General features: G+C 34.0%; 15 protein-coding genes and 1 pseudogene across 23 annotated transcripts; 9 read left to right on the top strand and 7 right to left on the bottom strand.

Annotated features, from left to right (window-relative positions):
* Positions 1-16,990: 16,990 nt before the first annotated feature.
* On the top strand, positions 16,991-21,229 carry LOC107622758 (cystinosin homolog). Of its 2 annotated transcripts, none has more exons than XM_016324779.3 (8): positions 16,991-17,282; positions 17,368-17,500; positions 17,889-17,978; positions 18,046-18,170; positions 19,244-19,286; positions 20,202-20,319; positions 20,404-20,453; positions 20,914-21,229. In XM_016324779.3, the coding sequence occupies exons 1-8, from the start codon at positions 17,158-17,160 to the stop codon at positions 21,070-21,072; spliced, it is 843 nt and encodes a 280-aa protein (XP_016180265.1). In that variant the 5' UTR covers positions 16,991-17,157; the 3' UTR covers positions 21,073-21,229. The 2 variants fall into 2 exon arrangements, with proteins under 2 accessions (XP_016180265.1, XP_016180266.1); XM_016324780.3 differs by having other exon boundaries at positions 17,455-17,500.
* A 4,113-nt stretch (positions 21,230-25,342) lies between these two features.
* On the top strand, positions 25,343-30,626 carry LOC107622756 (cycloartenol-C-24-methyltransferase). Its single transcript, XM_016324777.3, has 14 exons — positions 25,343-25,489; positions 25,662-25,762; positions 26,556-26,622; positions 26,922-26,995; positions 27,077-27,161; positions 27,409-27,464; positions 27,564-27,618; positions 28,216-28,263; positions 28,453-28,536; positions 28,726-28,842; positions 28,933-29,016; positions 29,120-29,245; positions 29,557-29,654; positions 30,142-30,626. The coding sequence occupies exons 2-14, from the start codon at positions 25,698-25,700 to the stop codon at positions 30,203-30,205; spliced, it is 1,023 nt and encodes a 340-aa protein (XP_016180263.1). The 5' UTR covers positions 25,343-25,489; positions 25,662-25,697; the 3' UTR covers positions 30,206-30,626.
* A 273-nt stretch (positions 30,627-30,899) lies between these two features.
* On the bottom strand, positions 30,900-34,633 carry LOC107622757 (cystinosin homolog). Its single transcript, XM_016324778.3, has 8 exons — positions 34,419-34,633; positions 34,197-34,329; positions 33,366-33,455; positions 32,766-32,890; positions 31,869-31,911; positions 31,638-31,755; positions 31,424-31,473; positions 30,900-31,220 (listed from the first exon to the last, which is right to left on the bottom strand). The coding sequence occupies exons 1-8, from the start codon at positions 34,535-34,537 to the stop codon at positions 31,047-31,049; spliced, it is 852 nt and encodes a 283-aa protein (XP_016180264.1). The 5' UTR covers positions 34,538-34,633; the 3' UTR covers positions 30,900-31,046.
* A 6,080-nt stretch (positions 34,634-40,713) lies between these two features.
* On the top strand, positions 40,714-43,631 carry LOC107622049 (uncharacterized; annotated as a pseudogene). The gene is made up of 6 exons (XR_015881302.1): positions 40,714-40,954; positions 41,321-41,350; positions 41,712-41,813; positions 42,567-42,674; positions 43,203-43,257; positions 43,352-43,631. The product of XR_015881302.1 is annotated as an uncharacterized LOC107622049 (transcript).
* Positions 43,632-49,677: 6,046 nt separating this feature from the next.
* Positions 49,678-54,406, top strand: LOC107622045 (putative disease resistance RPP13-like protein 1). Of its 3 annotated transcripts, XR_015881300.1 has the most exons (4): positions 49,678-53,490; positions 53,593-53,706; positions 53,949-54,001; positions 54,167-54,406. XR_015881300.1 is itself a non-coding variant. In XM_088485731.1 (2 exons), exon 1 carries the CDS (start codon positions 49,802-49,804, stop codon positions 53,471-53,473), a length of 3,672 nt encoding a protein of 1,223 aa, XP_088341857.1. In that variant the 5' UTR covers positions 49,678-49,801; the 3' UTR covers positions 53,474-53,490; positions 53,673-53,796. The 3 variants fall into 3 exon arrangements, 1 of the variants encoding a protein (XP_088341857.1); XR_001616044.3 differs by having other exon boundaries at positions 53,593-53,811; positions 53,949-54,406; XM_088485731.1 differs by lacking the exons at positions 53,949-54,001; positions 54,167-54,406 and having other exon boundaries at positions 53,673-53,796.
* A 1,459-nt stretch (positions 54,407-55,865) lies between these two features.
* Positions 55,866-58,132, bottom strand: LOC107622048 (uncharacterized). Its single transcript, XM_021114957.2, has 8 exons — positions 58,013-58,132; positions 57,497-57,877; positions 57,364-57,422; positions 57,203-57,277; positions 56,876-56,951; positions 56,682-56,744; positions 56,465-56,575; positions 55,866-56,197 (listed from the first exon to the last, which is right to left on the bottom strand). The coding sequence occupies exons 1-8, from the start codon at positions 58,121-58,123 to the stop codon at positions 56,021-56,023; spliced, it is 1,053 nt and encodes a 350-aa protein (XP_020970616.1). The 5' UTR covers positions 58,124-58,132; the 3' UTR covers positions 55,866-56,020.
* Positions 58,133-58,203: 71 nt separating this feature from the next.
* On the top strand, positions 58,204-60,884 carry LOC107621279 (uncharacterized). The gene is given in 5 exon segments (XM_021114726.2): positions 58,204-58,229; positions 58,274-58,375; positions 59,308-59,415; positions 60,443-60,572; positions 60,759-60,884. Coding segments are annotated over 5 exon segments (492 nt in total).
* Positions 60,885-64,000: 3,116 nt separating this feature from the next.
* Positions 64,001-68,680, top strand: LOC107621277 (putative disease resistance RPP13-like protein 1). The gene is made up of 3 exons (XM_016323312.2): positions 64,001-67,768; positions 67,953-68,089; positions 68,227-68,680. Exon 1 carries the CDS (start codon positions 64,107-64,109, stop codon positions 67,749-67,751), a length of 3,645 nt encoding a protein of 1,214 aa, XP_016178798.2. The 5' UTR covers positions 64,001-64,106; the 3' UTR covers positions 67,752-67,768; positions 67,953-68,089; positions 68,227-68,680.
* A 1,427-nt stretch (positions 68,681-70,107) lies between these two features.
* LOC107622047 (uncharacterized) lies at positions 70,108-73,828 on the bottom strand. 2 transcript variants are annotated; one of them, XM_016323978.3, is made up of 9 exons: positions 73,415-73,828; positions 72,292-72,873; positions 71,781-72,167; positions 71,648-71,706; positions 71,487-71,561; positions 71,160-71,235; positions 70,966-71,028; positions 70,749-70,859; positions 70,108-70,481 (listed from the first exon to the last, which is right to left on the bottom strand). In XM_016323978.3, exons 1-9 carry the CDS (start codon positions 73,490-73,492, stop codon positions 70,287-70,289), a joined length of 1,626 nt encoding a protein of 541 aa, XP_016179464.1. In that variant the 5' UTR covers positions 73,493-73,828; the 3' UTR covers positions 70,108-70,286. The 2 variants fall into 2 exon arrangements, with proteins under 2 accessions (XP_016179464.1, XP_016179465.1); XM_016323979.3 differs by having other exon boundaries at positions 71,781-72,164; positions 73,415-73,724.
* Positions 73,829-76,053: 2,225 nt separating this feature from the next.
* On the bottom strand, positions 76,054-83,103 carry LOC107622046 (peptidyl serine alpha-galactosyltransferase). The gene is made up of 8 exons (XM_016323976.3): positions 82,481-83,103; positions 81,211-81,381; positions 80,456-80,699; positions 80,069-80,269; positions 79,472-79,947; positions 78,639-78,803; positions 78,225-78,468; positions 76,054-77,263 (listed from the first exon to the last, which is right to left on the bottom strand). Exons 1-8 carry the CDS (start codon positions 82,774-82,776, stop codon positions 76,571-76,573), a joined length of 2,490 nt encoding a protein of 829 aa, XP_016179462.1. The 5' UTR covers positions 82,777-83,103; the 3' UTR covers positions 76,054-76,570.
* A 1,319-nt stretch (positions 83,104-84,422) lies between these two features.
* LOC107622147 (putative carboxylesterase 11) lies at positions 84,423-86,803 on the top strand. Its single transcript, XM_016324047.3, has 2 exons — positions 84,423-85,478; positions 85,995-86,803. Exons 1-2 carry the CDS (start codon positions 84,655-84,657, stop codon positions 86,530-86,532), a joined length of 1,362 nt encoding a protein of 453 aa, XP_016179533.1. The 5' UTR covers positions 84,423-84,654; the 3' UTR covers positions 86,533-86,803.
* A 2,582-nt stretch (positions 86,804-89,385) lies between these two features.
* Positions 89,386-93,824, bottom strand: LOC107623952 (uncharacterized). 4 transcript variants are annotated; one of them, XR_015881334.1, is made up of 10 exons: positions 93,668-93,817; positions 92,470-92,618; positions 91,646-91,807; positions 91,377-91,469; positions 90,943-91,087; positions 90,724-90,834; positions 90,563-90,645; positions 90,322-90,448; positions 90,037-90,094; positions 89,692-89,740 (listed from the first exon to the last, which is right to left on the bottom strand). XR_015881334.1 is itself a non-coding variant. In XM_016326360.3 (9 exons), the coding sequence occupies exons 2-9, from the start codon at positions 92,614-92,616 to the stop codon at positions 89,661-89,663; spliced, it is 879 nt and encodes a 292-aa protein (XP_016181846.1). In that variant the 5' UTR covers positions 92,617-92,618; positions 93,668-93,824; the 3' UTR covers positions 89,386-89,660. The 4 variants fall into 4 exon arrangements, 3 of the variants coding, with proteins under 3 accessions (XP_016181846.1, XP_016181850.1, XP_016181847.1); XM_016326360.3 differs by lacking the exon at positions 90,322-90,448 and having other exon boundaries at positions 89,386-89,740; positions 93,668-93,824; XM_016326364.3 differs by lacking the exons at positions 90,322-90,448; positions 92,470-92,618; positions 93,668-93,817 and adding an exon at positions 91,887-92,114 and having other exon boundaries at positions 89,386-89,740.
* A 24,046-nt stretch (positions 93,825-117,870) lies between these two features.
* On the bottom strand, positions 117,871-121,576 carry LOC107622918 (26S proteasome non-ATPase regulatory subunit 11 homolog). Its single transcript, XM_016324995.3, has 2 exons — positions 121,230-121,576; positions 117,871-119,509 (listed from the first exon to the last, which is right to left on the bottom strand). Exon 2 carries the CDS (start codon positions 119,486-119,488, stop codon positions 118,220-118,222), a length of 1,269 nt encoding a protein of 422 aa, XP_016180481.1. The 5' UTR covers positions 119,489-119,509; positions 121,230-121,576; the 3' UTR covers positions 117,871-118,219.
* A 1,601-nt stretch (positions 121,577-123,177) lies between these two features.
* Positions 123,178-123,537, top strand: LOC107621275 (uncharacterized protein At2g29880-like). Its single transcript, XM_016323309.1, has one exon. It carries the CDS (start codon positions 123,178-123,180, stop codon positions 123,535-123,537), a length of 360 nt encoding a protein of 119 aa, XP_016178795.1.
* Positions 123,538-128,410: 4,873 nt separating this feature from the next.
* On the bottom strand, positions 128,411-130,281 carry LOC107623442 (F-box/kelch-repeat protein At3g23880). The gene is made up of 2 exons (XM_088485771.1): positions 130,076-130,281; positions 128,411-129,923 (listed from the first exon to the last, which is right to left on the bottom strand). The coding sequence occupies exon 2, from the start codon at positions 129,908-129,910 to the stop codon at positions 128,576-128,578; it is 1,335 nt and encodes a 444-aa protein (XP_088341897.1). The 5' UTR covers positions 129,911-129,923; positions 130,076-130,281; the 3' UTR covers positions 128,411-128,575.
* A 4,116-nt stretch (positions 130,282-134,397) lies between these two features.
* On the top strand, positions 134,398-136,008 carry LOC107621274 (protein FAR1-RELATED SEQUENCE 5-like). Its single transcript, XM_016323308.2, has one exon. It carries the CDS (start codon positions 134,413-134,415, stop codon positions 136,006-136,008), a length of 1,596 nt encoding a protein of 531 aa, XP_016178794.2. The 5' UTR covers positions 134,398-134,412.
* The last annotated feature ends 6,433 nt before the right edge of the window (positions 136,009-142,441 follow it).

Consider the following 142,441-nt stretch of genomic DNA (forward strand, 5'->3'; position numbering starts at 1 on the left):
CAATTAGGAATCATGTTTATTAGAATTTTGATTAATTGGTTCGTTTTCGTTGAAAGATTACCCATCATTCCTCGTAGAAATAAGCTGGATAAATTATTATTTAATATTTTAGTTTCTAATGGTTGGACTAAGCTTCAGTTTCTGTCTTTAAAATTTGAAATATGTTTTTGCCCAAAAATATTTTAATATATATTTCGTATTTAACGAATAAAATAATTGAAAATTTTCTAATAAAATTGTTCGAAAAGTAATTTTTTGTGCAAATAATCTGTCAGTAAAATAGTAGATAGATAAAGATTAAGAGACAAAAAAAATTTGACTTAAAATATAAATGTAGGCTAATTTTAATATTTGCTTTTAAAAAAATTCTTAGCGTAGTCAAATACATATATACTAATTTCAAGAAAAAAATATATTTTATTTACTCTTATAAAATTTATAAAATTAAATTATTGTAAAAATAATTGCACCATCAAAATTTTAAACTTAAAAACATTTATAAAACTACTTGCATTTAAACAATTTGTGCAAAAATAAAAATAAATTAGTGTGTTTTAAAAAAAGTTAGAAATTTTGAATTTGTAAAAGAAAATGAGGAAAAAAAACTTGCTCATGGAGTAATTTGATTCATGACATTAAATTTTATGGATTAAAATTCGTTAGTGCAAAGTCAGATCCAGTTTAGTATGTTGACAAATAGTATGTATCATTAACGGTCATAAAGTTACATCTCAATAAGTTACAAATAGTATTGTATCATTTGTCGATTTTAAAGATATTTTTTGTGCAATTAAAATCTCAGATTTTGGTCAACTAAAAAAGTTTGTATTATTTTTTGATCCAACTAATTTGAAGTTTCCAATGATCTATGCACCACAAATCACATGTTCTTATTGTATCTACTAGTATTTTTATCTTTACATTTTTATATGAATCAACTACCTAATAAATACATTAAATATTATGTGTCCACATGTAATATAAGTGATCACTTTCTATATTTATTATGTCAAGGATCAAGATCAAGAAACTACAGATTTTGGTTAACTATGTGTAGTTGAGTCAATAATTAAAATTCTGTTACAAAATTCAGTTACACAATATGTCTTTATAAATAACAATGTCTTGTACATAAAGAGTTTTTAATACATGATAGTTCATTCTGATTTTTTTTCAATTCACTTCTTCTCTGTTCTTCTCTCTGCATTCTACAATTTCATTTTCTGCATCATCAACTTTACTACTCTTATCAGAAACTTTACATGGTATCCAGAGCCTAATGGTTGACACCATGGCTATGATCCTTTCTAACGCTTCCAACTCCAAATATTGTTTACCAGTTATCTCTGATAAGCTCAATGGCAACAACTTTCTAACGTGGAACAATTTGCAATCATCATAATGAAAAGTCAGACCACTTCAAGAAGGAGAACATCCCAGCTCAAATGGTGGATTCTGGAGACCCAGCAAAGCCAACAAAGATTGAATCAGAAACCTTCAAAGAATGGAGACTCCAGGACAAATCTCTTATGACATGGCTATTGGCATCTATGGATACAACTTTCAAAAACAAGATTGTGCACTGCAAATTCTTCTATGAGATGTGGGATACTATTCTTGAATTCTTTACAGCATTATCAAGGACAAGAAATTCAGAGTCTTCTATCACAATTAAAGTCTGTAAGACTCACTACTACTACTACTGAATATCTTATAAAAATTAGGCAATTAGTAGATTCATTAATTGCCTTAGAGGCACCGTTCTCTGAAGATGAATATATTCAAACCATTCTTGATGGAGTCACCGAAGAATATCAAGGCTTCATTGGCACTGTCATGGCAAAAATGGGCAAGTTTGCAGTAGTTGAAACAGAATCATACCTGGTAGCATATGAAGTGTAACAACCACCCCTTCTAGAAACAAAATTAAATTCGAAATTTGAAAATCAGGTAGGAGATAAGTTTAGAATTTTGAATGTATGTATAGGAACATAGTAACCAGCCTCCGTTTGAAATTTAATCCCCAAATGTATATAAATAGGGGAGCACCCATAGGTAGAAAATCACTCCTCTCAAATAATAATCCTCTCACTTCTCTCTACAAAGAAATAATATTCTGTGTGCAAACACAAGAGGCAAGCTCGAAGAAGCGTTAGGAAAAAGAGTAGGGAATTATGCCTTTCTCACTTTATGTTGGCATGTAGTATGCTCTAGTTATTTTTCTTCCATCCATGCATGGTTACTATCTTTTATCTTTTATGTGTCTCATAGCATTAAGTACCTTTTTTTTTCATCCCTTATCCATATTGACCATGTCCATCTATTTTTGTCATTCATAATCTCTTGATTCATGAGTACATACCTTTTTACCATGTTTTATTTAATTATTTAATATACCCTAATTCTACCATGTGCATTTACATGACTTTTCATATCATTATGTCATTAATGTTTTTTTAATGTTGAGAGTATATACCTTTCTACCATGTTTTATTTAATTATTTAGTATATCCTAATTTTATCCTGTGTATTTACATGACTTTTCATATCAGTATATCATTTATGTTCCTTTAATGTTGAGAGTACATACCTTTTACCATGTTACATTTAGTATATCCTAATTTTATCCATCTTCATGAATGCTTCTTGTATGACTCTCTTTTTATGTATGCTTAAAATAACCTTGATTGTAAATTGAACTGAGGTAATGATCCTTCGGTAAGGGAATGTGACCCCCAAAGACAAGATATCGAGATGATCCCTCGGTAAGGGAGGGTGATAGATCGAGATGATCCTTCTGTAAGGGAAGGTGATCGCCAAGACATTCGAGATAAGAACCTTCGATAAGGGAAGGGGACTCTCATTTTATACCGGTTTGAACTCAATACATTCCATAAAAATTATAAGTTAAGAAAGGAGAAAGCATGAATGAAAGTTTGATTTTTATGTTTTTTTAAGATTTATTTATGATTATGTTGATATTACTTAAGATGTTATCCTTCTATTTTCTTTCTATGTTCTTTCCTTTTTACCTATATGTTTTACGCTTTACAAGAGGTTCATATTACATGTCATATCGTACGAGTTTCTTTTAAAATCCTGCACGTGGGCTGGAGATAGATACGGAGGTGTTGCATAGCACTCCTACTGAGACGTTAGGTTCTCATCCCTTTTTCTTTTCCCATACTGTCTCCAGAGGAACATGGCATAGCGGATAGAGACGACGCAGTGCCCCCGAAGGTAACTTCTGAGTATGACCCCCTCGAAGCACGCGTGGGTAGTTACGACTACGACTACCGTGCTCCAAACTATCTACTTAGGTCGAGAGTTCGTGGAAGGAGAACCCCAGCTGCCGTCAAGTCCTAGTTCATCCCACACAACGGAACCAGATCTTCACTGCGCGAAAAGATGTTGGAGAAAAATCACTGATACCTCGATTCGTGAATAACTGAAGGGTCCTGATCAAGGATAGGATATGACACAAGTATGGGAGCCTCTTCGACGAAATTAGTTAGGACATATTATTTTCTTTTCTTTGTTTAATTACCTCTAAGCATTTTATTTTGAACCGTACTCATGGATAAGTTTATTATTTCATATTTATTATCGTTTTAGTACTACTTGTTTTCTTCTTCACGCGCACTTCCTCCCTTCCTTGCATAACGATTAAGTTCAGTCTCTTTCTCTATCGAGTGTGGCACCTTATTTAAAGACCTTCAAAGATAGGATATAACTTAGGGTGTTACATGAAGACATGCTAAATCGATTCAAGAAACCTTCACAACCAATTTCTTTAGCCAATTTATCTCAATCTTCTATCCCTTCGGATCAGAATTTCCAAAGAAACTACGATCCTTCTAGAGGCAGAGGAAGAGGAGGAAGATTTATGAGAGGTGGTAGATTTACCAACTCAAGTCGCTTGTTTTGTCAGATCTGTAATTGCCCCGGACATGCTGCTTGGAGTTGTTATTACAGATTTGACCAGCAATTTCAGTCATCTAATGCAACATTTTCAGCTCAATCATATCACCCTCCAGCTCCTCCACCATCCTTTCATCAACTTAGGGCATTCTTGGCAGCACCACCATCATCATCATCGTCACAAAATACAGCTTGGTATCCTGACTCTGGAGCCAGTCACCATGTGACAGCTGAACCTAATAACATTATTCAAGCTGCTGAGAATCAGATTAGGTCAGATCAGTTGTATATAGGTAATGGTCAAGGTATCAAGATTTCTAACTCTGGTTCTTCTATTCTTTATGATTCAAATACTGCTCTTTCTTTCAAATTAACTAATCTATTACTTGTGCCTCAAATAACCCAAAATCTCTTTAGCGTTTCTAAATTTGCAGCTGATAACTTGGTCTTTTTTGAGTTTTGGCCTCACCATTGCTTTGTTCGTGATCAGGCTACCACGAATCATCTACTTCAAGGGATAGCTAAGAATGGAATTTATGTGTTTTCCAATCTGTTTGTACTAAAAACTCTTTCTCCAACCCCAAATTGTGTAAAGCAACAAACTACATTAACTGCTACTTCAATTCTCAATAATTCTATAGATACATGGCATAAGAGACTTGACCATCCCTCTATGAAAACTGTCTCACATATTCTGAATAAAAATAAAATTTTACATGCAAAATGCTCTACTCCTATATCTATTTGTGAATTCTGTTATATGGCAAAGTTACATCAATTACCTTTTTCAAATTCTCAATCTGTGTATGTGCATCCCTTAGAACTTATCTACATAGATATTTGGAGACCATGGTTTTAGGTATTATATTAGTTTTGTAGATGCTTATAGTAGATACACTTCTCTTTCTCTTCTGGTTAATAAATCTAAAGCCTTAGCAGCTTTTAAGCAATATAAAACTACTTTGGAAAGACAAACTGGACATCAGCTTAAAGCTATACAAAGTGATCATGGTCTTGAATTTTTGTCTAATTCCTTCAAGACTTATTTGACTGAGCAGGGAATTATTCATAGACTTTCATGTCCTTATACACATCAACAACAAGGGACAGTGGAAAGAAAACATTGACATCTTACAGAAGTTGGTCTATCACTTCTTGCTACAGCTGCTCTTCCATTACGGTTCTGGGATTATGCATTCCAAACTGCTGCTTATCTCATTAATCGACTTCCCACTCCTATTCTCAATCAATTATCTCCCTTGGAGAAATTCTTTCATCAGCAACCAGATTGCACTTTTCTCAAAGTATTTGGCTGTGCTTGCTATCCTCTCTTGAGGCCTTACAACAAACATAAATTTGATTACAAATCTCATTTATGTTTATTTTTAGGCTATGATTTTAGTCACAAAGGCTATAAGTGTCTTTCTCCATCAGGTAAACTATATATATCAAGAAATGTTGTTTTTGATGAAACAAGATTCTTATATTCTTCCCATTTTACTTCACAACATTCTTCTATTTCAGACTCCTCACCTCTCTTACCTACACCACAAGTTATCCCTGGACCATCATCACCAATTCAATCACACACACCTCCTTTAGAACCACCAATTTCTCCCTCCATCTCCTCCCCTCCCTCTTCAAATCTACCTCACTCAGCTTTACATCTTACATCAGTAAATCGTGACCTTTAATCTCCCACAATGCCTACTGGCCCAATTCCAACTTCAGATATGGAAATAGTGTTACCTCTTCAACCACCCATTATCTCTTCTTTTTCATCACAAGTATCACCACCTCTTCCTCCACCACCATCCAACATTCACCCAATGAAAACCATATCTAAATCTGGAATCTCTAAACCTCGAGCCTTTTCTACTATCACTTCCTCATTGCATAGTGATTCAAATTTTCTACATCATATACCAAAAACAGCTTCAGAAACATTAAACCATGCTCATTGGAAACAGGCAATGCAAACTGAGTATTCTGCACTTTTAAAATGCCAAACATGGGATCTAATCTCCCCACCACCTAGTGCTGTCATTATAGGCAGCAAATGGGTCTTTGCATTGAAAAAGAACCCTCAAGGCCAAGTCATTAGATATAAAGCTAGACTTGTGGCCAAGGGATTTCATCAAAGAGAGGGTGTGGACTTTGAGCAAACCTTTAGTCCTGTGATTAAACCTCAAACTATCCGAATTGTGCTCTCAATTGCCTTGTCTCGAGGCTGGCAATTGAGACAATTTGATTTTGACAATGCATTTCTCAATGGTGATTTACATGAAACTGTTTATATGCAACAACCTCCAGGATTTTGTGACACTAACCCTTCTCTTGTTTGCAGATTACGAAAAGCTATTTATGGACTCAAACAAGCTCCTAGAGCTTGGTTTCTAACCTTATCTGCCACATTAAAGAAGTTTGATTTTATTAGTACTCGTTCAGATCCTTCTTTATTCATAAGACATACTAATACATCTGTAACTCTATTATGTGCATATGTTGATGACATTCTATTAACTGGAGATAACCCCTCTGAATTACAATTATTAATTCAACAACTTCACTTTATTTTCTCTCTTAAAGACCTTGGCAAATTCAGTTTTTTTCTTGGCTTAGAAGCCAATTATGTGAATGATTCTCAAATTTTACTGCATCAAAAGAAATATATCACTGACTTACTTGACAGAACCAAAATGACTATGGCTAATTCAACCCCAACTCCTATGGTTGTTTCTTCAAAATTGTCAGCTAATGATTCCTCTCATTTTGAAGATCCAAAATTATTTTATTCTATTGCAGGAGCCCTTTAATATCTCACACTTACTAGGCCAGACCTCACATTTACTGTTAGCAAGATTTGTCAGTATATGCACAATCCCACTGTCAATCATTGGAAAGCACTAAAAAGGATACTTAGATATAGAGTAAATTACCAATTATGCCCCCGAATTTGTAAAACGCTGACAAAAATAACCCTAATATTTGATAACGACAATAATACCCTCCAAAAATTTTAAAACGGTACAAATCTGACCACCCGTGAGGAGAACCCTTCTCCGTTGAACGGCGCTTGGTGATGTGGCAAACGGAAGTCCAACGTGGCCTCCCTATTAGGCTTCACTATCCGTTTTGTTCCTAAATCCCTAATTTTTAAAACCCTAATTGGACAATTCAAATGAAATTACTAGATTAACCCTTTAGTGAAAGACCATATGTAACTAAGACGAAGTTGGACGCGCGAAACTGAAGAGTTTCTTGGTGGTGGTCTCTGTCTGTGTTCGTCTGCTGTCGCTTTATATCCGTCTCTTGGATTTCGTAACGTCATATGCAGTGACACGTTTGGCGTTGATTCGGAGTGAAGAAATCGTTGTGGAAGAACGAAAATTTTGGTAAGCATTTTATGTTTTTGTTGTTGTTATTATCAGCCAGTTGGGGTTTGAATATGGAGGTATGATGATGGTAGTTTGATGTGTTGTGTTAGCTCATTATAACTTTTGTGATGACTTTTGTCAGATGGCTACACATATCACATTTGTTTATCACCATCGGGGTTGGTTAGAGAAAGATGCGGATGGTGTGCTGAAGTATAATGGTGGTACAGTGAGTATCATCGACAGGGTGCACGTTGATACATGCAACCTATTCCTTGTGGAAGGCTTGTTTCTAGATTTAGGGTATACTAGGTATACTGAAGTTTATTGGTTGGAGCCCGGGAAGGATTTAGGTAACGGGTTACGGGTGCTCAGGAGGGATGACGATGTGGTTAAGTTGTGTGAAGCTGCATTGAGGAATGAAAACAGGGTCCACTTGTATTTTGAGCATCCAGTTGATGCGGAGCCAGAGTATGTTGATGAGGCTGAGCTTATTGGTAACGAAGAAGTTGAGACTCTTGATTTAGTGGATCAGCAAATTCATCAGCAGGAAGCCGAAGAAAATGAACAGGATGAAGGATATGAAAATACAGAAGTAGAGGGAGATCCTTCAGAAAATCAATCAAATCATCAAGCTGATCCCCCACAAGAGGTGGAACAAGAGCAAGAAGAGGATGATGATCCCCCACATCAGGAGGAAGAAGAGCAAGAAGAGGACGAAACAATGCTGAACAAAGGGGGGTATGATTCTGCGTTGCCAGATGAGGCTGCTACTGAAAAGGTTTGTAATGAAACTCAGGCTGGAACAATGGAAAACGAGGCCCCCAACATAGGAGACAACCATCAGACACATGTTGAAGACCAGGCGGGTCAATCTAATCCTGAAGAAGCCCAAGGCAGGGGAAGAAAACCCAGGAAGAAACATGCGAGGCCCCAACCATCTGGTAGAGCTCAACCTGTACCACAAAACAATAGTGATGCACATGCTGGTAAGTACATGAATTGTAGATCCTAGTTGAAATATTGAATATTGTTGGGACTGTGTTTTACCTGTCATAAGATGTTTGCTAATTAAAAAATTAATCATATGAATGCTTTATGTTGTAAAATTAGATGACGATGCAGGTTGTGGGGTTCAAGGCCGGAGGTATCATCAAAGACCCCGTCCATCTGGACAGAAGATTCTTCCACCTAGGGAAGAGAATCAGGCTCCAAGGGTGGTTGTTCCTAACCCTCATGACCAGGATGAAGAACCCACTGAGTATCAGTATCATTCTGAAGAGCTGCACACCCCACCTGGTTCTGATTCTGAGGATGAAAACCCGGTATTCCCTCAGTATAATCCAGATACGAAATTTGGTAAAATTAGACTGGAATTAGGAATGGAGTTTGGCACGATGCAGCAGTTTAAGGATGCAGTCAGGAAGTACAGTATTCAGCTGGGCAGAGAGGCCTTTTTTCTCAAGGTTGAACCACACAGGTGCAGGGTAATATGTTACAATGAAACTTGTCCATGGGAAGTTTACTGTGCAAGGAGAAACCAGCCCCCGAGTTACCAAATCAAAACATTGGTCGATGAGCATACATGTCCAAGGAGTAACAAAAGCAGGTCAGTGACGTGTAAATGGGTGTCCGAGGAGTTGATTAGCAAGATTAGAGTCTGTCCGAATTTGTCTCATAGAGAGGCTCGTGATATGTTCAAGGTTGAGTTTGATATATGTGTCGGAGAGAGGATGATATTTAGGGCAATGGAGAAGGCTAAGGATGTCATTGAGGGCACAGAAAGGGAACAATATTTGAAGTTAAGGACTTACTTGAATGAGCTCCGTAAGGCCAATCCAGGATCCACCTGCCGTATGAGCACAACCCCACAACAAGAAGGGTTGCCTAAGTTCAGAAGTCTTTACATATGTCTAGATGCCTGCAAACGAGGATTCAAGCAAGGATGTAGGCCTTTTTTATGCCTTGATGGAGCATTTTTGAAGGGTTATTTTGGGGGGCAGCTGCTGACAGCCGTGGCTCAAGATGCAAACAATCATCTATTCCCAGTTGCATATGGAGTAGTTGATGCAGAAACAAAGAATAATTGGAAAGAATTCCTGGAGTATTTGTTGGAAGATATCGGGGATCACAGGCAATTTGATTGGCACTTTATGTCTGACAAACAGAAGGTATCTTGTCTGTAACTTGTGTGTTAAGTTATTTAATACTATATGCTGACTAACTTAGTTCTTGACAGGGCCTAATTCCTGCTCTACAAGAAGTTATGCCGGGGGTTAATCACAGATTTTGTACTATGCATATGTAGAGGAATTTCAACAAGCGCTGGAAGGACTTAGAACTCAAGCAGTTTCTATTTCAATGTGCAAGGGCATTGACTGATCAGGAGTTTAATGAAGGTATGGATGCTATCAAGAAAATTAATACTTCTGCCTGGGAATATCTTTCTAAGTATGAGCAAGAAACTTGGTCAAGATCAAGATTCTTAACTTGGCCTAAAGTGGATAACATAACCAATAACAATGCTGAGTCACTTAATGCAACCATGGTGGGGCTAAGAGGCAAGAGCATCATTACCATGCTAGAGGAAATTAGATATTACCTTATGAAGACGATGGCAACGCATAACGATGCACTCATGGCCTACACGGGGAAACTGGCTCCTATCCAAATGAGCAGATTGGAGAAGGAAAAGAAGGAAGGAAATTACTGGGAGGCTCAATGGGTGGGAGACGATGACCACAATGTCTTTGAAGTCAGAAGGCATGGTCGAACAGTTCGGGTCAACACTCAAGACAGGACTTGCACTTGTAGAAAGTGGCAACTCACAGGTCTGTCGTGCTGTCATGGAGTTGCTGCAATTCAAAGAAAAAATCAACGTCCAGATGAGTATGCCCACCATTGGCTGACCATGGAAGCGTACAACAGAACATATCAATTTCACATCAACACTGTCCCTAGTCAAGAATACTGGGCTGATGCAGAGGACCTCCCGTGTCTCCCTCCACCTTATAAGAGACCAATAGGAAGGCCTACCAAGAAGAGAGCACGACATGAATCAGAGAGTCAGAGTGGGAGCCAGTACAAACTCAAGAGGAGCTATGGAAAAACAAGTTGTAAATATTGTAGAAAGGTAAATAAAAACTCATTTCTTACACAACTGTTGTTGTTATCTGTTCTCTTCAAGTTGATCTGATGTTGTTTTTTGTAGGTGGGACACAATTCCAGGACCTGCCCTAATAAGAATCATGTTGCAGCTGGGGCAGATGCAGATGCACAAGAAGCACCTCAATCAGGTCAGCCAGCAACAGGAGGAGTTGTTCCACCCAGGGGCTTACAAGACATGTCAGACTCAGAGCAGGAGATGTATTGGGAGGAAACCATGGATGCAGTCGAAGAGGATCTCACACAGGGCCATCCACACTCTGAAGCTGATGAAGAGGTAGCACATTCTTCAATAATTGCTCTTTACACTAACTTCAGATCTAGTACTTAAATTTAATTTACTGTAGGCAAACATGAACACCTCCGGTTCAACTAGTCATCGTGAAGGAAGGAGAGCTACTAGATCTAACCTTGCAAGGAGAGCAGCAAGATCTACCAAGGCTGCTGCAACAACTCTTCAAACTCCCTCCAACACTGCTGCGGCTGGTGCAGCATCTACTAGCAGGGAAACAATCAGGGTCAAGATGCCTATCAGGAGAACCCCCTTAGCCCAACCAGATCTCAGGCCCACAGCTACAGCTACAGCAGCCCAACACCATGTTAGGCCCACAGCTCCAGGCCCACAAGCCACTCCAAGGCCCAACCCACCATTTAGGCCCCCACAAATAAGGCCCGTCGCACCATCTGCAAATGCTGCTACTGGTTCAGGAGTTCCAGCCTCCACAATGACTCCACTTGTGTCAAATGAAACCATGAATGGAGCATCTAAGGCAACCACCTCTAGGTTCTCAAGGTTTATGCCAAATCAGTCAGCTTGAAGGAGACTTTGCTATATAATTACTTCATCTTTTGGGTTATAACTTGATCTGTAGTTCCCCTTTGTTGGACAACTTGAGTATTTTGGGTTGTATGTTGATATTTAGTATGTTTGGTATTTAGTTATAACTTTATCCAGTTTTTGGGAATGTATGTTGATATTTAGTATGGGTTATTGCCCTTTGTTGGACTCTTTGTTTATTTTGGTATCAGCTATGAAGACTGATTAACATGTATAGAGTATTTTGGTTGGAACAGTTTGTGCTAATGCTTGATGTTATGCAGACCAGTTGTCTCGGTTTTTATCTTGTCCTTTTACCAATTTTGATTTCTTAGGTCTATTTGAACTTATTTAACATGTCTGAGTTGCCTTTTTGGTTAGTTGCACTTCACTCCATTCATGATTTTCTTGGTGATGCAATAAAATTCTAGTCACAGGTCCAATTCATTAACAAGTAAGCAAAATAACCACAGCAATGTCAACATAAATAGTATGCAACAATAACACATAACAGTCATCAATAAACCCTGTCCTGCATGCATTCGTTGTCCTATCTAACCAAACACATCAAACTCAAACTCAAACTCAGTACAAGTCCACCCAGTACGAAACACAGAAGCAATTCAACTCTCTTCATCTGCTCTATCAACATCTTTCGATCTCTCTGTGTCGTCTCACTCTCAACACTGGTAAACCTCCCTTCCAATACTCCACATGCATTGCATCCTACTGTGCCATTCTTACAGCATTCCTCCACCCCAGCAGATTCCTCACCCGTTTCGTCCATCCATTGAAAATAACAGCACCCACTGTTCTTCGTCTGCCCAACACAATAACCATTCATCAAGCTCAGTTGTCGACGGGGGGAACAAATGAAGCACAAAATTCATACTTACCTTCCACAGAGGACACCTGAAGAACCATCTACCTGGGTTTTTCCTCGTCTTCGACTTCAATGCCACCACCTGAAGACGACAGAAGCATGTGCCATCATATGGCTTGCTCACATGTTCTTCGAGCCCTTCAGATCCACTATTTTCCATATACTGTGTCCTTCGATTATAACTGGACATGACTGAGCTTCCAGCATGCATGGCAATGGTTAGGGTTTTGCTTTATGCTCAATTTGGGGAAAATGTTCATTCTGATTTCTAAATAAGGGAGTAAAGGGAGTGAAGCCTAATAGGGAGGCCACGTTGGACTTCCGTTTGCCACATCACCAAGCGCCGTTCAACGGAGAAGGGTTCTCCTCACGGGTGGTCAGATTTGTACCATTTTAAAATTTTTGGAGGGTATTATTGTCGTTATCAAATATTAGGGTTATTTTTGTCAGCGTTTTACAAATTCGGGGGCATAATTGGTAATTTACTCCTTAGATATATTAAAGGAAGTATGGATCATGGTCTCTTATTTACAGCCTGTACTGACTTTCGATTATTTGCTTTTTCAGATGCTGATTGGGGAGCAGATGTTGATGATAGAAAAAGTGTTACTGGATATTTTGTCTACCTAGGAAAAAACTTGATTGCATGGAAAAGCAACAAGCAACGTGCCGTTAGCCGATCAAGCACAGAAGCTGAGTTTCGTGCATTTGCTGCAGCTCAATCTGAAGTCATTTGGACACAAAATCTGCTTCATGAGTTACATCTCTCTCTCACCACAGCTCCTACTCTCTACTGTGACAACCAAAGTGCTTGCCTTCTTGCTGCAAATCCAATTTTACACAGGAAATCTAAGCATTTCGAGCTAGATCTTCACTTTGTGAGGGACCAAGTTACACATAAGAAATTATTTGTCACTAATATTTCATCCTAAGATCAGGTGGCTGACATATTTACCAAGCCACTATCGATGACTCTCTTTTCCAAATTTTGTGGCAAATTTCGTGTTTGTTCATCCCCTACACTCAGTTTGAGGGAAAGGGCTGTCAAGGATCAAGATCAAGAAGTTACAGATTTTGGTTAACTATGTGTAGTTGAGTCAATAACTGAAATTCTGTTACAAAATTTAGTTACACAATATGTCTTTATAAATAACAATACCTTGTACATAAAAAAGAATTTTTAATACATGATAGTTCATTCTGATTTTCTCTCAATTCACTTCTTCTCTGTTCTTCTCTCTGCATTCTACAATTTCATTTTCTACATCATCAACTTTACTACTCTTATCAGAAACTTTACAATTTAGTCATTGATCATGTCACTATATTTACTTACTATTTTACTCATCTTAATATTTGAACTTATGCATCCTTAATTTCTAATAATGCTAACAAATGATCTTTTTAAAATGCGCTTTTGCTTAAATCTAATTTTAAGTTGCACACACCACAATACTAAACCAAATTTTTACGGTACTTTTTAAAAAATGCAGCTGGTAAGGGTCTTTCACCCTAATATCAAATTAATATGAAAAAAAATATGTCCGTAGATATGTTTGATGAATAAATAAACTCATATTCATAGATTAACAAAATTTTGTCCAAATGTCCCTTTCAGTGTCCATTAATCCTTAACTCCAAAATACTTGTTTGTTTTCGAATTTCAACTGGTTAAAGCTTGAAGAGTTTCGGTCTACGTACAAAAAGAAGAAAGAAAAAATAGGTAATTTCTTTTAAGTTCATGGTAATTTTGTGCGTGATTTATCCTTACTTAGGTGCCACCATCACAGCCGTTGATCAAGAAAAGTTTTTAAAAGTTCATTAATTGATTTATTAAATGTTTTTACACTGTATTGTATTTTATATTATTTACATTATAGCACATAACGTATATGAACTCTAATATGAATGGGTACAATGTGTAAATAGTTGATTTTGACAAAATTACAAATTAAAATTCTTTTTCCACTACTGCTTCTTCTTCAAAAGCCTAGATTCTTCGAATCAAAACCCTCTCCAAATACCATTCGACTGCCCCACTGCTTCTTCTTCTACCTCATTTGTCTGTTTTCTTTGGTGACTCACCGACAGGGCAGGGCCAGATCTTTCCGAATCTCGTCGAAGACATTGCCTACTGTTTCTTCGTCTAGCTCATGCGGTTGTCTTTTCAGGGTTAAGTTTTTTCGAAACCGTCGAAGACCGTAACTCATCCCTTTGCCGGCCAAATCTGGAGACCCACATGCAAAACCCTCTCCAAAAACTCTTGTAAGGCCTACTGTTTCTTCTTGTAGTTCATGCGTTTGTATTTTTTCAAATTTCACTACCAATTTTGCGTTATTTGTTCTATTACTCACTTTCTGTAATCACTTGTCATGGAAAAAGATTGTTTCAATTTCGAACGCAGTAGTTGATCATAGTTGTTCGTGGTGTTAAATGTTAATTAGATTGATAGCTAGTGATGCATGCTCCTCAAATACGAGATGAAGCAGAGGTGGAGACAGCGGACTACACGAACTCAAAGCTGGATATGCAACCTCATGTTCGCTGCAACCCGGGGATGTAAAAGATGGTGTGGCTCCAAAATGCTTCTGTGAAAAATATACCATCTGCTACATGTCGAACCCGGTGGTGAACCTTGTTGCCTCGGACGCTGCAAACGTAAAAATCGATCGGTCTCGAACAGTTGTGCTTCTTTGTTGAAGTGTGTCTTGCATCGGTCCACCAGCCATTGTATGATTTGGTCAGGCAACACCTTGGACGCATATATCTCGTCAACCGCTCTGGGCTTTCCTCTTTATGAGTATTGTCTCATACAAGCATGTAGAAGATACCCCAACCAACGTAACTCAGTTTCACAATAAGCAGCGAAGATGATCGATAGAGGGATCTTATGCTCCCTATGTCCGATCCTTTAATCCAGTACTTATCACCCTCTGTCTTTGGGTTGACACGGAGGCAGTTGTCTTGACGGTCTATGAAGTAGAGATCAGTGGTTGTGAAGAAAGAGAAGTGCCTTACAATGTGCGGTGGAAACTGGATATCACCCTGTAGTAAAAAAAACAAACTAACATGTTAGACACATGTTGAAAAATTATTTTCAGAAAAAAAAAAGAAAATTTTAAAAAATATATAATTATCAATTTTAAATAATAATTTTATCACAAAATAATTTTATTATAATTAAGATATTAATCCTAATTAAATAAAGTAACTCAAGTTATAAGTATAGTTAGTTATTCGAATAAAATAACATCTAATAAAAAATTAACACATTATAAAATATAAACTACATATTATTTTTAAAAAAAATTGGATAAAATTTATCATATATATAATCAATGGCAGATCAGGGGTCTAAGGTGGCCATGGTCCCAAAATAGTAAATAGTAATAATTAATAATATTAAAATTTTTTATATATAATATTAGAAAAAAAAAATATAAGTTACAAAATTTTATAAATTAAAATAACTAAAAACCGCACTATGTATTGGATATTTGAATTATTATTGCTCTTGTTAACAAATAGCCCATTCTAATGATTAATAAAAATGGTTCTATTATACTAACCCAAACTCAGAACAAAAGTCACCAAAAAAAAAAAATACTAACCCAAACTCATACTATTAATTAAAGTAACACTAGTACATTTTTCAAACATTTTTTTCAAACCATCAGAGGCATCAGCGCCACTTTTCTCTCTCTTTTAGTGGCTTCCAGACTTTTGGTCTTCTACTCTTCTCATTCTAATTTTCTTTCCATACCAAAACAAGATATATGAAAAAAAACCATTGAAGAGAAGTAAACAGCCAAATATTAACCATTGAATGCACAATAAAGATTCAAAGAGGTATATTTCAATTTTTTTTAAAGTTAATAATAATGTCAAATATTATTTACATTATTTATTTAAAATAATTAATTTATTTTTTTTATAATAGACAGTGTTCAAAGATTGAAGTGAGGGCAAAACTCAATATAATTATTTTTGGGTGAGACTTGGAATAAAAAAATAATAAGGTAAATCAATAACTTTATTTTTGGTTATTATATATTTGTGTTTCTAAAGTTATTTGTTATTGCTCAATAGGTTGAATATTTTTTTTAAGAAAATAATATATATGCAATTATTTTTTTTGTTAGATAGTTCAAGTTAAGTTAAAAATGTCAAAGATGAAAATAATTCACTCATTTTTTAAGAGAAAAAAGAGAATATATGATGAACAAAATTCAGCTTCAGATTCTTTGAGTAATGTTCAAAATATTATTGAACAACCTGTGACACAACTTGTTCACTTCAGAGATGATAATTGATGATTTTAGTTCCATGAAGCATCGTCGAGCAAGTTTAAAAATATCAAAATCTTAAAGTATGTAGTTGAATATTGACTTTTATATAATATAATTACTCTTTTGATATATATGCTACAAATCATATTTTGTTAATTTTTTGTTATATTTTATATTTAATTGCCCCCTCTTATGAAATTTTTAGTTCCGCCACTGTATATAATATTAAAAATATTTTTAAAATAATTTGTGCACCAAATTTAATTATTTATTCTAAATACATTAGTTTAAGAAAATATGAAAAAAAAATTAGTTTTAGCATTTAACTTGTATTTTCTATCATAATTTTTCACTGGTAATATTCTTAATTAGTGCTCTTGAAATATTTGTTGGGAAGACCCATTTACATAAAACATCTTACTATTTTTGTCCTTTTCAAAATGTATGTTACAGAAGTAACAGAACCGCTTATCAAATTCGGAATATATGAAAATGTTAAAATTAATAAGCAATTATATCATGACGGTTTCCAATGTAGTCTAGGCACTGATAGCTGTGCCGGTGAACATTATCTTCTCTGATTTTACCACCAATATTCAAGTTAGTTTTAATGAGAAAAAAAAAAAAATACACTTATCCCATCACATTATTTTTCTTTGCATAGTTTGAAGCTTTTAACAATTAAGAGTTAGGGAAAATTATATTATGATGGGAATAGCATGGAATTCTCATACCCTTGAAGTTGCATACAGAGTGTTAGGATGGAGTGGTTTCTTTCTTTGGTCCTGCAGTTTCTACCCTCAGCTTCTCTTGAATTTCTTTAGGAAGAGGTATATATTGTTTTTTTTGTACACAATATGAATGATCAATTTGCACCGCTTTCAATTTAATTTCAATTCCTCTGGTTTTTTGTAGTGTGGTTGGATTGAATTTCAATTATTTGTTGTTGAACAATACCAAGCACACCTTGTATCTCATCTACAACACTTCCTTGTACTTCAGCTCTTCTGTGCGGTTTCAGTATCATCTCAAATATGGCTTCGACCAGGTATTATTATATTAATTTATTATTATTTTAATTAATTAATTAATGAACTTCTTTTCTCAAATGTTATAAAAAAATATAAAAAAAAATCTAAAATAGTCCCTGACAATTATCTCATAAGACAACGAGGCCTTGACAAAAAAAAAATATCAATCCGACCTCTGAAATTTACTTTTATGGAACTGATTAGTCCATGTGCCAAAAAAAATCAATGTTGTTTTTTTTCACAGGAACTAATCAGTCCAAAAAAACGATCCGGGACCTCGTTGTCCTTTCGAGATAATTATCAGGGGTCTTCACTCAAAAATATATTTAACTGTTATTTTATAAAAAAACACAAAAAATAAAGCACCAAGAAAAAACTTATTTTGATTTTTCTGAAATGTTGTAGATGGTACCTGTTGCTGCAAATGATGTTGCATTCTCAACACATGCTGTTTTATTGACGGGAGTGTTACTGTTTCAATGTGCAATATATGAGGTATTTTCAATATTTTGATTCCATTAATTATTTGTTAAGTTGTAATCATGTGTTGTTCTTTGTGCAGCGTGGGAATCAATCACTATCAAAAGTGAGCATAGGGATAATCTCTTTGGTGTGGATTATTGTCGGAGTTTGTTCCTTCATATCACTTCCTACTAAATCTTGGCTTTGGCTTATCTCCATTTTCAAGTGAGTGTTAATACTTAATTTAATCTCTTAAATTTGAGATCAAATTTAAATTGATCTTTAAAATTATAATTGATTTATAAAATTACAGTTGATTTTTTTTTTTGGTGGCTAAATTACAGTTGATTTAATTTAGACTCTAAAATTTATAAGAGTAATTTGCATTAGTTACTCCAATAATGACGCACTGATTTGACACATTAACTTGTTAAGATTTGATTTGTTGTTCAAGTTCTATTTGATTGAGATTTACTAGAACTCCTAGAAGTTTGGCTGCTGTTTCTCAAAATCCTCACGATAATAACAAATTTAATTTAAAAATTTTGAAGCTCTGGGAGTTGTAGTCAAAGTTATGAGAGTTTTAATAGGTATATATTATAATAGAACTTGGGTGAAGAACCAAATTTCAGTAAGTTAAAGTATGAACACGTCATTAACAGAGATAAGCTTATGAACTAAAGAAATGCATCCTCTCAATTTTTTTAATAATTGAGGGAGTAAAGTGTGATCTTCCACTATTAATTTTATAACTGAGACCAAGAATAAATATGAAACAGAGAGCAATGAAGAGTTGGAGATCATATTTTACACTCAATTTTTTTTTAACAATTGAGATGATCAATTCCCATGAACTAACGCAAGTTATGACTTTAAATTTAGAAATTCAAATTGGGTCCATTAAAATTTTAGAGGTCGGTCAATTTAAGTTTGACATTAAATTTTAGTGACCAGATTGAATATTAACTCTTTTTTTTATCTCTAAATATTTATTAAACCAATAAAATATGACACATTTTCTATGAGACACCACATCTTACACTACTTTGTATTCATTATGAATTTTATCAATCTAACCATTGAATTATGTCCTACTATCTTTGTAATCAAGTTTATCATATTTTAAAAAATTCAAATATCAATAAATATATGATCTAACATTCATTTGAAACTATAATATTTGTACAAATAAAGTGATGTTCTAATGATATATCAAATTAATTTCAAAATTTATTAAATTAATTCATATAGTTAGATGTTGAAATAAATTCAACTATTGAATTGATATGTTGGTGCAGCACAATGCAAGTAATTTTGGCAGTCATCAAATATATTCCACAGGTCAGAAACACATTCTGTTGTGCCTAAAAAAGACATTTAATTGGACTCACAACTGGTCCTTCTAGGTATATTTAATGAACTCTTTCCAAAGTTAAGACATGAATGTGAAGTTGTTGTTTGAATCAAATAACAAATATTGTTTATCTCAAGAGCAAACTCTTGTTTTAATCAAATTATAGTCATATATTCATATATATATCCATACATGAGCTCATTATTACTTCTGCTAACCTCAATTAGCTAACATTTTTTTAATTTATTATTAGAGTGAAGTGCTAAAATAAAAAGGATTACATTTCTGAAAAAAAAAATCTTAAAAAAAAAAGAAATTGGTTTGTGACCCCTAAAAGACAACTGTTCAATAAAATGGCTCAATTGAGCCCATTTTCATTAGCAGCATTATATTGTTTATATACCATATTAAAGATCAGTTTAAATTTACTTTTGGAAAAAGTACTTATTTTTTTCATTTTTTTAAAAAAAAAATTTAATAGACAAAAATTATTTCACATTTAGATAGGCTTTTTAAAAAGAATTTTAAATAAAAATACTTTTTAAAAGGCGTATCCAAATAGATATTAAATTGAATAAAAATACTTTATTTTAAAAAAAAATGCTTTTTTCACTAAAAAAGCCAATCCAAACTAACACTAAATCATTGTATTACAATATTTATATGTGCTAGGTAGACTTTGATTAACCTTAAATTAATAATTTGATTAATTTTAAATACCATTGTGCATTTTGTTTTTTTTTTTTTTATCAAAGATATGAGATTCCAACCTGCAACTATGTGACTCGAACCCGCGACCTCTTAACTGAGTATGAAGAGTCTATGCCATTTGAGTTATAACTCATTAGCCATTGTGCATTTTGTTATTGGCATAAAAGTAATTATTGTACAATAAAATACAGGCAGTTATGAATTTCATGAGAAAGAGCACAGATGGGTTTAGCATTGGAAACGTGCTACTTGATTTCTCAGGAGGAGTCACAAATTATGCCCAAATGGTTGCCCAGTCAATTGATCAAAGTTTGTCTTCTTTTCCAATTTAATTAAGTATATAGTCATTTGATTTTCTGCATTAATTTGATTATTCCTTACTTTTCTTTCTAGATTCTTGGGTGAACTTCTCTGGTAACATTGGCAAAGTGTTACTATCCCTGGTATGTACTATATATACACTTGACCAAATGATTTTTAATATTTTAAAAAAGTGTCAAATTAGTTTTCAATTTTATTTATACTAATTTTGCAGAGAGATTAAATTTTTTGAAATCTTAAAGGAATATAAGAAAACTCATGTGCAGTCAGTTTCACGCGAAGTTTATAACTGAGAGCCCTTAAATAATTTGATTGATTTGACTAAATTTTCATCTAACGACTCTCAGCTATCAACTTCATGTGAAGTCGATGTGAAGTCGACTGCACCTGAGTTTTCACCAAAAATTATTTATTATTTTATTTTAATAATGACTGTTTTGTCTAATATTTTAGATATTAAAAACTAAATTGTATTAATTTCTTTGCATAGTAATTTGTCTCTAACAAAAATTGATAAGAACCAATTTGAAACCTTTTTTTTTTTCCCTTGGCATGAAATCATTGCTATGTACACATTTTCAGGTTTCTGTATTCTTTGATGTTCTTTTCATGTGTCAACACTACTTGTTGTATCCTTCAAAGAAAGCAGCATCAATGTCACCTTCCAAACAGAATAATAGAGTGAAAGAGCCCCTTATTAAGTCACCACTTGGGTCACCTGTGCCATTGGAAAGAGTTTAGTTTCAAGTTAATTTTAAGCTTGTCCATATGTACAGCAAATCTGTGTTCAGTAGAAATGTTTTCATATAAAAATATAGTTAAAATATTGATATGTATTGTATTAAATTATTGAACAATTTTTAACTAATTTTATATAAAGACATTTTTGTGCGAATAATCTCTTCTTTTATATAATGCTAAAAATTTTCGGGGGTTGATGTCCCTGGTTAAAACTTTAAAGTCTCTGTATGCATATGGTCTATGGAAGAACTCAATTTTACCGTTTATAATAACGGCTTCGTTAGATAGACAACAAAAAATCTAAATATCAGTGAATAATGAGTTGAAAATTTAGCCTAATGAAGTTAAAAAAAAAAAATTACTTAAATGACTCAATCAAAAATTTCCATTCAGTAATTCAAAAATTTTAACCATCTTTTATATCTCAATTTACCAAAGCACCAATTTCTACCCCAAACGCTTTGTTGTTGTCATTGTCGCTTGGTCACTAATCAGCCCCCATCGTTGTCTTGATTTTCATCATTGCCGCTAGTTCGTTAACAAGGACTTTTATCAGCGTCACTCTCCTCTAGACCAGAAACGAACGGCGTTGCCCACCCCTAGTGAAAATAATCATCCACTTAAGGATAAAAATAATCATCAGCATACCTAATGAATTGAATATCCAGTATATTTTAATTGCATATAACTAAACCCAATCTAATCAAATAACCATTAACATAAGAATTAAAATAAACATCTACATACATACTAAAATGACAATCCTGAACTGGCCTTTGAAGTAGCTTCAGTGAAAGGCCGTGGTAAAAATGACGTAATGACTAACACTGCTGTTACTCCTTCAACGGTTCGACAACTATTGGCGGCGGCCACCGGTGAGGATAAATGTTCTTCTCCAGTTACTCAAGTGAAAACCACGCAATCACTAACTCAAGTGGCCATTGATGTAGAAAACCCCACAATGACTAACATTGTTGCTGCTCCTTTAATCGATGAGAATGAAGGATTGGATAAAAAAAAAGAAATCATTAAGAGAGTAAAACTGTACAAACTTTGCTGATCTCGTATGAGGAGAATGAAGAGTGGCGCGAAAACAGCGGCAACAGTGGATGGACGGTGAGCGGGAGGCGCGTTGCGCTGAGCGCCGGAGGAAGAGGTGTATCCTGCTGACCGGCGGGGGTGGAGGAGTGTCGAGTTGAGTGGTGGAGGGGAGGACCAGGATGAACGACAGTGTGAGTGGAGGAGCGGAAGAGGGTTGAACAAGGTTTTGAAAACCGGACTAGATTGGCCGATTCAACTGGAAATCGGTCACCTGTCCGGTCAGGTCCACCTCCAAAATCGCTCTGCAAAAAATGACAAAAAATCGGTCGAATCGGTAGTTAACTGCTGAACCGGCTGAACCGACCGAGTTTTTACAAGTGTCGATTTTCTCAAAAGCCACCAAACAACGTCGTTTTGACGCTGTGGGAGAAAAAAAAAAAGCTGAAGTGCTAAAAGGGTGAACCTTACCCATTACCCCAACCCATTCGAAGACACACTCTTCTATCTCAACCCTAATTTCCTCTTCCACCTTCCTCCAACAAACTCCACCGTCACTACCACAATCAACGCCGGATCCGAGCTGCTGTCAGCGGATCGAAGCAGCTGTCACCGTCGCAGATCGAAGCAACTGTCAGCGCGTCGTCGTCTTGAACTATGAACTCTGAAGCTTCTGGCGTTGGCGTCGTCTGGTCGTTGGCTTGTCATCCTGGTCGTTGGCTTCTGTCAACATCGTTGTCGGGAGAGCACAGAAGGCCAGATGACTACCAGATGTCCGACAACGATGTTGACATAGATGCCCGACTACCAGAGGACAGTAATTTTTTTGCCGATTTTTTTGCAGAGCAGTCTTGAAGGTGGACCGGATCGAATAGGTGATCGGTTTTCGGTTATCGATTGAACTGGCAGTTTAGTCCGGTTTCTAGAACTTTGATATTAAGTAGAGGGTACGTTGGCTAACCCTAATAATTGAAATTCAAAAATTGATTATTCTCATAAATTAAAAATTTAATTTTAATAATTAATTTAACTTTTTTAAATCATTGTTTATATTATTTAACATTTACATTGTTTACCTATATTTTTTCATTTTTTTTATATTTACATACTATTAATCTCAGTCAAATCTTGAATTCAAATATATATATATATATATATATATATATATATATATATATATTATAATACAAAAAATTTAACTAACATGTGTCTTAAAAATATATAATAAAATTATTTTGTTAATAAAATATTTTAAATATTTGTATTTAATAAATAAAAATAAATGTATTAAAATTTAAACGTTTTATATTTTTTAAAAAAGAATTTTAATTTATTATCTTAATTATCCTAAGAACACATGTTAGATAAATTGTAAGACAAAATTCATTACCACTGAATCCTAACTTACTAGGGTGTTTGTTATCGTTCTTTCAAGAAAAAAGGTTTTTTTTTCTTCTGTTTCCGTAATATGCGTTAGAGAAAAAGATAAATAGGTCCCTCACCTTTTGTTCCGCGGATATTTTTGTTCTTGACCATTGAAAAATACTTTTAAGTCTTTGACTTTTACAAAATTTGGACGGATCAGTCCTTCCATCCAAATGCCTCTATCAGGGACTGATCTGTTCAAATGCCTCCGTCAGGGACTGATCCGTCCAAGTTTTATGAAAGTCAAAGACTTAAAAATATTTTTCAATGATTAAGAACGAAAATATCTGCGAGACAAAAGATCAGAGACCTGTTTGTCATTTTCTCTGTGTTATTGCGTTATGCGACATGGACTATGTGAGTGTCCTTATTCTGCCATTGAAGTCCAGCTAGTGTTTTTCCAACTTCTTTATTTAAATGTTTGAAAATATCAGCGGATATACAAATAAATATTTTTCTATCAATAATAACTACTAAAGAACTGATTACCAATTTAGGGGGATACAAGGACGGCTCTCGCGGGGCCCGTTGACATGGACTTGCACGTTCATTTTTTAGGGAATGGATGTTTTAATAATTGACTGAGTAAAGTGTAATTTTACGTTATTAATTTTATAAATAAAATTAAAAATAAATATAAAAAATAATAATAAAAGATTAGAAATTAAATTTTACATTCATAATTTTTTTAATAATTAAAAAATCTATTTCCCATTTTTTAAAGAATCTATTTAAATAAGTGTTATGAATTTAAATTTTATATTTACAGTAATTTATTAATTAATTATAAACTTTTAAATAAAATTTTAATTATACAATAAAAAAAAAGTTGCTGTTACACGGATGAATCCACAAAGCCAACGCATCTTCACGTGCTCATAGTGTCACGCTACATTAACTCCCCCATATACTTTTGTTTAATTATAAATTTAAAAAGTTTTTATAAAAAATATAAAATTTAATCTTTAATATTAGGCTATTAGCTATTAAAATACGCATGTTAGCTACTTTTTTTTCTTGCTATTTCACTGTGAAATTAAAATCGTTGGTTTGTGTTATTTCTTTTACAATAATGAAAAATGTGTTTTTTTTTTCCTTTTCTATGACTCCATCATCAAATATCAAATATGATTAAGGACCTGTTTATAGATTCTTAAGTTATTTTTTTATTTTTAATTTATAAAAATATATAGTATAATCTGATATAATTTTTAAAATTAAGTTACAGTTTTTTAAAATGTTATTTTAGTGTTTATAGAGAAATTAAAAAAATAATTTTTTTCGTAATAAAATATTTTTATTATTCTTCTTTTAAAATAAACATTTTTAAAACTAAAAAATTAAATACAAATTATTTTTAATATAAATATTTATTATTTAAGTTATTTTTTTTAAAAAAATTAATTAAACTATTTACTACACTGGATCTAATTATTTTTCTTTTATTCCCAATTATTTTTTGATAAGACAGACATGGTGATCAATTTGAAATAAGTTTCCACGGTTGAATATCCAACACTTAACAGAACAGATGGAACTCTTTTCCATGGGACCACAGTCACTTGTTTTAAATGTATAGGAAATTAAAATTTAAAGTAAAAGTAAAATTAAAATAAAATAATAATTTTTTTAAAATTATATTAAAAAGAATAAAAACTCACGAATAAATGTTTTCATGTGAAACTAATGGTTAAAAATCATTACATAATTTAATATATTTGACTAAATTATTATTTAACATATCTCAATCGTTAAACTTCACGTGAAGACATGTGTATATAAATACTCATTATTATTATAAAATTTTAATAGTTAAATGGATATTTTAATTCGTTCCTGGTTTGTGAAATTTTAGAATTTAGTGGCCAACAAACCATCCTTCTCCACATAAAGTTATAAACAAACAAGCTTCTCTAAAACTCAGACACAGTCTCAAAATCTCAACAGTGCATAGGTATTTTCACACTCTCTCTAGCATTCAATGCTAGTTGTTACTCTTTGCAGTTTGCACAATTACATTCCTGTTTTTCCTTTATTTCTGCATTCCCATTCCTTTCTTAATTTTCCGCTTTTTTTTCTTTTTTAATTTATGTTTGAATGTTGATTTGGGAATTGTGTGTGTGTAGATTCAAAGGTGGTTGTTTTTGAATTAAGTCATCGCTATGGATTTGGCATCCGGTGTTGGTGGCAAGATCAACAAAGCTCAAGTTCTAGATGCTGTTGATAAGTATGCCATTTCTCTTTATTTTAATAATTTTTTAGATTTATATATTTAATTTTTTAGCTCTATATATACATGCAATTTGTTTCTGATATTGATACTCGCATTTTGGTTGAATTTCTGTGTGATTTCAGTAATCTGATCACTTTTTTTTTTAATTTACTCAAGTTTTCTCTGTTCTCAGTTGTTTTTTTTTTATAATTTTATTTGATAATAAATGTCGCAACATTTAGTAAAGAAATTTTTAGATTTATATTTAAATTTTTAGCTTGATAATTACACATGCAATTTGGTTAAATTTTGTGTGATTTCAGTAATCTGTTCACATCTTTTTGTATTTACTCAAATTTTCTCTGTTCTTGGTTGGCTTTTGATAACTTGATTTGATTTGATAATAAATGTTATAACATTGAGTAAAGAATTTTTCTATTCGCAATGGAAATTTGGATATTTATTCACTAATCAATGTAACATTATCAAATCTTTCTTTCAATTTTACCCTCCAGGCCTCCATACAACTTTAAGCACAACACAAAATAAAATTAGAACAGACTGTTGAAAATGTTCTGCATCTCTGTTGGTTTTGCTGCTAATATAATCGGGTGACTTGTGTTGGTTATGTAAAATAACTTGATAATTGTTTGTTCTTAAGCCCTTAAGATTAAAGTCATTTGCGCTTCAGAAAATTGGTGATTCTACTGCTATTAAATTTGGAAATTATATAAATCTCAGTTTATTTATACATACATTGGTTGGAGTAGTAATCTTGGTTTTGTCTGTTATTGATCTTATTGTTCAGGTATGAGAAGTATCATGTTCACTATGGAGGGAAACAAGAAGATAGGAATGCTAACTACACTGATATGGTGAGAGATTAAGAAGAAAAAACAATAAAATATATTATTATGGCTCTGAACTATTATTATGGATATCTAGTTAATTAGATTGGTTATTCTGTCACAATTATGTTTTGATGATCAACGCATAGCTATCTCCTTTTCATTTTTACTTTTTAGAAAGAGAAAATCGATGGATATATGTTTTTTTTTTCTTTATTTCATCTATCCTCCTTCCATCACACAAGTGATGTTTGTTTATATTTTCTCGTCTTGTAGCTATTTTGATTATTTGCAGAAAGGATATCATAAGAATGCATATTTTTCAGGTTAACAAATACTATGATCTTGCTACGAGCTTTTATGAGTTTGGGTGGGGAGAATCTTTCCATTTTGCACACAGGTCTGTTTGCTTCATTCTGCAATTTCAAATTCAATATTTTGCTGTTAATTGGGTCATGCTGATGTCTTTCTTCTCTTTCAGATGGAATGGTGAGTCTCTTCGAGAAAGCATCAAACGTCACGAGCATTTCCTTGCTTTGCAACTTGGCTTGAAGCCTGGGCAGAAGGTTTTGATATTGGTAGAAACTCAGGTGCAATTAACTTCATGTAAAGTTGATAGTTGAGAGTCGTTAAATTATTTGACAGGATTGACTAAATTGTCATCTAACGGCTCTCAGCTATCAACTTCACATGAAGTTAACTGCGCCTGAGTTTCCACCTTTGATATTTCAATAGAATAAAGTAGCATCTTGTTATTTGGTTATCTGTATATTTTTAGTAAATACTCATGAACTTTTTTAATTTTGGGCTTAGGTTTTGGATGTTGGATGTGGAATTGGAGGACCATTGAGAGAAATTGCTCGCTTTAGGTGAACAATAACTCTTCATTTTTGGCTTCCTCTCCTTTTGCTCTTCCCTGCTCTGCCTTTACTGCTTGACAAAAATTGGTTAAATGAATTTTTCTGCAGCTCAACATCAGTTACAGGGTTGAATAACAATGAGTACCAAATATCAAGAGGAAAGGTATGTGTTGTGAGATGTAACGCGCTGACACAAGTTTTGACTTTTGAGAAGTAATTGGCAAAACTATTTGACCTTCTGGTTCAATCACTATATCTATCATTGTTAAAATTGTTGAGTCTTCTCACATACGTGCATTGATTTGAGTATTACTATGTATTTAGCACATTAATGCTTGGGAATTTTGTAGTATACTTATGAGTCTTCTAGTGTTTGATACACAAAGTCTATCATCATAAGCTTCCTGTTAGTTGAACCATTATTTTGACCTTCTTGATGAAGTATTTATGTTGATTTTCCATATTTTCTTAAACGATGATAGTATCTATACCTATATGTAGAGAGAATTGGGGTAGTTTGACTTGAATCTTGGTTCCTCACATCTTTTTGGTCTCTCTCACATTTTTGTAAATTCCAAAATGGTCATTGTGAGAAATCAAACCTAGTTTCTTCAAGTTATACACTATATAGATTCTTTAACTACAAAACTATGATTATTTTTTTGTTTGTTGGGTTATATAAAAAATAATTAATAAGAAGTGTTGCTTGACGGCAACTTCAAAAGCATTTCCATCATTACAGTTTTTTGTTATTTGACAGGAACTCAATCGTATAGTTGGAGTAGACAAGACTTGCGACTTCATTAAGGTTGATACTGAGAAATCAATTCATTTTTGTTTTCCAAGTTGGAAACCTACTAGTTTTCACAACATGTAGATCCAAGATTATTGTAAAATTGTTCCTATCCAATTATATATGTTAGATAGTTATTTCGGAAAAGCTTATATAAAAATGCATAAGACATAGATTTTGGCTAAGAGTAGTTTGATAATGCAGGCTGATTTCATGAAAATGCCTATTCCAGACAACAGTTTTGATGCAGTATATGCAATTGAAGCCACCTGCCATGCACCTGATGCTGTATGTGACCGAAATTCATACACTTACAACTTTTTATTCTTACTTCTTTTGCAAGTTATCAATAATTATGGATCAATTTTCAACGTAGCCTTACATATAACTGCATGAAGTAAATGTGTTGGCAGTAAATTTCAACAATGATGGAATTTTTATGTTCTAACATATTTAAACCTCATGCATTCGGAATAGTATGGATGCTATAAAGAAATTTATAGAGTGTTGAAGCCCGGCCAATGTTTTGCTGCATACGAATGGTGCATGACCGATGCATATGATCCCAATAACCAAGAACATCAAAAAATCAAGGTAAAATGGACGAAACAAAGATGTTATCTATTAATTCTGTGGAAACAACTTCATGTTTTGTAATTCAATACATAAAATTGATTCTTGCAGGCAGAAGTTGAGATTGGTGATGGCCTTCCAGACATTAGGTCGACTACAAAGTGTCTTGAAGCTCTTAAGCAAGCAGGTTTTGAGGTGAACAATAAAATCTTAGTAGTAATTTTGACGATATTGTTATTTGATTTTCTAAAAGATAGACAATTGGCTAAGAGGAGAATCATTCCTTTTCTGTATGAAGATAATATGGGAGAAAGATCTTGCAAAGGAGTCTCCTGTTCCCTGGTACCAGCCTTTAGACACAAATCACTTCTCACTGAGTAGCTTCCGTCTAACCGCTGTTGGACGATTTTTTACCAGAAACATGGTATTGTTACTCAACACCATAGCTATTATTTTATTCGGATTTAATTCCACTCTATTGTGATTTGGCAACACGTAGTTGAAAATTACAATAAAATTAGGAGTGGATTTTGCCACTTCCAAATTGAGACATCTTAATCTCAATTACCAAACATATTTATTACAAATTTTCATCAAGTTAGAGTAGCATTATTAATTTTAGAGTGGCATACTAGCATTATCCTCTCAGACATATATATATAAGATAAGATCTTTTGTATTACTCAATTTGATATTAGTTTCAGTCTTTCAGACCGTAAATTTGATTTATTTTAGGTCAAGGCTTTGGAATTTGCTGGATTGGCTCCAAAGGGAAGTCTAAGGGTTCAAGATTTTCTAGAGAAAGCTGCTGAGGGACTAGTTGAAGGCGGAAAGTAAGTTTCTCATTTATCTTTGTAATGTCATTTTCTATCCATATTTGAAGCTTATATATTATATACTTGTTTCAATTGGAGCTAAGGTTGGGATGTTCTTATTTCTTAAACCATTCCTGGCAATTCGGCTCCGATTGATTAGTGTCTCAGATACAAAAATACATAGACATAGAGATGCACAAAGATGTATAGTTGCACAGAACAGAGATGGCGAGAAACACGATAGAACTGAAATATAATGTCTCAGTGTGTATCATCTTAAAAGGAAGGATAGTGGTATCTCTCTCAGTGACCCATCCGGTCTTGATCTCGTCTCTCATTCTCATTCTTGACTCTTAAGTTGGAAGGACACTAATATGAAAACATCTGAGTTTCGATCGAAGCACATCGGAATCAAATGTGATTTAGTTTAATCTAACAACAACTCTCACTAGAGGAGGACTATCTGAAACTTGACTTGCTTTTGTTACCTATTTTCAATTTTCAGGAAAGAGATATTCACACCTATGTACTTCTTTTTGGCTCGGAAGCCTCTTTCGGAGAGCAACTAAATTGGTGGCGCAAATTGCATTCTGTAGTAAGGACTTCAAATCTTGGATTGTGTTTTTTTATGGCCTTATCAGAGTGATATTGTCTGTTTTAAGTTATTTTGTGTCTTGATTTTGATTCTAGTTGGTGGTAATTAAGTAGGGTGAAGACTCACATGCAGTTGTCTTTATATAAAGTTGATAGTTGAGAACCGTTAGATGGTAATTTAGTTAAACTTGTCAAATCATCTAACGGTTCTTAAATATTAACTTCACATGAAGACAACTGCATGTGAGTTTGAGAGTTTCTACCATTAAGTAGAGATGGCTTTGAATTTTCTCAATGGATGGGTTATCACTTATCATGTCATATTTATGTACCCTATGCAGTGTAAGAAAACATAAATAAGAAAGAAACTATGTGATTTCTAACCCACTTAGGAAATTCATTGTCTCTATCTTAAATCTTTATGAAATCCAATTCCTTATTTATTTTATTTTCATTTTTTATTTTTTGGATTTAACGAGTTGATGTGTATTCTGATGTATACTGAAGTACTAGTTTTAAACTGTCCTTAGTTATCCCTATTGAATATAAATTTAAGCATAATTAATAAACATATATAAGTCTTTTAGAGTTTGGTAAATTCTTGCCAAAGTTTAAAGAAAATTATATTACGTCAAAATGTATAAACTAAAATCAAAAGAAAATGCTAAGTGGTGCAATTAAGACATATCTATTGCATGAAATAACTAATTATACAAAGTAAAAAACTTGTTTCATAGAATTTACGTACAATGCGAAATTCAATGAATAGAAATATAAAATATTGGAATGGTACAAATACAATGCATTTTGTCCAAGTTATACTTCTTGAGCAGGAACAGAATCTTTGATTTGTTGATCTATTGGAATTGGACTTTCAGAGATTAGAGGTTGCTTGATTTCTTTGTAATTTTTGGAACAAGTAACCCCTTTCTTCTCCGGATAAAGTACATAGTGCTGAAGCATTAGAATTGAATCGTAAACTATAGTCACCTAAAATGATTTAAGAAGAAAAAAAAAACAAAGAAAACAAATTAGAATTCATTGATCAATATATAGCTAATCCACCTTAATTTAAACTAGTTCTTCCATACAAAAGAGTTGAAGAATGAATTCTTATTGCATGGATTAATTGGAAAATAAGGAAATTAATCATCTTTAAAGAAAAATATTGAAAATGAGAGTAAATTACATACCAAGGATATCAATACTTTTCCCATGTTTCCATAGAAGTTCACCCATGAACCTAGAGCGAGGTACATCATTGAGTTAGAACTTAGAACTCACAACACACATTATTTATTTATATAATTTGATATTGTATAATGAAGTATGTACTAATTCACTAAAATTTGTTATTAACCTTGATCTATATTAATAAAATAATAAAAAAAAAATAACAAACCTAACCTTGATCTATAGACTGCACAGCCATTTGTGAATAATTAAAGACTCCTCCGGAAAAATCAAGAAGAACACCACCAATGCTGAATCCATCTGTGCTCTTTCTCAAGAAGTTCATGAATGCCTATGTTCCATAATACAGTATCATTATGACTTAATTAACATTAAAAAAAATAAAAAGAATAATGTGAATCAAGTAATAAATGCATGCATGCAGGGTAAGGCTTGCATTCTGACCTGGGGAAAGTATTTGATTATTGTCATGCATACTTGAATTGAGCTGCATTTTATTGATTTTTCCACAGTATTATCAGAGGAAAATTTAATCATAATACATTATATATAAGTTAACTACAATAAATAAATTAATGAGTTCAACTAAGGAGGGAAAATTCTTTTTGGTCGATTATCTAATTTTTTTAAATAATTTTTTATTCTAAATTTTAAATCCTAAACTTTAAATTCTAAACTCTAAATTTTAATCCTAAATCCAAGCCTCAATAAAGGGTTAAACAACAGTTTTACAATAAAAAAAAATTGACTAATTCAATTAAAAAATGATTGACATACTTATTCTAAATGAATATATAACAATAGTTATAAACTTATAATAGAATGAAAATAAAGGAATAGAAATGCATGTCTTAGAAAACAAAATACTCTATCATTTATTGATTTAATATCCTTGAGAGATGCCACATTTGCAGATGAGTGATCTAATAGCGTTGAATCAAATAAGTTTCGAGGTGAAAACTCAGGTGCAGTTAACTTCAGGTGAAGTTAATAATTGAGAGCGGTTAAATAATTTGACTGATTTAACTAAATTTTCATCTAACGACTCTTAGTTATCAACTTCACATGAAGTTAATTGCACCTGAATTTTCACCAGGTTTCAATATCATATTAGAATCGAGATTAAATAAGTCTAATTAAATCTCAAAAACTAATTAAACGGATCAGAGATATTTCGCACTTATAACTAAAAAATACAGGACTTGTAATGCCAGTAACTAATGCATCTACTTCCCAAAGATTTTGTTGTTCAAATAATGGCCCTAGAAAAATGAAACAGGTTCATGATCCTCAAAAGATTGATTGAGAAACTGAGTCACCAAAGAGAATCATCAAACTTACTTGAAGATGGAGATTAGCCAAAGCCATGAGTGGGAAGGTAATGCAATGAAAAAACAAATTGAATAAATGATGCACACAATAGCCACTATTGAAATGGCATATTTGGTGAATTTCTGATTTCCACGCTGCAAAAAGTTACAAATAAAAGGAACCATTTTTTAAACTATTCTAAGACTCAACAATAAACCAAATTAAACTTTAGGTTTAATCATTACGTTGGTTCATATAGTTTCACCAAATTATAATTAGATCTCTATATTTTTTTCTTTTCAATTGAATCCCTACACGGTTTTTAAAATTTACGGAACATTTCTCCCAAAAAATATGTGGTCAAAGATATAATTAGGTTTTTAATCGTGGATATCTTCAATTTTCGAAGAAATATTTAGTTAATTTTAACATTTTTTACACTAATAAGAACTTAATTACAAAATAAAAAACAGTGTAGAGACTAGTTGAAAGAAAAAAATTATAGAGACCTAAATACAAATTCAATGAAATTATAAGAACTAATAGAATAATAGAGTAATTAAATCTAAACTTTATTAACAACAGAGAAAAATAAAAGATATATTTAGGAAGAAGTTTGATAATACTTACTTCATAGATTGCAAGTTGGAACAATACAACTAAATTCATTACAACAGAGTGAGTTGAGAAAGCAACATCATTAGCCGCTACAGGGATCATCTACAAAAACAAAGAGATCATATCAGATTCAAATGATTTAGGAGATTAATAATTAACAGGCTTGGTTCATTTTCATGTTCATAAGATCAATACAAAACTAGTGACTTGTCCACTTATAATATTACCTTAGTTTTAGTGTACTAATAGTGAGATAATACTCAATTTGGTCCCTGAAATTATATGTGAGTCTTAATTTAGTTCCTGAAATTTCAATTGCCTCTATTTAGTCTCCGAAGTTTATAAACATGCCTCATATTAGTCCCAGACACCATTTTTTGTATAAAAACGTTAATAGAGCGCTGTTGTAGACTATCACATGTCACGTTAAAACTTGTAAAATGATGCAATTTTGGTTTTGATATTTAAATAGCTCAAAAACGGCATCGTATTACTTATTTTGTTAGGTAAAATTTTAATAAACACCATTTAAGATGTTATTTTTGGGTTATTTGAGTGTCAAAACCAAAATGACATCATTTTACAAAGTTTAGTGTGGCATCCAGCTGTCACGACAATGTTCCGTTAACATTTGTACCTTGAAAATTATTTCAAGGACTAACATGAGTTATGTTCACAAAGTTTGGGGACTAAATAGAGGCAATTGAAACTTCAGGGACTAAATTGAGACTCGTGTGTAAGTTCAGGAACCAAATTGAGTATTATCTCACTAATAGTATTTTTGTAAAACTCCTAAACAAACTAAAACAGTACATTAAAAAAAATGAAGAAGAAGACACAAACCTGTTGGTAGCCATACTTATCAAAATATTGTTTCTGAATAACAGGACTAAAGAAGAGGGAAGCGTTGTATATGAGATATGACCAGTGCTTTATCGTGTTTAGAATCTCGTAATCAAAGTTCAACCCCACCACACTAATGAGTTCAACACAACACTTGATAGTTAAAAGCAAAACCAAGAAGAAGAAAAAACAGAACAAGGAGTAAGAGTATGATGAGAAGACCTTTTTCTGCGGAAGTTTAAGATGACTTGTGGGTAACAAGATATGCCCCATGAAATGAAAGTCAACCAACCAAACACTTGGTATGTTACTTCCAGTGGAACTGAATTCCATGAAGCCATTCTTTCTTTGATGGGGAGGAACTTCTGCGTTGCCAATGTTACAAGCAAGTTGGAACTCCCAAACTTTTGTGGCAAAGTTTTGTGGGACCCTATTCATCATTATTCCACTCTTTGGATCTCACGTCTTAAATTAATTAGAATTTATTTTATTTAATATTTATTAATTATTAGACAAGTTTAAACTGTTATTAACTAATTTATTTTGGTTGCTAAATATTTTCGCACAAATATATATTAATTCATCCTTCCTATCATTGGTAAAAATGATAAATATTATACTCTAATTAAGAATTATTAGATTCAAGTCCTATAAATAATTTTTTATTGAGTTAATTTTACAGTCCATTGTTTATATTGTTCACAAAAATTAACGAAAGATAGAAAGATTTAAACCTACAACCTCTTGTGTGAGTACGAGGAGACTATGTGATTTGAACTATAATTTATTGACGTAATTTACATCGTTTAATAACGATAAAAAATAGAAAAGTCTAGGAGACCAGCAACTTTTGTGTTTTATGGCCAGCACTTAACCATCAAAACAAAAGTGAGTGATCTCCCACCATTAGATGTAATCTCACACCATTAAAAACACTAATTGATGACTAATTGATGGTTACAAAATACCAAAATTGCTGGCCCCTAGCGTTATAATATTGAAAATTAAAATTGATTTGATATGTCATTATAATATTTTATGGTTAGATTATATATATATATATATATATATATATGTCTTAATTTTTTAAAATTTAATAAGTTTGATTATCAGAGTAATATAAATGCTTTGGTTGAAAGTGGGGTATTTGAGTTGTTCAAATATGTACTTGCATTATTAGTAGGCAGTAGCTTGTAAAATTTTCCTTCTGAGACTGGATTTTCCTCTTTGTGATGTCTGCATGCACCTGGTACAAAATTTGTGCTTAATTCAGTTTTGATTGTGAGGGCTATGCAGCCAAAAAGGAAATATCACTTTCCGTTTTCTTTACGTGTTTGTCTGTTTGATAAGTAATATTGATTGAATTTTAGAAAGCCTAATAATAGGGTCCTTATTCTGGACAGATTCATTTCTTGTCATCAAATGCTATACAGGGCAGATTCATTTTGATCTAAATTTAATAGTCTAAAATTTAAGATTTACTATTTATGATTTTGAAATTATGTTTTAACGTTTGGGATTTAGTGTTTAAGATTTAGGATTTTAAAATTATGATTTAGGTTTTAAGATTTAATATTTTAAATTTATAGTTTAGAATTTAAAATTTAGTGATTTAATCTATAATTTCAAAATTAGTAGTGATAGTTCATAATTTAGAATTTTAAAGTTAAAGTTTACGATTTAGAATTTAGAATTTAATATTTAAAATTTATAATTTAAAATTTAAAATTTACTGATTTAGTGTATAATATTTAAAGTTTAGGTTTATAATTAGAATTAAAATTAATGTAAAATATTTATAAAAAATTAATACTTTTGTGTTAAGATGAATAATAATTATATAATATTATTTTTTCATGCAAAACATATTTTATTTGACGAGTCTTTTTTCAGCCTAAAATAAAATTCAACATGTATGGTAATTTATTAGCATGTTACATTTTCATAATCCCTAATTCCCTTCTATCACTATATTATGATTAGAGTTTAATTTAATTTAAAACATGATGGAAACTCAGATAGAGTTGGCTTTATGTGAAGTTGGTACTTGTGAGCCGTTAGATGATTTGATTGATTTGACTAAATTTTCATCTAACAGTTCTCAAATATCAACTTCACGTGAAGCCGACTTCACCTGAGTTTTCACCTTAAAACATTCGTACCAAAGATTTGAAACTAGTAAAATTAAATATAACTTAATTAATTAATAAATTATAATTTAAATGACATAAAATTTTTTAGGGCCCCGCTACACATACATGCAAATAACGCATACAATCCTTACAAGTTGGCCCAACCCAGGTTTAATCCACGCGCACTCCCTCCCTTTAAATGGAGCGTCAATTCCACGCGCGTCCCTCAAACGATTACACTTCGAAAAAACCGCTCGTTATGGCTCACTCTTCCTCTTCTCCTTCAAAGATAACACAAATCCTCAAGTTTCGAGCAACATTCCAAACCGAAGAGACATTTGAACTCGTCGCGAATAATAGCAGAAACCATCAACAAAATATTATTCAAGGTACGTTATTGTTTTACTCATCTTGTACATTTTCCACATTTCTGTTTCTAATTTCGAAATCGAAGAACTAGGTTTTACTGTTCTTCTATGTTCTTCTAGGTTTTATTGATCTTCTTGTTCTAAATCTCATATCACTGTTTTTACTATTCTTCTTATTCTAGATTTTACTCTTCTTGTAAGTTCCTCTAGGTTTTACTGTTCTTCAAAGTGGTTCTAGGTTTTACTGTTCTTCTTGTTCTAGTTCTTCTCGTAACTGATTTTTCGCTGTATATTGCTTAATTTATTGGGTGTATATGGAGTAATTTGTATGGGTGTATATGGTTGATTGTTGGGTGTATATGGCGTAATGTGTTGGGTGTATACGGCGTAATTTGTTGGGTTTATATTCCTGAACCCATATCATGTAATATAATCAACTGTTGCAACTGTTTTAATATTGCTTGTCCTTGGGTGTATATTGCTTGACATTGTAATATTGCTAGAGCTTGTATATTTATCCATGTTTCAGTGAATTGAACATAATTTTGAACTGATCTAATTAAATACTTATGAAATCGGTTTGGGTGTATGTACCTCATCTAAGTTTTTACCGTTCATAGCTTTTACTGTTCTTCTTGTTCTAGTTCTTCTTCTAACTGATTTTTGTGTGTATATTGAGTAATTTGTTAGGTGTATATGAAGTAATGTGTTGGGTGTATATGGTTGATTGTTGGGTGTATATGGCATAATTTGTTGGGTGTATATTTCTGAACTCATATAATTTAATATAGTCAACTGTTGCAAATGTTCTAATACTGCTTGTCCTTGGGTGTATATTGCTTGACATTGTAATATTGCTTGAGCTTGTATATTTATCGTTGTTTGAGTCAATTGAACATCATTTTGAACTGATCTCATTAAATACTTATAAAATCGGTTTGCGTGTATGTGGTTGATCTATGGGTGTATCTGACTGATATCTATGGGTGTATTTTTCATTGCAGTAAAAATGGAAGGCAAAAACCAAGCTGAAAAAAATGTAAGAACAAATATATGTTTTCGATCAAATCAGTTTTTCATAATAGAAATATATCTAACTCTAATTTTGCTTTGTTTACAGCAAATCAAGGACCTAAAGTGTGCAACCCATCTGTTGAGTGAGAAATTCAGAAATATGAGCGAGGAGAAGTGATGCAATAAGACTGTCCAGGCCATCCTCATTGTTATTGAGTCCATTTTGTCAGATAGATTCTAATGATATTGTCACTGATTAATGTAACTGTTATATACTCTTGTAAGAAATTGAACACATGGTGTAAATATATTTGATCCAATTATAAGTAAATTTTTTTTCCATAATTAAACTCTCTCTGGTGTATTCAAAATGTCTGATTTACAGGTACTATAATATGAAGGAAAACATCAAACCAAATATACACCCATAACCTGGCATTTTACACCCAAAGAATGTTGATTATACACTCAAAACCCTAAGAACCTAAATCCTAAACCCTAAACCCTAAACCCCTAAATCATAAACCCTAAACCCTAAAAATGAAACCCTAAACCCTAAAACCTAAAACCATAAAACCCTAAACCTTAAACCCTAAAACCCTAAAACGCTAAACCCTAAACCCTAAAACATAAACCCTAAACCCTAAACCACCCAACCTACTATACCCAAATCATTGAATTTTAGGATTTAGGGTAATTATATTATTGTTTGACAAATTGAATAAGCGAGCTGTTCCGGGTAATAAACTTGTTAAAAAATGAATGCATGCTCTCGCTCCTTTGTGTGCTTCTCATCCCTGCCCAGAAGTGGTGATCCAGATAGATTGGAACCCATATATGACAGTCTGCATAGAGATCTGCATAATACACCCAAACACAGACTATAAATACACCCGATAAAAATTAAATTTACACCTCTGCTGCAGATTTTAACCCAACACTACCTGAAAGTCACTTGTTGTCCACAAGACCAAAATTTAGCAGAAAATCATTCCAATTCCTATCAAATGAGTCTTTGATATGAGAGTTTCATTTTCCCTCTCTGCTACATGTAATCAATTGATTCTTAATCTCGTTTTCCTTCCTATTTGTGCTCCGAACTCTTGTAGAAAAACCTGCAGCCTTGGCGTAGTTCCTGTAAAATTTTTCAGCATCTTCAAGGGTGGTAAAGGTAATTCTAACCTTCGGAACAAACTGGTCATCAACAACAGAGAGATGCTGCAGAATACACCATGTCAAAAACTATAAATACACCCAATTATTGCTAATATAATACACCCGAACGGCACCAACTCAACTAAAATGACAATAAAAGCCATAAGCTGTAAATACACAGGCTGCAGAATACACCATGACAAAAACTAAAAACACACCCAATCATGTCTGATATAATACACCCGAACGACAACAACTCAACTAAAATAACAAAAAAAAGCCATAAACTGTAAATACACCCACACTCCCGAAAAAATACACCCAAAAAAGTTTTGATCTACACCCGAGCATCTGCTATAAATTCCAGATAATCAATCAAAACTAATACATTACATTCAATCCACAGATTTATGTTCACGGGGAAGTTTCACAGTCAATGTTCACGAATTATTCAGCTACACAATGCTATACAAATTACCGCAACAAAATTCAGAGTAATCGTATGTAAATCAAATCTAAGGAACTTCGTTAGATTCAAATTCATAATCCACTTCGCCCTGATTCAGCTGACAATCTGAGGTTGAATCATCCATTATCTTTAAAACGAGTTCAAACTTTGATTTTAGAAACCAGAAAATCGAAAAGAAAACGAAGCTGGAGTTACAGAAAGAAGAACTAACGTCAATGACGAAGAACAAACCAATGAGAAAGGAGAGGAAAAGAACGATCGAAAAATCAGGAGAAGACGCGCAAGAAGAAGAACGATGAAAGAACGATGAAATTTGGAAAGAAGGAAAACAAAGAAGGAAACAAATCTTTTAAATTTGGTAGTTATACAAACACGGAATCTTTATATAGCGTGTGGAAGTGACGTACAAATTGCAGCGCATTTTAATAGATTAGGCGTTAATGAACTTGTAATAGTTATAAGCCCTAATCGCTTGTATACTGAACTTTAAGACATTTAAATAGTATAATCTTTTCGTACTCGTATAAGAATTTGCAAGTTCGGGTGTGTATCTTTGATAAAAAAAATTGTGGCTTCCAATCTTATTCCAAAAAAAAATATGACGCAAGTGAAACCCTAATCTTTGGGCGACTCCTCAACACCACCATCATCCTCGTTCATGCTCTGCGCTGCCATGCCGGAGGTTGCTCGCCGCTGACGTTCCTCGGTCGCCTCCCCGTCGTTTCACCGATTTCCTCACCTCTGTTCATCGTCTCTGTTCCAGTGTTCCTCTGTTCTGGTTTCTTCTTCTCTTCGGTTGCTTCTTCTGGCTTCTGCTTCTGCTACTGATTCTTCTTCTGGCTTCTGCTTCTGCTGGTTCAACTGGCTTCTGCTGCTTCTTCTTCGTCTGGGCATCTGGCTTCTGATTTTTCTTCTGTTTAAATTCTGGAAGTTTACTCTTCTGTCAAATATGAATAGCTAGGAACTAATAGTTTGTTAGAGATTAGTGTTATTTGCTTCTGTTTCGCTTGCAATTTAGGTTCACTTCTCCATCTTCATTAAACACAATGAAATAAGTGGCTTGCATGTGACTGGTTGCAGTTCTTGATTTATGTTTGTTCCTTTTTGGATCTTGGACATGCGTTTCAAATGCCTAAAAACTTGTAATATGTGCCTGTGTAAAAGGATTTGCTGCATCTTTATAGGCTATTCCCTTGAAGCTGCTTGCTTTCCTTTGATAAACTGTTGTAATAAATTTGGAGCTTAGTCAGAATTTAGAATTGTGAATATTTGAAGAAAACTCTCAAGTCTTATTATTACATTTTTCTCTATGTCTTGGACAATACAATCAACATAGACCCCTTTATTAAATCATTCACATTTAACATGTTACTCTTTTCTCTGAATTTATTTGTTTATTCATTCTTGTGTTTGCATTGCTCTATGCATTTATGTATGTATGTATGTATGCATATCCAAATGTTCCTGATTATTTATTTTTTGTCATCATCCTTTTGGTAAGTTAGTTGGAGGGAGGAGGACTCACCATATGGAACTCTTTACCCAACAGGAGGTTCAAAGATAAGAAGAATTCGTTGATCGTCGCTTGAAACCTGATCTTCAACGCGCTATCGATGAGCGGTATTTGTCTTATATTTGTTGATTTTGTTTGTTTTCTGGTTCAAATAGATGTGTATGTATACCTTATTGAATAATAATGTTGGTTTTCTGCAATTAGGGTAAGCTCTAGTAGGATATATATGATGCCATTGGATTTATTATGAGTTTGAAATCAAAAGAGTTACATAGTTTCATTCTTGTTGACATGGCATTGTTTAGGTATTGTGCTACTATATGATTTAGGATTAAGTCTGTAATTTCCTTGAAATGGATTGTTAGATGCGCCGATGCGGTTTACATGTGCATCCATAAGTTTGAGTGTTTCTTGTCTGTTGCATGTGTTTCCACAGTTTTTCTTACCTATTTCCTTTGTTCTCCTTTTTGCAGGGACAAGGTCTTTGAACAACAGAAAATTTTGTATCCTTTTTCAGTTTTATGTATTCTGGTGACGACCATATATTTTTATCATCCATGTCTTGTAAAATCCATGGTTACATCAAATCCCCCTATCAAGTGGATCATGTCATGCCAATAAGCTGATTTCGGGATTAGTTTGCAATTTGCATCCCAAGACTGCCTCTTTAAACTATCTTGTTCATTATTATTACATACTACATAATTCTAGGAATTTCAAAAGAGAAAAAGAATATTTATGTATCTAATTATTTATATATATTCATGTGAAACTTGTTATATTACATACCATCTATGAATTCAATGTTGCTCTCTATGAAGTTCCTTGTGTTATAAAGGGATTCACTTGAATTTTTGTTCTCAGTGCTGATTTGCGAAGAAACATTGAAAACCTAGAGAAGAATAGTGTTACCAGTCTAAGAACTCTGGTCAATCTTGGATCCGAGGTGTACTTGCAAGCAGAAGTGTAAGTCGTGATCATATCATATTTTCACTTTATTTCACTGCTGTTTTTCTTTTCTCAGAGTTGGTGACCAATTGCATTTTTCGATTCTTTAAATTACATATTTTCTTTATTTCTTTTGACTTTGTTCTTGGCATACATCTGTTTTATCATCAATCCTTATTATGAAGCATATGCTATGTGTTATAAAGATATATGTATCTACATTTGAGTCATTACTCATCACCATATTTTCATCAAAGATATATGCTACATGCTTCAACTTTCATATCTGTTTTATCTATATCTTTCGTGAACCTACAACCTTGCAAACTAAGAGCATTTCTAAGTTGGTTTTATTTTAATTTCATTTTGGATTCCACAAAATGTCACATTAGCATTTGTCCGACTTGAGACTAAATATGAGAATTTTTCACTCGAATGTTTGGTTTTAATTAATCTAAAACTTTATATGAAGTGGCAAAATTAATTGTTTCTCCAGCAAAGTGAAACCGTCTCTCTAAAGTGAGACCGGTTTCATTTCATCAATTATCTTCAATGTAAAGTGAAATTTCGAACCATTTCACTTCATGTACACGTCAGATTTGAAACTCTAAAAGGAACTGCATTGGAGTTGCTCTAAGAGACCTCTCCCCACATAGTCCACTCCTTTATCTTTTCACTTTTTCACCAATAAATATAGATCTTCATGTTCTCTCTGTAATCTGGTGAAATTCCCATTTTTAATCTATGTTAAATGTTGATGAAACTTTGCAGGCCCAATACGCAACATATTTTTGTGGATGTAGGGTTGGGATTCCATGTTGAATTTACTTGGTCTGCAGGTTTGAACTACATACAGAAAAGGGAAGAAACAATAGCTAAGTAAGATATTTTCACTTAACATATTTTGTATAGCTAAAACATCAAGATCAATCTGCCTTATTATGCCTTTCCGGATTTGCTTTTGAAATTTTTAAGCAACAATATATGCCTTACTTAAATGGAGTGGTTTAAAGGACAATGGATTGGAACAAAATCTTTAGTAAAATTGTAGCCCAAGATCCTCATATTTTCTGTGCTGAACATCGTCTGCATCAATGACCACCAGAACTACTTGATTTTCCTTAGACATTGACATTAGTACTATGGCTTGGAGGTGTTGTAGATGATCATACTCAAGATTTAAGTGCAGTTCTTATTTCAAGTATGCTGAGGGAATTTACTTATGACAAGTTTTGTGTGCCTTTTCTTTCTATCTTGCATGATTTTTGTACGTGGTTAGACTGAAAGGTCGCAGCTGATAATTGATGAGTGTATAGAATTACTCTGGCTTGTAAGTTGGAATACTTGGTCACTTACCAAGTCCTCATTAAAAGAGTGATTAAAAAGGACATGGCTTATTTATTTCAGGCAAATAGATGAGTACAATCAGTCAATCGCATCAATTAAAGTGCAGATCAAGCTGGTATGTTTTGTTGAAGGTTTCCCTGTTTATTATTATTATTATTATTATTATTATTGGAGTTATGAGAACTTTTTCTTCCACTATTTCCACGTAGGTTCTCGAATCTTTACTACAACTTCCAGCTGAGAAATCATTACCCGAGCGGAATTTTTGATGCTTACTGAGTATAATTCCAGATCATTCATCTTTAGTCTCTTTTGAACAATTGTAAATTCCGGATCATTCATGTTTAGTCTCTTGCGAACAATTGTAAAGGAACAATGCAAGGCAATGATGTGATCATGTGAAACAGGACAAAGATTTTATTTACCCCAAATATTGTCATTCTAATTGCATATATTATAGTGATTAAACACATTGATTAAGAACCCAAAGGGGCAAGTCTCTTCATCTGTGATTCTCTTTAGTTGAAATGCCGATCTTAGTATCTCCCAACATTCTGCAGAATGATGCCGAAGTTCTTATACTTCTAAAATACATTTAGATAAAGGAACTTCGTTTAGTGGTGTGAAAGGCCTACCTAAAGAGAGACAAAAGTATACCTTTCTAACCATACGAAACATTTTTTGATCCTCCAAAATGTGGGATCAAGAAAGGCCAAATTCAGGAAGTCTTCCTTGCTATTCTCTTTTACCTTAAATCAGAAGCCAAATGCCCAGCCGAAGGTGCATGGCCACGTAAGGACGCCTTTAGATCCATGTAGGATTGTATTAATCTTGCCATAGCTCATGTAAACCTTTGTCGCATCCTAAGATACAACACAATGGTATTTTTTGATTCATGTAGTCCACTCCATCTAATGAGAAGAGGCTTTAAGTAAGTATATGTTTTTGGAAGTTTTATGGTATGTCAATTAGTTAGTATGAATCACCCTAGATTTTAGGCTCGGTTTAAGGGAAGTTTCTGAATTTTATCCACCATTATAAAATGTGTATCATGATATATGTGATTTTCATTGTTAGATTCAACATCTCCTTCATTCTTCTTAAAAATATCATATTTTATTTCCATATTATATTTTTTTTTTTTGCCTAAATTGAAATGTTGCATTAGCTGTTAGTCACATAAATTTAGTGTTTTTTTAGCGAATTAGATGAGCAAGTTTTTTTTTTTTTTTTTTTTTTTTTTTTTTTTTGTGACTAAATAAAAAAGAAAGAAAAAAAATAGAAAAAAAAAACAAATTAATTGGCTATGTTTATATCTAAATCTATTAGATGTTGAATCTCACTCCATGGTTAACTGACTCCAATTCGAGTGAATGTCCGCGCCAGAAGTAGCTGCTTTAGCCATACAATCTGCAACACTATTTGCATTCCTCTGAATTAAAAGAATAGAGACTCTCCAATTCCAACTCATAACCTCCTGTATATGCTTTGCCAAATCCCATTCTAGAATATCCTTATCAAGCATTCTTTGGTTTACCAAGAAAAGAACTTTTAAACAGTCTGTTTCACAAATAATCTCACGAAATCCACTATCCCAAGCAAGAAGTAAACCTCTCCAAATTGCATACAATTCAGCAAAAAGAACACTGCACACTTCGACTTTTCCAGTGCAACCTTTCAACCAACATCCATCAGAATTGCGAATGATACAACCAAAACCAGCATAGTCAAAAGGAACAAAACAACTAGCATCACAATTCAATTTAATAGAATGAAATGGAGGTGGAACCCAATGCAAACAAAGCGAAGGAGGAGACAAAGATTGATGCATAGCAAAAATAGTGTGGAGCTTCTTTACTGAACTACGAATCAAACTCACCACTTTACTAGCACTCCAAGAGTCATCTATATTAAATAAGTCATCATTTCTACTTCTCCAAATCTACCAGATGGTCGAAAAGAAAAGAAAAACATCTCCACTCCTTGCACTTCTGTAGAGCCAATCACGTAAATCTGAATTATTTGAATACAGGCCTAAAAGGTTCCAGACCTCCTTGGCACTAGGGCACTCCCGAAGACAATGAAGAATGAATTCAGAACCATTCTGACACCGATGACAGGTGCTAGATAAAGCTAAGCCACGACCCAAACGAAACTCTGCCGTAGGAAGAACATTATGAAAATTGAGCCAAATCAAGAACTTGTACTTCTCAGGAATATGCAGTCGCCATACCGACAACCAATTATCACTAGATTGAGACCCGCGCAATGCGCGGAGAGGTAGATTACTTATATTATAAATAAATTTTAATAAATGTTATATTAAAAATATTTTAGAGAACATATTATAAATAGATTTTGAATTTATTTTTTTTAAAAAAGACAGATTATTTATATTAGAGTTATATAAAACTGCATTTTCATTTTTTTTTCGATTTGCATTAATTGCTACACTGTCTTTTTTTGCGTTTTTTTTTGTTTGTAAATAATTAAAAAAATGAATGAATGAGAATGAAAAACATATAAAAATGTTAAATTAAATTTAAGAAAATTTTGACAATTAGTATGAGAGATTAAGAAATAAAGAGTAGTAAAAGTCTTAATATGTATAAGTTGTAGAATTTGAATATTTGTAACTGAAATTTTTTATAATAATTATTATTATGACACTTTTAATGTATGTTTATTGCATTTAATTAGTACTTGATGTTTCAATTGAATAATAATAGATAAGAGCTTTTTGTTTTAATTTTTTTAAAACATTTTACTAAATAGTGATTGGTTGATTTTCATCTTTTGCCAAGTCATTAGAATTGCTGATGTGGCATCATTAGCAAAGAAAAAATGGCTTAAACTCATTGTGGAGAAAGTTAGTATCAGCTTTTATATATTATAAAAATGTTAAATTAAATTTAAAAAATTTTTGACAATTAGTATGAGAGATTAAGAAATGAAGAGTAGTAGGAGTCTTAATATGTATAAGTTGTAGAATTTGAATATTTATAACTGAAATTTTTTATAATAATAATTATTATGATACTTTTAATGTATGTTTATTTCATTTAATTAGTACTTGAATAATAATAGATAAGAGTTTTTTGTTTTAATTTTTTTAAAACATTTTACTAAATAGTGATCGGTTGATTTTCATCTTTTGCCAAGTCGTCATTAGAATTGTTGATGTTGCATCATTAGCAAAGAAAATATGGCTTAAACTCATTGTGGAAAAAATTAGTATCAGCTTTTATAAATAGATAGATAGATAGATTTGAGTGGTGGATTCTAAAATTTTGTCAAGTAAGCGATGGTGCTGATATGGCGTTAGTAGAAGAAGAGAAATAATTTAGAAGTAATGTGGGTAAACCTAATTTTGGTTGTGACTGTTGGAGAGAACCGTTTAAAAAGGAGGAATACATAAACCTGTGCTACTTGCAATGAGTTCACAATTAAAATGTTATTATTTATAACAAATAAATAGGGCTATTAAAAATGATATTGAACAACAGAATGAAAAGAGTAAACGGCAAAGTTAAAAATCTTTAGGAAGATACCTGGGACGAATTTCCTACGTTGGCAGCGCCGAATGGTAACGTTAGTTTGAGACCCAGAATCGAGCTCTGATAGGAAAACCGCAACAGAAGGAATGGAGTTTGCCCTGGTTTCTGCAATTTATGCAATGCAGCTCCGCTGGAGATGGACATCGTGATGGACAATTTGTTTTGAGGAAAAAACAATGACTCATGGGACCGGAAGAGTATGGAGGAAATAGGATCTTGGTACAGAGAGGTGCCAAGAGGGGTTTTCAGAGTTTTTTTTGGGTAAATGTTAATTTGTGTTTTTGTTGTTTTAGAAATAAGGATTGATTTGAAAAAAGTTAAGTTGTTGGTTTTTATTGTGTTTTTTAGTTGTTTTTTGTGTTTTTTTTATTTGAAAATAAAAGTTGATTTGGCAAGATTTGAGTGGTGGATTCTAAAATTTTGTCAAGTAAGCAATAGTGTTGACATGACGTTAGTAGAAGAAGAGAAATAACTTAGAAGTAATGTGGTACCTACTTTTATATATTAAAAATAGATGCTCATTCTAGTCAAACTTTCTTTTGGCTAGCCAACTGTACCCATTCCTAATTGAGTAGAGTCTAGAAAATACCGCATCTTACGACCAATCCGAACTCTTTCCAGCATTCAAATTCAGATTATAAGTATTCAAATGCTGTTTGACATCTTCTGAAATGTTAGAGAATAGAAAATATTTTTATATAAACAAATTTAATATTTATATATCACTAAACATATTTAGTATTTATATATCTTTAAATAGATTTGATTTTTATATAAATAAAAGTGTTACTAGTTTTTCATATGAATAAAAGATTCTTGGTTCAACATTCATTTTTAATGTATTTTTTTTTAATAGTAGATTGGATTAACAATTTTATTTGACTGGATTGAATCAGATTAAGTACTTATGAATAGGGTTGTTTATGCCGTTCTTGATTCTTCTGATTAAACTCATATCTTACCATATCCCGTTTATTGCTAGTGGAACAGTTAATAGTTTAAGTGCATGTTTGGGCGCCATTATTTTGTTAAAAAAAGATCTTTTTTCAATAAAAAAAGATATTTTTTTTTTATTTTTTAACGTGTTTGGCAAATTTCTAGTAGTAAAAATAAAAACACTAGTAAAATAAAAAAAAGATCTTTTTTGAGAAGCTGTAATTTACATTTTTTTTAAAAGATCTTTTTTTCTTAAAAAAAAGATGTTTTTCATGTAATAAATAAACAAAAAAGTACTTTTATATTGTTATACCCAAACATAATTGATTGATAAAAAGACCTTTTTACATGAGATATCCAAACATAAAATTACTTTTACTTCTCTATAAGATCTTTTAAAAAAAGATAACTCGAAAAAAGATCTTTTTTTAGAAGCTCACCCAAATAAGCCCTAAGACCATTATATGATGACCTAACTCTTCAACGAGGCCAAAGGGCAATTTTCTTTCTAAACTCTCATATGTATATGTGCAATTATATTTTTAAAAATTCTGTTAGCAGAAAAAAAAGTGCATTTTTTAAGTGATGCTGCTTATGGGATCCACATCCTTTAGTAAATCTATCATAATAACATGAATTCAAATAATATGTATTATTTATTATTAATACAAAAGTTTATAAAAAATACTTTATATAATAAAAAAATAGGTTATTGGATTTATTATTGCAGGATATTGATGGGAAAATTGAAAATGAATAACTGAAAAAAATTTGTGTTTATCAGCGGATAAAAGTTAGATGAAAATGATATTATGTTAACTAATCGAATGGTATTATGTTACTAAACATAACGGTTAGATAGATACTCAAAGTTCATGCTATTCGTTTTTGAAAAGCATTCATACCAACATATGAAAAAGACTTCCCTATAATATTTCAATTAGATATGATAATATTGGATAAAAAATCAATTATCCTAATTCTATTATTTTCTTACCCAAAAAAAAAAAAAGAATATGAGAACAAGAAGTTATATCACGTTTGTTTTCTAAATAGGAAAAGTTTAGGGGCCAGCAATTTTATCAAATTTTGGCCAGCATGTAACCATCAAAGAAGAGTGAGCCATTGGATGAAATCTCACATTAATCTCACACCATTAAAAACCTCATTGATGGCTATTTGATGGCTATAAATCTTAAATGTTGCTGGCCCCCTAGCATTCCTCTTCTAAATATTACCAAAAGAAAAAAAAAACAGCTAAAAGAATCACAAATTTAATAATAATCTAAATTACAAATATTATTTTATATACTTAAGTTTGATTTGGTAAAATTTTTTAAAAAATATAAATTTTTTATTTTATATTTAGTAAATAATAAAAAAAATCATGTGTTTATACTCACAATTTTTAAAATATAGGAGTATTTTAAAAAATATATAAGGTAGAGTTTTAAAAAATAATTTATACTTATCAAAATTAAAAAATCTAATATAATTTTTAAATTTAACTCTTATATTTGTATCTATTATAATATTTATAAATTTTAAAAATTATTTTACTGAAAATAATTATTATTTGTATTTATTGAAAATTATTTTAAATTTAATTTATTAAATATAAATGTTACCATTTTTAAAAAGATATATTTTAAAAATTATTTTAAAAAAATAAAAATTTTACCAAATCAAATTTTAGTTTGTAATTTCGTTCTATTGTTTAAAGTTTAAACTTTGTTACACAAATAGTTTTATTTAATATTTAACAACATGATTATTTAGATAAATTTGAATTATAGATACAAGCGTTTTAATACCGTGCATGATACCACTCATCCCAAAAGCTTTAGCTGATAGGAAAGGGTAACACTAATGATTATATCTCTAATATTTCCTAAACCTCCATTGTACACATTGTATAAATATTTCATTGGCTCCTCGTACTTTCCCCAAAACTATACAGGATGCCATGTGAACAATCTCTGGAAGACCAATAAGAGCATGAAGTCATTTTATTTTATTACAAAAATATTCAACATCTAACACATTTAACTACTCAACACAGATCACAGTTAAGGCACTACCACAAACTACTACAACTAGTCAACCAGCAGTCAACCACTTGCTTACCATTTGTTCCTTCAGATCTGATCACTTCTCTTCAGAAACATGGCTGCAGAAGCTATTTTGTCTTCCGTTCTTAGTGTTGTTTTCGACAGGATGTCCTCCCCTGAAGTTGTTAACTGGATCAAAGGGAAGAAGCTTACTCAGAACCTGATTGAAAGGTTGAAGACTAATCTTTATGCTGTTCAAGCCTTTCTCGTCGATGCTGAGCAGAAGCAGACCAAGGAGAGACCTGTCAAGGACTGGCTTCATAGTCTCAAACATGCCATGTATGTTGCTGATGACTTGCTCGATGAAGTCTTCACCAAAGCTGCCACTCAGAAGGATCCAGGTACCTTCCTCTCTCGTTTCTCTGGTATTCTCAATTTGCAAGATCGGGATGTAGCAAACAGGATGGAGGAAGTCATTGATAGGATAGAGTCTCTTGTGATTCAAAAAGACACTCTTGGTCTCAGAGAGATTCCTAAGGAGAACATGTCATGGAGGATCACTACATCTCTAGTTGAAACATCTGATGTATGTGGCAGGGAAGAAGACAAGGAGGCCATAGTAAAACTCTTGTTGGATGATGATGGTGATGATACTGGTGGTCATAGTGATGTATCTGTGATTCCCATTGTTGGCATGGGTGGGATAGGAAAGACTACTTTGGCCCAATTGGTTTACCAGGATGGCAAAGTGAAGGAGAATTTTGATTTTCAAGCTTGGATTTGTGTGTCAGAAGAGTTTGATGTTTTCAAGGTCACCAAGACTATAATCGAGTCAATAACTTCAAGTTTTTGCAGCTTGACAGATTTGAATTTGCTTCAGCATGATTTAAAAGAAAAGTTGTCAAGGAAAAAGTTCTTTGTTGTCTTGGACGATGTATGGAGTGAAAGTTACGATGATTGGAATAAACTTCTAAAACCTTTTCGAAAAGGGGTTAAGGGAAGTAAAATTCTGATAACTACTAGAAGTAAAAGAGTGGCTTCTTTGGTGCAAACTGTTTCACCTTATGAATTAAGCTTATTGTCTGAGAAAGATTGTTGGTTAGTGTTTTCAAAACATGCACGTCTCTCAACTGTTTCTATGGAGAATCCGACCTTGAGAAAAGTCGGCAGAGATCTCGTAAAGAAGTGTGATGGATTGCCCTTGGCAGCTCAAGCCCTTGGAGGTTTATTGCGTGGAAATTCTGATATCAAGTATTGGAATCATTTATTGAAGAGTGAGATCTGGGAACACTCCGATGATAAGATAAAGGTTGTTCCTGCGTTAAGAATCAGTTATTACTATCTTCCTTCTTATTTAAAGGAGTGCTTTGTTTATTGTTCTTTGTATCCCAAAGACTATGAATTTAGCAAAGCTGAATTGATATTGCTATGGATGGCAGAGAATTTTTTGCAACCAGCAGGAAAAAAGACTCTAGAAGAAGTTGGTGATGAATATTTTGATGAATTGATTGCGAGATCATTTTTCCAACCTCATAAGATTTATAATAACAAGTTTGTGATGCATGATCTGGTGCATGATTTGGCAATGATATTTGCTGGAGAATTCTATTTCAGAGCTGAAGAGCTTGAGACTGCAGTTGAGGTTGATATTAAAACTCGCCATTTGTCACATAATGCCAAAGGCAATTATCCAATCTCAAAACTTTTGGGAGTTTGTGACCGAATGAAACACACAAGGTCATTTCTTGGACTCAATTTGAATTCAGATATTCCATTTAACATGGAAAATGCACCTTGTATCTTGTTGTCAAAGTTGAAGTACCTGAGGGCTTTGTCGTTCAACTGCTTTCCTCTTGAGTCATTGCCTGATTCAATAGGTGAGTTGATTCATTTGCGTTACTTGGATTTGTCTGACACCCGCATCATGACATTGCCCGATACACTTTGTAACTTATACAATTTACAGACCTTGAAGCTGGCTGGATGTGAGAAACTAAAAGCCCTTCCTGTTGGCATGAAAGATCTAACAAATTTGCGTTACCTTGATATTAGGGGGACTGATTTGCGTGAGATGCCGGAAGGCATGAGCAAATTGACAAGTTTGCAGTTTTTAAGCAAGTATGATGTCGGGAAGCGTGAAGGGAACAAGATTAATGAATTGGGAGCACTTGGAAATCTACACCAAACAATTTTGATTGACAAATTGGAGAATGTGGTCAATAGCAGCGAAGCTTTGGAGGCAAGAATGTTTGATAAGGATGGCATTGAATCTTTGTTCTTGAAGTGGTCGCCAGATGAATATGAGAATACAGTTGATTCCCAAATTGAAAGAGATATACTTGAAAAGTTACAACCTCATCGTAATTTGAAACAACTAAAAATTTGGGGTTACAGGGGTACAACATTTCCGGATTGGTTGGGACATTGTTCTTACCACAACATCACCCAAATAACACTGGGCGGTATTTTTCCGTGTTATGTCAAGAATTGTTGTATGCTTCCTTCACTTGGACAGTTGCCCTTTTTGAAGCACCTGGACATTTCAATGTTTGAAAGGCTTGCTATTGTGGGGGCTGAGTTTTACCGAAATGATGAATCTTGTCTGGAGACTCCATTTCCAATGCTTGAAACTCTTAGATTTTACTCAATGCCTTGCTGGGAGGAATGGCGTTCGTTGGAGTTCAATGCATTTCCTCGACTTAGGGAGCTTATCATATGGAATTGTCCCATGTTGAGAGGAGATTTGCCAAATCAACTACCATCTTTGGAAGATCTTTTTATTCAGAATTGCGAGCAGCTCAGTTGTTGTGTTCCAAGAGCTCCCGCGATTACCTCTTTAGGCATAGAAGGAAGCAATGAAGTGAGAATTGGGGAGCTGCCTCCGTTGCTGGATAAGCTATCAATTGATGGAAAGCATCAAGCGGAGTCGGTGATGGAGGCCATTGCGCACACCCAACTCACTTGCCTCACATATTTATGCATCTCAGGTTGTTCATCCCACGTATTGTTTCCAGTGAGTAGTATTCCCGCATCACTACAAGAGCTGACGATATCGAATTGCAACAAATTAGAATTCCGAATGGAAGGCCAACACCACTCATTGCATGATCTAACCATACATAACAGCTGTGATTCGGTTACATCCTTGTCGCTGGATTCCTTTCCAAATCTCCTGCGTGTCAAAATCAGCAAGTGTGAAAAGATGGAGTCTCTCGTGGTGTCACGCTCTCTTTCATGTCTCCGTTCTTTAAATATAAATAATTGTGGGAGTTTGAAATCCCTCAAGACGCTATGGATGGCATCACCTCAGCTAGAAGATCTCAGATTACTTGGTTGCCCAGAGATTGATTTGTGTGCTACAGGGGATCCACAGCGTAGCTTGAGAAATCTTACCATCAGCTACTGCGAGAAACAACTCAGCTGTGTAGCATCGCAGTTTCATGGGCTTACTCATCTTCGTATTGAAGGTGAATATGAGAGTGTGAAGTGTCTCCCTAAGGAAGGTTGGTTGCCTGCCACCCTTGAGTCTCTCACACTGGGTCGCATTGAAAGTGTGGAGATGTTGGAATGCAAGGGACTTGCCCACCTCACCTCCCTCCAACAATTACGTATTGAATATTGTTACAATTTGGAGAACATTGACGGAGAAAAGCTGCCTGCCTCTCTGTTACGACTCATCATCCTTGGAAGCCCTTTGGGTAAACGGTGTGAGATGAAGGACCCGCAGGTTTGGCCCAAAATTTCCCACATCCCCGCCATTCAAGTTGATTGGAGATGGATTTGGTAATCCAACAACTTCAACAGGTAATTGTTTCTGTCTCACACAACGTTATTCTGTGTTGCCCAATGCCCAGTCACTGGTTTTTCATTCTTCATTGTTATTAATGTCTTGTATCATTCATACAGCTTTTCCAACAAGAGATAAATTGTGCAGTTACGATTTTGCTTTTGATGCATCCATAATATTCAATCATTGTAATACTCAGAGGAATTCTCAGAAACAAGACAATGATAATAACTGCAACAGAGGAAGGTTCTTGAGGATATAAGGGTAGAAAACAGAGAATGGAATTCTCACCATGATTGCTTTCATATAAGTGGTTAAGAAACCTGATGATAAAAGTGGTATGGATGGCTGAACTTCAAATCATTTCATGAAAATTTGCATATTACCTGAGAAGGAATATCAACTTTATAATGTTGGAATAACTTTGATTACTCGATATGAAAATTTGTATGTGGTGGTTGAAACTTTCTTGCAGAAAGCAACTGAGCAACCAGGGACAATCATGGACACAATCCAAGAGATTCAAGAGCGGCATGACACACTGATTTATATAGAGAGGAGCCCCAGTGAACTTCATCAACTGTTCTTCGACATGGCTGTTTTGGTCCAATCATAAGGTAAGCAACTCAATGACATAGAGACCCACGTGGCAAGAGCAAATTTTTATGTCTGCCGTGGGTCCGGCTGTTTCAGTTTGCAAGGAAGCACCAGAAGAATACCGGAAGTCCACCTTCATTGCCTTCATAATATTGGTCATTTTCATATTGATTATTGTCCAGTCACCAAAATAAAAATATTGATTATTGTCCTTCTTATTGATCATCGTCATATTTACCTTTTGAATTTCGGTTCATGTGTATGTTACACTCTAAAATTCTTCCAAACCATCTGATAATAAATTTCATGCGCATGAACTAAAGTTTAGCAGATAAATTTAGTTTTGCTTTAGTTAATGGGATATTGATTGGTGGCTATGAACAAATTGGACTAATTCAAAACAGCATATGCTGTCAGTGTGTCTCATAACCGTTGCATTGTAAAATGATACCTTGTTTGTTTTTCTGGAACCTACCCTTTTCAAGATTTAGACTCTCATGTTCATGGTCTGGAAGGTTATAGTTGTAGTGAAATAAGAGTGGCAAAAATTCACAAATGAAACAGTACAACACCAATGAAATGAAAAGTATAGGCAATTCAAAATATTTAAATGGTTAAATGATGAAAAGGGAATGAATTAAGATGATGATGAAGACAATCTTGAAGAATGCCATAGTCTGTCCACTTGCATTCACTAACCTTCTCCATTAGTTGACACCAGCTCCTTATTATTGGGTCTAATCTCTTTTGCATGCATGTATTTTGTTTTTGGGGATTTTAAAAATTTTCTTTACATGTGTCACATGCTATAAATATTGTTGAATTACCTTGCTTGGAGTTTATATATTGGAGGAATGAGATTAGTTGTTTTGCACCCTTAAACGGTTAAACCTATGGTCTAAGATTTGTTTTTTTCTCTATTTTCTTGTGCATTGTTGATTAAGAATTGCATGTTTTGTTAGAAAAATAACAAAAATTAGTCAATAATGCAGCAACAACTATGTTTATCCCCCTTTATAATACGTGAACAGTTGAATAGTAGCACTAAAATTTTTGAGAATCAAGAAAAGCTGAAAGTTTCCACCTCAAACCATCAAAGAAGAGAAGCAATTAAAAATAAGAATATATTACCAATGCATCAACCAGCTGTTTAAACGTATTATTTACCTACTGTAAACACTATTTGCATCTCTTTTTACATATTATAATAGATAAATAGATATTTCAAAATATAACATGTACAATACAAGTAGTGGAAATTTATTATGATTATTATTATTATTATTATTATTATTTTGCATGATGTTCAAAATCACTAAGCTACGGTTTTATGTTGCAAAAATTCCATAAATATTATATCATATAGAAAACTATTTTATGATACTTTTATTTAATTTGTAATATTGATTAAAACTAATAACCTATAAATTAAAATATTGCATTAGCTATTAATCACATAAATTTAGGTTAGGATCGGATGTTGAGTATTTTCACAGAGAAAACTCGAGTATTTGAGCAATTACATTGTCAAAAACTCTATTAGCGGAAATAAAGTGCAATTTTTTAAATGATGCAATGTAATTTCGAATTATGAATTCCGTCTAACTGTATTTTTATTGATAAAGGACCAAAAAGTACTTCCGTATAAAGTTACTTAATTAGCTAGTGTGCATGAATAAGTTCTAAAGTATACAGTGTGATTCATTAGATATTTTTACTTTATTATTCTTTCCAAATTATAAAGAAAACGAAAAAAAGATTGTAAGAATAGCTCAATTGAATATATTGAGGATACAAAAAACAAAAGGAAGAACAACAGTGAGAGTTGGTTACTAGTGTTATATACCAAGAATACAACGGAGAACAAATGGTGCCTAATGTGGTGCATTTCTTTCAAGCTACATTTACAAGTTTAAACTGATCTTTCATCTGCTACATCATGGAGCATGATCATTGTTTGTGATTCCTATTCTTGAGGTTTCCTTGCTGAATATTTGGTGATGTATTCTCAAGAGTAGTACTCAGATGATGAGCAAAGGTGCGGCGCTGAGTCTTTTCCTGGAAATTCTTATAAGGTCTCTGACTCTGAGGAGTAGCCTTTCTTGATTCAGATTGTATCTGTGGATCCTGAAAGTATAAATTACAATTAGAAAAATTAAGGATGTGTTTGGTTTGCGTTTTTATTTTCTATTTTCATTTTCAGGATCTTGTGAAAATGAAAGAGAAAATAGGACAGAAAACAGAATTTTGTTGTTCTAAGAACCAAATCAAATTTTATAAGGACTCAATTATCCGGAACCGCATGGAGATTAAGAACAATATTGTTAACCAAACAAAGCTTGAGGAGAAAATGGGAATGAAGATTATATTATTATTGCAAACAGTTTAAGATACCTTCTGTGTCTCCTTGTTTGATTCTTTCCTTTCCTTGTAAAAATCAGGTAGTGGCCTTGCTTTGAAGCAAAAACTTTGGCGAAGTTTTCTGATATCTGTCTCTGCTTTTTCCTGCAAAATGAGGGGATTGAATGATTTGGTGCTTAAACTGAACTGAGGAACTAGATATTGTTCATAGTAACAGACACTTGGTATTAAATTTTATTTGTCAACCAACCTTGAGTTTTGTATGAAGTTGCACTTTTTGTGCCTCATTGGCATTGAACTTTTCTTCAAGTTTCTGAAATTGATTTAGATCAATAGAGAAAGGAAAGGCAAGTAATTTAGTAACTCAGTTAATTAATTCTCATTTCTATTTGTAGTAAGGTTAAGTAAAGCTCATAAACAACTAAATTTGATTGATGGCAGAACCTTCTTCCTTCTTGCAGCCCTTTCTTCTGTCCTCAAGCTGAAAGGTGAGGATATCATTGGGGATCTCATTTTATTTCTGCAATCAAGTAGAAACATTGTAAATACTAATGTAAAGAAGAGTACTCACAAAAGCCATAAAACTTCTTTAAGCCAGAGATAGATTATGTAAACTTGTGGTCCTTGAAACTAAAGATAGCATGTTTCAACTAATTGACAAACTCTACATTATGTCAAGCATGGATAATATTTGAACATAGGAACAATCCAAATCCATATAGCACAATGAAAAATCTTATAACACCTTAAATCAGAGTGGAAATGACTTACTCTGTTGAGAGCAAGCGCCATTTAGAGCTGGCTGTATTTTTGCCTGTGCTTGATAAATCAAGAGAAGTTTTGTTCCTATGGTTTAACAAAACTCAAATGCACCGAATCAGGATATAAAAACAGTTTTACATCATAATTAACAACTTACTAGAATTAGGTACCTTTTCTTTTCTGTTAATGGGGTCAATGCAGAATGCATCTGCATCTCCTTCTTATAAGCCTGCATTTAAAAAGCAACACTTTAACATGATGGAAATATAGATTGTGAAAATATTGGCAAAGAATCTGACAAACCATAGTTGGTGTTCTTAGAGGAGTTAATGATGCATCCTTTGAAGCCTTTGAGGAACCAGCACTAGCTCTTGCACTTTCAAATTTCTTCATGACTGATGCAGTCAATCTATTAAGTTCTCTAATCGGCGCAAAATTGACCGACTTGTAAGGAGTAGATCTTCTTTTATCAGCAGAGCTTAGTAATGAAGCATGCTTGCTGCTACTAGTTGGGGTAGCAGCAATATTACAGTTATCTCTCTTTGAAGAAACAGTAGCTGCTGTTGATTTGGTTGGTGTAGAAGCAACTTTGGAGGTTGCATTACTCTTTAACAATTGGAAGGAAGAAACTGGTGGTTTCTTCTTGCTAACTAAAGGCAAAATTTCTTGATCATAGCTTGAACCCTGCTGAAATAATCAAATATTAAATCAATGTTATGATCTTGATTCTTAAACAATCAAACCAAAGAATAAAACATTAAGATTAAATTTTCTAAAAAGACAAACATTGTGAATCAAGAGAGTAATATCAATAACCACCTTCAGTAATGGTGTCATAATTGGAGTTGTTTCAAGGATCTTTTCAGCATCTTCATTTTGGCTTTGCAGTTCAATCTTCATTGAATTCCCAACCAAAGGTTCTTCTTCCATCTTTGACACAGCTTCTTCTTCATATTATGTATCTAATTATTTATATATTCATGTGAAACTTGTTATATTACATACCATCTATGAATTCAATGTTGCACTCTATAAAGTACCTTGTGTTATAAAGGGATTCACTTGACTTTTAGTTCTCAGTGCTGATTTGCGAAGAAACATTGAAAACCTAGAGAAGAATAGTGTTACCAGTTTAAGAACTCTGGTCAATCTTGGATCCAAGGTGTACTTGCAAGCAGAAGTGTAAGTCGTGATCATATCATATTTTCATTTTATTTCGCTGCTGTTTTTCTTTTCTCAGTGTTGGTGACCAATTGCATTTTTCAATTCTTCAAATTACACATTTTCTTTATTTCTTTTGACTTTGCTCTTGGCATACATGTGTTTTATCATCAATCCTTATTATGAAGCATATGTTATGTGTTATAAAGATATATGTATCTACTTTTTGAATTTGGATCTTCTAAAGTTTGAATTTTACTTTTAGAGAATAAAGTGTGATCTTCTACCTTTGAATAGTTTCTCTTTTATATTTATTTTTGGTCCCACCTATGAAATAAATGGTGAGAGATCACACTTTATTCTCTAAAGTGAAATTCAAACTTTAGAGAATCTAAATCCCTACTTTTTAGTCATTACTCATCACCATATTCTCATCAAAGATATATGCTACATGCTTCAACTTTCATATCTGCTTTATCTTTCTTTCGTGAACCTACAACCTTGCAAACTAAGAGCATTTCTAAGTTGGTTTTATTTTAATTTCATTTTGGATCCCGCAAAATGTCACATTAGCATTTGTCCGACTTGAGACTAAATATGAGAATTTTTCACTCTAATGTTTGGTTTTAATTTGTATAAAACTTTATATGAACTGCACAACTTAAATTGGTTCTTCAACAAAGTGAGACCGTCTCTCTAAAGTGATACCAGTTTCATTTCATCAATTATCTCCAATGTAAAGTGAAATTTCGAGCCATTTCACTTCATGTACATGTCAGATTTAAAACTCTAAAAAGCACTGCATTGGAGTTGCTCTAAGAAACCTCTCCCCACATAGTCCACTCCTTTATCTTTTCACTTTTGCATCAATAAATATAGACCTTCATATTCTCTCTTTAATCTAGTGAAATTCCCATTTTTAATCTATGTTAAATGTTGATAAAACTTTGCAGGCCCAATACACAGCATATTTTTGTGGATGTAGGGTTGGGATTCCATGTTGAATTTACTTGGTCTGAAGCTTTGAACTACATGCAGAAAAGGGAAGAAACGATAGCTAAGTAAGATATTTTCACTTAACATATTTTGTATAGCTAAAACATAAAGATCAATCAGCCTTATTATGCCTTTCCAGGTTTGCTTTTGAAATTTTAAGCAACATTATATGCCTTACTTAAATGGAGTGGTTTAAAGGACAATGGATTGGAACAAAATGTTTAGTAAAATTGTAGCCCAAGATCCTCATGTTTTCTGTGCTGAACATCGTTTGCATCGATGACCACCATGAGCGTTTTATTATACATCTCAAATTAAGTGATAAACATGAACTGAACTACTTGATTTTCCTTGGACATTGACATTAGTACTATGGCTTGGATGTGTCGTAGATGATCATATTCAAGATTTAAGTGCAGTTCTTATTTCAAGTATGCTGAGGGAATTTATTTATGACAAGTTTTGTGTGCCTTTTCTTTCTATCTTGCATGATTTTTGTACGTGGTTAGACTGAAAGGTCGCAACTGATAATTGATCAGTGTATAGAATTACTATTTACTCTGGCTTGTAAGTTGGAATATTTGGTCACTTACCAAGTCGTCATTAAAAGAGTGATTAAAAAGGCTAGAGTAGCAAAATAAAGAAAATATAGCCTGAGCATTTTGAGCATTGTGGTGTTATAAAAGGATGGTATCTAATCAGCGGGTGGCAGTGGCGGAGCCACGTTTGTGGGAAGGGGGGCAATGGCCCCTCCCAAACCTGTAACTTTTTAGTTTAGTTTTCTTTTAATTTTTAATTTTTCTCTCTTCTTAACTAATATTTTTTATGTTCGCCCCTCCCAAAAAAAATTCTAGCTCCGCCCCTGGCGGGTGGTTCAAAATTTTGAAACTATGTCACGTCATTTTGGCCTGGGAACAATTATATATGCATGCAGATACTTGTGACTGTTAGTTATGTAATTGAATCTGTGAAGATTTTAACTTCTTTGTTCTACTTTGGCAATCAATTGTGAAAAATCTTTGCCCTTTTGTTGTCTTTTCTTTTTGTCTAGACGGGGCAATGAGTTTCTCTTATTTGCTTTTTCATTTGAAGTCTGAAAATAATGCTAATTGATTTCAACAATAATGTTGCAAATTCAAATTTAGGACATGGCTTATTTTTTTTCAAGCAAATAGATGAGTACAATTAGTCAGTTGCATCCATTAAAGCGCATATCAAACTGGTATGTTTTGTTGAAGGTTTCCCTTATTATTATTATTATTGTTGTGGCCATTCTTCCCACTAAAGGGATTGGTACTTTGATGATTTTACTTTGATTAGCAAAGTTGTAATTCTATCCAAATATTGTTGATTTTACTTGCTTTATTTGGAGTTATGAGAACTTTTTCTTCCACTATTTCAATCGTAGGTTCTCGAAGGGATTCGAGAATTACTACAACTTCCAGCTGAGAAATCATTACCAGAGTGGAATTTTTTATGCTTGCTTAGTATAATTTCAGATCATTCATCTTTAGTCTCTTTTGAACAATTGTAAATTCCGGATCATTCATGTTTAGTCTCTTGTGAAAAATTGTAAAGGAACAATGCAAGGCAATGATGTGATCATGTGAAACAGGACAAAGATTGTTATTTATCCAGTATGAAAAGTTGCATCTTTGTCTTGTTTACTCCAAATATTGTCAATCTAATTGCATATAATATAATGATTAAACACGAAACCAAAACATTGATTAAGAACCCATAGGGCCAAGTCCTTTCATCTGTGATTCTCTTTAGTTGAAATGCTGATCTTAGTATTTCCCAACATTCTGCAGAATGTTGCCGAAGTTCTTATACTTGTAAAATACATTTAGATAAAGAAACTTCGTTTAGTGGTGTGAATGTCCTACCTAAGGAGAGACAAAAGTATACCTTTCTTACCATACGAAACATTTTTTGACCCTCCAAATTGTGGGATCAAGAAAGGTCAAATTCAGGAAGTCTTTCTTGCTATTCTCTTTTACCTTAAATCAGAAGCCAGATGCCCAGACGAAGGTGCATGGCCACGTAAGAATGCCTTTAGATCCGTGTAGGATTGTATTAATCTTGCCATAGCTCATGTAAACCTTCGTCGCATCCTAAGATACAACACAATGGTATCTTTTGATTCATGTAATCCACTCCATCTAATGAGAAGAGGCTTTAAGTAAGTATAAGTTTTTGGAACATTTATGGTATGTCACTTAATTAGTTAGGATGAATCACCCTAGATTTTAGGCTCGGTTTAAGGAAGTTTCTGAATTTTATCCACCATTATGAAGTGTGTATCATGATATATGTGATTCTCATTGTTAGATTTAGCATCTGCTTCATTCTTCTTAAAAATATTATGTTTTATTCCCATACTATTTTTTTTTTTTTTTGCCTAAATTGAAATGTTGCATTAGCTATTAGTCGCATAAATTTAGTGTTTTTTTTAGCGGGTTGGATGAGCAAGGTTTGATGGAGAGTATTTTTATATAAACAATTTGGTATTTATATATCACTAAATAAATTTGACTTTTATATAAACGAAAGTGTTAATAGTTTTTTATTCGAATAAAAGGTTTTTGGTTCGATACTCATCTCTAATATATTTTTTTATATAGCGAGTCGGATTAACAACTCTATTTGACTGCGTTGAATTAGATTAGCTACCTATAGATAGAATTGTTTATGCCGCCTCTGATCATGATTAAACTTATCTTACTATATCCCACTTATTGCCGGTGGAACAGTTAATAGTTTAATACCATTACATGTTTGCCTAACTCTTCAACGAGGCCAAAGGGCAATTTTTTTTAGAGGAAGTATCGGGAGTATAATGTGTACAATGGGGATTTAGAGATGTTCAATTCAGTAGGATATCAAATGTTTATTATTCCTGATATCCAGATGGTTATTTTAGATAGCATGGATATATTGTGTTTAAGAAATTAATAGTATTTTATTCTAAATATTCATTTTTTAACTTATATTGAACTAAATAAATAACCTATTGTATATATTGTACAAATACTCTATTGGCTCCCTGCAAAATTCTTCTTTTTAAACTCTCATAATTATGTATATGTGCAGAAAGAAAGTGCATTTTTTAAGGGATGGCGCTTAAGGGATCCACATCCTTTAGTAAGCCTATCATATAACATCTTATACGAGAAGGAATGCAATATAATTTCAAATTATGAATTTCAATAATATGTATTATTTATTAGTAATAAAAAAATTTATAAAAAATACTTTGTATAATACAAAAAATAGGGTATTGGATTCATGATTGCAGAAAAATGATGGGAAAATTAAAAATGAATAACTGAAAAAAATTTGTGCTTATCAGCGGATAAAAGTTAGATGAGAATGATATTATGTCAACTAATCGAATGGTATTGTGTTACTAAACGTAACGGTTAGATACTCAAAGTTCATGCTATTCATTTTTGAAAAGCATTCATATCAACATATGAAAAAGAGCTCCCTATAATATTTCATTTAGATATGATAATATTGGATAAAAAATCAATTATCCTAATTCTATTATTTTCTTACCAGAAAAAAAAAAGGAATATGAGAAAAAGAAGTTATATCACGTTTGTTTTCTAAATATTACCAAAAAAAAAAAAACAGCTAAAAGAATCACAAATTTAATAATCATCTAAATTACAAATATTATATTTAAGTTTGATTTGGTAAAATTTTTTAAAAAATATAAATTTTTATTTTGTATTAGGTAAATAATAAAAAAAATCATGTCATTATACTTGCAGTTTTTAAAATATAAAAGTATTTTTAAAAGTATATAAAGTGAAATTTTTTAAAAATGATTTATATTTATCAAAATAAAAAGTCTAACATAATCTCATACATAAATTAATTTTTAAATTTAACTCTTATATTTGTGTCTATTATAATATTTTTAAATTTCAACAATTATTTTACCATCTTAGAAAGTCATTTAAAATTTAATTTATCAAATATAAATATAAATGTAACCATTTTTAAAAATATATATTTTAAAATCACTTTTATAAATTATTTTAAAAATAAAAATTTTACCAAATCAAACTTTAGTTTGTAATTTTGTTCTATTGTTTAAAATTTAAATTTTATTACATAAAACAACATGATTATTTAGATAAATTTGAATTATAGATACGCAATCTTAGTATAATATAATATACAAAAAAATACTATTTGTACATTAAAATAAGTCACTACAATAAGTCATTAATATATTTGTATATAAATAAATGTGTAGTTTAATTTATTTTCAATATATATTTATATTTTAACATGTATTTTATAACTTTAGTGGCTGATTTTGGTGTCGACGTAGTATTACTCTATAATATAATATGACGTGTGAATTATACAGGATGTCATGTGAAGAATCTCTCGAAGACCAATAAGAGCATGAAGTGGGAGTGCTAGGGGAACAATGAAAATTTTGAACTATATGAACAACCACCAATTAAATGAAAATACATTACACCCTAATTTAATGTTACTAATTAAATTTACTCTTTTAACCCTATTAATTCACATTGTTTACACATTATTCAAAAATCTTGTTGGTTACCTATACTTTCCCCAAAAATATTCAACACCTAACACATTTATTTAACTACTCAACACAGATCACAGTTAAGGCACTACCACATACTACTACAACCAGTCAACCTCCAGTCAACCCCTTGCTTACCATCTGTTCCTTCAGATCTCATCACTTCTCTTCAGAAACATGGCTGCTGAAGCTGTTTTGTCTTCCGTTCTTAATGTTGTTTTTGACAGGATGTCCTCCCCTGAAGTTGTTAACTGGATCAAAGGGAAGAAGCTTACTCACAAGCTCATTGAAAGGTTGAAGACTAATCTTTATGCTGTTCGAGCCTTTCTCATCGATGCTGAGCAGAAGCAGATCAAGGAAAGACCTGTCAAGGAATGGCTTGATAGTCTCAAAGATGCCATGTATGTTGCTGATGACTTGCTGGATGAAGTCTTCACCAAAGCTGCCACTCAGAAGGATCCAGGTACCTTCCTCTCTCGTTTTCTCAATTTGCAAGATAGGGATGTAGCAAACAGGATGGAGGAAGTCATTGATAGGATAGAGTCTCTTGTGATTCAAAAAGACACTCTTGGTCTCAGAGAGATTCCTAAGGAGAACATGTCATGGAGGATCACTACATCTCTAGTTGAAACATCTGATGTATGTGGCAGGGAAGAAGACAAGGAGGCCATAGTAAAACTCTTGTTGGATGATGATGGTGATGATACTGGTGGTCATAGTGATGTATCTGTGATTCCCATTGTGGGCATGGGTGGGATAGGAAAGACTACTTTGGCCCAATTGGTTTACCAAGATGGCAAAGTGAAGGAGAATTTTGATTTTCAAGCTTGGATTTGTGTGTCAGAAGAGTTTGATGTTTTCAAGGTCACCAAGACTATCATCGAGGCAATAACTTCAAGTTTTTGCAGCTTGACAGATTTAAATTTGCTTCAGCATGATTTAAAAGAAAAATTATCAAGGAAGAAGTTCTTTGTTGTCTTGGACGATGTATGGAGTGAAAGTTATGATGATTGGAATAAACTTCTAAAACCTTTTCGAAAAGGGGTCAAGGGAAGTAAAATTCTCATAACTACTAGAAGTAAAAGAGTGGCTTCGGTGGTGCAAACTGTTTCACCTTATGAACTGAGCTTATTGTCTGAGGAAGATTGTTGGTTAGTGTTTTCAAAACATGCACGTCTCCCAACTGGTTCTATGGAGAATCCAACCTTGAAAAAAGTCGGCAAAGATCTCGTAAAGAAGTGTGATGGATTGCCCTTGGCAGCTCAAGCCCTTGGAGGCTTATTGCGTGGAAATTTTGATGTCAAGTATTGGAATCATTTATTGAAGAGTGAGATCTGGGAACTCTCTGATGATAAGATAAAGGTTGTTCCTGCATTAAGAATCAGTTATTACTATCTTCCTTCTTATTTAAAGGAGTGCTTTGTTTATTGTTCTTTGTATCCCAAAGACTATGTATTTAGCAAATATGAATTGATATTGCTATGGATGGCAGAGAATTTTTTGCAACCAGAAGGAAAAAAGACTCCAGAAGAAGTTGGTGATGAATATTTTGATGAATTGATTGCGAGATCATTTTTCCAACCTCATAGCACTCTTGAAAACATATTTGTGATGCATGATCTGGTGCATGATTTGGCAATGATGTTTGCTGGAGAATTCTATTTCAGAGCTGAAGAGCTTGAGAATGCAGTTGAGGTTGATATTAAAAATCGCCATTTGTCACATAATGCCAAAGGCAATTATCCAATCTCAAAACTTTTGGGAGTTTGTGACCGAGTAAAACACACAAGGACATTTCTTGGACTCAATTTGAATTCACAGATTCCATTTAACATGGAAAATGCACCTTGTATCTTGTTGTCAAAGTTGAAGTACCTGAGGGCTTTGTCGTTCGATTGCTTTCCTCTTGAGTCATTGCCTGATTCAATAGGCGAGTTGATTCATTTGCGTTACTTGGATTTGTCTCGGACCGACATCATGACATTGCCCGATACACTTTGCAACTTGTACAATTTACAGACGTTGAAGCTGGTTGGATGTCGGAAACTAAAAGCCCTTCCTGTTGGCATGAAAGATCTTACAAATTTGCATTACCTTAATATTAGCGGGACTGATTTGCGTGAGATGCCGGAAGACATGAGCAAATTGACAAGTTTGCAGGTTTTAAGCAACTATGTTGTTGGGAAGCGTGAAGGGAACAGGATTAATGAATTGGGAGCACTTGCAAATCTACACCAAACAATTTTGATTGACAAATTGGAGAATGTGGTCAATAGCAGCGAAGCGTTGGGAGCAAGAATGTTTGATAAGGATGGCCTTGAATCTTTGTTCTTGAACTGGTCGCTAGATGAATATGAGAATACAGTTGATTCCCTAATTGAAAGAGATGTACTTGAAAAGTTACGACCTCATAGTAATTTGAAAAAACTACAAATTTGGGGTTACAGGGGTACAAAATTTCCAGATTGGTTCGGACGTTCTTCCTATGGCGACATCACCGAAGTAACTCTGGGAGGTTGCAGGAATTGTTTTATGCTTCCTTCACTTGGAGAGTTGCCCTCTTTGAAGCATCTAAAAATTTTTGAGTTTGAAAGGCTTGCTATTGTGGGTGCTGAGTTTTACCGAAATGATGAATCTTGTCTGGAGACTCCATTTCCAATGCTTGAAACTCTTAGATTTTACTCAATGCCTTGCTGGGAGGAATGGTTGGAGTTGAATGCATTTCCTCGACTTAGGGAGCTTATGATAAGGGATTGTCCCATGTTGAGAGGAGATTTGCCAAATCAACTACCATCTTTGGAAGATCTTACTATTCACAATTGCGAGCAGCTCAGTTGTTGTGTTCCAAGAGCTCCTGCGATTACCTCTTTAGGCATAGAAGGAAGCAATGAAGTGAGAATTGGGGAACTACCTCTTTTGCTGGATAAGCTTTCAATTAAAGGAAAGCATCAAGCGGAGTCGGTGATGGAGGCCATTGCGCACACCCAACTCACTTGCCTCCGAATTTTATCCATCTCAGGTTGTTCATCCCACGTATTGTTTGCAGTGAGTAGTATTCCCGCATCACTACAAAAGCTGAAGATAAAGAATTGCAAAAAATTAGAATTCCAAATGGAAGGCCTACACCACTCATTGCATAAACTAAGGATACAGAACAGCTGTGATTCGGTTACATCCTTCTCGCTGGATTCCTTTCCAAATCTCGTGCGTGTTCAAATCAGCGACTGTGAAAAGATGGAGTCTCTCGTGGTGTCACGCTCTCTTTCATGTCTCCGTTTTTTACTGATAAAGAATTGTGGGAGTTTGAAATCCCTCAAGACGCTATGGATGGCATCACCTCAGCTAGAAGATCTCAGATTACTTGGTTGCCCAGAGATTGATTTGTGTGCTAAAGGGGATCCACAGCGTAGCTTGAGATATCTTACCATCAGCTACTGCAAGAAACAACTCAGCTGTGTAGCATCGCAGTTTCATGGGCTTACTCATCTTTGTATTAAATATGAATATGAGAGTGTGAAGTCTTTCCCAAAGGAAGGTTGGTTGCCTGCCAGCCTTGAGTATCTCAGACTGGATAGCATTAAAAGTGTGGAGATGTTGGAATGCAAGGGACTTGCCCACCTCACCTCCCTCCAACAATTATATATTTATGAATGTTCCAATTTGGAGAACATTGATGGAGAAAAGCTGCCTGCCTCTCTGTTACGACTCACCATATTTGGAAGCCCTTTTCTGGGTAAACGGTGTGAGATGAAGGACCCGCAGGTTTGGCCCAAAATTTCCCACATCCCCGCCATTCAAGTTGATTACAGATGGATTTGGTAATCCAACAACTTCAACAGGTAATTGTTTCTGTCTCACACAACGTTATTCTGTGTTGCCCAATGCCCAGTCTCTGGTTTTTCATTCTTCATTGTTATTACTGTCTTGTATCATTCATACAGCTTTTCCAACAACAGATAACTTGTGCAGTTACGATTTTGCTTTTGATGCATCCATAATATTCAATCATTCTAATACTCACAGGAATTCTGAGAAACAAGACAATGATAATAACTGCAACAGAGGAAGGTTCTTGAGGACATAAGGGTAGAAAACAGAGAATGGAATTCTCACCATGATTGCTTTCATACAAGTGGTTAAGAAACCTGATGATAAAAGTGGTATGGATGGCTGAACTTCAAATCATTTCATGAAAATTTGCATATTACCTGAGAAGGAATATCTACTTTATAATGTTGGAATAACTTTGATTACTCAATATGAAAATTTGTATGTGGTGGTTGAAACTTTCTTGCAGAAAGCAACTTAGCAACCAGGGACAATCATGGTCACAATCCAAGAGATTCAAGAGCGGCATGACTCACTGATTGATATAGAGCGGAGCCCCAATGAACTTCATCAACTGTTCTTGGACATGGCTGTTTTGGTCCAATCACAAGGTAAGCAACTCAATGACAGAGAGCTACGTGACGAGCGAATTCGTATGTCTGCGGTGGGTCCAGCCGTTCCAGTTTGCAAGGAAGCACCAGAAGAATATCGGAAGTCCACCTTCATTGCCTTCATGATATTGATCATTTTCATATTGATTATTGTCCAGTCACCAAAATAAAAATATTGATTGTTGTCCTTCTTATTGATCATCGTCATATTTACCTTTTGAATTTCGGTTCATGTGTATGTTACACTCTAAAATTCTTCCAAACCATCTGATAATAAATTTCAGGCGCATGAACTAAAGTTTAGCAGATAAATTTAGTTTTGCTTTGGTTAATGGGATATTGATTGGTGGCTATGAACAAATTGGACTAATTCAAAACCTTATCAAGAGAAATCAGGTCAACATATTCTGTCACTGTGTCACATAACCATTGCATTGTAAAATAATACCTTGTTTGTTTTTCTGAACCTTCCCTTTTCAAGATTGAGACTCTCATGTTCATGGTCTGGAAGGTTATACTTGTAGTAAAATAAGAGTGGCAAAAATTCACAAATGAAACAGTACAATACCAATGAAATGAAAAGTATAGGCAATGCAGAATATTTAAATGGTTAAAAGGGAATGAATTAAGATGATGATGAAGACAATCTTGAAGAATGCCATCATCTGTCCACTTGCATTCACTAACCTGCTCCATTAGTTGACAGCAGATTCTTATTATTGGGGTTTAATTCATCAATAGCCACTCTAATCTCTTTTGAATGCATGTATTTCTTTTTTTTTTGGGGGATTTTAAAAATTTTCTTTACATGTATCACATGCTATAAATATTGTTGAATTACCTTGCTTGGAATTTATATATTGGAGGAATGAGATTAGTTGTTTTGCACCCATAAACGGTTAAACCTATGGTCTAAGATTTGTTTTTTTCTCTATTTTCTTGTGCATTGTTGATTAAGAATAGCATGTTTTGTTAGAAAAATAACAAAAATTAGTCAATAATGCAGCAACAGCTATCCCACTTTATGATACGTGAACAGTTGAATAGTAGCACTAAAATTTTTGAGAATCAAGAAAAGCTGAAAGTTTCCACCTCAAACCATCAAAGAAGAGAAGCAATTAAAAATAGGAATATATTACCAATGCATCAAGCTATCAACCCACTGTTTAAACGTATTATTTACTCACTATAAACACTATTTGCATCTCTTTTTACATATTATAATAGATAGATAGATATTTCAAAATATAACATGTACAATACAAGTAGTGGAAATTTATTATTATTATTATTATTATTATTATTATTATTATTATTTTGCATGATGTTCAAAATCACTAAGCTACGGTTTTATGTTGCAAAAATTCCATAAATATTATATCATACAGAAAACTATTTTTGATACTTTTATTTGATTTGTAATATTGATTAAAACTAATAACCTATAAATTAAAATGTCGCATTAGCTATTAATCACATAAATTTAGGTTAGGATCGGATGGAGAGTATTTTCACAGAGAAAACTCGAGTAAAGTGCAGTTTTTTAAATGATGCAATGTAATTTCGAATTATGAATTTCGTCTAACTGTATTTTTATTGATAAATGACCAAAAAGTACTTCCGTATAAAATTACTTAATTAGCTAGTGTGCATGAATAAGTTCTAAAGTATACAGTATGACTCATTAGATATTTTTACTTTACTATTCTTTCCAAATTATAAAGAGAACGAAAAAAGGATTGTAAGAATAGCTCAATTGAATATATTGAGGGTACAAAAAACAAAAGGAAGAACAACAGTCAGAGTTGGTTACTAATGTGTTATATACCAAGAATACAACAGAGAACAAATGGTGCCTAATGTGGTGCATTTCCTTCAAGCTACATTTACAACAGAGAGCAAACATCATGGAGCATGATCATTGTTTGTGATTCCTATTCTTGAGGTTTCCTTGCTGAATATTTGGTGATGTATTCTCAAGAGTAGTACTCAGATGATGAGCAAAGGTGCGGCGCTGAGTCTTTTCCTGGAAATTCTTAATGGTGCCACTGCCATTGTAAGGTCTCTGACTATGAGGAGTAGCCTTTCTGGATTCAGATTGTATATGTGGATCCTGAAAGTATAAATTACAATTAGAAAAATTAAGGGTCTGTTTGGTTTGCGTTTTTATTTTCTATTTTCATTTTCAGGATCTTGTGAAAATGAAAGAGAAAATAGGACAGAAAACAGAATTTTGTTGTTCTATGAACCAAATCAAATTTTATAAGGACTCAATTATCCGGAACCGCATGGAGATTAAGAACAATATTGTTAACCAAACAAAGCTTGAGGAGAAAATGGGAATGAAGATTATATTATTATTGCAAACAGTTTAAGATACCTTCTGTGTCTCCTTGTTTGATTCTTTCCTTTCCTTGTAAAAATCAGGTAGTGGCCTTGCTTTGAAGCAAAAGCTTTGGCGAAGTTTTCTGATCTCTGTCTCTGCTTTTTCCTGCAAAATGAGGGGATTGAATGATTTGGTGACTAAACTGAACCGAGGAACTAGATATTGTTCATAGTAACAGACACTTGGTATTAAATTTTATTTGTCAACCAACCTTGAGTTTTGTATGAAGTTGCACTTTTTGTGCCTCATTGGCATTGAACTTTTCTTCAAGTTTCTGAGATTGATTTAGATCAATAGAGAAAGGAAAGGCAAGTAATTTAGTAACTCAGTTAATTAATTCTCATTTTTATTTGTAGTAAGGTTAATTAAAGCTCATAAACAACTAAATTTGATTGATGACAGAACCTTCTTTCTTCTTGCAGCCCTTTCTTCCGTCCTCAAGCTGAAAGGTGAGGATATCATTGGGGATCTCATTTTATTTCTGCATTCAAGTAGAAACATTGTAAATACTAATGTAAAGAAGAGTATTCACAAAAGCCATAAAACTTCTTTAAGCCAGAGATAGATTATGTAAACTTGTGGTCCTTGAAACTAAAGATAGCATGTTTCAACTAATTGACAAACTCTACATTATGTCAAGCATGGATAATATTTGAACATAGGAACAATCCAAATCCATATAGCACAATGAAAAATCTTATAACACCTTAAATCAGAGTGGAAATGACTTACTCTGTTGAGAGCAAGCGCCATTTAGAGCTGGCTGTATTTTTGCCTGTGCTTGATAAATCAAGAGGAGTTTTGTTCCTATCGTTTAACAAAACTCAAATGCACCGAATCAGGATATAAAAACAGTTTTACATCATAATTAATAACTTACTAGAATTAGGTACCTTTTCTTTTCTGTTAATGGGGTCAATGCAGAATGCATCTGCATCTCCTTCTTATAAGCCTGCATTTAAAAAACAACACTTTAACATCATAGAAATATAGATTGTGAAAGACATGGCAAAGAATCTGACAAACCATAGTTGGTGTTCTTAGAGGAGTTAATGATGCATCCTTTGAAGCCTTTGAGGAACCAGCACTAGCTCTTGCACTTTCAAATTTCTTCATGACTGATGCAGTCAATCTATTAAGTTCTCTAATCGGTGTAAAATTGACCGACTTGTAAGGAGTAGATCTTCTTTTATCAGCAGAGCTTAGTAATGAAGCATGCTTGTTGCTGCTGTTAGTTGGGGTAGCAGCAATATTACTGTTATCTCTCTTTGAAGAAAGAGTAGCTGCTGTTGATTTGATTGGTGTAGAAGCAACTTTGGAGGTTGCATTGCTCTTTAGCAATTTGAAGGAAGAAACTGGTGGTTTCTTCTTGCTAACTGAAGGCAAAATTTCTTGATCATATCTTGAACCCTGCTGAAATAATCAATATTAAATCAATATTATGATCTTAAACAATCAAACCAAAGAATAAAACACTAAGATTAAACTTTCTAAAAAGACAAACATTGTGAACCAAGAGACTAATATCAATAACCACCTTCAGTAATGGTGTCATAATTGGAGTTGTTTCAAGTATCTTTTCAGCATCTTCATTTTGGCTTTGCAATTCAATCTTCATTGAATTCCCAACCAAAGGTTCTTCTTCCATCTTTGACACAGCTTCTTCTACCTTGTTACTTTGAGGCAAAATAGTACTGCTTGCCTCTAAATCCGAAACTGAGTAATTCCCATTGGCACTGATCATGGAATCTTGTTCTTCTTTGACAACCAATCTAGTCCTTGAACTTCTTCTCTCTGAATTATCATCAATAGCATTGTTTTGTGCAACATCACTGTTTGCAACTTGATCGACATGCTCATCTTCATTATTGTTTTGTGCAGCAGCATTGTTTGCTTGTTCGAGCAATGCTGCCGCGGCCGCCTTTTGAGCGGCGAGTTTCTTGTAGTGAGCTTCAAAGAAGGCCTTCTTCTGAGCAACTGAGCCAGGTCTTGAGAACCTCTCTGCCTCTTCGACGTAGCGGTTGTGAGAGAAGCTTGACCATTTCTCCCATGCAAGAGACTCTGACATGAACCTCCCAAAGGAAACTGATGATTGCCCCAATGCATGAATTGGGTTTCTCTGAAAAGTTTCACAGTTTTTTCAAGGTAAAACACCTTCATACAACATAGAGAAGAAAAAAAACAATGTCTTTTCATGATTAATTGCACCCAATAATATCATGCATGTGAAACCTAACTCATCAAATGATTAACAAAAAAAAATAATAAGCAAAATTCATGGTCCATGAAAAATCAGATATAGGGTTCCTAAGCAAAGATTTGCAATTTCAAGCAGTTCATATAATGAGAAAAGAAATGAATACCAGCTTGAATTAGAATTTTTCATCTTCTGTTCCCATTCTTTCAAAATCACATGCATTCAGGTGAAAATTTAAGGAAAAAATTAGGTTAAAAAAAAGGAAAACAAAGAAAACATTCAAAATAGCAAAAGAATATAAACAACAAAAAATAAATGGTTTATTCTTGATCAATTGCACCCTAAATTATCCAAAAAACAAAGAAACTAAGACAAACTCTGCAAGCAGTTAGTGAAATAAGAAACTAACACCAGCTAAAACTAAAGCATGAGAATATAATATGAGACAAGTTCTTGAATTAACCTCATTGGCTTCATTGATAATCCCAGAAGCATAACAGAATGGTTGTTGCATTTGCATGAGACAAGTTGAGTCCCCCATGTTTTTCAGTTTCACTACGCAACGTAGTAACTATAACCTGAGAAAGGTCCAAACTTTACCACTAACAATAACAAATTATAATCATAATTAATATTACTATGATGATATATGATATGATATGATGTGATTCACCATGTTAATGTTAGTAGTATTATTCTTCTATTAATATTTTTATGCTAATGTGGCCGTTTGTTTTGTACACATTCAAATTTGAAATTCAAAATAATAAAGGCATTCTGTGTCCAATACGATGTGGAAAAGCTGACACAACTTTAACACATTATAAAAAAAAATAAATTAATTAAAAACAAGATGTGCAGTGAGAGCGTTGTGTGTAAACTTTTTTACAAGTTTGCAAAGTATATGTGTAGGGCCCACTAACAAAACGGTTGGAAGAGGAGCCCAAGTTTGGGCCCACATATTTGAGAAATGAGACAATTAAAAAAAAAAAATTATAAAAAAAATTCTCTATAACGGCTATGTTTGAATTTGGTGAAGCTTGCCTTCAATTCAAATAAAAAATGTTGTTGTGGTTCAACTTTTCAACCTAGGAAGAGAGTTCTTTGATATGGATGTAACATTTTTTCAACCCTCGTATTAAAAGGGTTTTAAGAGAAAGTTGGTGGCAACTACAAAGTGTCAAAGTTGTAGAAGGTTAAGATGTAACATGCTGAACCACAGTTAGTTGCAACATCGCCTTGGTGAAAATAACTAGCTTAGGATATTGACTATTTATCTATGGATGTCTATAGTTGGTAATTTGAAAATAATATATAAGCCATTTTGATGCATATAGAAGGATTTTGTAGTGTGGATGATTTGCTAGAGTTGAATGGTAATGAGCTAATGATGGTATTACGAGAATAGATTCTAGTAAATTTTTTTTCTCAATTAATGTTGTAAAATTTAATCTTTTACCATATATACTTTTTAAGCGGGACTAAAAAAAAAAGATAAAAGATATTTTGGTAAAAAATAGAACTGAGTAAAGAATAAGAATTTTTACTAATTTTTTTTAAAAAAATATGTGGATTGTGTATGATTTTTTTCTTTTCGTTGAATTTTCCTATTATAAAAGAACAATGTCAATTTTTGTTGAAAGAAGATGTAAAAAATGTCATATAATAAGATATTACAGTGTAACATTAATTGAGAGAAAAAAATTGAGAATTTTCGGAATACTTGTTGCTAGAATTGATACATATGTAGCATCTTTAACTCTTCAAGGGATACTTCTTAGTCCTATTTATTATTTTATAATATAATGTGTTCACTTTTCTAATACGTGGTACTCTAATTGTTTTTGGAGATAACAATCAAGGGATAGATGCGCGGAACCAGAAATTTCATAAGAGGGGGTCAATTAAATATAAAATATAACAAAAAAATTAATAAAATATGATTTGTAGCATATATATCAAAAAAGTAATTATATTATATAAAAGTCAATGTTCAACTACATACTTTAAGATTTTGATATTTTTTAACTTGTTGGACGATGCTTTATGGAACTAAAATTATCAATTATCATCTCTGAAGTGAACAAGTTGTGTCACAGGTTGTTCAATAATATTTTGAACATTACTCAAAGAATCTGAAGCTGAATTTTGTTCATCATATATTCTCTCTTTTCTCTTGAAAAATGAGTGAATTGTTTTCATCTTTAACATTTTTAACTTAACTTGAACTATCTAAAAAAACAAAAATAATTGCATATATGTTATTTTCTTAAAAAAAAATATTAAACCTATTGAGCAATAACAAATAACTTTAGAAACAGAAGTATATAATAACCAAAAATAAAGTTATTGATTTACCTTATTATTTTTTATTCCAAGTCTCACCTAAAAATAATTCTATTGAGTTTTGCCCTCACTTCAATCTTTGAACACTGTCTATTATAAAAAAAATAAATTAATTATTTTAAATAAATAATATAAATAATACTTGACATTATTATTAACTTAAAAAAAACTGAAATATACCTCTTTGAATCTTTGTTGTGCATTCAATGGTTAATATTTTGCTGTTTATTTCTCTTCAGTGGTTTTTTTTCATATATCTTGTTTTGGTATGAAAAGAAAATTAAAATGAGAAGAGTAGAAGACCAAAAGTCTGGGAGCCACTAAAAGAGAGAGAAAAGTGGCGCCGATACCTCTGATGGTTTGAAAAAAATGTTTGAAAAATGTACTAGTGTTACTTTAATTAATAGTATGGGCTTGAGTTAGTATAATAGAACCATTTTTATTAATTATTAGAATGGGCTATTTGTTAACAAGAACAACAATAATTAAAATATCTAATACATAGTGCAGTTTTTAGTTATTTTAATTTATAAAATTTTGTAACTTATATTTTTTTTCTAATATTATATATAAAAAATTTTAATATTATTAATTATTACTATTTACTATTTTTTTTAAAAAATTTTGGAGGGGACCATGGCCACCTTAGCCCCCGTAGATCCGCCACTGGATAGATGGATGAATAATGGGGATAGGGACACAGTATTTTCCACTAAGCAGCATTGATTAGGAGAAGGAAGAAAATAATATGAGAAATTAAAATAGATGGGAGAACAGTAAAAGAGGTGGAAAATGTTACATAAATGATACAAGGTGAGTTCTTCAATGGGCAAAGTATAATACTATGTCAGAGCTCAAAATGCCTTTGTATCCCAAGGCATAAAGAAAAAGTGAAATGTATACATACTCTCACTCACCTATTCTGCATGATCATCCAAGCTGAACATGAAGGTGCATGCTTCAGTCACTTTCTCTACATTACTAACGTTACATCTTATCAATTTTGGGTACAAAAATAATACAAGCACTCTCAAATTCAATAACAGAATATTAGTTTCTCCCTGTAAACTTTCTCAATCATTAATGTCCAAAGAAAACATCAAATGGGAGGCCTCTTGGATGGTCAACAATCAATATTGCTTGCTTGCTTGCTTTGTAGGAATGAACAATATAGGCTCAGTCAAGGAACATGCCTACTAATCCTTCAATTTGAACTCCCAATCAAATTCTGACCACCCGGCATTACAATATGGGAAAGAAAAGGATCAGAATGTTACAGAGGTACGTCGAGGCCACGGCTATGTCGGTCACGACCGTTCATTTCCATGAATCCTGTATGAACACTTCTTCTCCGTGTTCTATGGGGTTTTGCCCTTGATCCTCTTCTTTTATGACCTGAATACACCATATAAACGACAACAACGAAGCCACATCCGGAAAAGGCCCATAGGAATATCACCCAAAATCTGAAAGAGCTTGGCATCTCATCTTTTGGAACACTATCCAAATCCTCAGAATCCTTTCTCAGTTGCTCAGAATGATTTACTGAGATATGATTGCTTATTGAATCAGTACTTTCATCTACAATGCCAAATTTCCTTGACATGCCGCTTTCTTCTGTTCTTTGTTCCTCTTTTGGTGGGGATAAAGAATTTGCATTGGGGCATCTTCTCTCATGATGCAAAGTCAGTGCTTCATTCAGTGTTTTTGCACATTCAATGCTGAGCAGATCACGCTGAAAACCATCCTCATTGGCTCGATCTAGTGTCGATAGATCCGGTGGGTCTGGAAACTTGGCCCAGCATCTGTTGACCATGTCAACATCCCGCCAATCTGCCTTGTCAAAACTCCAATTCCCAGTACCAAAACGTAACCCATAGTGAAAAACTCGATACTTGACCCCCGGTGCAGGTACATATCCTGGGTATATCAGTATCTCATTGTTTACAGTATGCTTCAATTTTAGCTGCATCAATAACATTACTGGTTATAGCGGTGAAGTTTCTTCATACTAGAAAGGAAGTAATTACATAGCATACAATACATAACACGACATGTCATTAGAGAGAAAGACATAAAGCAGAATGATAGGTAATGAAATGACTCATTTCAATCCAGAACTTTGACTATAGAGGCTCTAAAAATCATGACAATGACCAGTTCTCCAAAAAACTTCACCTGTTAGGTGTAGGGTTCACAGTTCAAGAATGGTTTTCTAATAAATAATATACCCTTTATCTACTTGTCTTATGCTAGTTATTCGCATCTAGATGCATGACGGAACACCCTTAAGTCGATCGCCACTCAACAATAGCTTTGTTTCAAAGTCTGCCACCATCATTTGTTTGAAATTATCAAACACTTTTCCCTTCTTTTCTGATAGAATAATGAAAGAGTTTGTTTGAATAAGTTGTTGCAACATTCACTTTCTAAACCACGAGTGTGTTTCCTCTTAACTAAGATTATTCAGAGTGTGTGTGTGCAATTACATATGCTAACTCTATTTTGGATATCTAAAAAACCAAATGTAAGTTCAATTCATGTTTGTTTTACTAGATTGGTCTTCGCTAGTGTTTGCAGAAAACAACAAAAGTAAACATGATGGCAAAAACTATGCTTATATTTATAGATTCAAAGAAGCTACTACTGAATTTTTGAAATTGTGTGGTTGGTGGCCAAAACATGTAGGAGCAATAGCTACCCAATTCAAACAAGACGAACAAAAACGTTTGTGTTCATATGCATCTTAGTTACTCAATAGCAAATGATCTCTAGCCAAGAGCCAAGCTACAGAATTGATTAATGCTTTAAAGGCTTAAGGAGGAGATGCTGGACCTTAGGTTGTATTGTAACACTATGGAACCCATAAGCATAAACAGGTCAGTAGAGTATGCATAACAAAGTGTGTAAAAAGTAGGAGAAAATACCTCGGCTGCTCCAAATGAGTAGCCATACATCTCACTGATCCAACCAGATTCATATATGTCTCCTGTTATATTTCTTGCATAATGAGCTCTATCAGCTCGGACTTCCTCAGTTTTATGTAGCCATAGCAAAGCGAATTTCCGAAGATCATCTATGTGCATAATGATTACACCACCAACCTTGTCACAAGCCTCAGGATGGCTAGTGTGCAATTTGGCAAGCTCGTTGTCACAGCCAATGAGGTAGCTACCAATAACAGGAAAATGTAAATAATTCACCGCGAGGATGCAAGAGAAACAGACATCATGAGAAACATATATGGATGGGTTCATGCAAACTCTAGTCATCAAAATCGCATCTCCAGGAAAACAAAATTAACAGATCCCATAAACATAAATCAACTTCGGCAAGCTTACTCATAGGGAGTTGAAACTGGACGGCCACGAGCAGCCTTGAATTCCCATGGTGTAATCGGGCCTCTTAAGATCATATCAGCATCAAGAATCACTATGAACTCAGCATCAATATTTGCATGGTTAAGCCAGTGAAGTACAGCAGCAGGTTTATTAATTGCTGGATACCTAAAACAAAGAGACAGAAAATCATGTTTTTTTCCTATAATCTAAATCATTCAGGCAAGTGAAGCATTTAATAGTGGTAGGCTCTCAATAACAGCACATAAAGAGTTGAGGCACAAGGTATCTTGTATATAATTTAGGTAATCAAAATCAAACATGAATTGATATAACACAAAGACTAAGCAGTTCTGCAGTACAAAATAAATATATGAAGATTATTTGGACAACATCTGAGGGTATCCTGAAACAATAATAGAATTATCCATAAACCATAATTTAGAATACCAAAATCAAGCACAATTTTGATATAATGATCACATATAGCTGACTTCTGAGAAATAAACACAATTGAAAAAAAAACAAAGGGCAAAAAAAAGCAAACTAATGTAGATAATGAGCTTCGTCATGGCATATATTGTTTCAGTTAGAATTTGAAGATAGTCATTGGTCATAGTGATTGAATTTGATCTAAATTAGTATCCTTAAAATAATTATACCACAAAAGTTAATCCTTTGCTTGTTCCATGCCTGATTTTGCAACTACTAATGATAATCACTTCGTCCAACAAAGTCAGTCAAACTGTAAATATCAGTTCAGACATGACAAGCACCTAACAGGAAAAAAGTTAGAACAGCACAACTTGAATTGAATAGCAGAGACACATAATTACCAGTCTCCTGTTAATGGATGTCGGCTCATAGAGGGAACATAATGGGTAGGAGCCAGATCATGGCCCTTATATTGCTTCAAGTCTTCGTCTGTGCAGCTAAGAAGTCTAGTGATATTTCCTGGCTGTCCACTCAATCGGAAACTGTGCATAAGTCCTACTGTCTGCCAATCAAAGTATGTGGTACATTCTGTGGAAAAAACAGTATGAATTTTAGGATGCGGCTTCTCAGCATCAAGAGCATTGTCATCTTCTTTGGTATCCTCCATCATTTGTAAAGTAGCAGGAGTTGGATATTTTGGCTTTGTTAGTTCAGCAAAGGCTTTGCTTTTCAAAAAGTTCAAATATTTAGACCAAGTAGGTTTAGGACAACCATTTGCTGCCTGCTGCAGCAGAAGACCCTCATTTATAATATTTATGCACTCTATACTTAGAAATAGTCCTCGCCTTCGATTAGGGTCAAGTTCCATCTGCCTTACCTGCAAGAAACTTTCTAGTTTCAGCAAACCAATGCTAAATTTATTATGATTATTATTATTATTATTATTAGTTAAACCACCACACATAAATTTCCTACCATAAGTATACTTGTTTACATACCTCCCTGGGATAAGGGGGTTCTGGAAAAAGACGGCCACATTCATAAACAATTCCATCTTCATGGTGAGCCAATTTATTAAATGACCAATTTCCTACACTAAATGGAAGCCCATAGTGAAGAAGAATTGGTTCAATTCCCTCCCGAGGAACATAACCTGGGTAGATCATCAAGTTATCATTGATCTTGTGCCGAAGTCCTATCTGTAAACAGAAGGGTGGAATCCAACAGTGTAGATTGAAAGAAGAAAAGAAAGCAAAGAAAATAATCAGCAAAAGTTGAATAGTCAAGCACTACAAATGGAGTGCTAAATGGTTTGAGTAGAGTTTAGTAAATATAATAAAATAAAAAATTAATTCAATCATTTTAAGGCAATGAATTTGACTCACTTCAGCAGCACCAAAAGAGTAGCCATACATCTCACTGATCCATCCTTTCCCATAGATGTCACCAGTTATGTTTGTTGCCCAGTGTGCCTTATCTTCCCTCACTTCTTCTGTTTTGGAAAGCCACAATGGTGCGAAAGCTCGGAGGTCATCTATATGAAAGGCCAAAAGCCCACCAACTTTGTCGCAAAGTTCTGGGTGTTTCGTATGCAGTTGAGCCAAAATATTGTCACAACCTCGTAAGTACCTGAAGAAAGAATTTTGGAAGATGGCAAGTTTCAATGATAGTGCCTGAGAAAGAAACACACTACAAATTTATAGTTTTTTGTGCTAAAAGATAGTTAAATGCATTTCATAGGTTCAAGCAAAGGATCCTAGTTTGCACTTTGAACTTTTGATTCTCTTATATGTGATACATTAAAGATGAGATACATATAAAAGACCTAGGCATCCCAAACTCCAATATTTTCATAGTATATGTACTGCCGCATGTCAAGGCGCACAATGCCATTATCATCATCCTTCTTCTACAGATATGCTCAACTGGTAGTGGGAGGTATTATCTAGCTTCTAACACTTATTATCATTAAGGGTGAGTTTGTGAGTTTTGATTTTACATTTAAAGACAGGGAAGGGAAGTGCTCCTACTGTAAAGCTTAATCCATTTTACACTATGAATAAAAATTCCATAACACATTGTTAAAGGGAAAAGGGAGTAAATATATTGAATGAGAAATGAGTAAGAAATTAGTGATTACCCATAATATGCGGCAACAGGTCTTCCTTTCTCTGCACCAAGCTCCCAAGGTAAAATTGGGCCTCTGATTATCATGTCTGCATCTAGAATGACAACCCAATCAACATTTTTTGCATCTTTACTATGTTTGAGCCAGTGCAAAACCCCAGCTGGTTTATTTATTGCAGGGTACCTGAATGGCGGACATAGAGTTAATATCTCATGCTCATATGACGGAGGAATTACTCTTCATTTGCAAGGAGGTATGCATGTGTTTGATTCGGCACAATGAAGCAATAAAACTCAAAACACTTGAACAGAGAACAGCAGAGAGCACAAAACTTTTCCAAAATACCAAAAGTACAACCTAAAAAACACATCGATAATGTAGCAAGATCAGCAAACAATACTTATCTAAGACCCTTCACTAATTGCTGAAAAGAGTAAGCTTAGAGATCTGAGTTTCAACACTTAGAAGAGACATCAGCAAACTTCTTACAAACCTCATAAGATGTCACTACTCATTGAAGCACTTTTCAACCTACAAGTAGAAATTCTACCAATCAAAACTTCTATAAACACAAATCTCTACCTTAGTTTAAAAGAACAATTTAGCTACAACAGCAGCCCACAATCCATTTCAAGAACATACACATCCCAACATAAAACATACCTAAGAAAGAAGAACAATAGTAGCAGCTATCACATAACTACACATGCGACACATTGTTACAGAGTTAAAAAAAAAAAGGATGTCCTACTAAACAACATAGGCCAATCAATCAGAAACTAAAGTCAACGGCACCATTAGCATTCATTCTCAACAAACCACATCAATCAATCTACATTCAGGTCACAAGGCCAAAAACCTTATCATCCTTCTCGTTGTGCCAAGGTTCACCTTCTAAACTAAGAACGAAATAACAGAAATGATTTATCTTCTAATAAATGCATCCTTCTAATCATCTTCCTAACAACTTCAAACCAAATGCCTTTTGATGTTTTCAAATTATTCAATGCATTTGAATATTTTTCTAGTTCAGAAATTACGAGGATAATCAGGAGAGTATATGCATCATCATTAATCAAGAAATAATACAATGCTTACTTAATTAATATCTTTGAACATTAAGTGATTGTCAATGTAACCTAAAATTGAGTGTTATCAATTTTACCAGTCACCACCAGAACTTAACTTGAACACTAATTGATCGTTACAAAAGCTACTAGATTTGGATAACTTCTAACACTAATCACACCATCACATCAAAAACAGAAAAAAAGAAGATTACCAGTCACCAGTTCTGGGATGCTTGCTCATAGAAGGAACCTCAAACGTTGGCGCCAAATGCATCCCTCTATAGTTCTTCTTCTCCTCATCCGTACAACTCAGGAGACGGGTTATGGGCCCGGGCTGCTTGGCCTTCCTGTAACTGTTCATGAGCCCAACCGTCTGCCAGTCGAAGTAGTTCTGACACTCAACAGAAAATAGCGTGTGGAGCCTCCATTCATGCTTCCTCGCCGCTTCGCTAAACCCAATGCAAACCACAATTCCCACTAACAAAGAAACAATTAACACTCTCGCCATTGTTTTCTCCTCTGAGCTAGATGTGAAATTGGTGTTTCCTGAAGCTTGAAGATCTGGATTTCATGCCTGGCTTCTTGTTCTTGTAGCGAAGTCAAAATTGAAGCGTTGAGATTTGTATTTATAGTATTGAATTTGCTACTATAAAGTATTGAATAATTGAAGAGTTCAATTAATTGCCTACGATCTACAATAGTAGTAATTAATTATTGTTATTATGAATCTGGAAAAACGTGTTGTTGGTAATGGTAACGCTGGCTATACTGTGAGATTAACAAGTATACGATCGCCAAAGAAGCTTTTTGTCACTTTTGCATTTTTATTTTCGATTTCTATAATTCTTTTAAAAAATAATTGTAAATAGAAAATGGAAGTTTTTTTTTAAATATTATAATAAAAAATAAATGTGAGTCAAACAAATTCTAAGAATTTAATAATTTAAAATGTATCTTTACTTTAATTATATCATCAATCGTATAAATCTAATTAACATACCAAATAAAACTTTATTATTTTAATGAAAATTATTGAAAATAAATACGATATTCAATCTATAATACTTTAAATAAGTTATTTGCATAATCCAAAAAAAACACAAACGTCATAAGTTTAAAACAAGCTCTTTTACAACCAAAAGATAAATAGAATATATTTGAGTATATATTTTATATATTATTTTTATAACTAAATCTAATTAATTTTTTTATGTTGTTATTTTTATTTTCTTTTTTATTTTTATTATTAATTTTAAATTATTAAATTAATTTGATTAAACATAGTTACTAAAATAACTAAATGACCGGTTACTACATATATTGATCTTAATGGCTCTTTTGCAGAAAGGCTGAATCTGAGCATATTTTGTCCACTTAGTTGGAATTAATAAATTGATACACTTAGACTTGAACCATATCTTTGGCTTAAATAATCTAAAAAGTTAAGATAACAAAATTATTTTTTCTTTAATTTTTACATCGTAATCATATATTCATATTAGTATCTTAATTTTAAAATTAATCAAATTACTTCGTAATTTTAAATCATCAATAAATTAATTTTTTTATTAAGTAAATAAAATTAAAATAAAAACACACATGTAGTTATTTTTATGTAAAGTTATTAGTTAAAAACTGTTGAATAATTTGATATATAAATTTTTTTTAGAGTATAAATTAAACTTGTTATATGATTATTCTTTAAAATATTATATTATAAGAAATAAATATATTTATTAGTATATTTAACCATCTAAAATCTAAATTATTTCTTTTATCAGTAGTTTATTTTTCTTACTAATGGTAGACACTTTTGTCAATGCACTGTTCATTCTTTAACACTAAGCAACAAGAACAACACTATAGGACGCTCGCGTTGCCGCAGTTTTTTACTGTTTTTACCTACCATAGTTGGTGTCACTTTGATCTTAATACTAAATTTGAGTTTGTGGATGGAGAAGACGATGAATTTGCATGCATGAGAAGAAGAATCTGCATGGAGTGTTTTTAATTTTTTGAGAGGGCAATTTAGAGAATTCACTCTACTAGTCTACTTGTTAGTTGTTACTATAATTTTTGGTTATTAAAATAATATTTTTCATAATAATTATTCATAACATTTTAAGGAGTTATTGACAACCTCCTTCTATCTCTGCATTGTTTCTGTATTGTGCTCGATTCCATGATTCAATCTCAACAACCTTCACATTACAACGAGCAATTAGCTAGGGGCACCAAAATCAAAACAACCAAAGACCCCTAATTCCCACGTAATTTATGAATTTCAAGACTAATCGTAATAATTAACCCATGCATTTATCGTGATAATCAAAATCCCCAGAATACCCCTCCGTTTTCCGGTTACTTGGGTTGGGGGAAAAAGGAAATGCCGACCGTGGCGGTGAAGCTCTACAGCGTCTTCTTCAAGTTCCTATTGAAGCAGCGTTTGCAGAATCGGATCCAAGACTCGCTTCAAGAATCAGACCCGTTCGGAGTCACGTCCAGGCCCGGCGAATCCGTCGCAGCCGCAAACCCATCCTTCTCCGACGGCGTCGCCACCAAAGACATTCACATTGACACCTTCACGTCCCTCTCCGTACGAATATTCCTACCCGAGTCAGCACTCGCCGAACCCGAACTTGCACGCGGTTCAAAGCCTCACCATCTCAAATCCATAACTGACTCTACAAACAAATTAGCTCAGGCAGGACCTGGATTAATCCGCGCCGAAAAGGCGTCGCTCGCGTCGCGGCGAGCGGGGGCGACGCCGAGGGAGGAGCCTCGACGGAACAGCCTCGGCCCTACCGGAGAGGGATTGAGCTCCGCATCCGGTGGCGGAGGGTACCTTGGATACTCGCCAGCGCCGGGAGGCCGCCGGAGAAAGCTGCCGGTGATTGTACAGTTTCATGGAGGAGGTTGGGTGAGCGGGAGCAGTGACTCGGTGGCGAATGATTTGTTCTGCCGGCGGATCGCAAAGCTGTGCGACGCGATTGTTGTGGCGGTGAGTTACCGGCTGGCGCCGGAGAACCAGTATCCGGCTGCATTCGAGGACGGGTTCAAGGTTCTGAATTGGCTGGCGAAGCAGGCGAATTTGGCGGAGTGTAGCAGGTCCATGGAGGTTAGGAAGTTGGATGCTCACAAGGCTATTGTTGATTCGTTTGGAGCTGCGGTTGTGGAGCCATGGCTCGCTGCTCATGCAAATCCATCGAGGTTTCTTTTCTTTTTCCTTGAGTTTATCACATTGATTTTTCCCTTGTAGATTGCTCTGTTTAAGCATTTCGCTATTTGTATTGAAATTTTACATGATAGGATCCTAGTTATCAGTAAACTATAGGATGTGATTTTCTTCTTTTGTATACATTGATTGTTTCGTTTAAATGTAGATGCTGATTGGTCAGCAAATTTAAGTTAACATTTGCTTGTTTAGGTCTAACCAAGTTATAATCAGATAGCAGAACAGCAAGACATGATTATGATTTTTTATTAGAACATCATAGTCTCTTAACAAGTTATGAACTTCTTAGTAATAAGATGCTCCCTTAGTCTACAACAACAGAGAAGCTTAAACCAAATATATGAAGAGGACGTGATTTGTGAATAGTTAAAATGAAGCAAAGACATGTTTCTGTACCGTAACTTCTTCCTTTCATGTTTCCTCTTGGAAGCTTGTTATGCATTGTGCTACTTTGGTGCTTAACCACTTTTTCCACTTTGATTTTGAATCAGGTGTATTCTTCTAGGTGTGAGTTGTGGTGCAAATATTGCCGACTATGTGGCTCGAAAAGCCGTAGAAGCCGGCAAACTTCTGGACCCTGTCAAGGTGGTAGCACAGGTCCTGATGTATCCATTTTTCATTGGAAGTGTGCCCACTCATTCTGAAATAAAGTTGGCAAAGTCTTACTTTTATGACAAGGCTATGTGTATGTTAGCATGGAAACTTTTCCTAAACGAGGAAAAATTTAACCTCGACCATCCAGAAGCCAATCCCCTTGCCCCAGGCCGGGGTCCTCCCTTGAAGTTGATGCCTCCAACATTGACAGTGGTAGCGGAACTTGACTGGATGAGGGACCGAGCCATCGCTTACTCAGAGCAGCTCAGGAAAGTGAATGTTGATGCGCCTGTTCTGGAGTATAAAGATGCAGTCCATGAATTTGCAACGCTTGATGTACTTATCAAAACCCCAGAGGCCCAGGCTTGTGCTGAGGACATCGCCATCTGGGTCAAGAAATATACCTCACTTAGGGGTCACGAATTCTCGTATTGAGTATGATATCCCATATTAAGATGCTGATCAGTGAGAAAATATTGACCTTGTTTTCGAAATTAGCTTTAGATATCTCTTGCGCTACCAAATTAATTGGGGGTTTGGTGGCATATTAATTTGTTTTAATGCTTATGTCCCGCCGTCCTAGGTGTTGACAGGTTCTATGTTCAATCCACCTGTTGGTGCTTTTTTATAAGATAGAGTTGTCTGAGAGTGGGATTAGTTGAATCAGTGAGATGCATTTATCTCATGCACACAATAGTTGGAAGCCACCCAGTTCATTTTTCCCGTGTATTATGATGTACTATCTTATGGAAGGGTATAAAGGGTATAAAATTTAGTGCAATGCTCCTTTAGCATAAGTATGACAATGTAGTCTCCAATCCATTTTCTTATTCTATCTAATCTCCTTGTAGTAATGGTGGGTCATAGTTAAATTTTGTACAAGAGCTGTCCTTGTTTCTCGATAGGATTTAGAGTTCAGATTAAAAACGACTTTTTTACCCATGAGGTACGGTTTAGTGATGATCATAGATGAAGTATTGACTTTCTTTAATAATAAAAATAAAGCATGTTCTTGCATAGCTTGCTTTGTTGGGCACAATGTTTTGCCTCCACTACAGACAATTGTTGAAGTCCTACTGCGACTATAAATATGCTATGGTCTTAACATGATTTCCTTGGGCTATTATCACAAATATGTTGAGGTAATTGGCCCCACTGCTTCCACCACTTGGTTTCTGGTGAGAAGAACCATTGGAAGCTCCATTAGAGGATCCTCTCATATGGCTTTAAAGCTATGTTTGGATATTGTCTCTAAGATAGAAAGATGGAGTTAGTAGATACCAAAATTTGTTTGGTTGTAGAGTCAAAGAAAAATGTCTCTGTCTTTATTTTTGTCTTCCTATTTCTGTCTTTCTATCTATTTATTCTGTATCAAAGGCAGAATCTGAATGCGAATTAAGAGATAGTCTGGTTAACTTATAACTATCTTCATGCCGAAGCCAAACCAATTTGGCTTGTTGATCTCAAAATATTGGAAGCATTTGAGGGAATGAGGAGCCAGTGTGACTCAGTGAAGTATGCCCAGTGATCAATATGTTGCTTGCTTTTTTTGGCGTATTTTGCCTGGGTGGCATCTCTGCTGAATGTACTGTATAACCATTTGTTATATGGACTAGACATAGAATTATATTTCTTTTTTAAAAATTGTACTACAACTTTAGTTTCAAGCAAGCTAGAAACTGCAGCCAAGGCTTGGACCCAGTGGCAGAATCTGCTGCCTCCCATATTAGTAGTGGTGTGTATGTTTGTGTTGTGTAAAAGAACTAAAAAGAAAAAAAGCAAGCTAGAAACTATTGTAAGATCACTTTATTACATAATGAAAAAGAAATATTTGCAATCAATCTCTTCTTTCTTATTATCAACGTGTGAGGTTTTCGGTTGAAAAATTTAAAAGCAACTTGCAGGGGGCAAATTGCTTCTGCCCTTTTCAATTTTCTTTTTCGTAAAAAATTTCTTTCGGGGAAAACTAAGTAAACTTGATATTCGGATGAATAAAGAAACAGACATAAAATAAAAAGAAAATAAGAGAAGAATTTGAAGTCAAATAGAAATTGTTGATGCAAACAATATGGAAAAGAGGATGACAAGTTTGGCATCCACGACGTGGTATGCACTAGGGGTGTGCATGGGCCGGGTGAAACCGGGTTTGATGCGACCCAGACCCGACCCAAAATATATACCGGGCTTATTTGTTAGACCGAAACCCGACCCTAGACCCGATGAAACCTATACACTTTCGGGCCACGATTATACCGGGTAAAAATCGGGTGAAAACCGGGCCGTTAACATTATATTACCTTGATACCTTCTTGTAAGTTAGCATGTAAAAATATCCAAATTTCCAAGACTCTAATCATTATTTGACATAGTAAAATTCACTTAGAAAAATATAATAAGAACCAACTCTTCTATAAAATTAAAGCATAACCATAATCAATACTAATATTGCCTAATAACACCAAATATTTAAATCAATACAAATAAAACAAGATTATGCATTAGTCTAAAGTCTTATGTATTTTAAACATAAAATATTAACTTATATAGTCTTATATATAATGACTAATAACACAAAATATTAAGGTTTACAACACTTAAATTTCACATAATAATAGCCATCATCCATTACTAATAACACAAAATATTAATTATGTATGATGACCGGGCCACCGGGCCGATTTCGGGTGACCCGAGCTATGGCCCGAACCCGACCCGAAATAATGACCGGGTCTATTTTTGAGACCCATACCCGGCCCTAGACCCGATGAAATCACACCAAATAAGGCCCTAAAGTGTTCGGGACCGGGTCGGATCTTCGGGTCGGGTCGGGCCATACACACCCCTAGTATGCACAACGGTGGGCCAACATGACCGTGTAAATTAATCAACACAATTCAAAGTTCTGCATATAATTAAATTGACATTTCATAAATAACGCTATCTAATACTATTATGAATAATTAATTATATTACAATCAAATAATTTAACAAGAAAAGCATACATATTGGATATGTAAATTTGCAATAATATGATTTTTCAGGTATTGTGATATCTCATTGTGAAACTTCAAGCTTGCACTTCTATTTTCCCTTGCCTATAACTTTCTTCACTTCCAATTTCAACCTATAGCCAATCTTCAGCTCTTACTTTCAGAGTTTCAGTTTTTCAACCTGTACCCAACCTTCTTCAACACTCACTTTATTATTTATTTATTTAATTACTTTTTGTCAATAAGTTACTTTAATTGAAAATCAAAGGCAGCCCAGATGCAATAAGAACATGACAAATTGACAATAATTGTTAAGATTCTTACTACTAGTGATTAGAAAGAAGTGGCCAAGAGAGACACCATTAAGTGTCATTTACATTAATGGGAGACAAACTGCCCCAAAATCAACTGAGAAAGAATTGTTTCCAGAATAATAAACAAGAAGCTAATAAATAATAATTAACTACAAAGAACTTTCCTGATCAAACACTCTGGGCCTATAGCTACCAAAATTGGAGATGTTACCAACCTGTACAAGTATACATGGCAACAGAAAATAAGTCGAACTATTAATCAGTGAATCTTCTGATTCCTCTCCAATGCAACGCAGATACGTCTCAGACAAGTCCCAGCACTCAAGGGCAATGCAGAAACTGTAAATATCCATATAACATAAATAAGAAATAAGAAACAACTTAATTCTTGTAGCCAACTACCAACTAGCCCCCTAACAAAATCGACATACTGAATTTTAGGACACCAAACAAACTATTCAATGCAAGTACGGGCTACCTAGCAAACATACAACCATAATGCATTCAAATATCTAGAATGATATCAAGTCTATGCAAAAGCTCGAAGAATAATGAGCAAATAGATTGTAGTCTTTCTTTATTTACTCAAGAACTGAGAATGTAAACCAGTGACATGAATACTTTGCAATACAAACCTGATATAAAATCATCAACATATTCAGCATCAATCTTTCCATGAGCCATTGCACCAACCTCAATAACAGAAGCACGCAAGTTAGTCGATGATCTCAACAAAATCTCACAAGTTTGTTTTGGTGGCCAGGATACCGATACTAAGACTGAGTCTGAGACTAAGACAAGAGACCAGACACAAAATTGTATTTGGTTGCAGAGACATGAAAATAGATACTAAAATTTGTGTATTTTGTGTACCTTGAAAATTGAGAACACTGAAGACAACTTGGGGACACAATATTTACCTCATTGCTCCCACCGGAGCACCACCGCCGACTGCCAGACCTTTGCCGTCAGCAACCTCTTTTTGGCAAGGATCCAATGGCCGACTACTTTTCTGGCGGTGGTCCAGCTAGGAGTAATCATGTCCACCTAAAATATTTTGTCTTGTCCTCAACTATTGCCAAACAAGTTAGACACAAATTTTGTGTCCATGTCTCTGTCTTTGTCCCTATCATTAAATGTATACAAAGGGATTAAGCATACCACAAACACAAGGTTCTCATCATGATTAGCAGCAGCGAGGTAGTCCTTTATTTGAACAGCCTTAGGTGAACTGACAGAAAGCCCTAAACACAAGAAAAGCTATACATAAGAATTTTTATAACATGGATGAAAATATCAGTGGTTTATAGAAGGAAACTCACCAATCTTACGAGAGTTAACGGGTAGGTGTTGAGTTACAGGATTTTCAATTAGGCGCAAAAGTTTTCCACGTTTACCCTTTGACTTGATGCTGAACTTTTGCAGTAGCTCAGCTATAATTATAATTAAAGATTCATAAAAATAAGAATAAATTAGGTACATGACTTTAATGGTGAACCATAATAAAATGGAATAACAGATTTATCTGAAACAAAACTCACCCATCATGTTGCAAAAGCTTCCAAGAGTCTTTGGTATCTGGGTGTTTGGTTCAACTCGGATTAGTATTCCTTCATCAGTCCTAATGAACACACCACGCAACCTACCAGCCATGCAAAGCCGACTACCCATAATTTGAAGAAGGGCCTAATGATAATATGGATAAAAGAAAGTTAAATAAAAAATGAAAAAAAAAAAAAACAATGTCTGCTTGATAAAAAGGGAAGTAAAAAGAAAATAAAAAACCCTCTTAAATTAGATAAAAATAAATTCAAATCAAAATGAAAGGGGAGAAAAAAAGTATATACCCATAGCACAAAGGAACAATATTTATACCCCCAGACAGAGAAATATGAACAGATCAACACTCAAAGCAAGGTTTTACAATTACCCAACAGAGAGAGAAAAGAGGATGAAGACGGGTGGTTCTACTAACCTCATGCACAATATCAGGCCTATAATCATAAGGGTTCTTGTTTTTCCTTCGAAGGAAATTGGCATGCTCATCTGGATTTAAAATCTGGTACCTCTGAAAGAGTTCACGAAAAGAAAATTGAATTTAGATATAGCATGAAAATTACAAAGTATTTAGTTTCATATTTATCACAAAGCAGTTTCATTCTTATCACTACTAAGAAAAATGGGAGAAAAATTAAGTAAGGAACAAAGAAAGAGGCACGAAAATCTTTCCATTAAAAAGAATACCTTTCCAACATAAGCAGCAACCAGCGAGGCTTTCTCAAGAACAAAATAGACTCCACCTTTTGAGTCCGGGTAGCAAGGAGATACAGGAATTCCTGCAAGCCCCACCATTGTAGTAGCATGTTCTTTGGGCCCCATTGATTCATCACATTTGCTAAGCTTTGTCTGTAACAAAGCAAAATGTACTTCAAACTATTTGTTATACCTTGGGATGTAAAAGCATAAACTAAGGCATGGAGCATACCACAGCAAGACTGAAAATAGCAGGTGCAAATGTAACGTGTAAAATACTCGCAAATTTATAATACCCCCAAAACTTGAAAGTATATTTAAGGGTAAACCACCATTTTGGCACACGTAAGATTCTGTTAAGATCTTTCAGGAGCCACGAGTGCCTTTCTTTCTGGCGGCACCATATTAAATTGGCAGCTTACCCTATATTTGATGAACAGAGAAAGAAAAGACATTCTGCAAATGGAAAATAACTTCAGGCTTCAGCTATGACAGGCCATCCTAATCCATCTGATCAACATGTCAAGTATATGGGCTGGGCGGCTGGGCCAACTTTGTAGTCAGTTTCATAGTGTCTGGGCTAGCTGTTTTAGGACAGCCACATGCCTATACAGCCTAGGCCTTTTTAATTCTTTCTTTTGAATATGATTTACATAAGTACTACTTAGCTTCAAATATTCAAACTGAGTCCGAACATCAATAACATAATGTCACAATAACACAATATAAACCAAATTATATAACTTAAACACAAACTGAACTAAACATCACATACAAATGCAAATGAAGGTTGGAATTGTGAGGGTGAAAATAACCTTTTTCGTAAGACCCCCCTTGAGAGAAGGGTTGCCAAGGATCTCATTACCATGATTCTCTGGCTCTTCCTCCTCCCAACATTGGATTTGGGTTTGTTTTTCATCCCTCTTATGCTTCAGTTTACTGTCTGCACGAGGAGTGACCATCCCTATAATAAGTCATTAACATCAACCAATTCAGAATTGTCTTTCCAGCACCAAACAATGCACATGCCTATTTTTTATTGAAAGAAGAAGAGCTTATTATGATAGCTCAAGATTTAAACCAATAAATTAAAGACAAAGCACACTGACTTATAAAATGTGCCTAAAATATAGTCAAGCTTATGCCCAAATATCAACATGACAATACATGCTTTTTCTTCGATGGCATGTCTTTTGGACTCTAAACATCCAAATTTGGATAGAGCCCAGTGAACATCAAATCATGCTACAAATGGCAACAGAAAAGGCAATATCACACCATCATATCCAAAATAAAAGGTCTCAAGAAAGAGACATTACAAAAGAAAAAGGGTAAATTATACTTACCTTCCTCCAGGCTTACTAGCATTATATTTAATCCCCTATAGTGTTTAACCTAACACTTACCATGTAACACTCACATCTGGTGAGAGCATTAGTACCCTTCTCAAACTGTGAATAACTAGAAATATACATATAAGCCTCCATATTGTTACTCTCACTTAACTTAAACGGAATATTCTCTTAAAACAAAATAGAATTAGACAACTAATCATCTGAAATTACAAAAGTAACATATGTAAGATTGTAAGTACAAGAAAGTTCCCAAAAAAGTTTATATACAATCTAATCCAATTAGCTCTTTAGTCCCATAAGCTAAATTTCAACCTAAATCTTAATTAACCATTTATAAGACTAACATAAGCTTAATGCTAATCATAAATTAGCTAACAAGAATCACCAGTCTAGTTTTTTGAACTTTAGACGTGCATATTTAACTAAGTCACCCCTAAATCCTCTCAAACTAATCCACAATTCTAACAACCAAGGCTATTTCAACCCAAGTTACTCTTAAGTAAATCAGTAATGAGAGGGTTTAGCTCCTATTCCACATTCTTATATCTAACCACAATGCAGTGCCCAATCGCATTAAAACACGTTCGATTTCTCAAAACCACAATCAAAATCACGAATTACTCAAAGTCACATAGCCTAGGATTTGACGGAATAGCACCTCAGTTTGAGTTAGTGATACGCAGCTGAGACAAGGCGGCAGCAACAACGTCAACAACGGCAGTGGCAGAATCAGCGGGCTCCCTCTTCTCTCTTCTTCTTCTCCCACACGCACACGTGTTCTCTCCCCTCGTTCTTTATTTATTTTGCTAACTTAGTGAAGAACAATTGGAAATTATATGTAGAGATTAAGGCAAAGGGCAATTTGGTCATTACCACATGGGTGAATCTCTAGTACTTCATGATAACAATGGAATAATACATTGTTTGCTTATCCCAAACACTCTTTGCAACTATAAAAACGAGTGAGATTAAAGGGTCCGAGCAAAACTTAGTATTACAATATTGAGTCCCTTTTCCACTATGAGAAATTCTCATGGATCCTTTCCATGCCATTTTTCTGTTGAGCAAGATCCTCTTTTAGAGGCAAACTCAGAGCATACTTTTATGACATTGGATTGAGGAAGAAGGAAATAACACTAGCTAAGCTTTCAGAGAGAGAGAGAGAGAGAGAAGGAATATTTAGAATATTTTGTAAGATAGGAAAAGTGGATATATTACAATGTTCATTCCAATCTGATTACAACTGGGGTGAGCACCTCCTTTTATAGAGGTCTCTAGATAGAAATGATATCTCACGAAATCTAGACAAACCTATCATACAATACCAACTGGAAGATAAGGATAAGTCTTATCTCTTTCTAACTTTTCTGAGACATGTGACAGAGGTCACTTTATTCTAGCACACTTAATTATACATAGTGGAGCTACTGTTTTAGTAAAAGGGCGGTTTGAAATAGTCTTCTGGAAGGGTCCCATCACCATCTGAGAAGGATGAGTCAGAAGCCAAATTGACAGCTCTAGTAAAGGGACGGTTTGAAATAGTCTTCTGGAAGGGTCCCATCACCATCTGAGAAGGATGAGTCAGAAGCCAAATTGACAGCTCTTAGATCTGTATCCGGGTCTTGTAGGTAGAGAAATGGGTCTTCATTGTTTTCTTCATTTGGATCTTAAGTAGCTCCACTATGTATAATTAAGTGTGCTAGAATAAAGTGACCTCTGTCACATGTCTCAGAAAAGTTAGAAAGAGATAAGACGTATCCTTATCCTCCAGTTGGCATTGTATGATAGGTTTGTCTAGATTTCGTGAGATATCATTTCTATCTAGAGACCTCTATAAAAGGAGTTGCTCACCCCAGTTGTAATCAGATTGGAATGAACATTGTAATATATCCACTTTTCCTATCTTACAAAATGTTCTAAATACTCCTTCTCTCTCTCTGAAAGCTTAGCTAGTGTTATTTTCTTCTTCCTCAATCCAGTGCCATAAAAGTATGCTCTGAGCTTGCCTTTAAAAGAGGATCCTGCTCAACAGAAAAATGGCATGGAAAGGATCCATGGGAATTTCTCATAGTGGAAAAGGGATTCAATGTTGTAATACTAAGTTTTGCTCGGACCCTTTAATCTCACTCGTTTTTATGGTTGCAAAGAGTGTTTGGGATAAGCAAACAATGTATTATTCCATTGTTATCCTGAAGTATTGGAGATTCACCCCTGTGGTATCAGAGCCTAAAGGTTATAAAAGGAAGAAGAAGGTTCCACTAGTGAAAGCAAGTAAGAGAGAATCACCAAACATAAAGATGAACCCTACAGACTCATCAAGCTCTTCACAACCTATACATCTCTCTACCTCTCTGAGCATAGATAGATTACCCACTAGTTTAAAGAAAACCCTCGGCAACAAAATTGACCAATTGGTAGAATTTACTCATGTTCCGGAAGACTCCCGAACTCCAGCCACTGAATACCCTCTTATAAGTCCTTATTCTTTCTACCAAAGACAAAAGAAATCTACCCTCACTTCCATTCGTCATCTCATCCACAGAAACCCTTCTCCTCCTCCCAAAGAAGTCATCCAGTCCTCCCATCTACAACAGTGTGGTCTAAAAGCCACTACTGCTGAACAATACATAACCTTGGAGATCCCTCCAGAACTTATTCAAAACTACCAAAATCAGGGCTATACTCATTTGCATCTAGGAGTAGTCAGGCTGATTCTCACTCTTCATGGGAGAAGATCCCTTCCTATAACAGCCAAAGTTGCTCTTTTAGATACCACTTTCAAAGAATACCAACATGCATTGATAGGAGCATTAGTAACTACACTCTTAAACAGAAGTGTCATCCTCACTATTGCACCTAATTTCACCATAAGACTCTTAGATCCAACGATATGTCAAAGGTTAAAGATCCAGATTCAGTTAGTTGGAGTAATTCAGGATTCTAATGCTGAACAAGCCACTTTGCACCATCAAGTCCTCTATAGAGTTCAAGATCATGCTCTTGACCTCAATCTCCCGAACATTACAGGAGAAGCATTATTCATGTTCACATATAATGCAAGAGGACCAGCAATCGTAAACATTCCAAGAATGATTATCACTGATGAACTTTCTTCTATCATTCCATTGGAATGGATTACTGATTATGAGAGAGCTTTCCCGAAAGAACAGGTTGATGTTCACACTACAGCACCACCAACTATTACGCATAATAGTGATGGAACGGTGACCACTATTTTTCAGAGACCTGGAATTACCAAACAAACTTCACTGAGAGGACCATCCTTCAGAAGAATCAATATGATCTCTCATGTTCAGGTACAGACAACTCACGATCAGAATGATCCACCGGTGTACTTTTATGAGAGCGGAAAACCTGTTTATGTTTCTCATATAAATGGCCACTTCATTTGGGATGTTGATCCCTCTATGTGTGATTCTGATTGTGACTGTGCTAACCAATGGAGTGACACTGATGATGAGGATTATGCTAAAAGACGAAGGAACAAGAAAAAGAAGTTATTACAGGCCCCATGCTTCTTCAAAAGACCGGAGCCTCCTGATGATGATAAAGCAGCTCCGATGGCCAAAAAGAGACCAATGCTCAAAAAAACAAGATTGTCCAAAAAAGGCTCTATGGATTATCTTTATCAGTCAGTCAATACTATCCCATGCATTGCCACTCTCAAATCTTATGAGGAAGAATTCCCACCTCTAGTGACCCAGACTGATGAAAAGAAAATCACTAGAAGACCTTATGTGATTCCTCAAGGAATTATTCCACATGGACATCAAGCAACAACTCCTCAGGAGGAAGTACTTAATTGGCATACAGACAATGCAGTCAGCCAAAATAAAGTCTTACTCCGAATTGATCACACCCTTGATGCTCTGGTAGAAAAAACTGAAGTTCTCTCAGCACAAATAGGCTCCGTGGCAGAACAGGTTGCTGAACTCACAAAGTGACTATCTGCGCAAGTTTTTCAACTTGATCAAGAACTCAAAACCTATATTGACAGTAGGTACTTTGGCCCAGAATTCCACAAGAAAAATAGAGAGCTAGATCAAGTCAAGGCTCAACTTCGACAAATTGAGATAGACAAAAGCAAAGCGGCTGTACCCCAAGCACTAGCTATAGACCCATTATCCATGTATCCTAAACCATAGCCTTCATATTCACCTGTCTTGTTCCCTCCAACATATTCACCGCCAGAAATCCCAGATTATGATTCCATTTTTAAGTCCACCTACCATTTAGCCAGACAAGCAAATACCAAAAAATCCATCTCCCCCTAAGGACAAAGTTATTCATCCCAGTCTAAGCCTTCTTGTCAACCCAAGCCTTATCCCCCTTGGAAACCAGGAAATTTTTTCAGAGAAGAAAATGTCCCTACAAAAGATAAAGGCATCAAGGAAGGGTCGCCGGCCCTAGGACGATCAATTAATATGATCTCTTTGGACAATCGATCACACAGTGAAGAAACCACTGAAGAATCTGAGGAAGGGACTGCTGAAACCGGAGAAGAGACAGATGATTGGTCTGAAGAAGACTACAAAGCAGACCTTTCAGCAATAGCCATGGTCAACCCTATAGAAGAAGAAGAAGAGGAAGAAATAACCTCTGAAAGGGATGAACCAACAACTTCATCTAGCCATACACAGACAGGGTCCTCTGAAGTTAAAACTTCCAACAAATGGTTCACCTTTGATGATATCCCACCAGCAAGGTACAGAGAAAGGTTAAATGAATTTAGTGCTTGGATCGAGACCAACATGGCCAACCCAAATCTCACAAGCAGACAAGTCCTTGCAAACTTCATAAATCGGATGACTGGCAATCTCCGGGAATGGGCGACTAACCTTTCTGAGTATGAAAGATTCCAGCTCATCAATGATACATCTTCACAGTTTCTAGGAATAATACACCAAGAATTTCTGGGAGACATTACGATCATTCAGAAGAGAAATTCTCAAGAATACTTTGAGATGAAGTGTTGTTCACTCAAAAGAAAGGACTTGGAAAAACACTACAAGAAGATGGATACTAAATATTATCCTCTTGGAGAAAATAATAATCCACCACTTAAACAAGTCTTTATCGCATCCTTGCCAGATGAACTCCAGGCAGAGCTACACCGAATGATGATGGCTCTTCGCAAAGAAGTGGCAATCACTACCATTGGAGAAATATACCAACTGGCTCTAGCCGCTCTTGACAAACTGTGTGAACAACAACAGATGTTCAAACAGCTCAGCAAAAATTCGAGCAAACTCAAAAGAGCATGCAATAAATATTATTTGAAGATCAAATGCAAAGAGCCAAGCACGTGTGAATGCAAGCCAAAGAAAAAGACCCATTGGCAATCTCCAACCAAAGCATTTCATCAAAAGGCATTTAGAAGGGGAAGAAGGAAGCAAAAATACCGTTATTTCAAGAGAAGGAAACCCCAAACTAAGTCAAACAGATGTTTCATCTGCGGAAAACAAGGACATTTTGCTAAGTCATGTCCCCACATGACAAAAAAGGAGATAAAAATGCTTCAGTCCTTAATGGATGCAGCTTCCATTGGAGATGAAGAAGATCTTGAATCAGTACTTGAAGAACAATAAGTTAAAGATGGAGAAACTGAATATGTTTTCCAAGATTCTGATTCAGAAGAAGACCTCCCACCAAAGAGATCAATTTTTTCTATATCCTCCTTTGCACCACCCATAGCCTCCATTACTACAAAAATTTCTAAAGGATCAAATTTTCCAGAAGAAGAACTTGGATACCTTGGATCCTTAGAAATGAAACAGATTGATGGTACTCCTCGTCCTCATTTTGATTTAAAGGTCAAGACATCCGTCTATGACCAACCAACAAAGGTTGTTGCATTAATGGATACTGGATCTTGCGCCACTGTCCTAAGACCACATGTTTTGCCAAAAGAAATGTGGGCACCTTTTTCTAAAAGGTTCACAGCAGCTAACAGTGAAATCTTCAACATCAACCTTATTTCCAAAAAAACCTATTGGTTTGGAAATTTTTGCAGGCCAAACCACTTGGCTCAGGGTGTTGGGAAGCTATCTCCCAGATAAAGATGTTCTATTTGGCTTTGATGCATTCTTCCAAACTCATGGATTGCATATCAAACCCACTGGCCTAACTTACAAAGGGCAGTTTTTGCCTTTTACGGGGATGCAAAGCATTTTTGAAATCCAAGAAGCTCCAGAAGAATATAGAGAGATCCAACAACTACTTCTTAGTGCCTGTTGTGACAGTCATGACCTATTCAATCACCCTGCACCTTTGTGGAAGAATCCATAATTCTATGTTCGCCTCCCTTTCAAAAAGAATGAAGAAATCAACCCAACAAAGGCCACGCATTCAGGAATGAACCCTGAAGATTTAAAGTTGGCAAGAGCTGAATGCGCAGCCCTTCTTGTTCAAGGACTTATTGAACCGACCAATTCTAACTGGGCATGTCAAGCATTCTATGTTGAAAAAAGGGCTGAACAAAACAGAGGAAAAAAGAGGCTTGTTATTGATTATAAGCCACTTAACGTCTTCTTACAAGATGACAAGTTTTATTTACCAAAAATCTCAGTTACTACACAAAGGTTAAATGGAGCAAAGATATTTAGCAAGTTTGATCTAAAGGCTGGTTTTTGGCAAATTGGGCTCCACCCTGAGGATAGATACAAAACAGCATTTTGTATTCCTGAAGCCCAATATCAATGGACAGTAATGCCGTTTGGACTCAAAGTAGCCCCGTCCCTCTTCCAGAAGGCCATGACCAAAATCTTTGAGCCCATATTACACTCCACACTTATTTACATTGACGATATATTACTGTTCTCGAAAGACAATGAAGCCCACAAAGCACTTCTGGCCCAATTCACTCAAATTATCAAAGATCAAGGAATCATGCTATCAGCAAAAAAGAGCTCTATTGCAAAAACAAGAATCGAATTTCTTGGGATGATTTTTGAAGATGGATTTTTCCAACCAGGAGAACATATTGCCAAAGGGCTAATCAACTTCCCTGATGAGAACATGACAGTCAAATAAGTCCAGCAATTCTTGGGAATCGTCAACTACATCAGAGACTTTATCCCAGATGTGACTAAACACACCAGCCAGCTGTCAAAGCTCTTGAAAAAGAAGCCCCCCACCATGGGGACCAGAGCAAACCACAGCTGTCAAAATCCTGAAGAAGATAGCACAGGACCCCCCTCCTTTAAAGATTCCCAGCACAGGAAAAAGAATATTGCAGACAGATGCTAGTGATGAATTCTGGGGAGCTGTGATACTCAAAGAGATTGATGGGGTAAGACACTACTGTGCGCATGCTAGCGGAAAGTTCAAAGAATCCGAAAGACATTACCATGCCACTTACAAAGAGATTCTTGCTGTCAAAAGAGGGATATAAAAATTCAATTTCCACCTCAGTTCTTATCATTTCACTGTGGAAATGGATAACACCTCTTTCCCATCAATGCTGGAGATCAAGAAAAAGATCTTGCCAGATTCTCAACTCTTGCGATGGAAAGACTGGTTCTCCCGCTATAAATTCGAGGTGAAACACATAAAAGGCCACCAAAATACACTTGCTGATTTCCTATCTAGGCCAACCAAAGAACCACCTCCCAAACCAATAGAACCAATCCCAAAACCAATCCACTACATCTGCACTATGAGTTCTTACAAACCCTCATACACCATTCCATTCCCTGACTGCCCTCTTCACAAAAGCCCATACAGAAGAAAGATTGGCCCTTTTCCACTCCAAGCAACACCCCAGACAGAGTTCCAGATAGATAGTCTAGCCAGACAAACCTTGTTTTACTGGCTACACCAGCTCCTTATCATAACCCAAATCCATCCAAACCCAAGGTACTTTAACATGGACACCCCCTTTTGCACTGTGCCAATAATCCAGGAACCTATCCCAGAAAAAATGATGTGGTATATCTGAGCTTTTTCTTCCGTCAATTTTTGTGTGCTATACTTTAAAATTTATTTCTATGCTTTAAAAAGACTTGTGCATGTAGTACAAGCTCTTTGAATTATGTGCTAGTAGAGCACTGAAACACGTGTCACACGTTTCATTTTTCATTTTGAGAGTGACTTTTATTATAGTTGGACTAACTTAGTTGCAAAAAATACTTATATATATTATCACCCTAATATTTATATATAGTTTATTTAAAATAAAATTAATATATATTTATTAAAAAGATTAATTTACTTAGTATACAGAAAGATTAAGTGATTAATTTACTTAGTATACAAAAAAATTAATGTAGTTAATATTCTATAATATTTTAGTTTACATTAATTTATATATTTTTATATTTTTTTCAAATGGTAACCTCTAAAATATATTTCAACTAAATTAAAAAAAAAAGATAAATTAACTATTATGGAATGGTAAAATTAATTATTTAGAATTTTTTTCTAGTATATTTTTTATTATTCATGCATGATGTTTTATAAGTTTATTTTATTTTTTGTTTTTAATTTATGCGTAAAGGAGTGTATATATGAATAACAAAACTTTTCGCATGTTGCACAAATTGAGTTGTCAATATTCTTTTATAGGTAAAGTATATTTTTTGTTTCTGAAATTTATTAAAATTTTTAAAATTATCTCTAAATTTTGTTTTGTTTTAATTTTATCTCTAAAATTTTTTATTTTGTATCAAATATACCCCTGATGTTTAATTTAGTTACAAAAAATAAGTATATAAAATTTAAAATAGTTAATATTAATTTATATGTTTTTAATGGTTTTTTTAAATGAAAATTTTTAGAGCACATTTTAACTAATTTAAAAAATAAATAAATAAATATGTCTTGTTATATAAAGATAAAATCAACTATTCAGATTATTTCTCTTTATACATTAATAGACTATACTTATTTAATATTTGAATTATTTCTTTTAATTTTTGTATTGTTCCAAGTTAATATTTAATATATAAAAAATATATTATCTAATTAATATGCATATGAATATTATATTATAATTTATAAGTGTAATTTGAATAATTGAGGTTAATTTTTAAAGTCCTAAACATATATTATTAAGCAGATTTATAAAAGAAATAAATACTACTATGTATCTTAATATATTGTGTGTCATTTTAAAAGACGTTAATATTTTTGTAGAAAAATAGAAAAATAATTATATTAATTAAAATACAAAAACACATGAAAAAAATACTATTTGTATATTAAATATTTTTGACATTCGTATAAAAATATAATTGTTATTAATTAATCGCATATCTAATTTTTTTAATTAACAAAACAAATAATCAGTATATATTGTTAAGAAAATACTGATGTCAAAACAATATTTATTAAAAAGATGTCTAGACTGCAAAAATAAAAAAAAATTAATCACTTAATACATTTTTTTTAAATATTTATTATTAATAAATTCATAAATATATCTTATTTTTTATTGTAGTATATTCTCTTCTACTGAAATTTTGAATAAAATAAAAGAACATTTAAATTATTGTGTGTCATGATAGCAATTATTGTGTGTCACCAAAAAAAAATTATTGTGTGTCATGATAGCAATTAAGACAGTGTTTCATTTATTTGTTTAATTATTCTATAAAAGAGTGCTATATAAATTCTAAAAATAAAAAGACAAAAGTACTACCTATTAAAGTGATAGTAATATACATTACCATCATCATGCACACAAATCTTAAATAAAAAAGAACAATTATATATAAGATCAAATATTATTTTTTCATTCTATAAGAATGATCATTATTAATAACAAAAAAATAGTAATTATAAAAAAAATAGTGAATTAGTGAAAAGAAAAGAATTTTGATATGATCTAATCTTTATATGACTCTCGAATTCTTTGTCTATTTGATAGAATTTACAGAAAAACAAATTCATATACTTGAATTACATAAAAGAGTAATTATATACTCAAATATAAGGATGTCCAAGAGGTGAATGAAAAGAACCACCATACTTTTGTGAGAGGAAAAGTCTTGGATTTTAGTCCAAGAAGTATCCAACAAGCCTTCTAGTTGCCACTTGCTGAGCACACTTTGACTTGCTATAGTGAGAGGGTGAGCCAAAACCAAAAGTTGGATCAAGTATGTGCTGAGATTTGCCTCCCAGGAGTTCAGTGGAGGTTGGGTTCGGATAGTAGACCGAACTAAATGAAGAGCAGCGACCTTATTGCTCTAGCTACGGGATGGATGGACTTTATCTATAGGTCTATTATGCCCACTAACAACCAATCGGAGTGCACGATAGACAGAGCCATACTAATTTACTATATCACTGGGTCGTCCAAATAATACCTTACGTGAGTAAGGGTCGATCCCACGGAGATTGTCGGCTTGAAGCAAGCTATGGTTATTTTGCAACTCTTAGTCAGGAAATTAGTAATAAAAATGATTCGGTTTATGAAGAGTAAATAACATAAAATAAGTACTTGTTATGCAGTAATGGAGAACAGATTGAGGATTTGGAGATGCTCTGTCTTCCGAATCTCTGCTTTCCTACTGTCTTCTTCTTCACGCATGCAAGGCTCCTTCAATGGCAAGCTGTATGTTGGTGGATCACCGTTGTCAATGGCTACCATCCGTCCTCTTAGTGAAAATGGTCCAAATGCGCTGTCACCGCACGGCTAATCATCTGTCGGTTCTCACTCATGTTGGAATAGGATCCATTGATCCTTTTGCGTCTGTCACTACGCCCAACACTCGTGAGTTTGAAGCTCGTCACAGTCATCCCATCCCAGATCCTACTCGGAATACCACAGACAAGGTTTAGACTTTCCGGATCTCAGGAATGGCCGCCAATAATTCTAGCCTATACCACAAAGACTCTGATCTCACGGATTCAAATGCTCTGTTGTCAGGAGATGCAATCAAACACGTGGACCAGGAATCAAAGAGATACACACTCAAACACGTGCCCCTAGTGACTGGTTTGAGATCTCCTCTCTTGAGTTGATTTGGGACCCCTTTTGTGTTGGTTGTCCACTTGGTTCCAGGGATGCATATGTCCTTTAGAACTTGGTCCAAGCGCTTATCTGATCTCACTATTCTCTTGCTGAAGGAGTCCAGGTCATTTTGTAGTTGCTGCAGCTTGAAGATCTCTCTTATTTTGTCAATGTGAAAGTAAATAGCTTCCTTCTGACCATGGTTCGAAAGGTGTAAAAGGCGATTCCAGCCTTTCTCTGCCTATCTGTTTGCCACACATTTGCGTAGAATTCCTAAACCATGTTTCTTCCCACCTTTGTCTCAAGATTAGTTAGGATTTTCCAGCCCCTTTTTCGAATTTGCTCTTGGATCTCTGGATATTTGTCTTCTTTCAGGTCGAATTTAACTTCCGGGATCACTGACTTTAGACCCATTATTTTGTAGTAATGGTCTTCATGTTCTTTTGTTAAGAACTTCTCTTGATTCCAAAGTGGTTTTGGATTATTCTCTTTCTTCCCTCTTGAAGTGGTTCGTTTTCCCTTGGGGCCATGATCTTAGTGAGTCTTGGCTTAGTGATCACGGAAAAACACACCAAACTTAGAGGTTTGCTTGTCCTCAAGCAAAAGAAAGGAAAGGAGAGGAATAGAAGAAGAGCCAAATTCGAATGGTGGAAGAGAGGGGGTGGCCGAATGGCAATTTAAAAGGGAGGGGGTGGGCACAAAAAATTTGAAAAAGATATGATAGAAGATATGATTTGTAAAAGATAAGTTTGAATTTGAAAAGATAAGGGGTTAGAAAAGATTTTGAAATTGATTTTGAAAAAGATATGATTGAAAATTATTTTGAAAAAGATTTGAAAATTAACTTGAAAAGAATTGATTTTTGAACTTATAGTTGATTACTTGACTAACAAGAGACTAAAAGATATGATTTTAAAATTTAAAATTTAAAACATTAATTGTTAGTAAGTTTTCGAAAATCATGAAGCAAAATAAGAAAAATATTTTAAAAATCATCAATTTTTTTGAAATTGAAATTGAAGGATGATAGTTTGAAACCTGTTTATGCAAGAAATTGTGGATGGAATTATGAAAATTTGAAAAAAATTAAGTTGGAAAACAAAACTTCCTCTCCTCCACAATCCTGGCGTTAAACGCCCAACTGCTGCATGTTTTGGGCGTTTAACGCCCCTCTGTAGCCTCTTTTGGGCGTTTAACGCCCAGCTGTTACTTCTGGCTGGCGTTAAACGCCAGAATTCCTTTGTCACTGGGCATTTTTCTGAACGCCCAGGATGCTGCAAGTGTGGCGTTAAACGCCCAGAATGGTACCCATTCTGGCGTTTAACGCCTAGAAAGGTATCATTACTGGCGTTAAACGCCCAGCATATGCTTCTTTTGGGCGTTTAACGCCTAAATATACCTCTTACTGGCGTTTTCTTGCCAGTGAACTCCATTTTCCTGTTTTGTACTCTAAATCCTTCTGTAACTCTGTGAACTTATGCAATTGATTCTTTACTTTGAAGATTATTTATATTAAACTCGTATAATTATTATTTAAATAACAAATAAGCTTTGCTAATGGCTGGGTTGCCTCCCAGCAAGCGCTTCTTTATTGTCTTTAGCTGGACCTTGCTGAGCTTTTAATCTAGCCTCAGCTTTGAGCATTCTTGCTCAACATTGCCTTCAAGATAATGCTTGATTCTCTGTCCATTAACAATGAACTTCTTATTAGAATCAATGTCTTGAAGCTCCACATAGCCATATGGTGACACACTTGTAATCACATATGGTCCCCTCCACCGGGATTTCAGTTTCCCGGGAAATAATCTGAGCCTAGAGTTAAACAGCAGAACCTTCTGTCCTGGTTCAAAGACTCTGGGTGACAGTTTCTTATCATGCCACCTTTTTGCTTTCTCTTTGTAAATCTTAGCATTTTCGAAAGCATTGAGTCTGAATTCCTCTAGCTCATTCAGCTGGAGCAATCTTTTCTCTCCAGCTAATTTGGCATCAAAGTTTAGGAATCTGGTTGCCCAGTAGGCCTTATGTTCCAATTCCACGGGCAAATGACAGGCCTTACCATACACAAGCTGGTATGGAGAGGTCCCTATAGGAGTCTTGAATGCTGTTCTGTATGCCCACAGAGCCTCATCCAAGCTTCTTGCCCAATCCCTTCTTGGATACTTACAGTTCGTTCTAGGATTCTTTTTATTTCTCTATTAGAGACTTCAGCCTGCCCATTTGTCTGTGGATGATATGGAGTTGCTACTTTGTGGCTAATTTCATATCGGACCATAGCAGAATAAAGCTGTTTATTGCAGAAGTGAGTGCCCTCATCACTGATTAGTGCTCTAGGGACACCAAACCTGCTGAAGATATGTTTCTAGAGGAACTTCAGTACTGTCTTAGTATCATTAGTGGGTGTTGCAATGGTCTCTACCCATTTGGATACATAGTCGACTGCCACCAAAATATAAGTGTTTGAGTATGATGGTGGAAAAGGCCCCATGAAGTCAATACCCTATACGTCAAACAACTCAATCTCTAAGATCCATTGCTGAGGCATGGCGTAACCATGAGGCAGATTCCCAGCTCTCTGGCAACTGTCACAGTTACGCACAAACTCTCGGGAGTCTTTATAGAGAGTAGGCCAGTAAAAGCCACATTGGAGGACCTTAGTGGCTGTTCGTTCACCTCCGAAATGTCCTCCATACTGTGATCCATGACAATGCCATAGGATCTTCTGTGCTTCTTCTCTAGGTACACACCTACGGATTATTCCGTCTGCACATCTCTTAAAGAGATATGGTTCATCCCACAAGTAGTACTTTGCATCAGTAATTAATTTTTTTGTTTGTTGCCTGCTGTACTCCTTGGGTATGAATCTTGCAGCTTTATAGTTTGTAATGTCTACAAACCATGGTGTTTCCTGAATGGAAAACAATTGCTCATCCGGAAACGTTTCAAAGATCTCAATAGAGGGAAAGATGCCCCTTCTACTGGTTCTATCTGGGACAGATGATCAGCCACTTGGTTCTCTGTCCCTTTTTCTGTCTCTTATTTCTATATCAAACTCTTGCAAAAGCAACACCCATCTTATGAGCCTGGGTTTTGAATCCTGCTTTGTGAGTAGATATTTAAGAGCAGCATGGTCAGTGTACACAATCACTTTTGATCCTACTAAGTAAGATCTAAACTTGTCAATGGCATAAACCACTACAAGCAATTCCTTTTCTGTGGTTGTGTAATTTTTCTGCGCATCATTTAAAACACGGCTAGCATAGTAAATGACGTGCAGAAGCTTGTCATGCCACTGTCCCAATACTGCACCAATAGCATGGTCACTGGCATCACACATTAATTCGAATGGTAATGTCCAGTCTGGTGCAAAAATGACAGGTGCTGTGACCAACTTAGCCTTCAGAGTCTCAAAGGCCTGCAAACACCCTGTGTCAAAGACAAATGGTGTGTCAGCAGCTAGCAAATTACTCAGAGGTTTTGCGATTTTTGAAAAATCCTTTATAAACCTCCTGTAGAATCCTGCATGCCCCAAAAAGCTTCTGATTGCTTTAACATTGGTGGGTGGTGGTAATTTTTCAATCACCTCTACCTTAGCTTGATCCACCTCTATTCCCTTGTTTGAAATTTTATGCCCAAGGACAATTCCTTCAGTCACCATAAAGTGACATTTTTCCCAGTTTAAAACTAGGTTGGTCTCTTGGCACCTTTTTAGAACAAGTGCTAAATGGTCAAGACAGGAGCTGAATGAGTCTCCAAATACTGAGAAGTCATCCATGAAGACTCCCAGAAATTTCTCTACCATATCAGAGAAGATAGAGAGCATGCACCTCTGAAAGGTTGCAGGTGCATTGCATAGACCAAAAGGCATCCTTCTGTAGGCAAACACTCCAGAAGGACATGTGAATGCTGTTTTCTCTTGGTCTTGAGGATCTACTGCAATTTGGTTGTAACCTGAATAGCCATCTAAAAAGCAGTAGTATTCATGACTTGCTAGTCTTTCTAGCATCTGGTCTATGAATGGTAAAGGAAAGTGATCCTTCCTGGTGGCTGTATTGAGCCTTCTGTAATCAATACACATACGCCACCCTGTAACTGTTCTTGTAGGAACCAGTTCATTCTTTTCATTATGAACCACTGTCATGCCTCCCTTCTTGGGGACAACTTGGACAGGGCTCACCCAGGGGCTATCAGAAATAGGATAAATAATCCCAGCCTCTAGTAACTTGGTGACCTTTTTCTGCACCACCTCCTTTATGGTTGGATTTAGCCGCCTTTGTGGTTGAACCACTGGCTTAGCATCGTCCTCCAATAGGATCTTGTGCATGCATCTTGCTGGGCTGATGCCCTTAAGATCACTTATGGACCACCCAAGAGCTGCCTTGTGTGTCCTTAGTACTTGAAGTAGTGCTTCCTTTTCCTGTAGATTTAAAGCAGAGCTTATGATCACCGGAAAAGTGTCACCTTCTCCCAAAAATGCATATTTTAGGGATGGTGGTAGTGGTTTGAGCTCGGGTTTAGGAGGTTTCTCCTCTTCCTGAGGAATTTTCAGAGGCTCTTTTATTTCCTCTGATTCCTCCAGCTCAGGTTGAACATCTTTAAAGATGTCTTCTAGCTCTGATTCGAGATTCTTAGCCATGTTGATCTCCTCTACCAGGGAGTCAATAATATCAACACGCATGCAGTCTTGTGATGTGTCTGGATGCTTCATTGCCTCAACAGCATTCAGCCTGAACTCATCCTCATTGACTCTTAAGGTCACTTCCCCTTTTTGGACATCAATGAGGGTTCGTCCAGTTGCTAGGAAGGGTCTTCTTAGAAAGAGAGTTTCACTCTTGTGCTCTTCCATCTCCAGCACTACAAAGTCAGTGGGAAAGGCAAATGGCCCAACCTTGACAATCATGTCCTCAATTATGCATGATGGGTATTTAATGGAGCCATCAGCAAGTTGAAGACATATCCGGGTTGGTTTGACCTCTTCAGTCAAGCCAAGCTTTCTGATAGTGGATGCAGGGATTAGATTGATACTTGTCCCAAGGTCACATAAAGCTGTCTTGATACAAGTACCCTCTAATGTGCATGGTATCATAAAGCTTCCGGGATCCTTAAGCTTTTCTGGTAAGCTTGTTAGGATGACTGCACTGCATTCTTCAGTGAGAAAAACTCTTTCTGTTTCTCTCCAATCCTTCTTATGACTTAAGATCTCTTTCATGAACTTAGCATAAGAGGGTATTTGCTCAAGTGCCTCTGCAAACAGAATCTTTATTTCAAGAGTCCTGAGATAGTCTGCAAAGCGGGCAAATTGTTTATCCTGTTTCGCTTGGTGGAGTTTCTGAGGATAAGGTATCTTGGCTTTGTATTCTTCAACCTTAGTTGCTACAGATTTATTTCCTGCAGAAGTGATTGGAGAAGCCTTCTTAGAGGGATTACTATCAGCACTTGTAGGTGTCTGATCCCTCACTGGCGCTTGAATGCCAGGGTTGGAAGCTGGATTGGCGTTTAACGCCAAATTCCTACCTTTTTCTGGCGTTTGAATGCCAGAATTGAGCTTCCATTGGGCGTTTGACACCAACTCCTTACCTGTTTCTGGTGTTTGAACGCCAGAATTGAGCATGGGTTGGGCATTTAACGCCAGCTTTTCATCCTTTTCTGGCGTTTGAACGCCAGAATTATTCCTCTCTGGGCTCTTGTCGTCCTCAGAGGGATTTTGAGCAGTGGTTTGCTCATTCTCTGTCAGCTGTTCTTTTCTTGGCTTTCTGCTGCTTTGAGTTGAGGTATTTAACGTTTTTCCACTTCTTAATTGAACTGATTGGCACTCCTCTGTTATCTATTTTGATAACTGTTGTTTTGTCTGATTCAATTGTGATTCCATATCCTTGTTAGCAATTTTGGTTTCTTGTAGCATCTCCTTAAATTCTGCTAACTGCCTTGTTATAGAAGATAGCTGCTGATTAAGTTCAGCAACTTGTTCCTGAGGACTAAAGTCAAGTGATACTGCCTTGGCTTCTTCTTTCATGGAGGACTCATTACTTATGTACAGATGCTGATTTATAGCAACTATATCGATAAGCTCTTGAGCCTCTTCAACAGTCTTTCTCATGTGTATAGATCCATCAGCTGAATGGTCCAGAGATACCTGAGCTTTTTCTGTAAGCCCGGCCCGTAGTAGAAGATGTCTAACTGCACCCACTCTGAAAACATTTCAGAGGGGCATTTCCTTAGCATTCCTCTGTACCTCTCCCAGGCGTTATAAAGGGATTCATAATCCTCTTGTTTAAAGCCTTGGATGTCCAGCCTTAGCTGTGTCAACCTTTTTGGAGGGAAATATTGATTCAGGAATTTGTCTGATAACTGTTTCCATGTTCTTATGCTTGCTGTGGGTTGGTTATTTAACCACCTCTTAGCTTGATCTTTTACAGCAAACAGAAACAGTAACAGCCTGTATACGTCCTGATCTACCTCCTTGTCACACACTGTGTCAGCAATTTGCAAGAACTGCGCCAGAAACTCAGTAGGTTCTTCTTGTGGAAGACCGAAATACTAACAATTTTGCTGCATCATGACAATGAGCTGAGGATTTAGCTCAAAACTGCTTGCTTTGATGGGAGGTATAAAGATGCGACTCCCATATGCAGCAGTAATGGGGTTAGCATATGACCCCAGAGTCCTTCTGGACTGTTCATTTCCATTTGGGTCCATGATGGATAAAATGAAATTGATGTGAATTATAAACAAAATATAATTTTTTGTTTTTATTTTATTTAAGTAGAACAAACCGAATTATTAAGATAAATAGAAATAATAAGATAAAATAAAATAATTAGAAATTAAAATGTAAATTTCGAAAACCAAAAAAAATAACTTTGAAAACGAAAATAATTACTTAATTAAGAAGATTTGAAAAACTTTGGATATGATTTTTGAAAAAGATTTTGAATTTTGAAATTTCAAAACTAAGATAAGATAGAATAGAAAGTTTTAAAACAAAAATCTGAGTTTTTAAAGGAAAATTCGAAAATTAGTTAAAATAAAGAGAAAATATAGTTTTGAATTTAATGAAGAAAGAGAAAAACAGTAACAATGACACCAAACTTAAATTCTTAGATCAAAACAAAAGAAACAAACAGGAAAACTTTGAATATCATGATGAACGCTAAAAATAACTTTTGAAAAATTTTTAAGAAAACAGAAACACAAAGGACACCAAACTTAAAATATGAAACTAAACTCAAACAGAAAAACTCAATTATTAGTTTATAAAAAAATTTTCGAAAAAAAATTGAAAAAGAAAATAAGGATTTAAAAGATTTTTAACCAAAAACAAAAATAGAAGACTCTAAACCAAAAAGAAAAATTTTTCCTAATCTAAGTAACAAAATAAACCGTCAGTTGTCCAAACTCGAACAATCCCCGACAACGGCGCCAAAAACTTGGTGCACGAAATTGTAAATCACACTTTTCACAACTCGTACCACTAACCAGCAAGTGCACTGGGTCGTGCAAGTAATACCTTACGTGAGTAAGGGTCGATCCCACGGAGATTGTCGGGCTTGAAGCAAGCTATGGTTATTTTGTAACTCCTAGTCAGGAAATTAGTAATAAAAATTATTGGGTTTATGAAGAGTAAATAACATAAAATAAGTACTTGTTATGCAGTAATGGAGAACAGATTGAGGATTTGGAGATGCTCTGTCTTCTGAATCTCTGCTTTCCTACTGTCTTCTTCTTCACGCATGCAAGGCTCCTTCCATGGCAAACTGTATGTTGGTGGATCACCGTTGTCAATGGCTACCATCCGTCCTCTCAGTGAAAATGGTCCAAATGCGCTGTCACCGCACGGCTAATCATCTGTCGGTTCTCACTCATGTTGGAATAGGATCCATTGATCCTTTTGCGTCTGTCACTACGCCCAGCACTCGTGAGTTTGAAGCTCGTCACAGTCATCCCATCCCAGATCCTACTCGGAATACCACAGACAAGGTTTAGACTTTCTGGATCTCAGGAATTGCCGCCAATAATTCTAGCCTATACCACGAAGACTCTGATTTCACGGATTCGAATGCTCTGTTGTCTGGAGATGCAATCAAACACGTGGACCAAGAATCAAAGAGATACACACTCAATCTAAGGTAGAACGGAAGTGGTTGTCAGGCACGCGTTCATAGGTTGAGAATGGTGATGAGTGTCACGGATCATCACATTCATCATGGTTAAGTACGAGCGAGTATCTTAGAACAGAAACAAGCGTGATTGAATAGAAAACAGAAGTAATTGTATTAATCCATCGAGACACAGCAGAGCTCCTCACCCCCAATCATAGAGTTTAGAGACTCATGCCGTAGAGATACAATGTAAAATGTAAAAATATCATGAGGTACTTAGTAAGTCTCTAAAAGTTGTTTTTATACTAAAATAGTAGCTAAGGTTACAGAAAATAAGTAACTAAGTGCAGATAGTGCAGAAATCCACTTCCGGGGCCCACTTGATGTGTGCTTGGGCTGAACATTGGGCTTTACACGTGTAGAGACTTCTCTTGGAGTTAAACGCCAGGTTGTAGCCTATTTGTGGTGTTTAACTCTAGTTTGTAGTCCGTTTCTGGCGTTTAACTTCAGAGTAGGGCAGGAAGTTGGTCTTTGAATGCCAGTTTACATCGTAAAAACTCGGGCAAAGTATGGACTATTATATATTGCTGGAAAGCCCTAGATGTCTACTTTTCAACGCAATTGAAAGAGCGCCAATTGGGTTTCTGTAGCTCTAGAAAATCCATTTCGAGTGCAGGAAGGTCAGAATCCAACAACATCTGCAGTCCTTTTTCAGCCTCTGAATCAGATTTTTGCTCAGGTCCCTCAATTTCAGCCAGAAAATACCTGAAATCACAGAAAAACACAAAAACTCATAGTAAAGTCCAGAAATGTGATTTTTGTATAAAAACTAATAAAAGTATACTAAAAATTAGCTAAATCCTATTAAAAACTATATGAAAATACCCCCAAAAAGCGTATAAATTATCCGCTCATCACACACCAAATATACAACATAGCATCCAACCCCTCTTCACATACCAGACTGGGATTCCCACACCTTATTTATCGTCTCTGTGACGCCTCTAAGGCGAAGGTGGAGAATGATTTTTCTATTTCGGTTGAAAGACCAATCACCAAGAAAACGATGGAGTATGTGAGAGAGTATCAGAGAGTCCAGAGAAGAGAGCAGGCCAATGAGGAGACTCAGTAGAACCAGCCTCCTGCACCTCAAGGGCATTACTTTCCACCTCAGGAGTATTGGCAACAGCTCACTTCCTCTCTGGAGCAGATGAGGATGACACAGCATAGTCACGGTGTCCTTCTCCATCAGATTGTGGTGGAGCAAAAGACTCAGTACCATGAGCTTTTTCAGATGAGGCCGGATTTTGGACGATTGAGAGGACCATACGGACCATAGCCTAAGGAGAGAGGCACCCACCGTGATGACTGAGGTGGTTTAGTTCCTTTTTCACTTCCTATTTTTCTTCCGTTTCAATTCTGTTATATTCCTGTTTTCTATTGTTTTGCTTTATCTGTTGCATAATCTCTAGTATTTTCAGTTTCTTAGGTTTTAGTTTAATTTGGTTGTTTGTTTTTAATTTAAAAAGATGTCTCATGTATCGCTCACTGAGCTTGAAAAGAAAAAGAAAAAGAGAAGTGATATATTGCATGAGAAATTAAGTTTAGATCTAAGAGTAGTCTTATTTACTTAGATGTGGTGGTGTTTATCTGTGACTTTGAATGCATGATATGAATAGTACATAATTAAATTGGGATCAAAGGATGTTGATGCATGATGAACAGGAATTTAGAGAACTATGATGAATTCGCTAACATTCCTGAGCTTCAAAGGATAGTGAGATGCCGGAACTAATTTTGGTCACAGTGTTATTAACCCCACATAGAAAAGAGACTGGAGCTTATTGGAAAACTTCAACTCATGCAAATTCACATCTCAGGTCTATATTGTTTTCAGTTTCTTGAGAACAAGTAACAATTCAAATTTGGTGTTGTGATGCGTGAGCATCTTTCTTATCTTTTCTTAGTGAATTTGCAATTGAATTTGTTGAATTAAATCAGGATTTAGGTGTTTTAAGACACCATGAATACTACTTTGAGTTGTTTGCAATTTGATTGATTTCAGATAGCATTCAGGCATATCTGGCAGAGTTTAGAAAGAAGAAAAGGAACTATTTACATGCAGAAGGTGGCGCCAAACTTGAGGATTCAAATTTGGCACCAAGATCACAAGAAACTCACAATTGGACTCAACAATAGTGCGCGCCAAACTTGATCCAGCTTAAGTTTGGCGCCAAGATCACAACAAAGCCACAATTGGATGCTGCCATGATGGCTCCAAACACCACATCCCGGCATTTGGCGCCGAAAGCGTGGGAATACGGCAATGTTACAATGGACGTGGCGCCAAACTTCAGTCAGCCCAAGTTTGGCGCCAGTTTACTGGACGAGAGAGGATCCCACATGAATTACACCAAATTCCAATTATTTAATTTGATTCTTATTTACTTTTTAATTAAGAAAATATATTTTTTAGGTTTTAGAAATCATATCTTATATTTATTAGGATTAGATATAAAAGGAGAAGATATTCTGACTTAATCTTCTTCTTCTCTTCTTCCGCACTTTACACTTTTTTTTTTTTGCTAGGATTTTTTCACACAATGAGCAACTAAATCTCCATTGTTAAGGTTAGGAGCTCTGTTTATTTCGATGGATTAATAATTATTGTTTTGTACTTCTAATTAATGCATTGATTTACATTCAAGAATCTGTTCCATTCTTCATCCTACTGATTAGAGTATATTGGAAAATAACACTTTTCTAACTTGAATTCTTGTTGAATCTTGGAAAAGTTATCTCACCTAAATAACATCTTGAAACTGAATTCTCATAACTCTCTAACTATCTGAACTTAATGCGATACGTGACATATAATCATATCATCTTTGGACTATTAGGGTTTTATGTGATTTATAAACTAGGATTTGAACCTAAACCCTCTAATTAGATCAAGTGACCAAGGAATTGACAATTGATTGAGTTAGAGGAGGATTAAATTACCAAGAAATTGAAATCTAATCACTTAAAGTTTGCTATGAATTGAATCTTTACATAATCAAAGTTGCTAATAAGAATTGTTAATCCTAAAATCTGAACATCTCCAAACCCTTAACTATTTTCTCATATAATTCTCACAACTAATTTACTGTTTGCTTTCTTAGTTTCTCTAATTACTGTTTAATGCAATTTGAACTCAAAACACTCCTTTTTGTTTGTCTGACTAAGTAAATCACTCAAACATTATTGCTTAATCCATCAATCCTTGTGGGATCGACCCTCACTCACCTGAAGTATTACTTGGTACAACCTGGTGTACTTGCTGATTAGTTTATGGTTTTCGAAATATGCACCATTAGGCGAGGAGGTGGAAGCTTCTTGGTGTGACATATCTCCCTGTAAATGTCTACAAGAGAAACTCAGAGTGGGGTGTAATTATGATACCTTCTAGGTTTTTCCGAGTTATACTCCTTTTTTTCGTAGTTTCTTTCTCCTTTTTCCGAGGTCGGTAGGGTAGGTTGGATATTGGGAGAGGCTCTCGAAGTCGAGAATTCTCTTCCATGTTGATGTATTTTTCTGTCTGTTCTTGTACTTCGTACAATGAAGCCGGGTGTTGCTCAAATATGGATTGAGAGAACGGCCCCTCTTTAAGGCTATTAACTAATCTCATTATCACTGCTTCAGTAGGTAGGTTTTGAATCTCCAAGCATGCTTTGTTGAATCTCTCCATGTAATCTCGAAGTGTCTCCCCGACTTCTTGTTTAACTCCTAGCAAACTCGGGGCATGTTTTACCTTGTTCTTCTGAATTGATAATCTAGTGAGAAACTTCCTTGCCAGGTCATCAAAACCAGTTACCGACCTAGTGGCTAAATTATCAAACCATTTCATCGTGGCTTTGGTCAGAATTGTCGGGAAGGCTTTGCAACGGGTAGTGTCGGAGGCATAGGCTAGGTACATCCGACTTTTGAAATTGTTAAGTTGGTACCTCGAGTCGGTTGTTCCGTCATAGAGATCTATGTCGGGAGTTTTAAAATTTCTTGGGACCTTGGCTCGCATAATCTCTTCAACAAACGGATCTTCTCCTCCCAAAGGGCTTTCTTCCCGATCTGCTTGATTGCTCCATTTTCTGAGGTCAGCTTCTAATTGTAAGAGCTTTTCTTCCAACTCTTTTTGTCACCGTACCTCCCTTCACAGTTCTTGTTCATCCTTCCGATGTCGTTTAGCTTCCAGCTCGAGTTGCTCTAATTGTCCACTGTGCCTGTGGACTAAGTCTAGTATCTCTGTTGGATGGGGAAGTTCCTCATTCTCGAGCGGGTGGATCTCTGATTGGATTCGCCAAGGCTGAGGGTTTCTAGATGTTCCTTCTCCGTGAGGAATATGAGTTCTCTCCCGAGGGGGGGGGGGTATTGCAAATGTGAGGTCATCACGGTGGGCTCTGGTTCTGACTCAGATGCCATGTGACGTCTTCGTATTGGCCATCCGCCATTATCAATGGTTGAATCTTCGTTCCTCGGCAATGGCGCCAATGTTCCGAGGGTTATCTGAAACGTTGATTTGGGCTTGAGCCTGAGGCTCGCTCCTTCTGAGGCAGCATCCGACTTGTTTCGGTGCCGATGTGCTGCCATCCGAGTTCCTCGTGAAGAGGAGGGGGAGGGAGTAGTAGCTGCAAGAGACTCCAATGCTTAAGCTAGCAAGGACTTTAGGCAGAGTTTTAGTAGAATAGAATGTGAATATACCTGAGGAGTGTCAGTGTATTTATAATAGAGTTAATAACCACATTTTGGAGTAGTCCCTTTATTTTAGGAGTTTGTTAGAATCTATCGTTTAGTGGAGATAGAGATTGTAGGAGAGATTTGTGGAGGCAGTTACTTATTTGGATAAGTGAAACTACTCCTTATCGTCGTGTCCGACCTCTTTAAAGAGGTTGGGTTAATGGTAGAGGCTACCCTTTTTGGGTGGGTATTTTGTCCTTGTTGGGCCTGACTTTATATTTTGGGCCAAGGTCTGAACATTAACCATATTGTCCTTACCACTATTATTGTCATAACTCCTTTTGCTGTCTCCAATTTTCACCTGCTATAGTTGTACCTCAAAAGTGAGAAGGTTTCATCAAGTTTAGGATCGGATTAAAGTCTAAAAATTAAACTGATAAACATTTAGGACCAAAACTTAGTTAAGACAAATTCAGTTTCACCCAATCCTATATACACTCATATTCATATAACTTAATATCTGTTCCAACTTCCAACTTCTCTCCCACCGGAAAAAAAAAAGGAGAGGAAAAGGGAAGATGGAGGATCTAATTTCAATATTTTACATAATTCAATTAATTTATTCAATTTTTTCTAAATTGCACGATGACCCCTTTCGGATACAAGTTACAAGCACAAAAAGACACATTGTGCCCGTAAACAAAAAAACTCCAAATAAGTGTGGCAAACAAGTCAAATTAACAATACTCTTTTTTTATTAATTTTTTTTGTCTTATGAATTTTATTAATTATTTTTTTTAGTTAATTAGACATCAAATTATAATTTTTATTTTAATTAACTTGATAACAAATTAACAATACTCTTTTTTCCAAATTTTTCTAAAATAAAAAAAAAATCTTTATGGCACCACGCAACTTGCTAAACACGCTTTTAAAATAAAATCCTCCACATGAAGTGATCAAACAAGATTTATGTGTGAATGATCTCATAGTAGACATAATATATGATAAAAAGTTTGGATCATTTGATCCATGTAACCAACCTCATCTAGTAAGATCAAACTGCTCATTATTGTGTTACTCGAAATTACCACATTTTGATAGTGGGTGAAAGTGAAACAACTGAATATGCAACTACTAGAGTCCTTGGAGAATAATAATCTTGGGTCTACAATATTGCCACAAAAGAGGGGAAAAGAAAAACGCAAACCTGATTGCCAAATCAATGCACATCATTGCATCAATTTAGTCACATTTCACCTACTGCAACCGTGCAAATCAAGCTGTCCTCCTACGACACAATTATACCTTGTGAAGAAAGGCTTACCACAATTTTGGGTTCGACAAATTCAAAATGCAAAACAATTCATAAGCTAGGCATCAGTAAGTTAATAGTAACAAGTATTGTGTTGAAAAACAGGAAAGCTCATGTCATGATCTTGGCCGATCTAACATAAAGACTATCCACAACTTTCCCAATATTGGAAATGGTTTCCAAAGTTGCAGGATATATGGCATCTGTCTTGGGGTCATCAAATATGATGAGGCATCCGGCACCTTGATCTAATGTCCCAGCGAACTTCTTGTCCAAGATCATCTGGGACAACTTCCGCTCCACGTGATCAATAGGTAGTTCAATGAGCTCCGCAATGTGTGCAATCTCAACTCTTGAGAATGGCTCGATCAACCTGCAAAGATTCTGCTCGAGAAGGGTATCATACAGGGATTGCAAGTGCCTATGAACGATTGGGTCTTCCTCCAACTGCACCTTGTAGTCTCGCAGAGTAATCTCGAATAACTTCAGGGAGCGCTTAGAATGAGCATCTGCAACAGCTTTCATTGCATCCAAGTCAGGGCCGACATATTGCAAACCAGCTTTAGAGGATATGATTCCACCAACGTCATCAGCTTGATTCACCATGATCTTACATAACAACATGTATTTCAGGCTGAAAACAGCCTTTGGATCTTCAAGTGCATTGAAGGATTCAAAGGCTTCAAAGAAATAACTATATGCAGTTTTATAATCCTTCTCCTCAGCATGCAGTATTCCACTCTGCAGATCTATGGCACCTTGCTGTGCCGGCGGCACATAAATAGCATTTGCAGCTGTTCTTGCTGCTGTGAGTGCAGCTTTTGCCTTTGGAAGGTTCCTTAATGAGAAGTGTAGCTTGCTTTCCAGCAAGTCTATGTCTACAAGTAGAAGCTTGTCATCTAATCTTCTAACCTCTTTGACCAAGCTGGAGAGTAAAGTCAAAGCTTCTGAAAACTCCTTATTTTCCATCAGAAGTGCTGCAAGCCTTGCCTCAACTCTCTGCCTCAAGAACGTACGCTTCTCAGCACGAGTCCATTGCACCATTTCTTTGCAGAGTGCAATTTGAAGAGCAGATGTCCCTGGAATTTTAGCAACTGCGTCAATTATTCCCCTGACAATCTTTGCAGTTTTTGCCTTAGGGATCAAGGAGAAAAAGGGCCTCAGTTGTGTGAGAAGGCTGCGCAGATCCTCCCCCCTATTCTCTTGTCTTAGAAGGTCAGTAAGGTTTGTGATGGCCTGCTCTTTCATACGCAAAGCTTCGGATGAAGAAGAAGGATCCTCGAGTACACGGTAAAGAATGGAGATTGCTTCAGATGGGTTTTTGGCCTCCATTGCAAGAGCAAGTGACTCAGTTGTTGCAGCAAGATGAGATGAAGCCATGGCTCCGGTTTGGACAAGATCCTGCATGAAAACATTTATAACTTGAGTGATGGGAGTAAGAAGCAAAAGTTGCAACTACTTTTGCTTTACTATCATATTTAATTTGTGAGTGAGTGAAAAAGCAAGTAGTTGCAAATCGAATGGGTTTCAATAATTTTTAAGATTTATATAAGCTACCTGTCTGAGCCTTGCATGACTTGTTTGGTTAAATTTTCCATTCTATAAATTAAATTGGTTACAGCAGTGAAATATATAACTTTTTAGTCAGTATGGTCCATGGTATTATGCCATACAGCATTATCGGCCACAAATCAGACTATAAAGAACCACCATACCTAAAGCGTGGCAATTGACAAGGCAGACATCATTGTGACATTACAAGACAAGTTTTCAAATAAGAACAGCCAAAATTTCTCAAAACAGGTGGGTTCAGCTAATGGCAGTTTTTCAAATTATCATAAAGTTTAACCAAATGCAATATAAAGTATCATCACAAAAACAAGGTCAAATTACACTCATGATTCACCCCCTCAAGGTTTGATAAAATAAAACCCAACTCTCCTATATTTCTAAAACGATACATTGACCTCTCCTGAAATTTAGGTAATAATATTGTCCGTACTTTGTAAAATATGAAAAGGTTGGTGTCATTTGCACTAATAAAATAAAAAAATAAAAATCTTTATCAGAAAATTTAAACTCACAAGAGATGAAGACTGAACAAGAGAAGTTGTCATATCCCAACCCCTTACAGAGAGATGATGTGAAAGGAGTGATGGAACTGAGCTCAAAGTAAGATTAAAAAAAGAAAACATATGGTTGGTTACGATGTGGAAAAATCAGTCATTCTTACAGATTCCATTCTACAGTGATTTTCCCTGGAGTCTATTCTTGTTTTTATCGAATATGGATGAATAATTAGGAAGAAGTTTTTATTACTGCTATACTTATAACGACCAGCTTATTAACATCAAGATGACTACAATGTAAAATAATCAGCTGTTATCAATCCAGTAGACATACTGGTAAAATGATCATGAAACACCATACTGATGCCAGACTAAAGCTGCTAAGCAATTCTGCAATGGAAGCACACCTCACTGATTGCAAACACCCTAAACCATACTCATAAAAGGCCCCTCCATGGTATATGACAAAAAAAATATCTTTTCTTTTTCTCTAAATGTGAATAATACACAATCTATTTGTTCAAAAAATACGAGTGACATAGAGTTGCCTTTCATGCGCATCTAACTCTGGATCCTTCATCAATACACGAGTGACATAGAGTTGCCAAAAAAAATTGGGAACAAAATCAGCAGCATAATCAACATGTAGAAAGAAAATATGCAACAAGAGCAGCAACAATAGCACAGCAACAAGAAACAACACCAATTTAACAATTTCAGAAGCAGTTTTAACAATTATGACAATAATCACAAATAAATAAATAAAAGAAAATTCAGAACCACTAAGTACAAGAAATGTCAACATTCATCCTTACGATTTAGACAACACTTCTGTATGTGTCACTAAATTTCCGTTTCTATTTCACAGCCATTCTAAATTCTTAAGTATAATCAAATGAAGCCAATAAACGCTCAAGTAGTGGAAACATGAACAATCCCAAAATTATGAAAAAAAAAAAAGCGAATTTCCCTAAAATACAAATGAATAAATACAAATGAATAAATAGCTTCATGAAATTTCGCAATAAAAAATAACAGGGAAAAAATGCAACCTTGGGGTCGGTGACGTGGGTGTTCTTGCGGATCTCGGACGACCGTAGACAGAAGCTAAGGAACGGAACGGACGGAGCAATAATGAAAGGCAACAACCTGAGACAGAGAAGAGCGGTGAAGAGCACGAAGAACAGCACTGTTGTGATGGAGCTCGAGGAAAGTTGGCGACAGCTGGTCTCCGATGCAGAGAAACAGAGGAGGGAGGGGGATGACGGACGGGTGAAGTTGGTAGGGTTCGGATTTATAACTTAGGCGAAACTAAATTAAATAGTCAAACAAGGTCAACGTCCATTTTGCCAAGGTACACACCAAAACTTAGAAATTTACTTCACAAAGTAACAGTGTAAATTTATCTTAATTTACATCCGATCCAAAATATATATTGGGCCTATGAAAAATTGTATTATTTGTGTGATTGTGTTTAGTTTATATTTTATCTTTAGTATTTTTGCATTGTTTTGTTACTAAAAAAAATTAAAATAAATAAAAATAATAAATTGAAAAATAATAATTAAGACAATATTTAGTTATATAAATATTTTTTCTTTGCATTTTATTTTGCATTTGAACTAACATTAACTAACTTTTCATTTTTTTCACTAAAAGTATTTTATCTTTAACATTTTTCAAATAATTTTTGTCTTAATAATTTTGCATAGCATATCATGAAAAAAAAATATTTACTTAAAATAATACAAATTTACTTAGTACTTATTTGAGCGCCATTATTTTGTTAAAAAAAGATCTTTTTCAATGAAAAAAAATCTTTTTTTTTATTTTTTAGCGTATTTGACAAATTTCTAGTAGTAAAAGTAAAAGCACTAGAAAAAAAATATCCTTTTTGAGAAGCTGTAATTTACTTCTTTTTTTAAAAAAGATTTTTTTCCTTAAAAATAAGATATTTTTCATATAATAAATAAACAAAAAAAAAAATTTTATATTGTTATACCAAAACATAATTGATAGATAACAAGATCTTTTTGCATAGACATCTAAACACAAAATTACTTTTACTTCACCATAAGATTTTTTAAAAAAAAAAATAATTCGAAAAAAGATATTTTCTTAGAAGTTTACCCAAATAAACTCTTAAAATAAATACAATAAATAAAAATATTTGTCTGAAATACTTTAAATTCAGTCAATTGTTAGATGAAATAAACAATTCCTTAATTAGTCACCAAAAAAAAAAAACAATTCCTTAATTAGAACAAGGTTGTTGTTTATTTATCATTTTTGAATATAGTGAAACAATTTATGTTCCTTAATATAGTGACATGTTTTTTATGCTGCAGTGATAGAGTAAGAGTACCACAAACTTTTTGCATGTATTAAAACTTTTGCTGAAAATATGAGTAATTACCAAAATTAAATAAAAAAAGTTGTAAATTTGAGTCATTATTTACACAAATATTTACAATTTATGTGATGTAAAAGTGAAATATACGAGCTTTAAAATTACTACGATATATGATACTATATATATATATATATATATATATATATATATGCATATTAGTTTAAAAAAATTATATTTTTAGGATGAAGTAATGTCATTTTTATTTATTATTTCAACAACCATGTCATATAAATACTATGTCTTATCATCAATTATATTTTATTTTATATAATCAATTTGTTTATAAAAAAATATTTTTTTTATTTTTTTTATTTGTTTGCATTCTATTTATATGTTTGCATATATTAATGTTATTTTCATTCTTTAGATGTTTGGGATATAAATTGATATTTTTTAATCTTTACTTAAAATCTTTTTTTAATTTCCTACCATTCTTTACAGTAATGTGTTTTGCATTCATTAATTCTTAGAATTCTAATTTCCTACCTCTTGCATTTTTTTTTTGTAAATAATTAAAAAAATGAATGAATGAAAATGAAAAACATATAAAAATGTTATATTAAATTTAGATTGTTACAGGTTACATAATGCCGAATAAGGGAAATAAAACAGCAGAAGCCAATCAACCTTCGAAAGACAACTTAAGATGGTCTGATGATATGGATGAAGTTTTGCTAAATGCATTAGCAGAGGAAGCATCGAAAGGTAATAGGCATGATGGCTCGTGGACAACTGAAACATATGCCAATGTTGTGAAGACTTTGAGCATAGCAATAGGCCCTCACATAACAAAGAATCACATAAAGAATAGAATGAAGACATTGAAAAATCATTTTGCTGAGGCATATGACTTATTTCATCACTTAAGTGGATTTGCATGGAATCCTGTAACTAGAAAGTTTGAAGTTGAAGAGGAAGTATGGCAAGACTTCATTAAGGTATCTTAAACTTTACTTTTATTACTTATACTTTTGATGAAGTTAGTCAACGAATAATTTAATAAAACTTTTTTTTAAATATGCTTAAAGAGATTAATGATGTAAAGTATGAGTAGTTTTTATTATTCTTTTACGAGATCATTTATTTATATATTTTTAAAAAGAATAATATATATTTTTATTTATGACATTAAAAGATAATAAAAAAGAATAAATTCATAAAAATAAATTCAAAAAAATAATTTTTTTAATGAAAAAAATATGTTAAAATTTTGAAATATAATTTGGATAATTTTTTTATTAAAAAAATAATTTAAATACATTGGTATATTATAATTTATATATAATATAAAGAAGGGTATTAATGTAATTTCACTTGGTTATGATTTTCTCTCTTTTTACTTTTCCTTTCATCCAAACACAAAAAAAAATTCCTTTTATTTTCTTTCCATTCATTTTCTCTTTATGCAAACAACATAATAGAAAATCAACTTTTTCTTTCATTTTCTTTTCTTCTATTTTCTTTCTTTTCATTTTTTTTCCTCTCATTTTCCATCTTCCATCCAAACAAAGTGTTAGTGTTGTTTGCTCCCTTCTCTTTATGGGCCTAGGTCCTCTCACATTTATAAATGAATAAATAAATTAATTATTATCTCTTAATTTTTGATTTATAGATTGAATAGGAAAATACTATGAATAACTAAAAAAAATAATTAATTAATTAATTTTTTTTAATACCAAAAAAATTTATCCCTTAATTTGTTTGGTGTCTTGAAATAGTTAATTTTTGAATGATGAAAAATCATCATCATTAATTATATTATTAATCAAAATTTAAAATCCCACTAAAACATGAAAGCCATTCATAGAAAGAAACGATGAATCTTGAGGAGTACAGTTATTATTACATACATAAAAGTACCTTTTGAGAGAGACAGTACTAATAACGGTGGAAATAATTAAATTATTTTTATCTATTACATAATAGAATTTGAATATTTACCTAATGTTAGCAAAAGTATTTTTTTCTACATTGATTATTTAAATAATTATTAAAAAAATAATATAATTAAATAATTATATAAAATATTTTATATTATCAGAACATTAAAATTAAACTATTATTTTAACTATGTGTATAAATTAAATATGTATATTATGTATTGTTATAAAAAGAAATCAGCAACATAAGTTAATTTCATTTTCTTAGTACTTATTACTTAATCTAATTTACATGGGCCTACATCTAATTCAAATCTTAGTAGTTAATAGATTATTTTATCTACTTCTCCTAATATATTAAAGCTGGATTCAACTTAAAATGATGAGTTTTTGTTACGTATTTAAATATTTTTATCAACTAAGTCTAATTAAATTTGTTTAAATTTAAAAAAATTCCTTATACATAGAATTAAAAGTGAGTCTAAGTCAGTTCATAAGTTGGCTCAAGCTCGATTCGTTAATAATTTGATAAGTTGAGTTCGTGAGCTGATAAATCGAACTTGAGCTTAAAATTAAACTCAAATTAAATGAGGCGAGCTTGAGCTTGGATAAGCTCAGCTCATTAGCTCATGAGTCGACTCGAGTTATTAAATTATTAATACACATATCCTATATGCATTTAATTTATTTATTATAGGTTGAATAGATGATGAAGTAGAACATGATAAATCTAATTAAATTATCTAGAATAAAAGAGAATAAAGAAGACACGTTTATATATATTAATATTCTTAATTATTTAAAATTTTATTGTTATTTTTTATATATAATTTTGATGTAAGACATAAATAAAAAATTTACAATTGATAGATAGACAATATATAAAATTGATCTTTTTAAATATATATAAATTATAATTTATTGATATAGAATTATAGATTATATTCCTATTATTTGAGTCAACTCGTGAGCTCGAGCCAACTCGTGAATTTTCGACGAGCCAAACTCAATTTTCGTGAGTCAAACAGCTTAATTTAACTCGGGCTCATTTCGACTCACTTCCAACCCAGTTACACATATGCATATTAGTTACACACTTTTTTTTACGTAAAAAATAATACCAAAATTTCTTAATCTTAATATAAAAAATTATTAATTTTGATATCGAAATTTTTTCAAAATTTTAAATTTGATACCGTACTTTTTATTTTATTTTTTGTTTCTTCTTATTTTTTTTTCTTTTTTCTTAGTACATAATTTGTGTTTTTATTATAAAAAACGACAAACTAAAAAAGAAAATAAAAAATTGTATAATTCTTTTTTTTTCTTTTTCTTATTCTTTGTGTGATATTTTTTGTCTTTTTTGTTTGTTTTTATTTTTTTTAGAAGATAAAACAAAAAAATTATTAGAATGTGAAACAAAAAGAATTATAGTACGAAGAAAAAAATGGAAGAGGAAGAGGAGGATGAGGAGGATTATTGGGAAAAAAACTTAAAATAAAAAATAGCACCGAAATTTTTAAACCGCAATATATGAATTTTTTAACTTTGACAATAAAATTTTTTAACTATAACACATAAAATAGGATGCTGAATTTTTTTTACTTCTTATTCTTCTTCTTTCTTCGTGTAGCATTTTTGTGTTTCTATTTATAAATTTATGTGCTTTTCATTCAATTTTATTTGTGTTTATTGTAAAAAAGAATAAACTAAAAAATAAAAAAGTGCATAATTTATTCTTTTTATTTATTTTTTTGTTTGATTTTTTTTATTTTTTTTTATTATTTTTAGAGGATGAAATAATAAGAATAATGAGTGTAAAATAACAAAAACTACAAAAATAGAAAGAAGAAGGATAATAAGGAGGAGGAGGAATAGTAGTAATATTAGTAGTTTAGAAAAAACATAACATAAAAAACAGCAATAAAATTTCTTAACTACCGATGTAACATGTTTTGTTTGTGCTAGAAATTAACAACTATTAAATTTATACTTAACAAACTTAATTTGGTCTAGTGGTTAGTTCATTATATACTTATATAAGTGTTAGAAAGTTTGAATTTTTTGTTGTACATACAACAACAAATTAACTAGCAATAAATCCTTTTAATTCGCGACTAATTAGTTAGTTCTTGCAATGGATACCGTGAAAAAACATTAAATATAAATATATAATGTGTTAGATAATCGTTTCTATGAATTTTGAATATTTGAATCCACGACCCTACTTATTGAATTTTGTATGATATCTACTTGTCTCGTGTATTTACTAGAGCTTGAGCCTTGCAATATGCAAATAATTAGTTGAATCATACAAGCCTTTAAGTTAAGAGGAAGTATAGGGAGCTAATGAAGTATTTGTACAATGTGTACAATAGGAGTTTAGGGATATTCGATTCAGTAGGATATCAAATGTTTATTATCCCTGGTAATCGGATGGTTATTCTGGATGTATTGTGTTTGAGAAATTAGTAATATTTTATTCTGGAGGTTTATTTTTAACTCATATTGGACCAAATAAATAACCCATTATACACATTGTACAAATACTCTATTGGCCCCTAGCGGGATTCTAAGTTAATGGTGAAAATTCAGGTACTATTAATTTCAATTTCATGTGAAGTTAATAGATGATAGTTATTAAATACTGGATAGATTTGACTAAATTATCATCTAACAACTCTCAACTATCAATTTTACATGAAGTTAACTACATCTAAATTTTCACCATAATTAATATCACTTTGCTTAAAATATTATGAGCAATTCTTAAGAGAAAATATATTTAAGAAAAAAATATATACGTACATGATACGTGTAAAGTGTAAGAGTAAGACATTGTGTTAACTTCTACGTTCAAATTATTCTATGAAAGGAGAATTTTGATTACACCAGGTTTCTTTTTCATTTAATAAGAAAAAAAATTAAATGAGTTGATATAATATCATATATACTTTATTTATAAAAAAAAAAAAAAATAAAGTTGAAAGCACACAAGTATTAAGCATTCTTCCCTTCTAGTTTTCTCTCTAACTCAAGAATAACGTTGATTTCTCTTGAGAAAGGTGAGGGAAATGAACAAGAGAGAATAGAAAGATAAAAGTAGTTAAGTTATAGATGAATGTCATGTCAAGTAGTATCATTCTCTAAGGTTTAGTAAGTTTTCAAAAGCAATAAAGTAATTATATTACTCCTAAGCAAAGTTGCATCATGTAAGTGAAATTTGGAACAACAAACGTGCACTTGTAACATATCAATGTCATTCATTTCAGTAATTATATTACAGATGAACCGAGAGTGAATTGAGCAACAGTTTGATACGGAACTGAGAGAAAGCGAATCGGCTTATATATTACAGAAAATTGAGAAAAAATGAAAATGAAAAACAACCAATGGACAAATAAACCCACGTCGGGAAAATTTAAAAAAATAAACAAAAAAGCAGAAAAAACACTATAAAAGCACTTGAAAAAGAAGAATAATAACAAACTTATTTATATGATTTGACTCAATGGTAGAGCTTTCAGCATTTTTACCTGATGAGCCACATTATCCAGAAACCTTGCATATGATATAACTGCCAAAACCAACATCTTTGTATAGCAGCAATTCCACAATTGTTTGGCCTCTTGAATTGTTTATCTTTCTAATAATAGTAACAATAACAAATTCTTATGATCCTCTAGCTCATTTGTTCTCCAATTAAATCCAAACCTACAAGGAGAAATGACACTCCTTGGAACAATAAGTAGTAGAAGTGCATCCCTTGTGCTTATAACAAGCTCCTAAATGCAGCAGTGAGCAATAAGAATGCAAGTGCAAGCTCTTTCTTGTATATCTTATTCATTTTCTTTACAGGTTTTATAGCAACACTTTCTTGGCATTTCTGTATTTTGTTAAGATCAGAAAGTCCACTATCAGAAGCTCCTCTGTGCAGTTGTTGGATACAAAACATAAATTATATAGCATTTTATGATGAATACATATTCTAACTAAAACAAAAGAAAATCGGTATTCATAAGGAACCTAATTAAAAAACATTAAACATGAAGCCAGAGTCTATAAAATACAAAAAAAAACAAGGCACTACATTAATCATAAGAGATTATAGGCTTGGCTTAATTAACCGCATCTCAGACGAGCAACTTGGAAGACCAAAGTGCGAGGGTGAAACTAAGCTTTCATGATAGAGTTGAAAGACCCTTGTACATGAGTGCTGAGTTAAAGGAACAAGTCTGGGCATGCCATCATTGGAGCTGTTAATATTAGGAAGATCTATGCTGCCATCTTTTAAGTTACATAAAACAAACTTGCCACTCGGAGCAATTGCAAGGAGAACATCTTTCAACATGTATATAGGCTGTAATGCAACGCATGAGGGACTATGAACGAGTAGCGGGTGGTGGGGGATTGTGGTCAATTTAGTCCAAGACTGAGGAACTCCATAGTCCTTCATGAACCAGACAGTCCAATGAGTTTTCTTAGTCTCATAACAAACAGCAAGACAATCCCTCAAGATACCCAATTTGGGTTCCATCCAGAGATTATCATCTGAATCCCTGCTGGGAAGGGAAAACTGACTATAAGTCTCTTTGACCAAGTCAAGGGAAATAACCTTCACAAAACTACTATGGCTGTAAAGAAGCCAATTAAGAGTGCCAGTGCCACTTAAATAAAGCCCTGCAAGACGCTCCAGATATTCCCCGGAATGAAAGTCAAAATAATTATGGGGGAAATCCTGGATTGTTCTCCAGGTAGAATTTGGGCCGAATGTAAACATTCTGGTGGTGACGGGTTCGCCTGATTTCTTGCTCACAGCAGCCAAGAGCTTATACTTGTCATTGACATGATCATAACCGAATCCGCAAATGGAGAGGACACCTCCAATTTCAAGCGGCTGAGAAGTGAATCCGGTGCAGGGGTTCCACAGCATGGCACGATGGCTTATTATGAATCCATCCTCGCCGCGCTCTTCATCGTGCAAGCACAGCAATCCATTGCAAGAGCCAATGATGATGCGGTAGCGTCGTCCCTCATAGGAAACTACTTTAGTGGGTTCCTGCGGACGGTTCTCCATCACAGATCGTACGGAGAACACTCCGATTTTGGGGTATTCGCAGGCTCGGGCAAAATAGGCAATAAGTGGGTGGGTCAAGGCTGGATCCACCGCCATTGAACGTCGAAGGTGGTCCTTGGCAAATTGGGAACTGGAAATTAGGGTTCTCCATGAACTGCAGACGCTGTTCCTTAATCGAAGGAGAGACCTCGCCGGTATCCTCAGCAGGATTTCCGCTATGAGCTCGTCCAGAAGGATAGGTGGTGGTTTTGTCGTGACACAGCGGAGCAGTTCCGGCCACCCCCCGGTGGTTGTGACAACCTTCCCCTTCCTCGGAACAGCAGCATCATCATCATCATCATCAGGAATCGGACCCCTCCTCATACGTACGAGGAAACTCCACAATACAGCAGGAATAAGAAATCAAAAACAATATAATTACTAAAATTCAAATCTCAGCGGTATTGCCATTTAATTTACAAAATAAAACATACATGGAAATTCTATAAAAGAAGAAAAACAGAGGCCAAGAGTAAAACAGAGGTTTACCTAAAGGAAGATGGCGCCGGCGATGGTGAGAGAAAGCGGATGATCTGCGCTTGTGTTGGAGCTCCAGATCTGTCCGATGTTCAACAAGAGGGTTTCAAATCCTCGGCATCAGGAATTGATTCTTAATCTAATCTGTCGGGGCCCACATCCAGTTCAAATCTCAAGTAGTTAACTACTTATCTTAGGTTGTTTTTGTGGTAGATGTTACAATACTCCTTTGATGGTTGGAGTTTTAAAACTCCATATATTTTTAGCAAAAAAAATATATATACCATTAAAATTTAAAACTCAATTCACTTTGAAAAACTATAAACATATTAATTACAACTTGTAAAATATATTTTTAATAAATGATAATTATAATTACAATAAAAAATTTAATATGCTCTATTAGTATATAAATTATTAAATTAGTTAATAAAATCTAATTAATTAATAATTTTATATTTTATTTATTTTAATTATTTATTTAAAATTATAATTTATTTCATAAATCTTATTTAATATATTATCTTTTTCTGTTCATTAAAAATAATGAGTTTGTCCACGGACAAACTTATTTCTATTTCTGTTCAATTCGAATTGTATTAGTATATTTTTATTTTTTATTAATCTAATTTTATTCACATATTTAAATTTTAAAATTATAAAATTTTCTATTTAAAATTTAGATAGATATAATTTAAATTAATAAAAATAAACGTATTCGTATTATTTTTATTATTTTAAGCAAAAAATATTTCTAACTATATTTTTTAGGTAAGATTTATTAATCTTTTTGGATATTATATATTTATATATACACTCTAATCTTTTTACAATAAAAGTAATGTGATTAAATTTAATTTACTTAGATGTGGTTAAAAAATAATTGAATAACAATGTACCGTAAAAAATTGATATTATTAAAAGATAAAACTAAAATTTATTTTTATGTATCGTTTTTGTCCCCAATATTTTCGTATTTAAGTCTCTAACGTTTCAAAAGTCTCAATTTTGTCCCGCCATCAATTCTGTTAACAAATCTCTAACGCCAGGACAAACTTAAATAGGACGATTTAAATGTTAGGGACAATTTTAGGACTTACCTAAACGTTGAGGACAAAAATGATACTTTACTCTTTATTAAATGATATCAATTCAAATTAGAATTTGATTTTTAAATAAAAGAAAAAAAAAGAAAAATTTTCTGCAACGAAAAAAATATAAATAAAAAAAGGTGAATGATAATTAAAGTGAGATTAGGGTTAGATAAAAATTATATAATTTGTTGTTAGATTGATTGTTTGAACTTGTAAGTCGGTGTTAATTTTTATAAGGGCATTTTTATCTTTATAAAATTATCTATAAGAATATTTGATAAATTAAATTTTAAAATTTTATTTTTTAATTTATTTAAACAAATTTAATCCTAAAATAATTTTTATTGTTTAAATTTCTAATTTTTTGATGCATATAAACAACGTCAATACCAAAAAGATATTTTTATCTTTTTATTAATATTTAAATAAATATTTTATAATTTTTAAATTAATTTTAAAAAATATAATTTTATCTTTTTAGATTTAAATATAATTTTTTATTTTTATTCTTTTTAAAATTAAATTAAATTTTTAATTCAAATTAAATAACTTTAATTTTAGGGCAATTTACATAAATAAATTGTTACACTTTTAAAATTACACAAATGCATTGTTTCCAAAATGAAGACGCAAATACATTATTTCATATATCTATAAAAACCGCTACTGTTAGTAGCGGTTTACATAAACACAGAATCCGCTGCTGCCAGCCGCGGATTACGTTCAAATGTAGCAGCACAGAAACCGCTAGAGCCTGTCGCGGTTTCTATTTGTTTGGGGCGGTTTCTATTTGTTTGGGGTTAGTCATAAATCGCTACTGCCAGTAGCGGTTTATGTGAATTGGGACACGTGTGTAAACCGCTGGAGGCAGCAGCGGTTTACGTTGAGAGAGAAAGAAACGAGTTTGTATTTTTTGCAATCATATGATTTATATAGATAAAAAATGAAGTAATTTTTAAAGAAAAAATGTATGCTTTAGTAAATTTTTTACTAAAAATAAATTATTTTATCACTCATGAGTTTTAGAAGGAATGAAGATGAAAAAAAAAAAAAGAAAATTAGTCTTAGTTTATATATTTTAGTATTCTGTGAGTACTCACTCTTTGATTTGCTATTTAGTCTCATTTTAATAATAAATACAAATAAAAAATTATTACATGCATATTTATATTTTTTATTTTATTCATCAAAATTATGATGCTATCACTATTACTTTTATCCAATCAATCAACTATAAAATACAAATAGTTTTTATTTTTTGGTATAAGACAACAAAGTTGCACAAATAAAAAAAAATCATTTAGCTAGAACCTCAAATGCAAATTAGCACCAAAGAACACAACCTCCAAACTCTCCGAATCTCCTTTGAATGGTTGATATAAACAAAAGAGAATGAAGTGATTTTTTAAGAAAAAAAAATATGTTTTAGTGAATTTTGGCTAAAAATAAATTATTTTATTATTTATAAATTTTAAAAGAGATGAGAATAAAAAAAATTAGTCTTAGTTTATATAACTTAATACTTTGAGTACTGTATTTTTTTATTTGTAATTTGGTCTTACTTCTAATAATAAATACAAATAAAAAATTCATTATATACATATTTATATTTTTTAAATTATATTGTGAAATGATAAATTCCTTCTAAAACTTATGAATGATAAAATAATTTATTTTTAGTAAAAAATTCACTAAAGCATACATTTTTTAAAAAAATTACCTTATTTTTTATCCATATAAATCATATGATTGCAAAAAATATATACTCGTTTCTTTCTCTCTCAACGTAAGCCGTTGCTGCCTCCAGCCGTTTACACACGTGTTCCAATTCACATAAATCACTACTGGCAGTAGCGGTTTATGACCAACCCCAAACAAACAGAAACCGCGACAGGCTCTAACAGTTTCTGTGCTGCTACATTTGAACGTAATCCGCGACTGGCAGCAGCGGATTCTGTGTTTATATAAACCGCTACTGCCAGTAGCGGTTTCTATAGATATATAAAACAATGTATTTGCGTCTTTATTTTGAAAATAATGCATTTGTGTAATTTTAAAGGTGTAACAATTTATTTATGTAAATTACCCTTAATTTTAAAAAGCTTTTAGTCTTTTAAAATTAATACGAAAATATATGTTTCACTTCAGTTTTTTAAATCTTTTATAATAATGTTATAATAATTTTTTTAAATGTTATAATAGTTTAATATGAGTAATATTAATCCAAAATATAATGGGCTTAAAATAGCCTAAATTGAAATAATAATCTTAGTTCAAACAAATTTTAAATAAAAGGGACAAAATAAAATATAAGTGTTAACTTTTGTTTAACTCTCTCCAAAGGTTTAAGGAGCATTGAATCACGCGCCTCTCTTTGTTTCTTGAATAAAATAAAAAAAGACAAGACTCTGAAAACTAAGTTATAAAGAGTAGAAACACAAAATTAACAAAAATTTAATTTTTTTATTTAAAAAAATTTAAGACGAAAAATATAATTATAAAAAATTAACAAAAATAATAAAAAAATAAGTTATGTCTTTTTGTTAGTATTTTTATATTTTTTTATCAGAATAAATACAAAATATACTAATTCAATATTTTTAAAATTTGGACACAATATTTCTGTTCATATCTCTCCTGTTAAACATAATTTTATGTCTTTGTATTTCTATCTTAATGTCTTGTCTCTATAAACAAGCACAACCTTATATACTCTTTCTAAATCTAATATATTCAAACTCGATTTAGTTTAAAGTTGTCAATCTCATTATATATTTAAATATCATTAATTAGTTATTAAAAAATTATAATTAATTAGATTTTTTGTTAATATTTAACTCCTTTATTTATATGAACTAGTGTATGTATCCATCCACGAAAAAATTCATAAAATATTTATATTTTTAAATATTTTAACAAAAAATACACGAAACAATTACTATCCTAAAAAAATTACAAATCACTATCAAAATTAAAATTGAACTTGAGAATAGTGAATAATCATCATTTTACACTCTTTCGAAGTGAAATAATTATTTGTTGATTTCAATACATAATTTAAAATAAAATAAAATTATTTACATGGAAAATAGAAAAAGGGAGCCAAAATCTGAGACTCATTGTGGTTGTCTGGCTAGGTTTGTAGTTCGTTTTGTGGCTTACACTGGAAGATGGCATGTGGCTTTGTTTGTTGAATCGCACAATCATGATTGCCTTGATCCTAGGTTAGTTGGTTTCCTTCCTACACATAGAAAAATGGCAGAAGCTGATGCTAGTCAAATGAACAACATGAAGGATGCAGGCATTAGCACACCCCATATATATGCTATGTTAGCTAATCAAGCAGGTGGTTATAAAAATATTAATTATACCTTAAGGGATATGTATAATGAGATTGCTAGGGGAAGGCGTCATGTCCTGGGTGATGCTAGAGCGGCATTGCGATACCTCAAAAACCAGAAAGCTGAAGATACAAGCCTCTATTATGAGCACATAGTTGATGCTAAAGGGGTATTGCGAGCTCTATTTTGGTGTGATGGAAGAAGCCAATTAGATTATGAAGTATTTGGAGATGTGCTTGCCTTTGATGCGACATACAAGAAGAACAAGTACTTGTGTCCGGTAGTAGTGTTTTCCGGTGTGAATCATCACAACCAAACAGTGGTATTTGGAAGTGCTCTAGTTACCGATGAGAGTAAGGAGGTCTACGTGTGGTTATTACAGCAACTATTGGCAGCCATGAAGGAAAAAGCACCTGTATCTGTCATTACAGATGATGCTCCATCAATGAGGTTTGCAATTGAGACGGTATTCCCAAATTCTCATAATAGATTATGTGCTTGGCACCTCATTCGGAACGCCACAAGTAATGTTGGAAACCCAAAATTTACATCTATGTTCAAGAAGTGCATGCTAGGAGATTATGAGATTAGTGTGTTTGAGCAGAAGTGGTTTGGAATAGTTGAGGAGTTTGGTGTAGCTGAAAAGAATTGGATTATTGACATGTACGAGAAAAGGCATATGTGGGCCACTGCACATATTCGAGGCAAGTTTTTTGCAGGATTTAGGACAACTTCTCGATGCGAAGGTTTGCACTCTATTATTGCAAAATATGTTAAATCTCAATACAATTTGGTTGATTTCATAAAGCATTTTAAGCGGTGTCTTACCTACCTAAGATATAAGGAGGTTGAAGCTGACTATGTTTCCATATCTGGTCTTCCGGTACTTAAAACAGCATTAGAACCTCTGGAAAGGTCTGCATCAAATTTCTATACACGAGAGTTATTTTTTATATTTCGACCAATGCTTGTTAGGGCTGCAAGAATGAAGGTTGTGCAAGATATGGCATTTGATTCATTTGTACTTTATACAATATCTAAATATGGAAGTCTAAATAGTTCATGGGAGGTGTCTGTGGATAATGAAAGGACGAAGTTTAATTGTTCATGCTTAAGGATGAATTCTTTTGAAATTCCGTGTGAGCATATAGTTTGTGTGCTGGGGTTTCTTAACATCCTTGAGCTACCAAAGTCTCTTGTGTTGACAAGATGGTCGAAGAATGCCAAGAAAAGCACTTTCGATTCAAGTGGCGTTACTTGGGAGTCTATAATATTGAGTCAATATGGATGCTTGATGGATTGGTGTCGGCAGCTGTCCTATGTCGCTAGTCGAAGGCAGGAGAGATTCCACCTTGTTCGAGAAACTGTTATGAGCCTAATCGAAGATTTCAAGATTGAAGATGAACAAGAAAAGCAAGTTGGTGCGCAAGCTGATGATTCAGATGGTATTTTTCCTAAGAATCCACAAAGTTGTAGGTCTAAGTGTCATCCAGGTGAGAAGATCAAATGAAAACCACAACGATGTAGTATTTGTCGCATGGAATGGCACAATAAAAAATCTTGTCCATTGGCAAAGGACATTCAGCAGCAGACCAATGCAACTTCTTATGGCCTAAATAGGAACCATGTTGAGGAAGGTTTGGATGCAGATGCAGAAATGGTAATACTTGGTTTAATGATTTGCGTACCACAACATATTAATTATATAATTTTTATTAATAAGAGTGGAGATTGATCAATATTTTATTTGATATTGCAGGGATTTTGGGCATCTGATCTTGAAGAAGATTATGAAGAACAAGAGTTTTGGGCAGGAGATTCTGATGCAAGTGCCGACATGGAACTTAGTGAAGAGTTCTCGATTTAGTATTATATAAATTATTATTATGTGATATTTGAATAAAACTTGAGTAATTGAACTTTGTGTATGAATTTTCATGATGAACTTGGTCTTATTTGCTTAATTGCTATGAAAAAAGTGAGATTTGAGACAAGATTGGTATATTTATAATAATGAGTACATTTTGAGTTATGGCTTACAAGAGACGGTTTTGTGATCTTGTAATTGTAAGATGCAGAACTCAGCAAGAAGAGTCTTATTATGATTAGTTAAAGCATGAAAGATTGTAAAAGAAGTGCAGTTGGGTTAATTGTGAAGAAGGTTCAATACGGACATCACTCTCTCTTCTTCTTAACTTTTGTATGAATTTTATTGAGGAATATGTGCATGAAAGGCATCCTTTCTATGGTATGATAGTGTGGTTATGTATTTGTTGAGACATGTGTCTTAATGCTGGAATAAAAAAAAATCATGTGTGAATCTTTAACTAATCATTTTCAATTTGGAATGGCAAAGAACACATGATGAATATAGGTGAGCATAACGTTACAACAAACTCACACACATGTAAATTCACACACATGTTCCAACAAACTCCTAAAATAAAAATAGTAAAATATTATTGATCTTTGTATTTATTACGAATATAATAATGTAACAAAGTTTTTAGACCAGACAAACTTTCTCCTTTAAAATAATAATTCAACAAATAAATTATAAATGTCACTAATCTCGTTCACAATTGAGGATTAAAGCAAATTTTGAAAATAATAACTAAATATGCAAAAATGTTGCTCTCCATGCTGTTCACGCGAAAGCATAGCCCAGAACTCATTGCTCTTCTTCTGAAACTCATATTTGTGGTCATTGAACATCCCCAACAAAAGATCTACCACGACGGATGTACGGATATATTGCTCATTTAGCTGCAAATATGGATTAATTAGTTAAATAATATGCTCCGCATGCATATAATTAATCAATATGTCTTTGGCTAACTTACAATGCCCGACACTGTGGGATTAAACTTCTCTCTCATAGACAACCATTGAAGAACCCAGAGACCAGAGTCGCGACTAAAAGTTCAGTGGCAATATTAAATAGTTAGTGTCAATAAAAAATCGCTTTAATTAAAGATGAATATAAAAGATTCATTCCAATTAAGTGTACCTTTGAGGACATTTGGGCACCCCTCTAGCCTCTTTCACATCAAAGTTCATGAAATCTTTTCTTTTAGGAATGTCACCTTTTAGGTAATGACCAGAAGTTACCATATCTGATAATTTTAAAGCCTGAAAATTATATTCATGACAAGATTGTTAAGGTTCATGTATTATTTTACATGTGTATAAAGAAATGGATTAAGGATACCTCACCAAGGATTTCATAATTTCTTGTCTTGGCTCAACTTGATCGTCATTTAGATTAGAATCAAACTGATATAATTTTTCATCCAATAAGCTAATGACCATAAGATACCAGTGGTCACCTTCTTCCTTAATTGGCACATAAATCTACAGCGGATAGTTAAGTATAGATCGTTTCACATTAAACTCATAAATTTAGATTTAATGAGGTTTTGCATAAATTAATTCATTAAAGAATTTACATGCACTCACAAATTTAAGATCCGGTGCGACAGGCATAAAGCGATATATATAGGTAGCAATCATTTTATCCAGTGAATGTCCCATAAAATGTTCCACCTAAAAGGATTAAAGAGATCTCATTCTAATGAATTACGCATAATTCAAAGAAAAGTGATATAAGTTAACATGATATTTACCGTAAAAGATGGCGGAAGCATCTAAAAAGTCTTATTTGCTTGGTCCCAGGAGGCCTTCATTACCACAAGCTTGATTATCTACAAATGAGAGTAAAGCAATTTATGGTTGGAGACAAATATTCATAGCCAAAAAAAAAAAAAATACATGCAAAAAATAGCTTGTGTAGCCGTGTAGGTACCTTGTCCGAGATTGGTCTTCCGGGAGCTAGACAAGCAAGTTCTTCCCTAGTTACTATCGTGTCATCCACATTAATCATGGTCTCACTGAAATTCAGATGTTGCATATAAGATAATTCAACAACAATAATCCTACAAGTGTAAGCTGAAAAAGGGGAACTCACCTTGGATCTTCAATGCTTGCACAAAATGCATATGCTAATCCTTCAAGTTGAACAGACTTTAGCTGCATTTTAGCACAAGGTCTGAATTTGCACCTAAAAGCCTAAACACTTTAGGGGCTAATTTAGTGTGATTTCATCGAGTATAGGGTTGGGTAAGGGTCTCAAAAATAGACCCGGTCATTATTTCGGGTCGTGTCCGGGCCATAACTCGGGTCACCCGAACTCGGCCCAGTCATCATATACAATTAATATTTTATGTTATTAGTGATGGATGATGGCTATTTTTATGTGGAATTAAAGTATTGTAAACTTTAATACTTTGTGTTATTAGTCATTATAAGACTATAAGTTAATGTTTTATGTTTAAAATGTATAAGACTTTAGACTAATGGCATAACATTGTGTTATTTGTATTGATTTAAAAATTTGGTGTTATTAGACAATATTAGTATTGATTATGGTTATGCTTTAATTTTAGAGAAGGGTTGATTCTTGTTATATTTTTCTAAGTGATTTTTACCATGTCAAATAATGGTTGGAGTCTTAGAAATTTGGATATTTTTACATGCTAGCTTATAAGAAGCTATCAAGGTAATGTAATGTTAACGGCCCGGTTTTCACCCGGTATAATCGTGACCCAAAAGTGTATAGGTTTCATCGGGTTTAGGGCCGGGTTCGGGTATAACAAATGGACCCGGTATATATTTCGGTCCAGGTCTGGGTCACATCAAACCCGGTTTCACCCGGCCCATGAACACTCCTACTCTGAAGCATCAAGAGTCAATCATAATTGATAAGATAATATAGTTAATTGAAGAACTTGTGGACATGGCTTCTCTCTTGGTTGTGTCACTTGTCATTTCCTTACTTTATTATTTCCATGCAGTGTTATAAGAAGGTGTTTATAACTTTATATAACATCACTTTTTATTTTTCTGATAGGTGTTGCCTCTTAAATATTCAATTTCAATAACATAGTTGGCCCACAATTGGCATAAATAAAAAATTGAATAATATAGAGTAAGAGAGATGATGTGAAACATATATAGCAGAAATGAAATTGCAAAATTAAGCTCCTTAGCAGTAATGGGTGATAAATCCCGTTTTGACGGTTTATCTTGTATTGATTTTAAGAGATTTTAATACCTTTTACCCACATTTATTCAATGAATTAGCATAGTTTTGTGATTGTCTCCTTATTTGTGCTTAGATGTGAAAACATGCTTTCTAGACCTTAAAGTAGCTAAATTCAATTCACCTTTGATTCCACTAGATGCCTTGATATGTTTGATAGTGATTTCAGATTGGAAAGGCTAGGAATGGATCAAAGGAGTGAAGAGGAAAGCATGCAAAGTGGAGAAATCATGAAAAGTCAAAGTAGTTGAACTCGCCCATGGACGCGTGCGCGCACCTGGCGCTTGCGCGTACCTTGCGAATCACCCCATGGACGCGTACGCATGCTGTGCGCGTACGCGTCGGTGCCGGTTTATGATTTTTAATGAAAACGTGACCAACGAACTCTCAAGGGTTGTGGGGCCCAATTGCAACCAACTTTGGCACCAGAAATGCTATTTAAAGCCAAGGATTGAAGAGCAAAGGGAGGACACACTTTAGATCATTCATTCTCATTAGGATTAGTTTAGAAGTAGTTTCTAGAGAGAGAAGCTCTCTCTTCTCTCTAGAATTAGGATTAGGATTAGGTTTAGTTCTTAGATCTAGGTTTTAATCTTTGCTTTCTTCCACTTCTATCTCTCAATTCTTTGTTGCTACATTCATCTTCTTCTATTCTTTTGTTGTAATTTCCTTTATGTTGTTCTTATATTTTGTTGTAGATCTAGTATTGTTCCTTCTACTTTCTTCCAATTCAATAAGAGGTAATTCATGTAGGTCTTGTTTCCTTTAATTGTTGTTGTTAATTCTTACATTTGATTGTTGTTAGAATTAATTCTTGTTGTTGATTTACTATGATTTTCTTTTGTGCCTTCCAAGTGTTTGAGAAAATGCTTGGTTGGATTTTAGAGTAGAGTTTTATGTTCTTGGCTTGAAAAGGTAACTTAGGAACTCTTGAGTTACTAATGTCCAAGTAATTGATGATTGGGATCCATTGACTCTAGTTCTCACTAATTGAATTAGTGGAGAGTTAGGACTTATGGACTAGGATTGATATAGCTCATTTGACTTTCATTTACTACTAGTTAGAGGATGATTTAATGAGATTAATCCTTGCCAATTCTCATATTGTGGTTAGTGATTAGGATAGAGATCCTTGACCACCAACCCTTGCCAAGACCTTTTTAAGCCTTAGTTTACTTTCTTGCCATTTATCTTTCATGTTTCTTATTAAAACCCCAAAAATAACTCACAACCAATAACAAAATACTTCATTACAATTCCTAGGGAGAACGACCCGAGGTTTGAATACTTCGGTTATTAATTTTAGGGGTTTGTTACTTGTGACAAACAATCTTTTGTATGAAAGGATTATTGTTTGGTTTAGGAACTATACTTGCAATGAGAATTCATTTGTGAAATTCTATACCATCAAAAATCCAATCATCAAAATGGCGCCGTTGTCGGGGAATTGAAATGGTGTTGTGTTATTGGTTATTGTATATATGTGAATATTGTGAATATATTGCCTTTTGCTTTATTTGCTAGTTGTAGAATTTTGTTTCTCTTAATTTCTATTAGCTTTTGAATTTTACTTTCTCTTTTCATTATGAATTCTCATTTTGGCTATGAGTATGATTACAACTATGTTGTAGGAGATGTGAATTTCAATGACAACATGCATCAAGGATGGGACAACCAAAGGTGGGAGGAGCCATATGCATATGATCAATCTTCATGGCAACAACCTCCACCAATGCACTATGAAGAAGAGCCATTCTATGATGCATACCAATCCAATGGCTATGGTGAATCTCCTTGTGACTTTCAAGAACCACCACCATATGCCTATGAATCATCTCCTCAACATGATCATCAACTATACTCACAAGCCTCTTTTCACCAAATACCTCCATATGACTCTAATCCTTATCCACCATACCAACCACCTTTTGAACCATATGAGCCATACATAGAACCACAAGTCCAAGATTACTACTCCCAAGAACCACCTCAATATACACCACCACCTTACCAAGAAGAACCACCTTCCTATAATGAACCCTTTCTCCAAGACAATGAACCCTCTTATCCACTCCAATCCTCAATGGATGAAATCCTTAGCCTTATACTTCAAGGGCAAGGAGAAATGCAAAGGGAGACACTAGAATTTGTAGCTACCTTAACCAAGGTAGTAAGCCTATTAGCCTCCCAATGCTTGAGTACCCAAAGAACTCTCATGGTCACATGTGGAGAATTAATTAAAGAGCATAGCATGAAAGAGAGATTGGAAACTCCGATGGAGAAAGAGGAATGTTATTTTGTATTAGAGCAATTGGAGAAGCCTATGATTAGTGACGAAGAGGAAGAAGTGGTTGAAGACTTAGGGGATGCGGAACCTCCTTGGGAACCTAGAGTCGAAGAGGAGAGTGCACAACCTCCAAGACAACATGTGATTGAAGAATTGGAAGAAGTGTCCCAAGTAATAGGCCCTCCTATCTATGATGATTCCGCATCAACATATAATCCTTTTGAGTTTGAAGAGTCCTTCCCCACTATGCTTGGGATTGTTGAGGAGGTAGATTTCTCTCTTCCTCCCATCTATGATTTGAGTGATGGGGAAGAGCTAGATGAAAATGATGAACAAAGGATTGAAAGTGAAGAGGTTTGTGAAGAGGTGGAGGCAACCAAGGAAGATCACAAGGGAGTAGAGCTTGTAAGGACATTGGAGATACTTCTCCCCAAGCCATCATCATCCATTCTCTCATTCAAGTGGGTAAATTCTTTATACTTAAGCTTTATTATTCCCCTTGAATATGGTTTGATTGAAACGGATGGTCAACTTAGACATGTTTGTGGCTTTAAG

The sequence above is a fragment of the Arachis ipaensis genome, chromosome B10, assembly GCF_059453495.1.
Source record: "Arachis ipaensis isolate K30076 ecotype BB chromosome B10, ASM5945349v1, whole genome shotgun sequence".
Lineage (NCBI taxonomy): Eukaryota > Viridiplantae > Streptophyta > Magnoliopsida > Fabales > Fabaceae > Arachis > Arachis ipaensis.

Bases quoted from the DNA above. Each gene is read 5' to 3' on its own strand.
- LOC107622147 (XM_016324047.3), top strand. From the start codon at position 84,655: ATGCCGACCGTGGCGGTGAAGCTCTACAGCGTCTTCTTCAAGTTCCTA. The intron at 85,479-85,994 runs GTTTCTTTTCTT...ATTTTGAATCAG, and splicing joins GCTCATGCAAATCCATCGAG to GTGTATTCTTCTAGGTGTGA.
- LOC107622045 (XM_088485731.1), top strand. From the start codon at position 49,802: ATGGCTGCAGAAGCTATTTTGTCTTCCGTTCTTAGTGTTGTTTTCGAC.
- LOC107621274 (XM_016323308.2), top strand. From the start codon at position 134,413: ATGGCAGAAGCTGATGCTAGTCAAATGAACAACATGAAGGATGCAGGC.
- LOC107623442 (XM_088485771.1), bottom strand. From the start codon at position 129,910: ATGAGGAGGGGTCCGATTCCTGATGATGATGATGATGATGCTGCTGTT.
- LOC107621275 (XM_016323309.1), top strand. From the start codon at position 123,178: ATGCCGAATAAGGGAAATAAAACAGCAGAAGCCAATCAACCTTCGAAA.
- LOC107622756 (XM_016324777.3), top strand. From the start codon at position 25,698: ATGGATTTGGCATCCGGTGTTGGTGGCAAGATCAACAAAGCTCAAGTT. The intron at 28,537-28,725 runs GTATGTGACCGA...CATTCGGAATAG, and splicing joins CCTGCCATGCACCTGATGCT to TATGGATGCTATAAAGAAAT. The intron at 28,843-28,932 runs GTAAAATGGACG...TGATTCTTGCAG, and splicing joins AAGAACATCAAAAAATCAAG to GCAGAAGTTGAGATTGGTGA.
- LOC107623952 (XM_016326360.3), bottom strand. From the start codon at position 92,616: ATGGTCACTCCTCGTGCAGACAGTAAACTGAAGCATAAGAGGGATGAA. The intron at 90,646-90,723 runs GTGAGTTTCCTT...TCTTGTGTTTAG, and splicing joins CGTTAACTCTCGTAAGATTG to GGCTTTCTGTCAGTTCACCT. The intron at 89,741-90,036 runs GTTTGTATTGCA...GGATATTTACAG, and splicing joins TGTTGATGATTTTATATCAG to TTTCTGCATTGCCCTTGAGT.
- LOC107622046 (XM_016323976.3), bottom strand. From the start codon at position 82,776: ATGGCGAGAGTGTTAATTGTTTCTTTGTTAGTGGGAATTGTGGTTTGC. The intron at 79,948-80,068 runs GTATGTAAACAA...AGTTTCTTGCAG, and splicing joins AACCCCCTTATCCCAGGGAG to GTAAGGCAGATGGAACTTGA. The intron at 78,469-78,638 runs GTAAGCTTGCCG...TGTTATTGGTAG, and splicing joins CCAGTTTCAACTCCCTATGA to CTACCTCATTGGCTGTGACA.
- LOC107622758 (XM_016324779.3), top strand. From the start codon at position 17,158: ATGATGGGAATAGCATGGAATTCTCATACCCTTGAAGTTGCATACAGA. The intron at 17,283-17,367 runs GTATATATTGTT...GGTTTTTTGTAG, and splicing joins TTGAATTTCTTTAGGAAGAG to TGTGGTTGGATTGAATTTCA. The intron at 17,501-17,888 runs GTATTATTATAT...GAAATGTTGTAG, and splicing joins TCAAATATGGCTTCGACCAG to ATGGTACCTGTTGCTGCAAA.
- LOC107622048 (XM_021114957.2), bottom strand. From the start codon at position 58,123: ATGGAAGAAGAACCTTTGGTTGGGAATTCAATGAAGATTGAACTGCAA. The intron at 57,878-58,012 runs GTGGTTATTGAT...TTATTTCAGCAG, and splicing joins TTATGACACCATTACTGAAG to GGTTCAAGCTATGATCAAGA. The intron at 57,278-57,363 runs GTACCTAATTCT...GTTAAACCATAG, and splicing joins CCATTAACAGAAAAGAAAAG to GAACAAAACTTCTCTTGATT.
- LOC107622757 (XM_016324778.3), bottom strand. From the start codon at position 34,537: ATGGCTTCATGGAATTCAGTTCCACTGGAAGTAACATACCAAGTGTTT. The intron at 33,456-34,196 runs GTTTGTGTCTTC...TTGTTTTTGTAG, and splicing joins ATAAGTATGGCTACCAACAG to ATGATCCCTGTAGCGGCTAA. The intron at 31,474-31,637 runs GTTAGGTTTGTT...ACCTCGCTCTAG, and splicing joins TGTGCAGTCTATAGATCAAG to GTTCATGGGTGAACTTCTAT.
- LOC107622918 (XM_016324995.3), bottom strand. From the start codon at position 119,488: ATGGCTTCATCTCATCTTGCTGCAACAACTGAGTCACTTGCTCTTGCA.
- LOC107622047 (XM_016323978.3), bottom strand. From the start codon at position 73,492: ATGGGGGACTCAACTTGTCTCATGCAAATGCAACAACCATTCTGTTAT. The intron at 71,562-71,647 runs GTACCTAATTCT...GTTAAACGATAG, and splicing joins CCATTAACAGAAAAGAAAAG to GAACAAAACTCCTCTTGATT. The intron at 70,482-70,748 runs GTATCTTAAACT...TTATACTTTCAG, and splicing joins CAAACAAGGAGACACAGAAG to GATCCACATATACAATCTGA.
- LOC107621277 (XM_016323312.2), top strand. From the start codon at position 64,107: ATGGCTGCTGAAGCTGTTTTGTCTTCCGTTCTTAATGTTGTTTTTGAC.